Genomic DNA, 144,179 nt, shown 5'->3' on the forward strand with positions numbered 1-144,179 from the left:
AGTGTCCACCTGGATGGGATGGAAGTTGAGCCTTGGGTTGATCTCAGATATTCCAAGTTCTTTTATTTTTCCACATCAAAAACGGTTGCTTGACCCCCTGCACGCAGTGTCTCCACTCCTCCAGTGTTTGCAAGCCACTCACAGTTCCCACATCATACTTTGTGCTAGATCAGCCTGATGCTGGAACAGCACTGCCCCAAACTAGATTGCAATTCTAAACATCATGCTGATGCTCATATTATTTCTTTAACATTTTATTATTTTACATTAATTCTGCAACACCTGCAAAATGCTGCCTGTCAGATTTGGCATACCAGCTGTACAAATGTATGCTGACTTGGATTTTCTGCTAAAAGACGGTCTGAATGGTGTTGAGGATGCAGAATCACAAAGTGAGAGGTTTATTGAGGTGAGATGATTTAATTTACAAGTATGTGTCTATGGCTGTATTTCTGTTCATTTTAAAAGATGGCAAGTTACAGTCAGAATCTACACATTAAAGCCCAGTATAGCCATGAGTATCTTCTAATGCAATTATCAGTGCCAGTCTTCAGCACAGGCAAGCTGGTTGGCTCTGTGTAATCTCTGGAAATGGTTTACACTCTCACTCACAGTTACAAGAAAACCAAACCTACAGTAAACAGCAATCATAGTGATATCATCTGATAGTTACAAAGAGTTCTGTCCCAGTAAATACATAAGAGAAGAAATGAAATATCCAGATGCATATAGGTGTTTTACAAAGACCGATCATGAGTTTTTCTTTGCAGGCTTACATTTTCCTGAAATGTTTTTTGTGAACCAAATATAATGCCATACAGTGTTTGCAGATCAGTATTCTTCCTTTTTCCTAAACCACAAAAAAAAGAATGTTCACAAAAATAAAATTGAAGTTGTCAGATGAGAGAACTCTGAATGCTGGACTGTTTAAGGTCTTGATTTTGATATTATTTTTGACTCCAGTGTTTAATACTTTCAATAGCAGAGTCCATGACTTGAGTCAATACATTTAAAATACCACAATTGGAGTTCATTAGAATGGGATGCAGAAGTTGGACTGATAAGGGTCACAAGTCATTGTCAAAAGGTCCTTAGTCAATGAGAATCCTGTAGACACAGGATTTTGTCTTATTCAGGTAACCTGGGGGTTAACCCTATGTGTTCTGTGTTACAAAGGTGGTTGATTTCTTACTGGGGTACCTCACTATGGTAACCTAACCTTATCCGGAGCAGGTTAGGTTCCAGACTGGATAGCAACAAGTATGAAACTACTATTTGACCAATCAAGTGTCCAAAAGACAGCAGCACCATTCATAGAGCATGTACCTGTGGAACTCTGTGCACAGAGAACAGAAGGGTTTAAAAATTTAAACTAGTGTCTAAAAATAATATCTAAAATAGTGTCTGTTATTGGGCTGGGTTTTTTTGTATTTATTCTTTAATCGCTCTCAGACCATTAATCATGACTGGGACTAGAGCCGAAAGAATAAAAACTAAAACTGCCCCATGCCAATTTGGAAATAAATGTTATTGGAATACTTGACTATAACCCATCAGATTCTCCTGTGTCTTAATGATAAAGTTGTGATATTGATAAGTGTAACTCACACAACTGGCATTGTTGCCAGTTTTCTTCCTGCCTTCAAACAGGCTAAACTTTATAAATAAAGTAACTCTTTTCAAGGCTTTCTGACCGAAACGTTTAAAGCACGCACACACATTCACACAGTGCTTTTAATACTAAATTGCCACCTACAAAGTTTCCAATTTCCTCACCACCATCCTGGCTCCCCTCCTGTGGAACACCCCCCTTTCATATTGAAAACTACTGACTTCATCCACTAGATTCAAAAACTTACACTGGATCATAGTGTTCTTTGGTGTGGTCTCATTTTCATCACTTACATACCTATAACCCAGGCAGTGGAGACTGTCTGAAGAAGACTACAGCAAGACAGCTCGTTACAAAACAGAACCAGCTTCACCGAAGGCCTGTTTGGATGAACTCTCCTTTCCAGTACCCTAGCATAGACCTTACCAGGAAGACTAAGGAGTGAGATCCCCCTGCAGTTGGAGCACACCTTCTGTACCCCTTCTTAAAGATGGGAAGCACCTCTTCAGTTTGCCAATCCAGAAGCACCGACCCAGCTCTCCATCTGATGTTGCAGAGGCATATCAACCAAGACAGCCCTACAACATCCAGAGCCTTTAATAACTCAGGGCACACCTTATGCTGCGTTATCTAACTCACCACACGGTGGTGATCAGTCCAGCTCAGTTCTGCTTTTCACCCGAGTGTCCAGAACATACGGCACATGATCAACCCTAGTTATTGCTTGAGAGATAACTGCCACTAGGGTTTAAATACCTGGGACTCGGGAGTAAGGGTACTCCCATCGCTGCACGCCATTTGGGTCCATGTAAAAGCATTTCATGAGCTCATTGCCAGCAATGAGTCAGATTCATTTCCGGTGGGTGTTAAACTCCACAGGGACTGCCCCTGTAGCCAGTTGGTGGAAGGCTTCCACTTTGGTGGCCCAAGAATTTTATTTCTGCTTTTTGCAGACATTGTTGTTCTTTTGGTTTCATCAGGTAGTGGCCTCGTTCGTACTGGAGTGTTTCACAGCTGCGTGATGCGGTGGGAACTAGAATCAGCATCTCCAAATCTGAGGCGATGGTTGTCAGTGAGAAAAGGGTGAACTTGTCACTCACCCGCAGAGGGTGAGTGACAAGTTGCTGCTCCAAGTGGAGGAGTTTAGGTAGTGAGGAGAGCAGACTGGTGCTGCAGCTGCAGTGATGCAGATGCTGTACTAGTCCATCATGGTGAAAAGAGAGCTGAGCATAAACGTGATGCTATGATTTAGCGATCAGTCTACTTCCCTATCCTTACCTATGGTCACAAGTTAAGATCACAGATACGAGCGACAGAAATGAGCTTTCTCTGAAGGGTGGCTGGCCTCTCTCTTAGAGATAAGAGGGTAAGGACATGAAGAGGGGCTCAGAGAAGAGCTGCTGCTGCTCCACATTGAAATGAGTCAGTTGAGTCGGTTCGGACATCTGATAAGCATGTCTCCTAGAGCTCTACTAAGTAAGGTTTTCCAGTCAGGATGTCCTCAGGCAGACCTAGGAGTTTACATCTCTCTGCTGGCCTAGGATTGCCTCAGTGTTATCCCGGATAAGATGGAGGAAGTGGCTGGCAAGAGTAACGTCTAGGCTTCTCCATTCAGGCTGCTGCCTCCGCGACCCAGCCCCAGAGAAGCAGAATGGATGGATATTTGAACAAAAAATTGTTCTATTGGTTTACAGTCATTATGGATTACTGCTTGGAGTAAAAAAACAAGAACCCAATTTTTAAACTGAAAATTAGATAAAGTCTGCAACAACAGTACTTTCCATAGTAAATCCAATACCATCATGTCACTAGTGCTTAATTTCCATCACATCTTACTGGCCTCATTTGCTCTTAATAAAGGTCAGTGTCGTTAGGAATAATTGCTTATTGTTTTTAATTATTTTTCAAATACTTATTTAGGAAACTTGATGGTGTTAATGATTATGAGTGTATTACATTATCAGTTAAACCTGGGCTCCATAGACAAGGGATGCTGATGATTACTGTAAATATTTTGCACCTGATGGCCCTGAAGGAGCATCTTTTCATGATTCTGTTGAATCCAATAGTCATCTAAAGCAACAGGCAGACAGAGCAGGCAAATGTGACCAAACATAAAAATAACGATGAGAAAAAAAGTCCAGAGATCGCTTGTCTGCACATATTGTAGGTCATTCTTATTTATTCTGTCGCTTAATTCTCTTGTCGGTCATCTTCATACTTTTGTGGTTGATTCACTGCTGGTGTCCAAAGTCATGAAAACAAGCGTGCCAAGCCCACTATGTCAAATTTTCATGCCAAGCTTGGCTTTCTGTAGAAAGACAGAGAGAGAGAGAGAAAGATTAACTGAGTATTATTCATCCATCCAGTTCAATAGGAAACACTTTGCAGGGTTCCTGTGTTACTGCATTGACAAAAAATAAATAAATACAGAAATACAAATAAATAAAAAATTTATAATATACAACTTTACAGCAAAGAAGCTTAATAGAAGCCAAAATCATTTGGGTCTTAAAACTAAATTTGAAAAGGAGTCCCTCAGACAGACTTATGCAGATTCAATGATGTGGAGTAAAGATAGGAAGAGCTGCCAGTTTTTCCAAGTGGATACTCCCAGCACAAAGACAAAAATCCTTATGAGATGTATTTAGTGTATTAATGAAGAAAAAAAAATATGTTATACATTTTAAAACTTTAGTTTGTTAGCTAAAGAGAACAAACTTTTGATTTCAACCCAAGAGAATAAAGAAGAGCTTAAGGTCAACGTACAATTCCCGATGATTGTTTAGGTTTGACACTGTAGGATGCCTTCTCTTTGGCCTGTCGGAAACTCTCTTCTGCTGCTTTTAACCTGCAAAACATACAATGTTAATGCAGTTACACAGTGCATATTCAACAGCTAAGTTTAATGACACGATGCAAGACAGAAAGCTGAAGAGAATGGATAAAGAAATAACTGTACCTCTCTTTGAGAATGGTTTTGTTCTCCTTCTTCCACTGGTCCTTGAAGTCAGAGGAGAACTCATGCCAGATGGAGAAGAACATGTTAGGTGAAACCTCTTTCTCTCCTGCTTTGGCCTTCACTGAGAAAAACACTGTAAGTTCCAGGAACCTGAAAATACACCAGTTGTCACCTTAATATATATCTGACACAAAATTTGTTCTGTGTGAGTGGTTTCAGGACTGTTTTACTAATAAACTTTTGTTCTATGAGTTTATCAGAATTGCTTTATAATGTAGCTAGTAATTCCATTTTTGTTATCAATGCCAGTAATAAGAAAGAAGAACAATAACAAAAGCAATCCAGTGCGGAGATGCATTAATGATTGAAATGTAACAGCATTTTATGTTCAAAATGTAATGGATATTAATCTGATGTTTAAAGTTTTCACAGAGTTGAAACCACTAACGTCAGTGACTATGAGAGAGGCTGAAAAAAAGAAATGCAGTGTTCATGCTCTGATACTTTTTTCTTTATATACTATACTGACGTCTACTATACGTCATCATGCTAAGCATTGAAAATAATTCATTACAAGTGAGATATTTCAGTTGACGGTTATAGCCTGTAACTCGTGAAAATAAAGAATACAGCATTTCAAACATAAAAAAAGAAATGTCCAACTTCTTGCTACTGGTAGCATGAGGCACCCGTAGCAAGAATGCCTGGACCCTACAGACGCTGCACAGGTAGTTTAATTCATCCAGGATGGCATATTATTAAGTGCCATTCCGGAAGATTTGCCATGCATTTTCCGGCAGTTGTTACTCAAAATTTAAAAACTCTACTGGTTTATTATCATAGACTCCTGCATTTTTGAGTTTCTGCCAGAGTGAAGTGTCTTCATGGTGGCCAAAAGACTTTTCCCCTGTTTTTGACAGTTATCACTAACAATATCTCCTGCACTCTGATTACAATGCTTCCTGGAGGAAGCATCACTGTTGGTGCAGGCGACACAGCGGTACACTGGTGAAGCTGAAGGCCTGTTTGGTGCACCTTTCTATGGCATCTTAAAAACAAAAAGTAAGGCGCTATCTCCATCAGTGTCTCCATTCTCCAGCTCTGAACTGAGCTTATTTGAGCTGGGTCACTCTCACCTTGCTGAGATCTGTTGACCACATAAATGTAATAAGAACTTTTTAAATGACTTTTCTAAATTATTGGTTGAAGTCATGCCTAAATATAATCAAGTCTTTATTATTGGTGATTTTAATGTACATATTTGCTGTCCTGACAAACCAATGGTTAAAGGACTTTTTAAGCCTAATTGGCCCTTAATTTTATACAGTTGGTGTCTGGACTAACACATGGTTTGTCTGTTTCAAACTTAACCATTTGTGACAAAGTGTTTTCAGATCATAAGCCTGTCTTATTTGACATTGCCTTGCCCTGTTAAACCTGTTAAACCTCACACCCCTGCGTGGCCCTCTCATATTATTGAACTGCGCATTTCTCTGCTTATTTCAATCTGAAATCTGGGATTCCCGAGTCTGTGTCTTCAGATACAGAGACGCTCTGCTCCTAGTTTCATTCACCCTGCCAAATTGTATTAGATACTGTGGCTCCATTAAAAACCAGGCACCCTGAAACTAAATCTGAGCCCTGGATAATTGACACAACTTGTGCTGTCAGATGTGAATCCCGAAAAGCTGAAAGACAGCTGAAAAAGGGCACACTGCAGGTGTTGTTCAAATATTAAAGAATTGTTGGCTTTGTTTGGTTCAGAAAAAGTCTCAGAAAATGTTACTGGTTGGGCTACCTGTACTCAGGAGCTGTTCCTAAACCTTTTAAGCATGCAACAGTGAAACCACTGATCAAAAAACCTGGCCTGGACAGTTGGATACTGAATTATTTAACTTTAGGCCTATTAGGAATATTTCCTTTTCTTTCAGAAATTCTGTTTACAGTCAATTGAAGGTGTTTTTTAATTAAAACAATGTCTTTTTTAATCTGGTCTCTAGCACAGAATCTGCACTGCTGAGGGTATTTAATGACATACTCCTGGCTATAGATTCAGGAAACTATATGATGCTAGTTCTCCTAGACCAGGGGTAGGCAACCTTTCTGATGGTGAGTGCCATTTAAAATTTCCTCAGAAGTCAGTGTGCCATATGATTGCATTAGCAATAAATTTCATAACGCTCTATATGAACAGTTACACAATATATAGAACCACTTTCTAGAATTATATTTGTTTGCAGATGTTGGCAGCTATCAGCGAATAGTTATCAGCTATTTTGAAACAAAAAAGACACTTTTTATCCATAACAGCAAATGAACTGTACAACGGAAAATACAAATGCTATTTATGGTCTCCTCACAACAATAATAAGAAAAATAAACTAAGCCAATATGGCATGTCTGTTAATACAGAGACACACATGTTAATGTGATCTTTGGTCTCCCACTCAGAGACACAGGTCTGTGAGTGTCCAGCATTCAGACGGCTACCTGAGGACTCATATGAGAGAAAATCTGTTCACACAGATATGTAGAGCCAAATACTGTCAATAAGGCCTCTGCAATGTTCAGAAGACAGTTAAACTTGTCAGGTAGTGATGTCCAGCAGGTGAAAATGCAGCTCCATGAACACGCACATCTGTGGATTCCAGCTGCTTCGATGTTGCATTAACTGGCATTAACTCAGCCAGTTAATGCGAGACAAATCCAGCTGCTCATTAAAGATTTCTGGTTTGACCAGAAAATAAAACATTGGTCCAAACACCTGAAAGTCCCAAAAATCCATTGTGTCTCGAGTCTACGGATGTATCCGTGCATTTCCGTGGTGCTGATGCTGTGCTGAGCGGAAAGCTTCTGAAGCTTTTGAAGTGTCGGAATGTGGAAAGCTAACAACGACCCTCTCACCAGTAGGCTAAGTTATTTTTAGCCAATTACAAGTTGAATCTGGTAGTTGGGGTTGTTAGCTAAGATACCGTCATTAAGAAGAGGAACAACTAATGTATCTATGCGAGCTAATTTGCAATGTGCACCGCTGGCCCGGCCATTTATTTTTTGATGCACCTTCTCAGATTATTTCACTGCGTGTCGTGCCCAGGGCTGGACTGGGACAAAAAAAAAAAAAAATAGCCCGGGCATTTTGACTAAAGACCGGCCCCCCAGGTATTAAAGCCATAAAGCCTTTGAATGAAAACAGATGCTGTTGTGACAGTGATGTACAGTCTTGTTGGTATATGTATGATTTCTATACATTTTATGTCAGATAAAAACTTTGGTTGTAAGCTTCAGATAATTATTTAATAACAGCCAGACATTTTAAATGAGAATAAGAAAGTATTTCTTTGTGCCCCTCTTTCCCTGCCCCACCTGGCCCCCCTGGCAGAACTTTGCTAGATCCGCCCCTGCACAGCTACCAGCTGTCAGCTACATAAAAAAGGATCCTGGTGTTATTTGTCTCTCAGAAACAGTTCATAACTTCCCTCCAACTTATTCATGTCACCTAAAAGGTAAACCTGTTTCTCCATCACCTGTTCAGCTCTGATGAGTCAGTAAGGACATCTCCTGGTTTCATCTTCATGTTTCCCTCTCACCACATATCCAAACCGACATAATGACCAGCAGCTTTATGGCTGTGGCTCCAGCAAACATCAGCTGATACTAGAAACTAATATTAAATAAATTCTAACAACAGCTGATCAAGCTTAAACATGCTGCTGTTGTTTAGCGCGACATCTGGCGCAAAGTGGGCGATAAACAAACAAGAGAGAAAAGCCAATCAGCTGATCATTGATCAGTTTCATGATTAAAGTAGCAACAGGAGAGAGAGAGGGAGAGAATGAGAGGAGAAGAAGAGGCAGCTGTGCAGCCTAACGACAGAATAACTCCACCTTTGTGTCTTTTTCCATCCTAGCTGAAGTACGGGACAAACTGCGTCCCTTCTCAGCTCAACACGAAACGTGTAATAATTTCTCTGAATGCGGGACGATTCTGTCTTTTTACAGGACGGTAGGCAACTCTACTAACTAACCTTATGAATAAAATAAAGTTCACTATCAGTAACACCGTAGCACCCACCCAGCTGTATAGAAACTGCTAGCAATAACATATATCATGCTAGCTAGTACGCAGCACGAGTTATTGTAACTGACTGTAAAAAGTCAGCACAACGAAAATAAACTCCACCTAAACTTGGTTTATATCTGACCCAGATAGACTGCAGGTCATAACTTCTTACCTGAAGTTCAGTTCACCTGACACTCGGACCGGCGGCTGCCTCGGGTCTCTGCTCCTCCTGCCTCCCCTCTCCCTGATCCACCTGCCAGCCTCCACCACTTGCTAATGTTACTGAATCTGTGGAAGCTCCACGATGCCACCACCAAACAACTGAGTTATTTTTACACACCGGCCAGCATCTGGCCAATCCAACACCTTTCGTTGTTTATATCATTACAAAAAAAAAGAAAGAAAATTATCGGGCCACCGAGCAAATGCCCAGTATGCCCGATGGCTAGTCCAGCTATGGTCGTGCCATCAGTTAACCCTGCCTAGGGTTGCCGACCCCTGTCCTAGACTTATTTTAATATCTCATGTAGAGCACTGTGAGGGCATTTGTGGCACTGCTCTGGAATGGTTCAGATCCTACACGTCTCAGAAAACTTTATAGGTTGGGCTACATGATTTCAGATCTTCCTCTGCTCCTTTTCCTTCCATGGAGCTTGATACTTGCGCCTCTAGTATCTTATTTGTATCTGCTGCCCCTTGGTTTTATTTTTAGAAAGCACAAAATTGTTTTCAGTTGATATGGAGATGTTATACAGGTTTACGTACCCCTAACACAAAACCATGCCTACTCAATGAAAACTTTAGTTTTAGCCTTGAGGAGTTAAAAGTGTGGATGGCTCTAAACTTCCTAAATTTTAATGAAAATAAGACAGAAGTTGTTGTGTCAGGTCCTAGTGTCACTGGTGGGTCTTTTCCTGTAGACACAGGCCGCTAGCACAGTATGTAAAGCTTACTGTTACAAACTTGGGTTTTAGGATGGACAGTGATTTTAGATTGAGCAGTCAGATCAGTGCAGGGTTAGCTTCTTTTAGCTGAGACAGCTGGCTAACACAAAACAAAACAAAAAATATGCTGTTAAAAGATCTCTTTGAAACACTCCCCTTCCCAATCACTGAGATCAGCTGACCAACTGCTCTTAGATGTGCGAAGGACATAGTGGTGGTTCAGAGACAATGCTGTTGCTGTAGCGGCTCCCAAATTGGGGAATTCATTGCTGTTTCACATTAGACAGGCCTCTCTAAGACTCACCTCTTCTGCTTGTTGTTGGACGCAGTTTGAGATTTGTTGATTTTATTTATTTATTTAATTAAATTATTTTTTGACTGTTTTTATTCATTTTAATTAGATCTTGCATTTGTCAATGCTCTTATTTTGTGTTGTAATTTTAATTCTACTTATGTACTTATTTTATTTATTTCAATTGTATTTTTTATTGCTATGTTCCACACAATGGTCACTGGTTGCTGTTTTTAAAGTGCTTTATAAATAAAGTTGACTTGGCTTGGCAGGTCAACCGCTGCCACCAGGTGATGTTAGCACATGAGAGTGGTTGCCCCCCTGAGCACACATGACAGATGTGAAAGGGTCTGAAGAGACCATGGAGAACATTATGCTTCCTGTGACATCATTCAGCTGACCGGTTTGGTGGTGGGTCAGTGATAGTCTGGGGAGGCATATTTATGGACAGACGCACAGACCTCTACAGGCCAGGCAGTGGCTTGCACCTGTCCTGGAGCTTTCTTCTCATTAGGAACACGCCCCAACATTGTGAGGCATGCATACAAGCACGTGAGGGGGCATACATCTTGCTGCATCATTTTTTCACTTTTATTTTCAGGATGTCTTTGAATTCCACATGGAGGCCACATGAAGTTTGTAGGGATCTACTCTGCAGAAAGTTGGCAGAGCTATGAGTCTATGTGCCTCAGCATCTGCTGATCCTGCTCTGTGATTTTACATGGCCTGTCACTTTGTTGCTGAATTGTTATTCCCAGTCCCTTTACTATGTTACAATACCACTAACATCTGATACTGAAATATTTAATAGTGAGGATATTTCATGAGTGGACCTGTTGACAGGTGGCATTTTATCACTGTACCATTATGGATTTCACAGTTCCTGAGAGCAAGCCATTCTTTCACCTAAGTGCTTGATTTTATGTACCTGTGGCCATGGAAGTTGATTGGGACACCTGAATTAAATGATTTCGATGAATGAGTGAATACTTTTGGCAATACAGTGTATATAGTGTTTATGCTATTTGAATAATAAACTTCTGACACTCAAAATGAAATATAAAAATAAAATTAATGAATCATAATCAAAATTTAAAAAGGCCTGAAATATATGACACTTTATGACTAATGAATAAAGATTATGAAAGGAACTATAGGGTAGGGTAAGGAGGAGAAGGGAAAGGGATGGCCTACAAATTCTATCCAAGTTTTCAATTTGTAGGCTTTCTCAGGTGATTTGACATATTTTACTCCTAACCAATAGCTTTTCCTATATGTAAACAGTGAGTACAAAGTGCCAAATGCAGCGATTAAAAAAAGGATTCAAACCAGGTTATCTTTGTTTACAAACCTATAACTTGTGTCATTAATGCCTCTTTAGGATAGAAATGCACACTTTATATGTGAAATGTAGTCTAAAAAACATTGCTAACTTGCGTCTGTTACACAGCGGTGGGGATAACTGGTTGGTACAAACCAGTCAAAATGTAATGGTATTTGAGTTCTGTGCAATGTTTTAATGTTTTTCTGAAATTAGATGATATATGTTAAAGAGACAGTACCGTCACAAATATAACAAATAAAGAAGGTCGCTCTTACAGTTTATGAGTGCTGCTGAGTTGAGAATCCAGCATCTCCAGTTCACTTTTAGCTAAGAAAGGAGGAACAATACATGAAGTCAATATGTGTGTAAATCATGAGACAGTGATTGGATTTGCTATCATGAATGTCCATTTATTCCAGTAGAAAATTATATGCTCTGTCCTCAAGTGTACTCATACTATAGACACTTTCAATTTCAATTCAGTTTTATTTATATAGCACCAAATCACAACAACGGTTGCCTCAAGGTGCTTTATATTTTAAGTTAAAGACTCTACTTGGTGAAGTGGGATGGATAAACTCCCTTTTAACAGGAAGACACCTCCAGCTGAACCAGGCTCAGGTAGGGGCAGCCATCTGCCTCAACCAGTTGGGGTGATGGGAGCAAGACAGGATAAAAGACACACTGCGTAACAGAGCCAAAGATTGATAACAACAACTAATGATTAAGTGCAGAGTGGTGTGTAACCACACAGTGAATGAAAAACTAGTCAGTGCATTGTGGGATGCCCCCATCAGCCTAAGCCTAAGGGTCACCTTAGGCTTAGGCTGATGCTTTAATCTTAAAGGGTCGTTCAAAATTAAAGCATTAATTGATGGTAGGACTTCTTTCTCCAAAAACACAAGAAATCATACTTATAGCACAAGAAAATTACTGAAAACACATTAGAAAGGGTGATTTGAGGCATCTTATCCCACTCACTAGATACACTCACCATGCAGTTTGTTAGGTACATCTGTTCAGTTGCTCATTAATGCAAACAAATCAGTCAATCACATGGTATATAGACACAATCAAGATTACCTTTTGAAGTTAAAAAGTTAAAAAACAGGAAATTAAGGCAACAAATCACATGAACTCACCAAAGTTGGACAATAGTTGATTGGAAAAATGCTGCCTGGTCTGATAAGTCAATTTTCATTTCAATTTTATTCATGTACAATAACAATCAGTTCCATCTATCCATCTTCTTCTGCTTATCTGGGGCCACTTTGCAGAAGCAGCATCCTAAGCAAAGAAGCCCAGACCTCCCTCTCCCCAGTCACCTCCTCTAAATTGTCCGGGGGAACACCAAGGCCTTCTCATGCCTGCCGAGAGATATAATCCCTCCAGCGTGTCCTGGGTCTGCCCCGGGGCCTCCTCCTGGTGGTACACGTCTGGAAAACCTCACCCAAGAGGTGCCCAGGAGGCATCCTTGTCAAATGCCCAAACCACCCTACCACCCTGCGGGCCAAATTTGGCCCGTAGCCTAATTACATTTGGCCCGCGAAGCCATACAAAATTACCATTAGAGCTGGCCTGCCAGTATTATACAGTGCATGTACTGCTAATACTACAATTCCCAGAATGCTCTGTTGGTGTTTTGGCACGTCAGTCATGACAGGACCCATTAGCACCCATAGTCATAGCAACCATGCAAATGATAAAATTTAATTCAGAAGGCTGCAAATACAAATTTAATTAAGAAATGAATTCCACTGATGTGTTATTTAATTGGAATTTTGATTTTGCAAGTGTGCAATATTAAGTTATATATACGTTTATATAACTTATATATATTGTTTAGTATTAAGCTTTGCTTGTTCCATATTAAGTTTTTCAGCAAAACTTGTTTGAGTCCATAAGAAAAGATTCCTTGTTATATTTGGAGGAAGAGTTTTTTTCAATGAATATTAATGTTAGCCCGCGACTTTGATCCAGTTTTGAATTTTGGCCCACTGTGTATTTGAGTTTGACACCCCTGCTTTAAAGGAAGCCCATTTCTGCCGCTTGTATCCATGATCTCATTCTTTTGGTCACTACCCACAGCTCGTGACCGTAGGTGAGGGTAGGGGCATAAACCGACTGGTAAATCAATAGCTTCACTTTTACATTCAGCTCTCTCTTCACCATGATGGACCAGTACAGTGTCCACATCACTGCAGCACCAAATCCACCAATCCGTCTAAGAAATTTAAGCTCCTCCACTTGGGACAGGAACTTGTCCCTCACCCAGAGTGGGCGCTCCACCCTTTTCCAGCTGAGGACCATGACCTCAGATTTGGAGGGGTTGATTCTCATTCCAACTGCTTCACACTCAGCTACGAACGGTTCCAGTGCGAGCTGGAGGCCATCACCCAATGAAGCCAACAGAACCACATCATCTGCAAAAAGCAGAGAAGACATTCTGAGTGAAAGCCTTCCTCCACTTGGCTACACCTAGAAATTCTGTCCATGAAAATTACAAACAGAATCAGTGACAAAGGGCAGCCCTGCTGGAGTCCATCACCCACTGGAAACGAGTCAGAATTATTTCCAGCTATGCAGAGCAAGCTTCTGCAATGGTTGTATAATGATTGAACGCCTTGTAGCAATGGGCCAGACAACCCATACCTCCCACAGGAACCACCTCCCACAGGACACGGTCGAATGCCTTCTCCAAAGTACACAAAAAAACAAACTCCCATGCACCGTCAAGTATTCTCGAGAGGATAAAGAGCTGATCCAGTGTTGCATAACCAAGACGAAAACTGCATTGTACCTCTTGTATCCGAGGTTCAACCAACGGACAGACTCTTCTTCCTGGCATAGACTTTCCCAGGGAGGCTGAGGAGTGTGATGCCCCACTCCCTCTGGTCCACATTCTTAAAGATGGGCACCACCACCCTGGTCTGCCATCCCAGAGGTACCACCCCTGATTTCCACGCAGCATTGTAGAGGCATGCCAACCAAGACAGCCGCACAACATCCAGAGCCTTCAGGAACTCAGGGCAAACCTCATCCGCATCTGCCATCAAGGACTTGTTTAACTTCCTCAGTGACCTCAACGCCAGAGATAGACAAGGGAGGTTACCACAACAACAGGCACCAACCACCTTTGGCTTTGGCAATGGAGATGCTGAACACTGTCCCCAGTCTCCCTCAGGGTGCGCTGGGAACGCCTGGCAGGGCCTCTGCCAGGCGTTCCCAGCGCACCCTCACTATCCCCAGGTAGGAGCACCCTCAAGAACCCCACCCACGGACTCCAAGAAGGCTGGGTACTCTAAACCGTTGTTTAGCGCATAAGCGCAGATGACAGTCAGGACCCCTTCCCAGACCCTCGCACAGGGAACAAACCCTCTCGTCCACCGGAAGAAACCTCAAAGTACAGGCAGCAAGCCGAGGGGATACTTGCTTTACGTGTGCTTATGCTTTATGTTGTACTGTAAAGACACTACAATACCATACTTTCAGACTGTACTACCATCCAATATAGCACCTGCTTGACAGGAACACAATATTTACACCACGGATGTGCAACCTGCAAATCTACAGCAACTGCATGGTGATATCATGTCAATAAGTGTATGTGTGCATGTATGCATCTATGTATGTATGTGTGTATGTATGTATGTATGTATGTGGGTTACATAATTTACCTTGTTTGAGGAAATCATCCATCTTTTCTTTGAAAGGTTCCAAGTTCTCCTCATCTGAAATCTTACACACTTTTTCTACTTCTGATATGCATGCTGAGAAAGTGAAAACAATCAACCATTGAATGAACCATTTCAGCTTTATCAATATATTTCATGCACGCATGGAAGTATGAATCATGTTAAACCACTATAATGCCCCCAAATGGTTTTAGTTTGATTTTTAAATGGACTCAAAAACTTGCAGATCATCATTTTCACCTTTGAATGATGAGAGGTAGTCAGGTAATGGGTATTGGTCAGTTTCCAGGAAATGAATGCTTATACAGTAAATGTATGTCCTTTAATCTGATGGAAATGCAGCTACGTGTGTTACCTCTCAGATCCTTCCTGAGTCGTGCCAGATCTTTCTGAAAATCTTCAAATTTCAGCTGCGAAGCCTGAAACAGGTCATGAGGCTCAGGGAGAGGATACACACATGTCTCCCTGCCAGCATCCTGGAAATGGACAAACCAATTAGGGCACAATACAATTGTTCAAATGAATCATAGATGTCCTACTGTTGGAATAACCATCCCCAGCATGCTAGATGTTAGCAATGCAATTTCATATGTATATATAAAAATAATGTATGTTTGTATGTATGTAATAATGTATAATATATGTATATATGTATATATATATATATATATATATATATGTATATATATATATATATATATATATATATATATATATATATATGTTAGGGGTGCAACAATACTCGTATCGATATTGAACCGTTCGATACAGTGCTTTCGGTTCGGTACGCATATGTATCGAACAATACAAAAATTTTTATTTACTTTATCAACTTTTCTTCTGACAATGCTGTCTGTGTTGAGCGCTCAGTGGATCTGCGTTCGACTACTCCGCCTAGGCTGCACTGTCGAGTGCAGATCCACTGAGCGCAGCGCAAGCTAGCAAGACAGAAGCTAAGCTCATTGCAACATGACAACTGCCTGAACGCTACCCGAAATTGAACCTCCCCCACCCTCATTCAGATCTGGTGTTTGGAACTATCTTGGTTTTCATGTGAAGCATGACCCTGATGGTAAGCGCATCATGGACAAAAGTAAAACAGTATGTCGGATGTGCCACGCAATGCTCAATTTGTGGGAACTAGTCCGTTAGCGCAGTTAGCTTGTTAACGTGTTGACGCCGTCCAGCCCCACGCACGGGGCGATCCGCGGTAACTCGTTAACGGAGATTTGCCGTGTTATGGCGTTAATGTAATTTTAACGAGATTAATGCTGACAGCACTAGTGGGAACACAATGAATATGACTGCACATTTATGCCGACATCATCCTAGTGCAAAGACAAGTGGAAGCAGACAAAAACAACAAGCACGCATGCTACAAACTTTACCAGAGTCATTTAGACAGCCGTTAGCACATGATTCTCCTTATGGGGACCTGATATGTTTAATATGCTGCTGAGAATATAGCCCAGAAGAAGAGTATAGTATAGCTTTTATTTTGGAAAGAGCCATTTCTCTGTAATAAACTCTTTTCCAAAGATGAGTGATTTCTCGATCAGATAGATTTTTTAAATTATTATTATTTTGTTGTTTCAGCAACATTAAATTTAAAAACTGTACTTTTGAGTTAAAATATATATTTATAATTTTAATAAATGACAAATTAAAAAGGCATGAATATTTTTTTGTATTGAAAAAATATCGAACCGTGACACCAAAGTATCGAACCGAACCGTGAATTTTGTGTATCGTTGCACCCCTTACATATATATATACATATATATATACATATATATATATATATAGAGAGAGAGAGAGAGAGAAAGAGAGAGAGAGAGAGAGAGAGAAATTCTCCTACGGGCAATCTATCCTTCAAGCTTGCCAGGACGCCAGGTCAGGGGGGAGATATCATCACCCCCACCTGAGATTGGGTACCAAGCCCCAAGTGCAATAGAAGAAGGATCATTGAGTACAAGAGGAACTGACCTGAGAGATAGGATCATGGTAAAGCTTGAAACCTGGATCCTCCGTAGCTGGCTACCAAGACTGCCACCATTCCCGGGACTAGCAAGCTGATCTACACCACGGCAGCAGTGATCAGTGAGATGCTTGGCTACAAACTGAACAGCCACAAAGAGCAGTACCCTCCATGGAGAAGGAGACTAGAGGCCAAGATTAAGGTAGCACGCAGGGAGGTTAGCCAACTATCAGAGCTGCAGAAAGGTGCAACAAAGAAGGTGCCTAAGAAGTACAGCAAGCTGTCCATACCTGAGGTCTTAGAAACTGCCAAACAAAGACTGACACCCTTGCCAGCCGCTTGAAGAGGAACATCAGAGAGATCAAAGGCAGGAGAATAAACCAGCTGTTCTCCACAGAATCAGCCAAGGTGTACTATCAGTGGCAGGGGAACAATATGAGAACAGCACCACCAAGGCTGGAGACAGAACAATACTGGAAGAGCATATGGGAGAAGGACGCAACCCATAATGGCAATGCTCAGTGGCTAGTGGATCTAAGAGCAGACCACAGCAACCTCCCTGAACAGGGTCCGGTAACCATCACATTGGCAGACATCCAAGAAAGGGTCTGCAGTATGAAGAGTTGGACATCACCAGGCCCCGACATGGTTCACGCCTACTGCCTGAAGAAGCTGACTGCACTCCATGAGCGTCTGGCAGCACAAATGAACCAGCTGCTAGTTGACGAGAGACACCCAGAATGACTAACCAAAGGTCGGACAATCCCGATCCTCAAGGACCCGCAGAAGGGGCCGGTCCCATCCAACTACCAGCCAATAACCTGCCTCAGCACCAAGTGGAAGCTTCTGTCAAGCGTCATAGCGACTAAGATGAACAGGCACATGGCTCAATACATGAGTGGGGCACAGAAAGGGATGGGCAAGAATACCAGAGGCGCACAACACCAGCTACTGGTAGACCGAACAATCAGTCGAGACTGCAAGACTAGACTCACCAACCTGCGCACTACCTGGATTGATTACAAGAAGGCCTATGACTCAATGCCCCACACCTGGATCCTGGAATGCCTAGACCTATACAAGATCAACAGGACCCTAAGAGCCTTCATCAGGAACTCAATGGGGATGTGGGGGACAACACTAGAGGCCAACTTCAAGCCCATAGCACAAGTCACCATCAAGTGAGGGATCTGCCAAGGAGATGCTCTGTCCCCACTGCAGTTCTGCATAGGGCTGAACCCCCTCAGTGAGATCATTGACAAGGCTGGCTACGGATATCGATGACAGAATGGAGCATTTGTAAGCCCCTCCTGTACATGGATAACATCAAACTGTATGCCAAGAGTGAATGAGACATCGATTCCTTGATCCACACCACCAGGATATACAGCAATGACATCAGAATGTCGTTCAGACTAGAGAAGTGTGGTCAGATGATAAAAAAAGAGAGGGAAGGTAGTCAGAACTGAGGGGATCAAACTCCCCGACGGCAACACTGCAGACATAGAGGACAGCTAAAAGTACCTGGCGATCCCACAGGCAAATAGGAACCATGAAGAGGCTGTTAGGACAGCTGCAACCACCACCTGCAGAGGGTCAGGCAAGTCCTGAGGAGTCAGCTGAACGGTAAGAACAAGATCCGGGCTATCAACACCTACGCCCTGCCCGTGATCAGGTACCCTGCTGGGATAATAAGCTGGCCAAAGGAGGAGATAGAAGCCACTGACATCAAGACGAGGAAGCTCCTGACTATGCATGGAGGGTTTCACCCCAAGTCCAGAAGCCTGAGGCTGTACACTAAGCGGAAGGAAGGAGGCTGAGGATTGGTGACTGTTAGCACCACGGTCCAGGATGAGACAAGGAACATCCAAGAATACATCAGGAAGATGGCCCCAACTGACCGAGTGCTCAGTGAATACCTCAGGCAGCAGAAACCCAAGAAAGAGGAGGAAGAGGAGGGACCATCAATGAAGGACAGCCCTCTGGACGGTATGTACTACCGGCAGAAAGAGGAAGTGGCTGACATCCAGAAATCCTACCAGTGGCTGGACAAACCTGGACTGAAAGACAGCACAGAGGCACTAATCATGGCAGCACAGGAACAAGCTCTGAGCACATAGAGGCTGGGGTCTATCACACCAGGCAAGACCCCAGGTGCAGACTGTGTAAAGATGCCCCTGTGACAATTCAGCACATAACTGCAGGGTGTAAGATGCTAGCTAGCAGGGCATACATGGAACGATAACGAAGTGGCCAGGAAAGTATACAGAAACATGTGTGCCGAATATGGCCTGGAAGTCCTGAGGTCAAAATGACCGAGCTAAGATTCTTTGGGACTTCCAGATACAGACGGCCAAAATTGTAGGTGGCTAACCAACCGGACATAATGGTGGTAGATAAACAGAAGAAGTCGGCCGTAGTGATAGATGTAGCGGTTCCCAATGACAGCAACATCAGGAAGAAGGAACATGAGAAGCCTGAGAAATACCAAGGGCTCAGAGAAGAGCTAAAGAAAATATGGAGGGTGAAGGCAACAGTGGTCCCAGTGGTAATTGGAGTACTAGGTGCGGTGACTCCCAAGCTAGGCAAGTTGCTCCAGCAGATCCCGGGAACAACATCGGAGATCTCTCTCCAGAAGAGCGCAGTCCTGGGAACAGCTAAGATACTGCGCAGGAACCTCAAGCTCCCAGGCATCTGGTGGAGGACCGAGCTTGAAGGATAGACCACCCGCAGGGGCGAGAGGGGAATTATTTTTTCTTATATGGTCAATTAAGTATGATTCTGAGATCATAGCTCCTAAAATCTTTGCATTAAACAATTACATGTATCAGAGAGTGAACTGACTTTGCTTTTCTGCAACAAATGACACACCAGAAATGTAAATCACTGTCATCACTAGGGATGGGTACCGATATCCGGTGCCATTATGGCGGTAGTAACCAGACCAAAAAGCAGCGCACATTTCAGTGCTTTATTTCAGTGCTTTATTTCGGTGCTTTTTTTTTTCCCTGAGATGTCATACACTTTGGATTGTAGCCAATCATTTTACCTTTCCAAGGATAGTAGACGGGCCCAGGTACATATGTTCTTTTAGAGCACAGCTACAGATTAAAAATGCCCAAGGCGAAGCGGTCAAAGGTTTGGCTGTACTTCACAGCAAAAGATGCAAACTCAGCAGCCTGCAACAAGTGCTTTTAAGGTGATAATGTGCAAAGGAGGTAACACCTCGAATCTGATGAAACACCTGGCGATGCATAGCATTTTTTTAAAAGCCGAAAAATGCACCTTATTTGATAGCTTGCTGCAAGACCTCACACCGAGCACATCTACTGCGGGTGTGATGCCTGTTATCGGACCCGGAGTTAGCAACATCCCCCAATACCCGAAGGGGAGAGTCCTGGCCCTAGCCCTGCCAGTGTAGCAGAAATGATGACGGATGATGATGGCAGCAGCAGCATAACTACACCATCGTAGTTACATGCGGCTGTCTTCTTGTTTGATGGCAGATACTCCCTTCACCTTGACCAAAAAGGCTAAAATGACCAAAGAAAGAGTGGACGAAATTCATAGGGCAGTGACAAAATTTATAGTCAGAGATCTCCATCCAAAAAGAGACTGCTAAAAATAAAAACACAAGAGGTTTTTGGACAAGTTTGTGCTCTCCATTCTTTAAGCACCCGTTTGAGCACCGTTTAAGCACCGGCACCATTTCAAAAGTACCGGTTTGGCACCGGTATCGGATTAAACCTAAACGATACCCATCCCTACTCATCACAGGCATAAATGTCATAGTAATTTGGGGCTTTTTAAAACTATTTCAATAGAACTGTATATACTGAAGCATACTGTGGTACTGAAGGTTTTCAAATGACTCAATGAATTTAGCAAAGCTCTAAGAAGCAGAACTGTAGATTTAAGTTAGTTAGGTCTCTTGGAGGTTTGTTTAAACAACTGCAGAGTCCAAGATTATCAAACAGTCATATGTAAGTTATATGAATGTCACTATCCGGTCGTTAAGTCTGACGTCACTAGCCGTGTCTGGGCCTAAACTCCGCTGCAGGTCCATATATCAAACGATCACTATGGCATTACTGAGAGTTGAAAAACTGTCTAAAGTCTTTCATCTTTAATAAAATGATCAGTGTTCTGCTCTACCAGGTGTAACAATTGAGTTTAACATCCAGGCATCCATGAAAACGGAATCTATGACATTTAACGGAGTTAGAAGTTAGCAGGAAGTTAGCTCGCTAGCTTCTATCTAAATACAATATAGCATGTCCTGACTGCGGGGTTTTGGAAACAAATTAAAACGTACAGCTCTGTTATCACTTCCAACATAAATGAAGACAGGAAACTAAACAGCAGTCACGTTTGTAGGGTTACTGAAGTTTGGCTAGCTGGTATATAATGATGTGCTACGTGACCGCTAGCGACACAGCTATGTTAGCATAATATAAACAAGCTAACTTTTTTTCCACTCGATAAAAGTTAACGTGAGTGTTCTCGGTGGTCAGGAACAAATGTAATCGCATGGCAGGATGCTGTAAAAGGACCAAACTTCAGCCAGGAGAACAACTGAGATAATCCATCCACGATACGAGGTTAGTCATTCATATACTGCTGCATGGGCTGGCCTGTAGTTACATCCTAAGGTTTTAAAAACTGAGCTTAAATAAATGATTAACGGTAATAAACGCCGAGGGAGGTCAACAGTGATCACTGACTGTTTTAGGAGCTTTTTGAGATTAAATAGAAGAAAATACAAAACATTAAACATGTTAACAACACAAAAGCCATATTAAACGCAGACTACTTTAGGCCCGGAAGTAGGATTCGTCACGTCATCACTTAACGACCGGATTTTGCCAAGGACTGGAATAAGACTCAAACTATCACCCTCAGGAAATTAGTTAGGATGTTCAGAAAATGTTTGTCAGCTACCAACTACCAAACTGCTGTAACACCAGCATCTGCAGTATGTGAATGTTATATTGCATCTGTGTGAGCTAACCACGCCTTATGTTCTAGGCATGGGTCCTTATCCTTTTCTGAATTAGAGCTTTTGTAACTTGTAATTGGGCACTCCTTTTGTTGTTATCTGTTATAGTTCAGATAACTATGAGTTATCAAATTTAGGGTAGTGTTCTGCCTGCAGTTGGCCAAGGTAAGCGCATTATAGCAGCTGATTTTTGTTCCAATTTGTCCCAATTGTTTTTGGATACTGGCAGAGAAGATACATTGGGAGGACAAGGTTGTGATAATAACTTTTGTTCTTGGTGTGTGTGATGATCTGAAATGAGAACTGGCCTAAAAAGGGTTATATCACAATGTGGTTGAAGTTTTCAGAAAGGATTTGGCTCCTTTTTTTTTCTTTCCATCACCCATATGACTATGACACAGATCTGCTCACGGTACTCTGTTCTCACTAGTCACCTTTACATCTTGACTAAAACTGAATGCAAGGAATGGAGAAACACATCACTGACTCCCTAGCGCCTGGTATCATTCGACCATCCTCGTCTCCCCTTGATGCAGGGTTCTCCTTTATTGGGAAGAATAACAAGACCCACTAAACACTGGACATCAGATAGATGTGCAGATGATGTCGATATTGGGTCCGTCTGTCCATGATCAATTCTGGACATCTATACAATGTTCAAACTAGTTCCACAATTTCAACATCCAACCATAACCCAGCTTGGACGTCACTATGACGCTCAACATTTCCACTGTAGACCGGGTCATTTTTTTGGATGTCATGTGGATATCTATGACAGATGCAGGTAATTTACATGATTAATAAATGTAACTTATCAACATTGTTGTTATTAACATGATACATATATATATATATATATATATATATATATATATATATATATATATATACAGATTTATTTAAAAAAAAAAACACAATTTATTAGGTTTTAGCCTATTGATTTATTCAGTACATGTGGGTTGGATTTTTTTGTTGTCGTAATTCAACATTTTACTGTTTTTCTTTAACTGGTTTATTTACTTAACTTCTATGTTTGTAACCAGGTTAAAACTGTCATTCATTAAATTGTTTAAATATGTTGAAATATTAAAAATGTTAAAATACATGTTAATATGTAAATGGTTAAATAATGCCTGATAATGGTTAAAGTATTTAGAAAAGTCTTCAAATTCTTTTTAAATGAAGCACAATGTGTTAAATATGTTTAAATGAGCATTTGCATTAAATATGGTCATTTTTACAAGTATCCTGTTTTATCGTGAAGAGCTAATGATTGTATGACAAAGTGAGCATGGTTGTGATCGGTAGCTGGGCTGAGAGAAGCTGCAATGGAAAGTATGTGAAGTTTGTGCAAATTTGTGCGGACTATATGCTCAACAGTCTTTGTCAAAAAACTCCTTTTGCAAACTACCTGTGAGCCGGGGACATTTTTTCTCGAAATCCACTGTGCATGTTTACTTTTGTTTAAGCGTCAAGAGCCTGAGCTGTTTTGGAGATGTCCACTGATCACTTTGCATTCCTTCACACATAACTGTTTCCCATGTTTCCAAAGGGTGGAGAACATGTTTTCTGTACCAGTTATTTTCCTGTAGGTTTTTGGCTCAACAGCTAGTTTGAACTGGAAATACATTTCACCTTTGTATGTGTCTCTAGTTATCAAAAGATGTCTGCACTGACCACATTTGGGCTACAAATAACCCACACTAGTCATTCAGTAGATGTTTAAAAAGAGACGTTACTTGGTGTTACAAAACAACTCTTTCAGTGGGCCAAATTGGACATTCAAAAGTGACAAGTTAAAGATGTCAGTCCACTCATTTTACGTAGTGGGGATGCTATGGCCATGTATCACCTTCCAAAGTCATAATGATAAAACCATCAAAAACAAATATCCATTATCACTATTATCATTTTGAACTGTTGCAGGGAGCCACCATCTTTTCTAAACTTGACCTAAAAAATGCTTACCACTTTGCTTGCATTGAGGAGAGAGATGATTACAGAACTGAGACATTTTGAAAGTCATATCATGCCATTTGGTCTCAGTAATGCTCCCGCTGTTTATCAGGTCCTTGTTAATAATGTACAAGTCATGACTACCTGAATTGTTGTGTTTTTGTTTGTCTGGATGATCTCCTCATTTTTTCCAGCAAACTGTCTGAACATCAACCTCACATCCATCAAGTGTTGCAATGTTTGCTGGAAAATAAGCTTTATGTCAACGGTGAGAATTGCAAATTCCGTGTTACAGTTTCTTTTCATTGTTGTGAAAGAGCAAATCAAAGCTGACCCTGCAGACTTTCAAGCTGTTTTGGACTGACCCATTCTACAACTTGTAAACATCTCCTGGGGTTTGACACTGGTTTACCTCAAACCTGCTCATTCTGTTGCCCTCTCCAAATTCCCTTCTGCCCCAGAAACAGCTCTTAGTGGACCATGTCTTCTGTCTTCATGTGATGCCTCTGGACATTGCCTCCAACTGTGGGCCACGGTTTACATCATGAGTTTGGAAGGAGTTCTGCTCTATTCTAGGTGCCCAGGCAAGCCTCTCTTCTGGTTCTCACCCACAGACTAACCGATAAATCAAAAGGCCAAATCAGGAGTTGGAAGCAGCTTTCAGTCGTGTTGCTTCTTTAAACCAGTCCACCTAGAGCACATAACATACCTGGTAGAATACGTCCATAACTCCATAATATCCCCGGCAACTGGTCTCTCGTTTGAGGCATCCCTTGGTTGTCAGCCACCACTGTTTACCACCACAGAACATGAGGTTTTGTTCTGTCTGTTCAACATCATTTTCGTCATTATCACAGCAACCCACGCTGCACTGTTATGGACGAAGGAGCAAAACAAACAACTGGTGGACTGTTGTTGCACTCCTGATCCAAACTACCTGCCCAGTCAAAAGGTTTGGCTTTCTACTAAGCACATATCTCTTAGGACCGACTCCAAGAAACTCACTCCTGGTTACTCTGGTTCTTTTGAAAGAGAAGCTCAAAAGGACCAATGTCTACTTGTTTAAGGTTACCTCTCAACATGAAGATATAATATAATCCATGTATCTCAACTAAAACCCAGTTTCTCCAGTCTCAAGGCAGGAAACCAACCAATTTAAATAAACTACCAATTTTGGTTAAAGGGTTAAATGGTTAAATATTCATCCAGAATTATATCAGAAGCTTGCTGGCTCTCACAAACGTCTGGTCAAGGTACGACTTGCTACATGAAATTAAATCAAATATTGGGGGAGGTATGTGTATATAATTTTGACTGTTTGGATTAGAGAAAATAAAAAATAAATTCAAACTTGTGCACCCAGTTCTTGTTTGTCAACGTCAAACATTCCATCCCATAAAAAGAACAGTTTAATGAAATCATTAAAAGCAGCAGAGTTCATGCCCATGATGAGTTTATGTGAACATCTGACCACAACTACGTGTGTCAGAATTGACAGCACAAATCAGTCAGTCTTGACAGGAGAAGGGACAGAATGTGTGAAAATTTACCTCATCAAAGTGTCGGAGGTAATATGCAACAATGTAAGACAGAAGACTTTTCATGCCGTCCTGTATGCGGAAAGAACAGAAATTTAGAGGAGTGAAGATGGCAATCAAACAGCATCATTATACAATTTTCCATTAATGCACTGGTCATAACTACATGGCTACAGAAAGAGTGAGCAGGAAAAAAAAGACACAACAGAAACAGAAATATACCAATATACCAAGACCAAGAAATATACAAAGTCTGTCCTAAAAGTCTGCTGAAGTTCTCATTATCATGATTAACTCCTGTCAATATTTTTATTGCTTTTTTTTTTTTACACCATTTCATTTGTCTTTCCATACTCTAAGGATCATTCTTGTGACCAAAATTGCCCTCACTTTCATTGCCACAAAACTGTATTTGGATGCAGTGGGAAAGACTGATTGGTCTCTAAGTAAACATAACCTTGGTGATATTGTTATTTCAAACATAACAATATCATATCTAAATGTAGAGCTTTTTTTTTCCCTGAAAAAGCTAAATCTGCTTACATTCTTGAATAGCATTTGTATATGTTCCTGTACCTGATTTCCAACATAGGTCATTGGTTGTTACACTGCGCCTATAAAATTTAGAAGGGGTAAAATAAATCCTATGTATTAATTTAAATTATACTAATTTTTGCTGGGCTTTTTGTGAATTTATCAGGATTTGAGAGTATTCTAGACTACTCCTTCTGTTTTATATCAAAGCCTAAGTCCGTTTGTTAAATGATCCTCAGGTTATTAAAGTAATTATTTGCTAAGTATTTTATAAAACACAGCTGCCTTATACTTCATGTAAGAAAGATCCAGAAAGTCCCTCACTGGGGACTTTAAATTGGCTTTTAACATTTTAATCTCAAATATCTACAAATATCAGTTGTAGATATTTCAAAAACATCACAACTCAAAGGTCCAATTTTATGCTTGCCCCTCTTTCAAGCTATTGTATCCAATACAACCCTCATCTGTACAACAGGACCGTTAAAGAAAAAATCTTCTCTATTAGTAACTGTGTCATGTAAGAGAACACCCCAAAATTTAAACAGGCTTACTAATTCCTTTTCAATTTTGATCCAGCTTAATTTAGAATAATATCCTCTACCATGTTTAGACCCATTCCTCTTGACCTGTGGGAGTATTTATACAGGCAACATCACTGAGACATAGATGAACTGGGAAGCGGCTACCATTTTAATCACAGTAATTTTTTTCCACAAAATAAAATTCCATTTTTAATTAATAATCTAGATTTATTATTTATTTGAGTAGGTTTTATACTTGAGGTACTAATTTTTCCAAATCCGGGTTTAAAAGAATCCCTAAGTATTTCAAAGCTGAAGATAACCAGTTGAAACTTAATAGAGCAACATTTTTACAGGAGCATGACACTGATATAGGCATACATTTAGATTTGCGCCAGTTATTTTACAGTTAAGATCCTAAATGCATTCAGTCGAAGGCAACAAAAGGATCCCAGTGCAGGATTTAGGAGATGAAATGTAAAGTCAAAGGGTATATTTATTAAAGAACTCCTCATCAAAGAAATTGCAAAACAAAGGTGTCAGCTGAGCTGAACAATTCAAGATTAGAGAGACCATGGAAGTAAAAAACTCAATATAAACTCATGAGACTATCAAAATAAAACAGGAACTAACGCACACTGAGAGTCAGACTAAAACATGCAAACTTGACAAAGACAGATGATAAACAAACAAGGAGACAAGATGGAAGGAATACAACAGGGACAGAACACAGAGACCAGATGAATAGAGATAAACTAGAATGTAACACACTACAAACAATGGAAAATAACTTAACAACTAATAACATACAAAAGAGTCCAAACTGAAACAAGTGATCCTCAAAACATAGTTCGCCTAAGAAGAATGGCTCTACATCTTTTTTGTTAAGAGTTCCAGAGGATATACACTGCTCAAAAAATTAAATTAACACTTTGAAACAAATCAGAACTCAGTGGGAAAACATCATGCTGGATATCTATAGTGAAATGGACTACGTATAAGATGCCACATTGTGTGATGGAAAGGAAATGTATCAACCTACATAGAGGTGAATTCAAAGGCAAATCAAAGTGAAAAAATGATGGTGCAGGCTAGTCCATAAAATTAAAAACGAACTCGTATTTGTATAGCCTTCAGTTTCTTGTGTTCATGCCTAAAGAAGTTGGGGCTTGCTTCTAATGAGACAAGAGATTGTGTCCTGGGGGATCTCTTTCCAGATCTAGAAATGCCTCCCAGAGAGCATGTAGCTGGATCATGTCACTACTGCAAGGTGAATGAAGTGTCACTGCTTGATGATTTTCGCATGCCCTGGGTCAACAAGCTCTTGGACCGGTTAGCAGTGCTCATTTTTCCAACAACCAAGGGCTACTGGCAGATTTCCTTGTCTGTGGGTTCAAGGAAAAAACATCCTTCTCCACTCTATAGAGTTTGCACCAATTTGTTACACTTCTGTTCAGCTTGTTCAGAGCACCAGCCACTTCACTGGCTGGGTACCGTGGACGCACAATGCATATGCTGCCGCCTACATGGATGATGTCATCATCCATAAGGACACCTGGGTGGAGCATGTGCGGCAGGTGGCCGTGGTCCAGGCGTTCCTGAGGCATGCGGTACTCATGGCCAAGCCAAAGAAGTGTGATAGAGAGAGGCCTGAGACAGGCCATCCGGTGGGTGGTCAACTCGTTTCATTATTACCTTCTGGGTCGTTCATTTACCCTCTGCTCAGACCACGCCCCGCTGCAGTGGATCCACCACATGAAGGATGCCAATGCCACCCATGGAATCTGGCTTTGCAGCCCTTTAAGTTCAAAGTGATTGACAGGCCGGAGGTGAAGGTGGCTGTGGCCGATTTTCTCTCCTGCTCATGCAGGCAGGAGTAGGTTCGGCCGGATAGCTCCCCAGTCTAAGTCGGACGCAGAGGAGAGGTGGTGCAATGGGCTCGAGGGGCATTGCCAGGGAGGCTCTGTTCAAAGATGAGCATACCTTGTAGGGAAAAAAAGAAGCTTAAAACATTGATAAAGTCGCAAATCTTGATGTGGTTTTCAAATCAGATTTGAGTGGGTAATTTTGTGCTTCCAGTTTGTACAAAAAACTTGAATTTTATACCTACTATACTACATAGTAGTAATTTTCACCATTAAAAGCAAATCTTTTGCTACACGATGAGGATGATGATCCATCTTCACATTTCATACCAAGTGTACCTTTTAGTTGTAATACATGTCCTAAAAAATTTCAAACCATCGGGAAAAAAATACATGGAAGAAATCCCAAGAAGTTGATTCTGTTCATCTGGACGTAGCATTTTCAGTGGGAGAAATGTTTTGTCGCTCATCCAGTCGACGTCTTCAGTCTTGGGTGACAGCAGGTTTCCCCTGCCTTTTACAACAGCACATTTGCATAATGAAGGAAACTAGCATCACTGGCGAAGCCAGAACAATGGGCTGTGAGGTCAGTGTCTTGATCATTGTTATGCAAATTGTCATAACCATTGATCAATAACCACTAATCAATGACCACTGATCAATGGCTATGAGTGCCATTTACAGGGACTCGGGGAATGGCTGCCATCACAGCATTGTAAGATGGTGAAAGATGTACAATGAGGTTCCCTCCTCGATTAAGAGGCAGACTGTCATCTTTGCCTTTTCACGTAAATGGCCTCCTTGACTCCGCGCTCAAACCAGCATTCCTCCCTGCCCAGGATGTGTCCTCATCATTGGAATAGTGCCCACTGGCCTGTAGGTGTAAATACACTGCGGAGTCCTGGCCTGATGAGTTAGTTTCTGAGCTGTGCTATCCACTTCACCAGAGGATGTTTGGTTTCCCTGATGTACAAATCATGGCAATTCTCTTGGCACTTAACAACGTACATTATATTACTCTAATTGTTTCTGGGGGACTGGATCTTTGAGGTGGAACAATTTTTGGATCAATTCAATTCAATTCAATTTTATTTATATTGTAAAGTAGACCCTGCAATAATACATAGAGAGAAAAACCCAACAATCATGTGACTCCCTATGAGCAATCACTTTGACGACAGTGGGAAGGAAAAACTCCCTTTTAACAGGAAAACCTCCAGCAGAACCAGGCTCAGGGATGGGCGGCCATCTGCTGCAACCGGTTGGGGTGAGAGAAGGATGATAATGTTGTCATTAATAAGCGATGCGCGTGCCTTCCTCTCTTCCATCCTGATGTTGGATGCTGGGGGCTTTTCATTTTTGAGACAAGCCAAAACTCTCTTTCCACGTGTGCAATGTTGTTGTTAAGAATTGCTGTTTTTGTGGCTGTGATCAGTTCCACTAGTGGGAATTGTGGCATCACAGCAAAGTTCAAAGCTTTCGCAAGGATGTTTTTCTCTGCTTGGGTGAGTTGTCTTTCTGACAAATTTTTCACCCACCTCTCCACATCCTTAGTGTGGCATCTTTCTTTCTTCTGGCCACTGGGGATACGCTCTGTATTTTGCTGATGTACAACAAGTAAGTCAACCTTCCTTTGTTGCCTAGTCCTAGACTTTTCATGTCTAGGGCTTTCATCACGAGCCTTCTCAGTGAACCCAAACACCTTTTGAAGAGTATTCACATCTAGAGCACCGTAAGTCTTTGTCGCATCCACTCCTCTTTAGATTTTGGCACACTGATAGTAAAATTTGTTCCCCTCATCCGTTCATTGAGCAGCTAGTTCTGTGCCTTTGGAAGGATTTTTGTTGCTCGGAGACCCTTAACTGAAGAGCCTGTTTGTAGGCTTTTAGGAGTAATCCTGTTTTGTCTGTATCTGAGGATGAGAACTATGCAGCACAGCACAGCACAGAAGTCCAGACGCTTTTCTTTGCAAGCTCCTTTGACTACGATGACCTGGATGACTGAGAACCTTCACAGACATATTGCCGTACATTTTGGGAGGAACACCCTTCAACTGGTGCGGGAGTATGAAAGGGAATCAAGGAAAGAACTGAAGAAGCTTCTCGGATGAGAGGTGAAACGTCTTCAAGTAAACTTAAAGAAGTCCAGAAGCTTTTCTTTGCAAGCTCCTTTGACTACGATGACCTGGATGACTGAGAACCTTCACAGACACACAGCACAGGTCTATTTTCTTAATAACTAGCAAACAACATCAACAGCACACAGAGAGCAATGAGCACAACATTAAAACCTCACTGAAGAATTGAAGTATAATTATCATTTATTTTTTCTGTGTAGTTTTAATTACTAGAATATTACTTACTTCATGAAGTCTGTAATAGATGGATGAATGGACATTAGTTACAATTGAACAAAACAAGTGTTTATCATGTTATAATGTGTTTTTACGTAGTGAAAAAACCTCATAACAGAGATGTTTGTATTTGTGAAAGTCAGTGGTTAAATAAATAAATAAATCACAATTGTCTCCAGCCCTAGTAGCGCTGGTACTCTTTTTTTGACTGGACAAAGACAAGTGAGGAAATATAACTGTGTGTGACTGTATTACTTTAATGTACTCTGAACCAAAGCTGTTCATGCATCTGCCCCGTCATGTAACTGAAGATATTCACCAGTATTTATGAAGATAAAACACAACTGTCATTTGTTCACACTGTTGCTAAAATCTTCGTTTTAAATCAAACAAAGCACAATTTAAAATTCTATCAATCTTCAGCTTATGACTTGGATAAATGTCATTTAATATGTCAAGAAGAATAGTGATTTCTGTCAGTGCCTTTGGTGCCAGTGCTTTTCTGGAGCACTCAGAGCACTTATTCACCCATTCACAGAACATTCATACTGCATCGAAGAGCACCTTGGTGTTGCAGATTGGACCAGCCAGAGATCGAACGACCATCCTTCCAATCAGTATACGACCTCCTGATTACCTCCTAGGCTAATGCCACACGGCTCAATGAATATTAACTTTTATTCAGTAAGGTGTAGTTTATTACCTCATAATGGACTACACACATAACATTTGAGTAAGCTTCTATTAAACTGCATTGCTGAATACTGTGAATATATTACATTTAAAAGGCATGGATGCAATCTACAGGACCAAGACTCTTTATTTTAGGATACAGGGACAAAATTATACTTTGTTTTCAGCATTCTGGTTACTTACACTGCTTTTTACATCTTTAAGTTTGGGCAGGATGTCAAGGCTGAAACCATCAGCTTGGCCTCTGGTTCGATTGCCACCATTCATGAAGTTACCAAAGGCCAGAATCAGACCTAGAATCTTCTTCACTGTTTCACTGTCCTGTATTACCTGCAAAACGAGATCAAACAGACAGAAAGAAGAAATCATGTGACTGTACTGATTATACATTAGATAGAATTATTACTTTTCACAATTTTGAAAGCATTTATTCAACAAGAAACACTTTTCAGGCTTTTACGCTGCACTGCTTTTCATATACGCGCTGCCCTGCACGCTGAAAGTTGTTCTGTTTAAGTTTCCTCATTTCTGACTTTATGCTAATAATGAAAACACCTTTTCATGAATGTGTATTATTCATTATCCTGAAACAAATGATTCATAACCAGATCTAATAGCCCTGTTCTTAAACTATATAAATCTATGGGTATATACATGGACTTGGAGCATGTTTGTCCAAACTTCAAAGATTTGGACATACATGCATACATGAGTATGCAGTTATTGTGTTTTGCTCTTCACAGTTTGACTCACCTTGCATACCCTCTGCAGTGTGTCCAGTTTTCTTGTGATAGATGACATGCACTCACAAAAGCTGGACTGGAAAAGGATGCAGAAAACTCTACTGTTGAAATTTGGGATCAAGGAGAGCTGGTAGAGAAATCTTTAATGCAGAAGAAGCAGAAAGAGCATAGCATTAGGGGTAGTTTTTCGTGATCGATTTATCGATTAAAATTGATTCTGGTTTGAATAACGTGATATCGATTCATTAAAATCCTGAATCAATTTTTAAATATAAATTTATTTTTGCCCAAAACGGCAAAATCTCAGGTTAAACCTTACAAAATTTCTACAACCACCAAACAGCTAAAACAGTATATAAGAGCAGGTACACAGATTCTGCACAAAGAGGTAAACACAAAACACGGACCCAACGCATCCGAATCAGTGAGATGTCGCCTTTCTCACCCGACAGCATGTACGCGGACACGGACACGCCGTTGGGGCTGAAAGCCGACAGCTCACTGATTTTGAAGCGTCGGCGGGCGCTTTGTGTTTACATCCTTTTTGTGCTAGATTCTGAAGCTGCAGGTTTTATCTCTCTCCAAACAATATTGACTGAACCAGCAGCCAAAGACAATCCAAACTACGCTTCACATTTCGCTTCACATTTCGCTTCACATAAACATCGTCACGAATTTCCTCTTACTTTTGCTGTTTTGCTTCCACCACGATAAAATCACAGGAATTTCCCATCTAAAAATCTCTGTTTTTTGCATTATTCGCTTACTTATTATCCACCAGCCGCTGTTTTTTTTAACTTACTTCTGACAAGAAAGCCTCAATTCTGCTGTTCAATACTGAACAAATGTAAACAAATTATGCAAAATTGCAAATGCTTAGCTGTGTCTCTAATCAAACCTCTGTAACTTTGCTTTGCTTCACTTCGTTTTTGACTGCACAATATTTTTAAGTTCATCTGCTATAAAAACCCAGACCAGGAAAGTCATCTTCGTGTTTTTCTGTGTTTTATCCTCAGTTACTTTGACACAAAGGAATCTTCTGTGATGCTCACACCTTTGATAAAGTCTCACAAGTGTCAGCTTTCTTTTTATAGATATAAAAATATCGCTATGTACTGATAAGTGATCAGAATTATAATATTTCTGACTGTCTGAGGCAAAATTTCCCCGATTCAAATCGAATTCGGGACATTGTGAATCGGAATTGAATCGATTCTAGAAATCAGTGACGATACCCAGCCCTACATAGCATTTACCTATATAATTACTTGTAAACTTGGTCTAACCCTGCCCTTATATACTAACAAGTGAGAATATTTAATATTTAATTTGTCTAAGAATCTTGTGTTTGAGATGTGTATCAGTGTTTTAGTTTTGCAGGTAAAGCAGAGGATTCAGTGCTGAGAATTCTTAAATTATGTACACAACTTTGGAAGTTTTGTGTATCCTGCCCTGTTTCAGATTATCTGGCTGGCATTTAAGGATTCAGCAAATAATAACAATAATATCTATCAATTCAATTCAATTCCACACATTCTCTTTCACTTATCCTTAACCGGGTTGCGGGGGGGCTGGAGCCTATCAGAGCTGTCACAGAGCGAGAGGTGGGGTGCAGGTCATCAGTCTATCACAGGGATAACACATAGAGACAGACAATCACTCACACTCACATTCACACCTATGGGCAATTTAGAATCACCAGTTCGCCAGTCCAGATTAATATATTACTCCTAACTACAGTTTTTAAAACTCTGCAACTTCCATTCTAACCAACATGGCATTGTCTCTGAGAGGCAAGGGACAGGATCCAAACAGGATCACAATAAAGATAAAGGCGAGAACTTTGCTAGATCCACCCCTGCCCAGTTACCAGCTGTCAGCTACACAGAAAAGGATCTTGATGTTATTTGTCTCTCAGAAACAGTTCATAACTTCCCTCCAACTTATTCATGTCACCTAAAAGGTAAACCTGTTTCTAGTGATGTGACGTTCTGTATCGAGGCTTCAAAGCTTGTGTCGAGTAATTGAGGGGGCATTTCCGCGATGCGCGTATCGAGGCTTGCTTAATTTATGGGAGGAGCTGAAAATGATGACGTCCGAAGCCTCGCTGCCCGGCTGTACCACGTGACTGGTTCATGAAGTGGTTTGAACTTTGCCGCGAGCTATGACAGAGATATAAACCCCTCAGACTTCATTCAAAATATGGGTGTTTGATGGAGAGTTGCGGTTAGTGAGAGTTTGGAGACAGTTTGGAGGTTTAGGAGAGTGAAGAGAGAAAGTCAGGAGAGAATGGAGCCAGCTAAGAAGAGGAGGATGTCCTCCCCTGTGTTGGAACATTTTGATTTTATTCCTCCCAACAAGGTATGTAAATTTCTACAGAAGATGTATTTTCAAAATACTGATGGTTTTTTATTATTTTTTTATTGTTTAAGTATTTATTGTCATTGTCAGAGAACAATGAAATTGCGTTTGGAGCTTCCGTACAACCCATAAATACAATAATAAAGAAAATAATAAATACCCCTTAAAACCCAAGTGTAAATATTTAACCCAGTGTGACTCCAGTGCAATAAGACAATCCTTAGCAACAACATGAGAACATGACAAGTAATGTTCATAAGAAATTCAGACAAAGACCTGAGAAACATGACAAAGTACAACAATGCAACCCATTCAATATTATTGTACTGTGAGATATGATGTCAGATATGATAGTTATCTATTTAAGAAAGAGGGGGGGGGGGGGGGGACAGGAGGGGGAAAGAGAATAAAGATATGATGCACCAATGCAGACCAGTTCAGTGCTATTAAAAAGTTGGATATGGTTATTGTCCGTGAGAGGGGGGCAGAGAGTTCAGAAGCCTCACAGCCTGTGGATACAGGCTGTTGGCCAATCTGGATGTTCTGGCCTGTATGGACCTGTACCTTCTCCCTGAGGGCAGCAGGTGGAAAAGGTGGCGCGCAGGGTGATGTTGGTCCCGCAGGATACTATGCACCCTCCTCAGACAGCGAGTGGGGAAGATATTACTAATCTCTGGCAGACTTGTTCCAATAATTCTGCCAGCTTCTTTCACCACCCGCTGGAGTGCTTGCTGATCGGCCTTGGTGCAGCTGGGGAACCACACTAGAAATCCATACGTCAGAACACTGCTGATGGCACAGTTGTAGAAGTTCAACATCAGAGATCTGGGAATGTGTGCGCTCCGCAGTCTCCTCAGGTAGTAGAGGCGCTGTTGGGCCTTCCGTGCAACTGAGGTGATATGGTTGCCCCAGGACAGGTCCTCGGTCACAGTTACCCCCAAGAATTTAAAACTACTCGCCCTCTCCACCGCCTCACTGCCAATGAAGAGAGGCAGATGGTTGTTATGACCCTTCCTCCGGAAATCTACAATGATCTCCTTGGTCTTTTTGGTGTTTAAGACCAAGTTATTGTCGTGGCACCATGACTCTAGTTGTTGCACCTCTGTCCTGTAGTTTGTCTCATCGTTGTTGGATATAAGTCCGAGCACTGTAGTGTCATCGGCAAACTTAACAATGAGATTGGACGCGCAGGAGGAAATACAGTCATGGGTGAAGAGAGTGTATAGCAGAGGGCTCAGGACACACCCCTGAGGGGCACCGGTGTTGACCACAAGGGTGGAAGAGGTGTTCTTACCCACTCTGACACTCTGTCTACGGTTAGTGAGGAAGTCCACAATCCAGTTGCACAGAGAGGAGTTAAGTCCCAGTTGGTGGAGTTTGGGACGGAGTTTGTATGGCTGGATGGTATTAAAAGCCGAGCTGTAGTCTACAAAGAGGAGCCGTGCATAGGTGTTCCTGTGTTCCAAGTGCTTCAGTAATGTGTGCAGCACTGTGGCGATCACATCCTCGGTTGACCGGTTCTCCCTGTATGCAAACTGGTGCGAGTCCAGGGATGGTGGAAAAGCAGCTCTGATGTGTTTAATGACCAGTCTCTCCAGGCATTTGGCGGGAATGGGGGTGAGTGCCACAGGTCTGAAATCGTTCAGACATGTGACATTTGACTGTTTTGGGATGGGAACGATGGTTGCTGCTTTGAAACAGGATGGCACCAGTGAACAGGACAACGAGGTGTTATATATAGAGGTGAAGACGTCCGCCAGGTCCGCAGCACAGTCTTTTAGCACCCGGCCCAGCACTCCATCTGGCCCGGCCGCCTTCCTGGTGTTAATGCTCCGGAACACACGCCTCAGCTCATGAGTGCTCAGGACTGGAGCAGGGTCGGTTGAGGGGAGAGGGGACAGGACAGGGTCGGTGTTCTCCCTATCAAAACGGGCATAAAAGAGATTTAGATCCTCAGCCAGAATAGAACTGTCGGCTGAGGGTGATGGTGTTCTCCTTTTGTAGTCCGTGATAGCCCTGATGCCCTCCCAGACCTGCCTTGGGTTTGTGTTGTTCTCAAACCTGGCCTCGATACGCCTCCTGTGCTGCTGCTTGGCAGTCTTAATGCCTCTTCTCAGGTTGGCCCTGGCAACACTGTATGCCTCCTGGTCCCCGGATTTGAAAGCGTTGTTCCTCGTTCGAATAAGTTGTTGAACTCCGTGTGTCATCCAGGGTGGATTATTAGGGAACACACGGAGTCGTTTCCAAGTTGTTACATTGTCCACACAGAAACAGATGTAGTCCAAGACAGTGGAGGTGTAACTGTCCAATGCGACACGATTGTCAGTGTCCTGCACCTTGAATACATCCCAGTCTGTGCAGTGGAAACAGTCCTGAAGCATCGGAATAGCATCCTGCGGCCATGTTCTCACGGTTTTGGTTGTAATCCCAGTGCTCTTGATCTTTTGTGTGTATATTGGGTGTAGCAGAAGGGAGAGATGGTCTGACAGACCCAGGTGGGGATAAGCCTGGGCTCTGTATGCATTCGCCATGTTGGTGTACACCTGGTCCAACGTTCTATCTCCTCTGGTAGCACACTTCACATTTCGGTGGAAATTGTGAAGTACAGATTTCAGGTCCGCGTGATTAAAATCCCCAGCCGCAATAAAGACACTGTCCGGGTGTGCTACCAGGCTGTTATTGATGCTGCTGCTCAATTGTGCTAACGCTAGCTTAGCATTAGCATCTGGTGGAATGTAAACAGCGCAGATGTAAACGGCAGAAAATTCCCGAGGGAGATAGAATGGACGGCACTTTAACACCAACAGTTCTACCTCTGTACTGCACAGTCTTTCCGTTACCGTGACGTTCGTGCACCAAAAGTTGTTAATATAGATGCACAGCCCCCCGCCGGTCTTCTTACCCGAGTCCGCAGACCTGTCGGCTCGATAGGCGGTGCGGCCTGCTAGATCAATAGCCGCATCGGGAATGGCGCTGTCCAGCCAGGTTTCAGTGAAAATCATGCACGAACAGTTATTAAAAGTCCGTCGAGTGGCGATCTGCAATCGTATTTCATCCAGTTTGTAACGGATTGAACGGGCATTGGAGAGGAATATGGTCGGGAGTGGTGGTTTAAACGGACTAGTCTTTAGCCGTGCCCACAGGCCTCCCCGCCTGCCTCTCTTCTGCCTCCGCTCGCAACGTCTCCTCCTGCGGCTTGCTGTTGCGGGTAGCCCCGGGGGTTGCTTAACGATCTCCGGGGGGATGAGATACTCGGATGTTAGTTGAAGATCTCCACGGCTTAGTTGTAGTAGATCATCTCTGTTGTATTGGAGTAACCCCAGACCGTGTGAAATAATACCCAATACCACCAAAAGTGCAAAAGTATAGGAGCTCCGGGCCGCTGCGCGCCGCCATCCGTGGTGCAATACAATTTATGTTAAGCTGTCTTTACTTTTGTACAAGGTGAAGTGTTTGCTATGTGCCAGGTAGCTGGCATATAACAACAACACCTCATCCATGCTTAGGCACTACAGAGCTTTGCATGAGAATAGGGGGAACACCGATTGTGGAGCAAGACCAGGTGAGCCATCAAATGCCATGATAATATAGCATGCAGTCATTTTAAGCATTTCCAAATGATCATTTTCCATACTGCCAGTATAAATATACACAGTATACTGCATCACTATACAATATAGATGTTTTACACACTCCTTTTGTTGTTGACATTTACAGGCTGTGTGCAAAAGGCCACACTCTTCAAATTCATGCCAACTAATATTTTTACGTCCAGTAGGTGTCCTACTAGAGCAAATGAAGCTTCAAGAAGCTTTGCGCTGGGGGTGAACCAATTGGATGAAAAGCTTCAGTGCTTCATGAAGCTTCATCTGCCCATCACTACCTGTTTCTCCATCACCTGTTCAGCTCTGATGATTCAGTAACCAAACCTACATAATGACCAGCAGCTTTTACAGCTGTGGCTCCAGCAAACATCAGCTGATACCAGAAACTAATATTAAATAAATTCTAACAACAGCTGATCAAGCTTAAACATGCTGCTGTTGTTTAGCACGACATCTGGCGCAAAGTGGGCGATAAACAAACAAGAGAGAAAATCCGATCAGCTGATCATTGATCAGTTTCATGATTAAAGTAGCAACAGGAGAGGGAGGGGGAGAGAATGAGAGGAGAAGAAGAGGCGGCTGTGCAGCGTAACAACTCCACCTTTGTGTCTTTTTCCATCCTAGCTGAAGTACGGGACAAACTCCGTCCCTTCTCAGCTCAACACGAAACGTAATAATTTCTCTGAATGCGGGACGATTCTGTCTTTTTATAGGACGGTAGGCAACTCTACTAACTAACCTTATGAATAAAATAAAGTTCACTATCAGTAACACCGTAGCACCCACCCAGCTGTATAGAAACTGCTAGCAATAACATATATCATGCTAGCTAGTACGCAGCACGAGTTATTGTAACTGACTGTAAAAAGTCAGCACAACGAAAATAAACTCCACCTAAACTTGGTTTATATCTGACCCAGATAGACTGCAGGTCATAACTTCTTACCTGAAGTTCAGTTCACCTGACACTCGGACCGGCGGCTGCCTCGGGTCTCTGCTCCTCCTGCCTCCCCTCTCCCTGATCCACCTGCCAGCCTCCACCACTTGCTAATGTTACTGAATCTGTGGAAGCTCCGCGATGCCACCACCAAACAACTGAGTTATTTTTACACACCGGCCAGCATCTGGCCAATCCAACACCTTTCGTTGTTTATATCATTACAAAAAAAAAAGAAAGAAAATTATCGGGCCACCGAGCACATGCCCAGTATGCCCGATGGCTAGTCCAGCTATGGTCGTGCCATCAGTTAACCCTGCCTAGGGTTGCCGACCCCTGATTTAAGTAAACTGATAACAAATTCAAGTTCAACACTTGTAATCAGCGCTAGATGTTTTTAACCTGATGAGTCGTGAAGTAATGGTTGAACAATCGTCACCTTATCATTCAAACTTTCCAAACTCTTTTGGGACTCTCAGAATGGAGGACTATACACAAAAATGACCTTAATTCCCAATCAGTTAAAGCAATGTTTTTTTGCTAAATCCCATGAATTAATGTTGAAAGCACAGTGTTCAGTATCTGATTTAAAATCAACTGTGGTAGTATACATGGTAAATGGACTGGTTTTTATATAGCGCTTTTCTACTGCATCTGAGTACTCAAAGCGCTTTTACACAACTTGCCATATTCACCCATTCACACAAGCACTTTTTTATGTGCTTTCTATGTAACATTCACACACACTCATACTCCAGTGGATTAATCGGAGAGTAACTTGGAGTTAGTATCTTGCCAAAGGATATTTGCCATACAGACTGGAGCAGATAGGATTTGAACCACCAACCTTGCCATTAGTAGATGACCTGCTCTGATGAAAAAAAGTCTGCCTTCACCATAATTCTTCCTGAGTCAGTGAGATTGTAACTCATGAAATAAACCTGCTCATTATCGTGGAAGTGTTAGAGTAATCACTCACTGTTCTGGTTTGTCCAGGGGCTTGGCATTCTCTTTGTCTTTAGTGGACTTTATGTGCTTTTCGATCTTGTCCAATTCTTCCTGTTGTGCTCTCTGTGGGAGAGACACAAGAGATCTGGCTCCATGTCTTCTATAATTTATATAGAAAATGAAACTAAGGCAACATCTGAGCAGATCTAAAACAAACAAAAAAGGATGTATGACTAGACTCTAGACTCTTTTGAAAAAAGTTTGATACTCAGTGAACTCTTCTGGCATAATAATAATAAATTGTGAATGACATGCATGAAGGCACTCAGTTTAAACTTATACACCCTGTTTTAACTCATAGACATCTTTTCTGCTGACTGTTGAACTGGTAGCAGGAAATACACATCTGCAGTCTTTTTCTATTTGTTTGGTTAGTTTTAAGCACAGACACACATAAATATCAGGTTAACATTATTTGGGGTATATATGTAATATCAATCGATTTGACATACCAAATAAACATTTTTTCACAGCTTATCTGTTGGATGTTAACAGTTATTTTAGAGCCTATCCATCCACTTTGACTTACATCTGACTCTGCATTACCTCACTACTGCTCTTTTTTATCATGACTGGGACATCTAGTAACATTAATGATTATGATCGGAACAAAAGTGGAATAATAAACTGCCCTTCAATGGGATTAGATTATCTGAAAGATTTGACAAGCAGTAATGTAAATATAACATTAAGGTATGTCCCAGAACAGTGAACTACCTGGTGTATTTGACAATATGTTGGAAAAATCTGTCCCAAATACACAGTCTTCCTTGACAGGTAGTGTTCATCATTGCAGACCTGGTCTGGTTTAATTGCTGCATTACTAGACAAGAAATCAACATTCAGCCTTTTATAGACATTGGACCAATAAGGATTTAAGGCCCTCAGATCTCTAGAAGCAAACAATATAAACTGAGTGTGAAGCTCACATTTTCATACAGGGCCTGCAGGGTCTCCAGGTCAACTACAGTGTTGTCCAAGTTCAGGATGGCTAGGAGACAAAGAGCAATTGGTTACTGATCACCAGTGTTGGGGAGTAACGGAATACATGTACCGCCGTTACGTATTTAAAATACAAAATATGAGTAACTGTATTCCGTTACAGTTACCGTTTTAAAAGGTGGTATTCAGAATACAGTTACTTTGTTGAAATGAATGGATTACACGGTGGTATTTTCCTGTTTCATAAGACTATGAACTCCATATTTTTGATTTCCACGCCGGTGGAAACCCAAACAAAACACGCATTAAGAGGCTCTAATGCCTGTGTCTCAATCTCGCAGCCCATGTCACCTCTACTTGCGGCTCGCATAATGATGTGAAGAAATATTTTTAAAAATTATTCACAAAAATTATTTAATATGAAGGCAATAGGCAGAGTGTTACAGGCATAGCCCTAAAGAATGTAGCCTCATGGGTAGTGTAGTCTGTGCTGCAGGGAGAATGGCCTGCCATACCCGTTATGTGTCTGTGAGCGCGAGGGAGGGAGAAAAAGGAGAGTCAAAAAGTACGAGTTGTCACCGAGCAGAAACGGGAGATGGAAGCATGTAAATATATATACATATATATATATATATATATATATATATATATATATATATATATACAAAGTTGACCCAGACAACAAAGTAAAGCTAGTTTTCAGCTATGAGCCTGACATGGAGGTCCCTTTACTACAGTTTGGAGCCGCGGGCCTGTTTTATATACGCGTGGAATAGTTTTCTATACGAGATCGCTGCAAAAAGTGGAGCCTTACCTAATGTCCACCCTACTGTTGCTCATTTTATATTAAGATTTAAAAATCTAGTCGGTATTGGTATGGCGAGTAACCTTCAGTAATAATAATAAATCACACAGCAATAGTACATTCATGTAGTTGTAAAAAGCTTGATAATATATTACGAAATCCAAAGTATTCAGAATACGTTACTCTCATTGAGTAACTTAACAGAATACGTTACAAAATACATTTTGGGGCATGTATTCTGTAATCTGTAGTGGAATAAATTTTAAAAGTAACCTTCCCAACACTGCTGATCACTCCATTCAAAACTTGACAAGTTGGGGAAAAACTCAAACTCCCAAGAACTTAAGTAATGCCCAGGAAATTTTTAAACAACTAATTATTAACTAAAGATGTATTTCCTGCATTTTCAAAATTCACATTTACAAATGTGGCCATTTCACTATTAAACATATTTACTTAGGGATCAATAAAGTATGCTGATTCTGATTATCATTATCATTATTGTGCATGAAATAAATTAACAAATGGCATGAACATTTTTCCTACCAAGTACAAGTTTTAGAGAAGCTTGCACCTTTGTGTGACTGTTTTCTGAGAGAGAAAAATAAAGTAGGCTCTTTTTACCTTACAATATAAAGTGCCCTGAAGCAACTGTTGTTGTGAAATGAACTGAATTAAACCAGATGCTTCTGAACTCACTTGAAAAACCACCTGCTGTATTTGACATAGATTGCCATGTTTGAAAAAAAAAAAAACAACTAGCAACTAAATTGAAGCACGTTGAGCCTAAGAAGCAAAAAGGCTAAAAGAAAACTGTTCCTGCTACCTGATGCCTGGAAAGGTTATCTGGAAAATCATTTAAAACCTGCATACCACACTAAAAAAATTTTCTAAATTGTTTTCTAAATCTAAATTGTTATAGGAATTAGACAGTAAATGAACCCAATATACAATGGCTAATTGCATTATTTGAATTAACACTGCCCAATCAACTGTGGAACTCACCATGGTGGATATCTTTCATGTCAAGGTGCAGTGATGACATGAGGATTCCTACAGCCTGAGAACGCTTATTGTTTAGGAGCTTAACAACCTAAAACAAAAATAAAACAGGAAAATCAGACAGGTTAGATGCTTTCATAGGAAGTGGAGTGTAACGTAATGTACTATATGTAATCTAAAAATAAATTGAAAGAATTATTAAAAGCTCCAGAAGAGATAGCATCTCCCTCTCTCTCTCTCTGCATAGAAAAAAAAAAAATTCCCCGCTCGCCCCTGTGGGCGGTTAATCTTGAGGGTCCTGCGCAGTATCTTAGCTGTTCCTAGGACTGCGCTCTTCTGGACAGAGCTCTCCGATGTTGTTCCGGGGATCTGCTGGAGCCGCTCGCCTAGCTTGGGAGTCGCTGCACCTAGTGCTCCAATTACCACTGGGACCACCTTCACCCTCCACATCTTCTCAAGCTCTTCTCTGAACTCTTGGTATTTCTTGAGCTTCTCGTGTTCCTTCTTCCTGATGTTGCTGTCATTCAGAACTGCTACATCGATCACTACGGCCGTCTTCTTCTACATATATATATATATATATATATATATATTCTATATATATTCTATATATATTCTATATATATATATATATATATATATATATATATAGAAGAAGACGGCCGTAGTGATCGATATATATATATATAAAAACACCCATCTCGCCCCTGCGGGCGGTTTATCCTTCAAGCTCGGGTCCTCTACCAGAGGCCTGGGAGCTTGAGGGTCCTGCGCAGTATCTTAGCTGTTCCTAGGACTGCGCTCTTCTGGACAGAGATCTCCGATGTTGTTCCCGGGATCTGCTGGAGCCACTCGCCTAGCTTGGGAGTCACCGCACCTAGTGCTCCGATTACCACGGGGACCACCAAGCATCGAAGGCGTTTGGAAAGGGAGGGGGGATGAGTGTGTATGAGTGTATGTGTATGCATGTGTGTGTCCTGAGTTTAGGTGAGAGAGTGTCCTTCGCCCTGCCAGGCTAAGTAAACAGTCTTCCAGCCAACCCAGGTGGCCTTGCATAGGGAGGAACAGTCTAAACACCGTCTGTTCTCAGGGTGACAATTTGTTTTGTTTGCCTTGAGACCACAGCTGGCGCTGATACACAGGGTGGGCCATTTATATGGATACACCGTAATAAAATGTGAATGGTTGGTGATATTAAAGTCCTGTTTGTGGCACATTAGTATATGTGACGGGGCAAACTCCTCAAGATGGGTGGTGACCATGGTGGCCATTTAGAAGTCGGCCATCTTGGATACAACTTTTGTTTTTTCAATAGGAAGAGGGCCACGTGACACATCAAACTTATTGGTAATGTCACAAGAAAAACAATGGTGTGCTTGGTTTCAGTGTAACTTTATTCTTTCATGAGTTATTTACAAGTTTCTGACCACTTATAAAATGTGTTCAATGTGCTGCCCATTGTGTTGGATTGTCAATGCAACCCTCTTCTCCCACTCTTCACACACTGATAGCAACACCGCAGGAGAAATGCCAGCACAGGCATCCAGTATCCGTAGTTTCAGGTGCTGCACATCTCGTATCTTCACACCATAGACAATTGCCTTCAGATGACCCCAAAGATAAAAGTCTAAGTGGGTCAGATCGGGTGACCTTGGGGGCCATTCAACTGACCAATCCACTTTCCAGGAAACTGTTCATCTAGGAATGCTCGGACCTGGCACCCATAATGTGGTGGTGCACCATCTTGCTGGAAAAACTCAGGGAACGTGCCAGCTTCAGTGCATAAAGAGGGAAACACATCATCATGTAGCAATTTCAAATATCTAGTGGCCTTGAGGTTTCCATTGATGAAGAATGGACCCACTATCGTTGTACCCCATATACCACACCAAACCATCACTTTTGTTGGTCCAACAGTCTTGGAGGGATCCATCCAATGTGGGTTAGTGTCAGACCAATAGCAGTGGTTTTGTTTGTTAACTTCACCATTCACATAAATGTTTGCCTCATCACTGAACAAAATCTTCTGCGTGAACTGAGGGTCCTGTTCCAATTTTTGTTTTGCCCATTCTGTAAATTCTGTGCGCCAATCTGGGTCATCCTCGTTGAGATGCTGCAGTAGCTGGAGTTTGTAACGGTGCCATTTGTGAGTAGCTAATATCCGCCGAAGGGATGTTCGACTAATGCCACTCTCCAGTGACATGCGGCGAGTGCTACGCTGTGGGCTCTTGCTGAATGAAGCTAGGACAGCCACTGATGTTTCTTAATTAGTGACAGTTTTCTTGCGTCCACATTTTGGCAAATCCAACACTGAACCAGTTTCACGAAACTTAGCAAGCAGTTTGCTAACTGTAGCATGCGAGATGGGTGGTCTCGTAGGGTGTCTTGCATTGAAATCTGCTGCAATGACCCGGTTACTGCGTTCACCAGATATCAACACAATTTCGATCCGCTCCTCACGTGTTAACCTCTTCGACATGTCAATGGCTGTGAACAAAGAGAAACTTGTAAATAACTCATGAAATAATAAAGTTACGCTGAAACCAAGCACACCATTGTTTTTCTTGTGACATTACCAATATGTTTGATGTGTCACATGGCCCTCTTCCTATTGAAAAAAAGTTGTATCCAAGATGGCCGACTTCTAAATGGCCACCATGGTCACCACCCATCTTGATGAGTTTGCCCCCTCACATATACTAATGTGCCACAAACAGGACTTTAATATCACCAACCATTCCCATTTTATTACGGTGTATCCATATAAATGGCCCACCCTGTAGTAGCCACATGAAATGATGGTGGTATTCCTTTAGTGCGAACAACTGCATGTCAATTTCACAGTCGATCTAGCAGTCCGACACTGGTCTCTCAATTTCCCGTTGGAGAGCCGTGAGCTTCTCCGAGATGTTATCCATTTTTCGCTCAGAGATCTTAGTCTGAGTGCTCACGGTAGCCTCAAGCTTCTCCAAGATCTTATCCGCGCTGCGTTTAATGAGCCCATTTTGAGAAGTCACGACTCGTCCGATCGCTTCAGTCACAGCAGGCAGCCTTGTGGGCTTTTGAACAGCCCATTCCGCTTTCCGCCAGGGCCAAGCCAGCTCCAATCAGCAAGAACCCTGTTATCATGATTCCGAAAAGGTAGGTGTCTTCAATGTCCTCGATCGACAGTCCCGCCAGGCACACGACCCTCCAGTTATGCCACCCGCCCATCGTGTATCAGGCAGGGGACGTCCCTCCAGGACACTCAGGCTCACCCGAGCCCCGGCTTCTCGTTGAGAAGAGTGTGTCAATTGCATTCAAGGACCAGTTGATCACATCCATAATTCCTCTTTTAGGTTTTAGAGAACAGACTGTGAGAGTGTTTCAGGGCAACAATAGAAAAGTAGATGAGACTAGACAAGGACACGAGAAGCCAAGCAGGGAAGATAAGGGAAAGGGAGAGGAGGAGAAAAGTGCGACCGCCTTCATCGAGAGCCAGAGAAAGAGGGACTTCTGGATGTCAGCCACTTCCTCTGTCTGCAGCTCGGACGTCACCCAGACAAGGTCTGCATCAGGTGTTGAGGAACCAGGACATACTGATGAAAAGTGGAACAAGTGGAACAAGACAGCATAAATGGGCAAGAGATGAAAATAGTGTACTGTTGGAATATCATCATGACTCGCACCCGAGGTTGGGTACCAAGCCCCAAGTGCGATGGAATAAGGATCAATGAGTGCAAGAAGAACTGACCTGAAAGATAAGATCCCTGCCCTGCTGGGATAATAAGCTGGCCAAAGGAGGAGATAGAAGCCACTGACATTAAGACAAAGAAGCTCCTGACCATGCTTGGAGGGTTTCACCCCAAGTCCAGCACCCTGAGGCTGTATGCTAAGCAGAAGGAAGGAGGCTGGGGACTAGTGAGGGTCAGCACCACGGTCCAGGATGAGACAAAGAACACGAGTACATCAGGAAAATGGCCACAACCAACCACGTGCTCAGTGAATACCTTAGGCAGCAGAAACCCAAGAAAGAAGATGAGCAAGAGGAGGAACCATCAATGAAGGACAGGCCTCTGCACGGTATGTACCACCGGCAGTTGCTGACATCCAGAACCAGTGGCTGGACTGAAAGAAAGCACAGAGGCACTAACCACGGCAGCACAGGAACAAGCTCTAAGTAAAAGATCCATAAAGGCTGGGGTCCATCACACCAGGCAAGATACCAGGTGCAGGCTGTGGAAATAAGCCCCTGAGACAATCCAGCAGATAACAAGAGCAGGGGACAGTAGAATGTCATAACCAAGTGACTGGCACAAATTACACATGGCCACACTGAATATGGCCTGCAAGTACTAAGGTCAAAATGGGACACGGGACAAAATCACCAAGCTAAGAAACTGTGAGTGGCTCCAGCAGATCCGAGGAATGATGTCTAAGATCTCTGTCCAGAAGAGTGCAGCTAAGGTATTACATAGGAACAATGACTGTAGAAAACATGGATGACCTAACAGCTCCCCAAATGTGAAGCTGAAACATCTCTATCGGCTTCTGGTGTTTGGTTGTAGTATAGGTCACACTAAAACAAAACACTTCTCTTCTGATATATTTTTCCTTAAGTTTTTTTTTTTCAGCCATTATTCGTAGTTCGGATCATACCGATTTGGGTCAAGGGGTCTCCTTTCTCATAATTTTGATTTTAATTACTAACTTAATGCTGTTTAATTAAGGTGTAACCTAACTGTCATGACTTTGACTGGCAGCTCCAGTTATGGCGAAACATTTAATTTCCAAAACCACCACTGTCTGTTTCAAATTGGCAGCATAAGGTGTCCTACAGTAAACTGGACTAACCTACAGGCACTGTTGCAAGTTAAATTTAAGATTTCTAAGCTAATTAGTAATTGACATTCTTAACTGCTCTCTAAAATATAACAGGACACTGGTGTAAACTCTCGACCATCTCACCTTCTGTTTAATCAATTTTCTGTTTGACGTTTATTCAGCTGTGTGGAAACTATAACTTTAATCTCAGCCAAACCGATTTACTCAGGAACAAATAAAACACTGAAAAAAAACCAAACAATAATGTTTAACCTGAGAAGCGAAAGACTGGGGGGGGGGGGGGGGGGGTGTCTAAAAACGATGTGCCGGGAGTCTGCTGTTCTCGCCGGCTCTAGTGACCCTTGACCTCCCAGCTAGCTATCGAGCTGGTGGGTAACAGACGTCTCCGAAAACGTTGGAGCACTTTTGCAAATATGTGATGTCTTGATAAACCAAACAGATATTTGAAGTTTGCACAGCTACATTCTCACCTGAAAATATGTTAAAGTTTATTTTGTGACCCCGAAACAGTAATAAGAGTAATATTAAAACTAAGTAGCTGCCACCATTGTTGGAAACTGGACTTGGCCAGGCTGCGCTATGAATTCTGGGATAGGTTGGGCCACGAAGGATACACCCGACCCATCCTTCAAATCCAGGGAAATGAAGGATGCATTTGTCGGCCACATTTGGAGCAACCTTCTAATTAGGACTGCCTTCGTTGCCTGGCTGTGACATAATCAGCCTTCAAATGTGGCCTCCGAAGGATGCAACCTAGGTTTTGGGACACAGCTGTTGTTTCAGAGTTTTACGTTAACTGGTTAGGTTTGTTTACATTTGTGTTCCAGATGCTGCACAGATTCAGAATTTTTTTACTACCACTCAACACCACTGATCAGCACAATAGAATCTAGACTTTACTTTTGTATATTCTGTTCACTCTGTCAGCTGTTTAATGACTGCTGCTGATTTACGAAACATGCCCACATTATTCTGTGATAGTAACAGTTTAACGTGGGCAGCTGCCTGCTCAATATAATGTAACATTGCTGCAATATTCTGCACAAAACAAGCAAATATACTTTGTTTCCTTAGCTCACAGCTTCTGGACATTGTGTTTACCCTCAGATCGACTTATCTGAATAAAAATTGACAAATGGAAATGCCTTAAAAGGAGTTAAGTGTTAAGTCAGAATTTTTGTACTGTGTACCCTGCCTCCATCTGACAGCAACACTCTGTTCCTCTTTAAGTGGAATTTATGGTCGGGCAGAGAGAGCATGTTTGCTCTCTGCTCCACTCCAGGGCCTGCCCATTTACCAGCAGTGAGCTCTGTTGTCAGATAGAGGCAGTGTACACGATATGTTTTTCAGCTAATGACTGTGTGAAAGATAATATAGATATAAACATTTTCTACACTCATTGGTTGCAACCATTGTCCGTGAGCCAACCGCAAAGGGCAACAAAGTTATACCATTCAAAGAGCTGAAGTGAAAACAAGTGTTTAAAAAAGAAAAGAAAAGTGTGCACTCCAGCCAAGGTCTGTGCTTTTCATGATTACTTTTTTTGAGGTTTCCCTGTTCCCAGTGAACTCTGCTATTGCTCCCCTTTCTATTCTGGCCCACTTGTCGACCAATCAAATTTTGGCTGTCGCATACATCATCCAGTTCCAACTGTAGTTAATTTTTAGAAATAAAAGACAAAATTTGATTTTAGTACTTTAAAATAGTATTTTGTTAATACTGATACTTCAATATCTTGATGCTGAAATCTTAGTTGGGCCAACAGTGTAGTGACAACAAGAGCTGTGGACTATAATGTACATTAGGGGTTAAAGTGAGCCAAATATTGGATCTGGTGCATTTATGTTACATTATATCAAGGATAGCAGACATTAATTTAAATTCAAGGTGATAATGCTGATCAGATTCAGTCACTATGTTCTACCTTTTATAGTAGCTGATGGGGTGGAAATCAGCCATATAGCTCTCTGTTTAAAACCTAATGAATTCACTTGGCAACACAGGTCATTAAATCCCCTTACAAATATGTGACCTAACAGGATTTCTAAGATGTACAAATTGTAGAATACAGTGTAAACTATGAAGTGATAAGATAGTTTCAAATTTAGTGAAATACAATGTTTTTGTTGTTTTTTTAAGATGCGTTTCAAAAACACTATAATATGGCTTAAGTGAGCTATTGCATGTTTCTGGATTATGTACGTTTAGATTCATCTGAAGACGAGGGAGCACGTTTTTCAGCTCAGAGGATTTAAAATGTAATTAAACACAACACCTGTTTAGCCTTGGATTTGGTTATGGTGTCAGACAGTGGCTGCTTCTTCTCCTTCACGGCTGTTTTCGAGAACAATTCCACAAACTCTTGAAAGTCTACGTTAGGCTCCTCAATTGTTTCCCACACAAGTGAAGATGACATGTCCCTGAGAAACACAAAACAGCACCACTTATTATGACAATGAAGCACTTTGTTTGATGTATTTTGAACAGTGAAATATAAAACAAGAACACTGTTGTGAGCATTTTGATCATGAAATAGTGAGTCATGATCCGGGAATACAGAAGTTGTGCTTGATCACAGGCTTGGTCATGTAGTAATAGGGTTGTCACAATAACTTTGTTGATGGCATATGTGCAGTTGAAAATTAACTCTTTATACTATGTCAATATAGCGCATAGCTTTGGTCTTTTCATGAGTTGGCAATTAAAACATCATCATCATCATATTGTTGAGATAATGATGTCTAAGAATGTCTTTACCAGAATTAAAAAAAAACCCCAAAACATAATGATAATGTATCATAATGATTTTTTCATCATTATAACACAGTTAGGCCCATAAGTATTTGGACAATTGACCATTTCTTTGTAATTCTGCCTGGGTATAGCAATCAACATGTATTAATGTCACAAAACATATGGACCTAAATGTACATGTTACTTTCTTTACTTCTTGGTGTGGAGCTGGATCCTGGTCCAATAGAGAGGCTTCATGGGTCTTGGTGGCTCTAACAAGGCCTTTCTGGGTGGTTTCTCCTGTGTCAGACCCAGAGAATACAAGCCCAGTGGCAGTGGAGGAGGCAGGGAGCCAAGAGCTCCTGGAAGAGCTGGGGGAACACAGATGTTTCCTGGTGGAGGTGGAGGAGGCGGAGGAGGAGGCACACAAGCTTGAGGTGGAGGTGGGCCTTTAACTCCTGGTAATGGAGGAGGAGGAGGAGGAGGAGGAGGAGGGGGAGGCACACAGGCTTCAGTTGGAGGTGGGCCTTTAACTCCTGGTAATGGAGGAGGAGGAGGAGGAGGAGGAGGGGGAGGAGGTGGAACCATGCCACAAGAAAGGGGTGGGACTAGGGCAGGAGGAGGAGGAGGAGGTGGGGGTGCAGCAAGACCATGAGGGAGAGGTGGAGGTGGGGGTGGAGCCAGACAACCAGGGAGAGGTGGAGGAACTCCTAAACCTGGTGGAAGAGGGGGTGGAGGAGGTGGAGGAGGTGGGACTATTTCTGGTAATGGTGGAGGAGGAGGTGCTACAGTCTGCCCTGAATAAGGAGGGCAGACTCCACTTTCACTTCCCCCTAGAAGTGGGGGTGGAGGAGGAGGAGGCTGCAGCTGACACGAACACAGGTACCCATCATGACTGGGGGGAGGCTCCAGGAATCTGTCGACTCTGTCTGGCTCACTACAAGGCACTTTGAACTTTGAACTGTCATCCATTGGTGATGTCTGCACAGACTTTGCCTCCAAGCCTCCAACAGAGAAGGCCTCAGTCTGAAGGTGAGCATCGCACACACCCCTTAGTAGGTCCTCCTCTCCTCCACATTCCCTGTCTGTGGTGGAGGTGGTGACTTTCATACTGTCCTTGTCCACCAGAGGGGGCAGTCGCTCCAGCTCAGCAATCTTAGTCCTGAGATCTTCTATGGTTTGTTCCAGTTGTTGGATGACATTAACGTGTTTTTCCTTCAGTTTTATTGAAGGAAAAACACATTCATCCTGTAGAAAATGCAAAGCCATGAGTTATTCCAGAATTAAAAAAAAAAACAAAAAAAACAAAAATCATTAGTAAAACTAAAATTAGTATGGATTTTCTTTCATATTTATTACATATAAAGTGAAATATTTAATGGCTTTTTTATTGTAATTTTTATTTAATTGTTGTTCATAGGCTTAAAATGGGGGTGACTGTAGCTCAGGAGGTAGAGCATGTCATTTATTGATCAAAAGGTTGGTGGTTCGATCACTGGCTGCCAAATATCCTTGGGCAAGGTACTAACCCCAGTTGCTCTCCGATGCATTCATCAGAGACTGAATGTGTATGAATGTTAGGTAAAAATATTGAAGAAAGTTAATGTGGCATGTTGTATAAAGTGCTTTGAGTGCTCCCAAAGAGTAGAAAACATGAATAAGTCCATTTACCTATTTTAAATTTGGCATATAGTGTATGAAAATCCAACATTTCAAATTATTAAAATAATTCCTAAAGGCAATCAAAAAAGTATTTACTGTACGATGCAAAGTTTTTGTTTTATAAGCCACCATCAAAATTAAAACAAGAAAAGGTTTAAATGTTTAACTTATATGTAATGCATATAGAGGTTATTAAAGTTTACCTTTAGTATAACATTTTTGTTAACACTTAAACAACTTATTACATAGGGATAGGAATCAAGAATCAGTTCCCAGTAGTCCAATTCCTTGCAACTTTTATTCTGCTTATCGGTTTCAGTTGCACTTGCACTACAATCACCTGATTTCAGTTTGTGTGCCGGAGGAGGAAAATAGTGTTGCAGTGTACAAAATGGTAATGGTAAATGGACTGGTTCTTATATAGCGCTTTTCTACTCGCACTCAAAGCGCTTTACACAACTTGTGCATTCACCCATTCACACCCATTCGCACAAGCACATTTTTCTAAGTAACATTCACACACACATACTCCGATGGATGCATCGGAGAGCAATTTGGGGTTAGTATCTTGCCCAAGGATATTTGACTAGGGGAAGTCAGGAATCGAACCACCAACCTTCCGATCAGTAGATGACCTGCTCTACCGCCTGAGCTACAGCCACCCCAAGTGGACATCACTTTTATTTTATTTTTACTGCACTAAAGAACGAGAGATGGTAAAGTTGAAAGGGCATCCAGGACAGAAACAGCAGCAAATTGCTGCTAACATAACTTCGGCTCTTGGCAATCAGCTACACAGAGAGCATTTTAACACTAGGCTGGCCAGAGGGCAAGTTAATGCCAAGCTTTTTTTTTTTTTTTAAACAAGGTTTTAGTGAAATATCTTTGTGAGAGCATCAAAGACATTATTCTAATATGCATCTCATTTTGGATATGTGTATATAAGCCCCAGATATTTGGATAACTTGGGCATATTTTTGCCATTATGTCTGGTATTTGAAAATTTTTTCTCTTCATGAAGTTAAGTTTGTTATTGTGTGGGCTTCACTGCATATTTTTTGCCCCATTAATATCCCATTATTATCACCTCCATTTCCTCTGACAAGTACATTTTCAAAATGTACTTTGAAGTACTTGATGTACTTGTCAATTAAATTTAATTCCATAGCGTTTTTCCATTCTTCATGTCTTGTGAAAAAACGTTCTTAATTATGAAAAAACAGAAGTCTGCGTTGCTGAATTTGAACTCTTTTAACTGTTCAAATGATTTAATGCTTTTATTGTCATGAAACTGGTATAATGTATTGTTTGAACATGATTATCTAACCCCATTTAGTTAATTATGTCTTAGTCAATCACTTATTAACATGATCAAGTAAACCATGATTAACTAAACAGGGTTTAGATAATTTATGTCTCTCACACTGCACCACATTTTAAAAAAATGTACAATCCAAATCTCTTTGCATGTGTTTCGTTGTACATATACAATGACAATAAAGGGTTATTCCATTCTATTCTATTCTATTCTATTCTATTCTATATGTGACAGTATATGCATTACATTATGACACTGTAAAACATTTACTTTTACGTACTTTGTGATGATCTTAATTGCGTGTTATTTTTTTATATTATGACCCATAGTAATGGGCATTGATGTTTTTAAGCTCAAATTTGTAATGCTCTCTAAATTCTCTTAGAGCTGTTCTTACATTACTTATAAACCAAAACTAATTTTGGATCATGTTGGAGTTGGAAAATCAAACAGCGTAGCCTTTAGTTCTTAATTTGAAAGAAAGAAAGAAAAGTGACTGACCTCTTTGTTTACATGTTGCTGCCTCAAACCCATGATATCTGCATGGAGCTCTGGACAAACAAACACACATAGGTCAGTGCAATACACAACAGAGGCAACCTAAGAACAAATGTGTCCAAATATCTATGGATCTAATTATATCTGTTTGAGTCAATCAGCTGCATGTTATTTATTTTTGTACAATAGTGATATAATACCAGTATTTTGTTTGTTTGTTAACTGCTTTTATTAGTTTTTATTTATATGTGCATTTTGGAGCATTTTCATTTAATCAGTTTGTCTTTCATTCAGTTTAGTTAAATTCTAATATTTTATTAGTCTGTTAATTGCCGCTAAGTACAAAGCAGTATCTGTTTCTGTGAATACAATTTGACAACGACGTTTGTTAGCGTTAAAACCTAAAAGTTTGAAAATGCAGTAAATCAAGAAATGTGTGCAGGACAACCAGAATACACCTGACAGCAACTCTGAATCCTTTTTTAATAATTGGATTTCATATTCTACAAGCATGTTTTGAGTTTTCAAACATTACAAACATTTTTCAGAATGACATTGCCAGAGCTCTTTTCCTGGCGTAACTCTTCAAGTTTCACCATAGCAGGTCATCTGCCTCCATTTCTCGCTATCTCTAGTATTCTGTTTTCTTACACAAATCCTTCACATTTTCTTCATATCTTTTTTCACTATATCCATGAATCTTCTCTGTGATCTTTCTCTTTTCCTTCTGCTTGACAGCTCCATATTTATACATATGCATTTATGCATCCTTTATCTAGTATATTGAGTAGTCCTCTTCTGCACATGTCCAACCCATCTCAGCCTTGCCTCTCTAACTTTGTCTTCAAAGCACTAAACTTGGTCCCTCTCATTCACACACATGCAGTATGTCTTGCTTCTAGTGATTCTCATTCCTCTTCTCTCCAGAGCATTTTCCCACCTCTCCAGGCTCTCTTACACCTTCTCTCAAATCTCACTACAGATCACAAGTAAGTAAGTAAAGTTTATTTTTATTAAGCGTTTTTTCATAGTCAGGCAATCACAAAACGCTGTACACAAAGGCTAAAATAACCAAAATGAATAATTTTTTTTCCAGTTCAGCTGAGGAGACCATTTTTCGCAGTTTAGAAATTTTTCTTAAATAAAAGAAACAGGAACGAGACAGAGATTTGACATGTGAGTCAAGGCCCAGAGAAGAATCTAATATTACTCCAAGATCTCGAATGTTTGGCTTAGCAGAAGGACAGAAAGAAGCAAGAACCTGACTGGTTTTAGAATGTAGTTCAAGAGGAGCTGTGATCATGGTCTCAGTCTTGTTTGTGTTTAAAACAAGGTAACTGCTAAAAAGCCAATTAGAAACCTGAGTTAAGCACTGGACTAGGTTGGAAAACCTATCCAGGTGATGAGGCTTAAAGGAGGCACGCAGCTGAATGCCATCGGCATAGAAATTATAAGAAATGTCACTAAAAGATTGAATAAAGCCAGCTAAAGGAAGCATGTAGAAAGAAAATAATAATGGACCCAAAACTGAACCCTGTGGAACCCCGCAGGTTAAGGGGGCAATGTCAGAGGAGAACCTGTCAGTCCTAGCAGAAAAGGTCCTGTCTGATAAGAAGGAAAAAAAACAGTCTAAGGCACAGCCAGATATACCCGCCAAAATCTTCAGTCTGTTAAGTAGCTGATCGATGGTATCGAAGGCTGAGATTCCCTGCATCAGAAGCCATTAATAGATCATTATAGACCCTTAAGAGAGCAGTCTCAGTGGACTGCTGCTTTTGAAAGTCAGACTGAAAAGGGTAAGCAGTCTGTAATCTGCATAGTAAGGACCTGAACTGATTTTCTGCAATTTTTTCTAGTAATTTGCTTATAAATGGTCATTTTAAATAGGCCGATAATTACTAGTAGAGCTGGGATCTAGATTCTGTTTTTTCAATAGAGGAGTTACCTCGGCATGTTTAATATGTCTAAGGAGCATGATGAGGATTTCATTTTACCTACAGTATTACTGTAATTAAGTCATTGAGTCTGATTGGAGAAAAAGAAGTAAATGACCCAGACACCAAGGGCCATCTTCACAAGGGGAGGCACTTGAGGAGATTTTGGATCTCGAGTCCTTATTTACACTTTATTTACAAAGTGATTGAGAAACGTGTCTTGATGCATTCTCAATCATCCAGGTAAGTAAATCTCCAAAAGTTGATCCTGTTCATCTGGACGTTTCTCCCACTGAAAACGCAACGTCCAGATGAACAGAATCAACTTTTGGAGACTGAGAAAAGTATCATCAGAAAGTAACACAGCATGCTGAGATGGAGGAGAAACAATACTGTTAATAGTCTCAAATAGTACTTGGATTATTCTTATGATGATTTATACGATTATTGAAATAAGAGGATCTAGCCTCTTTCACTGACTCATTATATAAGTGAAGAAGTTCTTTGAAGTGTTCACGATGAACAATCAGACCAGTGGGCCAGTGAATAAACACAGTGGACCAGAGGGTCTGCTTTTCGGCAGGAACGTCAAAGACCACAAGTTTGATCATTTAACCAAGGTGTGCAGGAACTAACAGAGCAATGCCTAGTTTTGAAAGGAGCAACCTGACTGAGAATGACAAGTTATTGGTCAGTAAAAGAGTTAAGAAGGAGCTCAACATTGTCAGTTTGTCAAGTTTTACAATTAAAAAGGGAAGAAAACTTAGAAATGATAGTGTCATCAATAAAGTGCCTGCGCTCAACAAAATCTTGGGGAAGAGACTCAAATGTCCAACCTCACATACTTTTCTGCCACTCTTGGCTTACATCATATTCTTACATCATAATCATCTTCTGAGTAATAGCTTTTATGAAGCAAAAAGCCAGAAATGAATAAACACGAAGAAAGTGTAAAATGTTTATATGCATTTTTATATAAGCAAGATGACAAGATTGGTATCTTTCACATGTTTGTGTGTTAGCCTACCAAATCATAAAGATTGTAAAACAATCAAAAGTGTAAAGCTTACTTCGCAAAAAGTAAGAGTAAGAGTTTTTAAAAATTGTAATATACAGAATTCAAACCCAGCTGTAACAAAAGGGTTAGTTTGTTTCAGTGTTTGGTATAACCTTATGGTAATAATGTGTTTTTGTTTGTTTATATAGAGCCAGGACCACAGAATAAACACTGTATCAGTTTTAGGGCATGCACAAACCACCAACAAGAACTACAGATTAGACTAAAGAGCAGTGCTCTTCTTACCTGATTGTGCAGGTTGAAGTCCATTCCTGTTATCTCCACCTGGTTTGGCTTGAGGCCAAGGGCCTTTAATCTGAATTGGTTGTTTCCCCTCACAGAGATCCAAAGAGTGTGGTGGCTGGTTGACAGCTGCCCATGTGTAAAGCTGGTCATGCTAAGTAAACATATTTTTTTAAAAACAGTTACAGTTGCACTGATCCTCATTTCACAAATAAATCTCCACATTTGGAAATGTCAATCATAAATACTTGTTTTTAGAGAGCTGTGCAACTCCAGTCTTGTGTACAAAGTCCAGTCAAACAGCAGTTACAGTTACAGCTTAGAAATCACAAAATTTGTTTTCCTTTTCTTGTTCATGAGTTGATCCTGTGTGGAACACTTAGTACCTTTGTGCATTATGCTTTCTGTTTATTCTTAAAACATGTTTGCTTGTTCATGTTAAAGCCAGTATTACTGGTGACCCTAATTGTAAGGACAACAACAAGTCCAGGTTAACTAACTCATCATTTGCTATATAGTATAGTTAGTACAGACAGTACAGTTTTCTTAAAAATCACTAATTTTACACGCTCTTCAGTACCATTTCATTAAAAGTAACATTTTGTAGCAGTTTTCATTGAGAGTTTTACCATTTCTATGCCAGAAGTCAGTGCAGCTGGATGAACTTTGTCTCTGTTTTTAATCAGCGAAAATCACTGAGCACAGACGATTCAAACAAGAGGCTGTTCTTCATTTCTTTCGCATTTCCTTTGGTACAGTTAAAAAATATTCAGGTTGAATAAACAACAGTGGCACAGTCTCTATGCTATTCATCAAATATGCAGGTGCATCAGGTTGCCTTTGTACTTGTTAATGTTGTTGGCATCAGCTACACAATGGACCTAGAGCCAGCACAACAGAGCCAGCAGTGCACGGGCAGGAATGCATTTCTTACTTGGAAATTCCGACACCACTTAAAGAAGCAAGGAATGGGCGGAATCTGACCCTTCAATGCAAACTGTGTTTGCCAGCAACCAAGCTGCTCTCAAAAGAACCCAACCTTAACAAACATCTGGAAGTAAGTTCTTTTTAAAAACTAACGTTAGCCTACTGCAACTACCTTGTTTTAGTTGTGGTAGCTACCTGGGTTATGTGTCACTTCAGTGTCTTCCATGTACTATTGCTGTGTGATTTATTACTATTACTGAAGGCTACTCACCACCGAGCTAACACTGTTAGCTGGCGTTACCTGAGGTTAGTTCATAGACTGCCGACCGTTACACTTGATGAATAGCATTAACAACCTGCTAGCTGCAAATTGTCATGTGTAGTTCAGTAATAGTAATAAATCACACAGCAATAGTACATTCATGTGAGAAGCATGACAATATATTAAGCAATCCAAAGTATTCAGAATACGTTACTCTCATTGGGTAACTCAACAGAATACGTTACAAACTACATTTTGGGGCATTTATTCTGTGATCTGTAGTGGAATACAAGTTTAGTGCCAACATATGCCCTTCTTCATCTGAAATAGCCTCCCATAAAATATGACAATGAAAAGAATTCACTGCTAACATGAGAAGATAGGGGTGTGGTGTAAAACTACATACATCGAACTTGGGTGATGCGGTGGAGGTGATGTGGGTAGTGCTTCCCCCCAGCTGTTCTCTGAAGCAGTCTGTGAATGGCAGCAGGAGGCCCATTGCTAAGATCCTAGAGCAGAGCCTCTCAGCCTCCTCTGGCTCATCCGCTTGCTGTTGCAAGAACAGCTTCTCCAGAAGAGTTCGACCTGGACATCAGGGAGAAAACAGAAAAACAGAATTTTTTGTGGGACGTACAGTGGCACAAAGACTCGTATCAGGCTACCATAATGTGTACTGGCTACCTACTCCTTCTAATCCTTAGGATGGGCTAAAGGCAGAGATGGATCAAAAAGGATATTTTAACTGAAACTGTTCACTGATCAGTTGTGTACAACTCCGGCAAAAATCGCCATATTTGTCGGATGGTCATTCAGTTTTCTTTTGTTTTGTTTTTTTACTTTATTTTTGTTATATAGCAGAATATTTAGATTTTTGTGACGCGTACCTCTCACAAACCTTTGTATAGAACAGGATATTTTCTAGATTAAGTCGAAGAAGAAAAATATGTATTCACTTACTGTTCAGAAAAAAAGTGGAATTATCATTAAAACAAAAATCACAATTAATATGATACCTTTTCCACCTCCTGGCTCAGTTTTTTCACTAATAAAACCAACCTGGTTCCACTTTTCTCAGCTAGTAGCTGACATCAGCTTTGCTGCGTGGAGCTTTGTCATGGAGTCTTCACTTCACCTTCTTTAAAAAGATATGTCTTTTTTAAAGAAGTGGTTTGACACTCTCATTGACAAAATCCATTATTATCCTGAAAAATGACATCATCATCATCACCAAACCCATGTTCTGAATTTACTGATGTGATGACAGCATAATTTCTTTGACTAGCGCATATTTGTGACTCAACAATGGCACTCAACAGTTTACTTTTCCTTTGAATTTTTTGAATGTCAATATAATTTTATTCAGTATAATTCTTACAGATCTGTCACAAACACTGACATCTCTGTCTACACATTTTTGTTTGGTTGGTTTGTGGGGTTGTTTGTGGACTTTCTATTTTCTTTGAGTTTTCTCTCCTGGTGCTTTGAGATCTTCCATCTATCCAAACATTTTCCTTTTATAATGTCTGTTGTTTGTTTGTTTCCATCCATCCATTGATATTCTTCTGTTTACACAATTAAGGGTTGTGGGAAACTGGACAGCTCACCAGTCTGTCACAAACATGTTTTGTATTGTGAACCAGAATGACGTTTTTCATATTTTAGTATGAGGCTGCCATATTAAAGCAAAGTACCTTCATGTACCACAACTGCTACAGCACCTTACTGAGGTTCCAGCTAGACATTACCCACTATGTCCAATGGTCCTGAGTCGTTGCCCAGATGCTGCTGACGTTTTGGACTTTGTAGTTTTTTGATTCATTGCTGAGTTTTTACCTTTTTTTTTTTACCATATATTTTCCTTAGTGCAGTTAGTCTTGTTATCTTGTTGTGATTAGTTTATTTCTTGTTCTGTCTTTATTTGTGAGTTATCCTATATTAAGTTGTGTCTGTGTTTCCCTGTTTGGTTATCACATATCGCTCCCTGTTTTATTTGGATAGTTATTTTTACCTTTTGCCTTGCTTTTAGTTTTACTTCACCCTTGTCTCGTCTTCTGATTCAGTGTGTCTTGTTTTCTCTAGCTGTTTCCACTGCCTTATAGAGGTGGGAATCACCAGATACCCCATGATCTGATAAGATACAATACCACTGCATTACAATCAGTGTATTACAATAACATATGTATTGTGGGATATCACCTATTATGTCTTCAAAGTTAAGCTTTCTCAATATCAGTTTTATCCAATAATATAAAGTTGCATGCCAGCACTGTCAGTAAAGCCTGAATAAATGTTGCTAGAATATGAAGTCAGTCTGCTCTCCAAAAGTTGATTCTGTTCATCTGGACGTAGCGTTTTGGGGAAACCTGCAGTCAGCTGAGACTGAAGAAGTCACTTGGATGAGTGACGAAACGTTTCTCCCACAAAACGCTACGTCCAGATGAACAGAATTAACTTTTGGAGATTTACTTTCCTGGATGATTGAGAATGCATCAAGAAGTCAGTCTGCTATACGAGCCTTCCTGTTCAACAGGAGCAGATATGTACCATAACACCATGGGTGTTGTTTTCAGAGTACATCTGATTTGCCAGTCATGAGATGTATTTATCTCAGAACTGCCACTGAAAATTTGGTTATGATTTGCCTGTCAGATTTGATCCAAATGTAGCCCAATAAGGAGTCTGTTTGCTTCATAATATTGCCATAAAGTTCCCAGTTGCATCAGCAGCACCTCACTAGCACAAGCAGCAAGCAGAGCCATCTGGCCTTTACTGATGTCAAACAGCTTGACAGAAGTTCATATAGATTTTTTTAAAACTCTTTAAATATTCCGAGAGTGATATAGGGACCTGATATAGGACCTTGCATATAGTATTAACCCTTCTGACTAAGTAACAAGTTAAATAATTCCTGCTTACACCCACACATGTCCAGACACAGTTTTAAAAATGAAACTGATCTCCAAAAACTAATTTCTAACCCTGTTTAATACTCACCTGTAAAGACACCCTGAAAACCACAAGTAGATACTTGTCCACATGAAAATCTTCTCGTTCCACAGATGGGCTGGCTGCCTCCTCCTGTGTGGCCCCCCAAATATTCTCCTGAGCTCAGTGAGCCGCCTCCATCTTCCTCCTTGCCTCTCAATCGCCTGTCTAGTTCCTCTGTCCAGTCAGCTGAGCGACTCAAAGGGCTAGCAAGGCTTCTGGAGCGTTTTCTGCGCACCTGCCAACCTTCAGCCATCATCCTGTAACATTTATGTTCTCGGTTAGCTTAGCTTTGCAAGTGCATTTCTTGCAATGTGTTTACAGTTAGTTTTACTTTTCCACAGTTTTCTGATTTCTTCCATTTTAGGCAAACTGACAGAGCCTTCATCCTCTCCATGAACATAAAGTGCTCAACTAAACATTAAAACGCACGTTTACAGCTTAGTACAAAAGCGTTTAGCCTCTGTGGACCATTTCCTTCTTTTAGACACAGTGAGATCATCCAAAATATCACAGAAAGATGATTTGCATCCAATAATCAGTGAACACATTAAACTACTGTATTACTTCACAATGGTTTGTTGAGAAAAATGTTGTCCTTAGAGATGGACCAAGGTAAGAGTTATTGTGTTTTAGCTTTTCTTACATAGCAGATATCAATAGTAATAATAAGTCGTTTTCAAAGAGCTTGTGGCATGGTAACAACACTATAACAAAGTCTGACAAAAAAAAGCAGTCCAATGACAGCCAGGTTGTAAAAAACATTTTAGCTAGATCTATTTGTCAAATAAAGAAGGTTCTCCAACTTTGTGATATAGTGAGAAGATGTGAAAGAGTCCTTGTTTGAGACTGGAGCTGAAAAACATTTTAAATTAGTAAAAGTTAAAACATCTATAATATTTCATAAATTTGCTCAATGCAGAAAAAACTGTGTAAGCTTACAAGTATGGTGAGCACAGTGAGCTTAAACAGGAAGCTGATCACTCAGATGTTTGTGTAATAATGTAATGTTCATCTTGAGTTTAGCCATGAGTTCAGCTATTGACATGAAATTCTTACCATATGTCAGTAACAACTCATCCAATCTATACATGTAAAGAGAAATCAAACCATAGAGTTCCATAAATTATCTGCAATACTGAAAAATGACCCAAAGAAAAACTATTAAATACATGAAGAAAGAGTGTGAAAAAAGGCACAGAAGGTCATTACACCAGCTAAACTCTATGAGTGATTAAAAAGCAAGTCTGCCATTTAGTGCAAATTAATACGAGCGAGTTAGATCCAGACTAGACAGTGGAGTGAAAAGAATCATCATAAGAGTTCTCCAAGTGCCAAGCATCACTTGTGGAGCGCTAAGGTGCAATTGTTTTAGAAAACAATAAGCAATGCACTCAACTGCCATGACAGGCATTGCTCACCATGCAAGACTCAATTACTGAAGAAAAAGCATGTTTAAGCACATTTAAAGTTTGCTTAACAACATTTAGACGAGTGTCGCCAAAGTGCTTGCTCATAGGGGGTCATATGATTGTTGGGTTTTTCTCTGTATCTATGAAGCGCCTTGAGGCGGCTTTTGTTGTGATTTGGCGCTATATAAATAAAATTGAATTGAATTGAATTGAATTGAATTGGAATACTGGGAGAACTCTTTAGATGCCATAATACACAACATGTTTGAGGGTCAAATATGCTGCATATCACCCCAAAAAAACACCAACAGTGAAGTTTGGAGGGGGGAACATCATGGTGTGGGGCTGTTTTTCAGCATACCGCACTGGCAGGTTTCATATAATTAAAGGAAGGATGAATGGAAATATGTACCAAGATATTCTTGACAAAAATCTGTTGCCATCTACCAGGATAATGAAGATGAAATGAGGGTGCACATTTCAACAAGACAGAGAAGAAAACAAGAAAACCAAACGTTTCAGAGAAAGAAAATAAAATGGCTAGAATCCTGCTGACCTGAATCCAACTGAAAATTTATGAAAAGAACTAAAGCTCTGAGTTCATAGAAGGGTCCCGTGGAGCACTCAAAATTTGAAGACTGTTTGTGTGGGCCGAAATCACACTTGAGCAATGCATACGACTATTTCCTCCATGCAACTCCATGAAACTGTACAAAAGTCCTTGTTAGTGATGACAAAGTATTAAAACGTTTTCAGTAAGTGTGTTCAATACTTTTTTTCCTGAGTCATTTCTCATTATTATAAATACCCTAATTTATGCACAACTATGGTTTGATTTCATTGCATGTGTGAATTGGATGGGTTGTTACCAACATCTGGTGAGAATTTCATGTCAATAGCACCTTTAGAAATATATATTTTTTTAGAATACTGATGACGTATACAGTACTTATTTTAAACACTGTAAATACGTCCTTGATCTAGTGGTTTGCTTACAGTCTAGCAGATCTCTCATTATTAATGCCTTTTACTACAATAAAATTGCTCAGTGCCACTTTGCCACAAACCTATGTTTCTAAAACAATGAAAATAACAGCCAAAATGTTGAGATTATTCTTGAAAATAAGATAAATTATGAAAACGAAAAGAATATAGTCTGTTTTAATCCACGTGGGGCTAAGATTTGAGTTTTTTTGTATGTGCTAAATAGGCTAATCTTGTTAGATGTTACGTTTTAAATTAGGTCTCATATGATCATTTTGACATTACAGTGCTTTAAAATTCTAGAACCAGTATCAGCCATGCAAACAACCAGTACCTGTGAAAGTTATGGTGAGCTCTGCGTGGGGAGAGGGGGCTATGAGATGGTGAGTGCCCTGGGGAACTGAGCTGTCTTGTAGTGGTTTTGATGTAGGACGGGAAGATGGGAGGGTAAGGTTTCACCACAGGACTAGAGCAGGTGGCGGGGTGGGCAGACTTGAGGAGGCGTTTGGCCAATGTGGGGCTCTCCTGAGGAAGTAGTGGGCTAAAGCAGGCGCTGCTCCTCCTAAACTGCTGGTTGGAGGGGGAAGCCTTGGTGCTGGTAGAGGGGCTGGGTTCAGAGTCAGCACTCAAGCAGTCCTCAAGAGACTCAGCGCTGGTACCTGAGCCTAAGTGAATCTCACCTTCTTCAAATACAGTTCTTGAACTCAGTCCCTCTAGTGGCTCAGGACTTCTATGGTTGTCGTCTGGCAGTGGAAGACTGAGATTAGCATCCATCTCAAGCTCCCTCTCCTGCTCCTGCTGGGTTTCAGCACTTGCTCCCTCCTCTTCCCCTGTGATTTTCCCAGTGCTGTCAAATGTAAAATCGCGGAAACTGTTACCAACAGTTGTCATGGTCACCGGGCAGACTGTTGCCCCCCCTTCAGTAGCTATGGAAATATCTGTGTGAGGGCGCTGCTGAAGCAAAGCATGCTGGTCTTTTGTGCCTGTGGAAACACAAAGAGCAGCTTCTCTTTCCCCCTGCCCCTTTAGCTCCAGATGCCTGTCCTCATTCTTCTCAATAACCTCTGCGTTGAAGGGGCTATTCTGTGTGGGAAGTGGCTCGTTTTGCTTGACAGAGCCAATAATAGATCCTCCCTCCAGGAATGACAAGGCATCAGACCCCAGCTCTAATTCTGGGGTCAGGTCAAGCACCTCAGGAGGAGTTAATTTAATTACCCCATTACTCTGTTTCCTCCTATCCTTTCCTTCCCCCCAAATTAGATTCCTTCCTCCCCCTCCTTGTGTTTCCACAATTGAGGTAACCCCCCCATGCTGCTGTTGCTGGAGCCTTATAGCGAGCTGGATATCCGCAAGCAAATCCTCATGGTCAGCTGCTGAGTGGAAACTGTAGATATCAGTGTCTGATCCCGAGCTCCCTCCCTTCTGCCCTCCATCTTCTGCGGGAGAGTTTGCGGTCGATGCTTTCTGCTGCATCTCATGCTTCTCGTCTCTCTCATCTCCATCCCTTTTCCCCTGCTTCTTTCTCTTCTCAGGAAAGGCAGCCTCAGTGTCCGACTGCCCCAGCTCATCTGCAGACAGATCAGGTGTTTTTGTGCTGTCCAGCTCATCGTGCTGAGATGCTAAAACATCCTCTTTTGAGCCTTTCACTGATGAACACACGTCTCCTTTTCCTTTAAGGTTACCCTTTCGCTTCCGGATGGAGAAAACAGAAGACTTGGACTCTGATTTATTTTTATTTTTTAGTCCTGTGCCGTTCGTCACTCCCCTTCCTCCTGCACTGCCTGTTCCTTTACCTCCATGTTTACCATGGAGTTTCTTTCCTCCTTTTTTTACATCCCCTCCTCCCTCTCTCCATCCTTCATCTAGCGATGGGTAGCTTCCGTTGCTTGATGCTGCTGCTGCTTTCTTTTGCTTTGTCTCTTGGTTACCCATGTTGATGGAGCAAGAGAGCTCGATGACTAGCTGCCGCTTCCTCAGGTCATGCCTAGAAGAGCTTCTAAGACAGTATTTAGATGCTCAATTTCAAGCTTCTTGCCCAATTTGTGGATGCACGTCTGGTGAAGGAGGAGCCGCCGCTGCTGCGGCTGCTATTGATGATTGTTCTTTTAAGCTCTCCTGTGTGACGATCTTCCTTGTTGTTTTCCGGTGACGAAGGCTCGCGTGGCAGTGATGTTGACACTGATGCAGAGTAGACATATGGCTCCCTCTTCTTCCACCCCTTTCTCACTCTGTGTTACCCTCCCCCTCATCTCCATCTGCTGAAAGGAATGACGCAGGCACTATGTGCTCAGTAGAGTGCTTTTTTGTGAGGTAGACTGGGAGAAATGGAAAGACTGGGATGGAGGCACAAATCTTTCAGGACCTGAGAGGAATAAAGGTGCTGCTGGTAGCTCACACACTGTGCAGCTGGGGATAGGTTATAAGGGCCTTCATGTTGGTCTTTGAACTAAAAACCAACATGAAGGATAGATTTTTCTTAATAAAAAAAAACAGTTATTAAAATATCTGTCAGAAATAGTCAAAGCTGAATAAGATTACAGTTTATAAGCTGAAATGGATCATATTCTGTGTGGTTCAAACCATATAAATATATTGTCTCATAGCAGTTAGCCCCACTAACATTAATGTCAATGTAAAAAAGAGCTTGCAAATGAAAAGGAAGATTGTTATGGGCAGAAATGTGTAGTGGCAGAAAAAAAGGTTCTTTCATTCAGTTGAGGAGCTGAACTGAGACTTTTAACTTACTATAACAGAAAAACTTGAAAATAGAGATGACTCTGAAACGACTTAATCAGATTTAAACCTGTGCATCTGTGAATATACTTTCAGCCTCAAATGCACTTGAATTATCCATTCAAAGAGAGTTGTTCACAGTGGAAACACATGGCCTCTTTAATGACTCTTCTTTGTGAAACATCTTTAGCAAGCAAGCAAGCAAGCAATTTATTTATATAGCACTTTCAGAACAACACAGCTGAACACAAAGTGCTGTACACTTGGCATGCCACAAATGATACATGAATAAGTTTAAAAAAGGAGAGAGAGATTTACTCAAAATAAATAAATAAAATAAATAAAAACTTAAAATAATACAATTAGCACAAATAGCACAAAATAAAAAGTATACAATGATAATTAGAATTAAACACAATAAAATGAGCACAATAGATTAAGAACAATAAAATCAATAAAATCAGGGTCATACAGTGTCATATGCCAAGGAGTAAAAATGGGTTTTAAGACACGTTGTAAAAGTGGACAGTGAAGGGGCCTCTCTAATGTGCTGGGGCAGATTGTTCCAGAGGTTAGGAGCAGCAATAGAGAAGGCCTTGTCCCCTCTGAGCTTTCTCTTGGACCTGGGTACCTCCAGGAGCAGCTTGTCAGCTGACCTGAGAAACCTGGGGGGTGAGTAAGGATGCAGAAGCTCAGAGAGGTAAGATGGGGCAAGACTGTTTAAACATTTAAAAATGAACATTAGAAATTTAAAATGAATTCTAAAATATACAGGCATCCAATGGAGTGAAGCGAGCATGGGAGTTATGTGTTCTCCTTTACGAGTTCTGGTTAAAAGTCATGTAGCAGCATTTTGGACCAGATTAGAGGGTAAAAGTAGTTGACATCCAGTGTGTGTGTACTTCTGTGATTGGATGGTTCGTGCCTATGGAGAATGTAAACATGGACCCCTAGATCTTATCTGAAGCTTTTAGTGCTTGGTCAGAATCACTAAGCAAATTTTTACAGAATGTCATATGATTTCATAAAAAGAAGTTATATTGATTATATTGTGATAGACAAAATCAGAATCATGAAGAGAATAAGTACTGAGATCATGTTGGAATCATACAGTCAAGATATTGACAAGAGATTGAGCTAATGATAAATCCTGTTGAAATAAAACAACATGTAAACTAAATTAGACATGAAGGATAATGTGTTAATATTCAATTGAATATTCATGTGTGATAGAGTTAATGATAGCTCAAGGTAAAGTACAAAATGGGAAAAAAGACATTTTTATTTAATAATTTTAATGTTTGAATTTAAATCATATATCAAAGGTCAGAGAGAGAGAGAATCAACAGAGTATGACGGTGTTGGGGAATACATGTACTGGCATTACGTATTTAAAATAATAATATGAGTAACTGTATTCCATTACAGATACCGCTTAAATAGGTGATAATTAGAATACAGTTACTTTGTTATAATAAATTCAATTCAATTCAATTTTATTTATACAGTGCCAAATCACAACAACAGTCACCTCAAGGCACTTCATAGCGAAAACCCAACACTCATATGACCCCCTATGAGCAAGCCCTTTGGTAACAGTTGGAAGGAATAACTCCCTTTCACCCAGAAGAAAAATGGATTATATGGCAGTGTTTTCCTGTTTCATATGGAATACTGGTAATTCTTCGCATTGCCGGAAACCTAAACAGAACACTCAATAAGAAGCTCTGACCATGCAATGCAAACTCTGTTTGCAAGCAACCAAGTCCAAAACAAAAGGTCCCTCAAAGGCACTGGAACTCAGGAAATAGTTAAAAAAAACAAAACAAAAAAAAAACACAATTCAGGAGGCCGACCCGGAGGTCGATGGCACAAGAGTCCCTCACAAAGAAGTTCCGGAAGCCGCCCATGTGGATTGTAGGGGCGTCGTGAAAACAGTTCAGGCGGCCAACCGTGCCAGCGAAGAAGTCCAGTCAGCGGCCTGGATAAAGCGGCAGCGTGGCTACCGCAGGACCAGGCGATGACAGCACTGCAGGCGACGCCGTGGAAGCCGCAGGTGGTGACACTGCAGGCGACAGCGAAGGCTGGACGGGCCGCTCAGACCCTCCAGCAGAGGCAGACAAAGGCTGAAGCGGTCCCTCAGACCCTCCAGCGGAGGCTGAAGGCGGCTGAACGGGCCCCTTGGACCCTCCAGCAGAGGCAGACGGCTGAAACAGTTCTCTTGAACTGCCAGTGGAGACAGACATGGGAGCGGCATGGGAGCCGCGGAGTGCTGGATTGGCTCACTCGAGCCTCCAGCAGGAGCAGAAGCTGGGCCAGAAGGTATTGGGACCCCTGGCTGAGTGTGTAGCTGACCAGGTGGTGGAGTGACAAACAGAATTGGTGGGTGAGCTAACGACCGGATGTTTAACTGAGTTGCTGGCTCCGCTGCTGGTACCTGAGCTACAGGGAGCAGAGCAGGAGACTGAGCTGATAACCAAAGTGATGGTTGAGGTGAGAGTGGAGCAGGTGGTGGAGTAGATGACTGAGCTAGGGGCTGTGTTAATGGTTAAGCTGCACACTGAGCAGGAGACTGAACTAGTAGGGACTGAGTAGGAGACTGAATTAGGGGCAAGTTAGCAGGAGGCCACGCTTCAGGGGACGGAACAGGAGACTGAACTGGAGCCTGAGCAGGTGACTGCAGTGACAATTGTGGAAGTGGAGCTGGTGGTTGGGAAGAAGGCTGAACTGTAACCTCAGTAGGTGACTGAGCTGATGGCTGCCAGGCGGCGGACTGAGCTGATGGCTGCCGGGCGGCTGACTGGGCTACAGGCTGAACTAACGGCAAAGCTAATGACTGAGCAAACCAAGCTGCAAGGGTTTTTAGAAGGGTGGCTGAGTCTTCCTTGCCTGGGCCACCCATGCCAAACAGTTCAAAACAGAGGCTTGCTCTCAAGTCCATGATTATTTGTTTTAATGCTTTAATGTCCAAGAAACTGACGGGACACATAGTGGACGACAGGAAGTGATCAACAAACACTACCTCCAGTTGCCTCTTGTAGGGATCCGCAGCGTGGATTATCCTCCGGTAGTAATCCCCTAGTTGCTCTAACCATTCCTCCTCCGGGCAAAATGTGAGTCTACTGAGTCAATTTTGTGGTCGTGTCCTTCTGTCTTGATTCAGCTGTGTGCAGGCAGGAAGAGGACCCTAAATGCAGAACTCACAACACACGGGAATAACTCAAAATGCAGCTTTATTGCTGACACATGGAAAAGACACAGAACTAAAGTAAACTGGAAAAATATAAACTAAACGTCTCCAAGAGGAACACACAGTATGAGGGAGGACGCAACACTGACACAGAGAAACACAAGACTTAAATACACTGGGGAATAACGAGGGGAATGAGACACAGGAGGACAGCACAGCTGGGACAAATCAGACATGATGAGACCAAAGGGAAGCAAAATTCAATACATTCACCTAGGACACAGACCTTCAAAGTAAAACAGGAAACGTAACACTGAGCCGCAGATTGACTAGGCGATACAGCTGACAGGGGAGACAGAGCAACTAAGAAACACAGAGACCAAAGACAAGAGAGGCACATAGAATACTAAATACTGGGTCAGTGACCCAGGACCATGTCAGAAAGTAAACATATTACTGATACAGAAATAGTTTTCAATACGAGATCACTGCAAAGAGCGTAGCCTTGCCTAATGTCCACCCTGTTACTCATTTTATATTAAGATTTAAAAATCTAGTTGGTATTGCTTTCAGAACTGCACATGATTATTTGCAGCTAGGAGGTTGTTAATGCTAGCTGCATATTGTTAATCAAGTCTAACAGTCTACAGTCTATGAACTAACCTCAGCCAACACCAGCTAACAATGTTAGCTTGGTAACATTGTTACCAAGCTAACATTGGTAATAGTAGTAAATCACACAGCGATAGTACATTTATGTTGTTGTAAAAAGCATGACAATATATCAGGTAATCCAAAGTATTCAGAATACGTTACTCACATTAAGTAATTTAACAGAATACGTTATAAACTACATTTGGGCCATGTATTCTGTAATCTGTAGTGGAATACATTTTAAAAGTAACCTTCCCAACACTGAAATAGGGGGACCTTATATCTGAAGAATGTTGGCATCATATCATACAATTTTTTTTATAATTTGCTCATATGAGCAAATGAGTATAAAAGGGGGGTTGTAGGCCATTATAAAGGGCAACTGTGATGCATGCTATAGGATATGTCGGGCTTTGTTTGATCATCTACCTCGTGATAATTAATGTCTGTATTTTTTTCCCTTGACTTTAAACTGTACATATTTTGACCCAGATATTGAAATTTGTCCCTTCTGTTTGTATTTTGCTCTGCTAATTTGTTGTTGTTTGTCTTGTTTCCAAAAAAGTCAATACATCATTGTTTTATAAAAAGAAGGCTTGTAGGAACATTTGAGGTTGTTCTTCTCGGTCTTCTGTGGATGAGCAAAACATTGTATTTCAAGGTTCATCGGTGGACCCAAAAATTGGTTTTAGATTTTTTTGTACATTTTAGGTTATAAATTCAAGAAGACTTGAATTTCCATTTTTTTTTCTTCTGGATTACAACTTCCAAGGATGTCTACTGTGGTCCTGTGGATTATAACTTCAAGAAGATCTGGATTTTTACCTTATTCCTAGGGGACTGAATTTCCAAAGGGAGCTACTTTCCTGTTAGATGATATCAAAATGGATGAGAGATAAGGGCATCATGGCCAAGGCTAGGGATGGGTATCGAGGTTCCCAGGAGTCCAATTCCTTGGAATCTTTACTCTGCTTGTCCATTGATCCCGCTTATCAATTCTTGCACTCTCGCTATGATCAGCCGATTTCAGGTCTTGTTTTGGAGGAGGAAAATACTGGGGAAGACTACAGTGTGGATATGGACATTACTTTTATTTTTATTGCACAAAAGGATGAGAGTGCGATGGTAAAGTGGAGACTGCTCCAGGACAGAAACAGCTGCATCACAGTGTTACCACAGCACCTGCACAGATAGCATGCTAACACTAAGCTAGCCAAGAACACAGAGTAATGTTAAAGCTGAGTAATTATTTGTGTTATTTGTGGTGAAGCCAAACATCAGTTTGTTACCTGAACTTCAACAGGTAACAAACTGATGAACAGTCAGGCTGCAGGCTCCGTTTCTACCTGTTCACGCTTCTACATTAGAATCACTGTGACAATCGCATTGAAGTGCTAAATTCTTATCAATTCCCATTTCTAGCCAATGCATACCCATTCTCTCTTCAGCAGCTCTCCTTTCCAGATTAGTATTAGAAATGAGCATTAACTCAGGTTAGATTAATTGGATAAGTATAATTAAATATGATTTGATTATGTGATCATTATTTTTTGGTTGTGCTTTTGCTTTGCTCCTGCTAAATTGCTTTAATAAAATATCCCACATTAAAATAGTCTAAATTGTGGACATTCCTTTTTTAAGCCTTGGTGAAATAGTAGTGGTAAAAACCTGTTTATTTTTATAACATTTACAGTGTTCTTAAAGGTTACTGTAACCTTACAAATAACAAATCCTTGAGGGCTACTTTTCCAGGTCATAAAACTTTTGTGATTTTTCAGCTCACTCCATTGCTGATAAATAAATTTGCGGGTCACTTAAAAGTTTTCTGCAAAACATTTAGACAAGCCAATGATCTACTGGGTGAACATAGTCTTGTCAAATGAGACCAAAATTAAACTCTCTTGATCTCACTGCACACATTGTGGAGGAGGAGGAGAAATGGCACCTCAAAAACACCATACCAACCAAGTTTGGAGGTGGAAACACTATGGTGGGGATTGTTTTTTGTAGCATGTGGTCATGCTCAAACTTGGCAGACTTCATATAACTAAAGGGAGGATAAATGGAGTGATGTACCAAGACATCCTTGACCTGTTGCCATCAGCCATGACGCTGCATGTAAAACAAGGGTAGACAATGCAAGACAATTCCCAAACACACAGAAAGAAAATTCTCAATTGGAGAAAGAAAATACATCTTGTGAAATGGCCCCGCCTTGAATCCATTTATAAATCTTTGGAAAGAACTAAAAATCCGAGTTCACACTCTGAAACCTTTAAGATTTGAAGACAGTTTGTGTGAAAAAATGGATCAAAGATCACACCCAAGCAATGCATGCAGCTAGTTGTACTAAGTACTATATAAATTTCAGTAAGCATGCTCAATACTTATTCCCTGTATCATTCTGTATTATTACACATTATTATTTGAATTGAATCCAGGAAACTTATAGATCCTTCAAGATTGTCATTTCATAAATGAAACTAAAATTAATCTACTTGAACATCGTAGTTATTAGGACCAGCAAATAAAAATACAGTGTGTCATGAAGTAAGTGCCAAAGTGAAGGTCAGAGATTTTATACAAAGTCATTTTATGGGCTCAAACTTTGCAAATATTCAAGTTTCTAAAGATTTGATTTTTTTTTTTTTTTTTAAGTTAAACTGAGAGTTGTTTTTTCACTGAAACTGATTATTTGGCCTCAGGGTGGAGAAACTGTTTAATCCATAAGTTATTTGGACATGTGGGCAATGTAAAGATACACCCACCAAAAACACTGAAGGTGATATATTCTAGTGATTCATCTGTATTACTATGTAATATCTGGTGACCAGTTTTTTTTATGGATATGATGCTAAATACATGAAACGTGATTATTTGGCGTATCTGTGGAAGATAATTATCCATTCCAAATGTAGACAGAAGCAATGAAGATACAATATTTTGGACGATAGGTTTTTCTACTATAGTAGCTTGGTAAAAAAGCAAGAATACAATAACATTCAAATTAACTGTATTTATATATAGCACCAAATCACAGCAACAGTTGCCTCAAGGGGCTTTATATTGTAATGTAAAAACCCTACAATAATAACTACACAAATAAATTAATAGAACACAAAAATATTTGTGAGGGTGAATTTCAATTAATTATGTTTCCATTAAAGTTAAGGCGTCCAACTCTGATTGTGGATTAGAAAGTGCAGCTTTAAACTCTACACACACTCTACATGGGGTCTTTCTTATGGAATACCACAGCCTGTCTCTGATAAAAATGAGGCTTGTTCTTTCTTTGATTCCACTGACACATTAAAATATCTCTAAAGGTTGTCCTGAAGGTCTTGTTGCATAAGGCATAGCACATGGGGTTGACTGTGCTGTTAACATAACACAACCAGTAGCCCAGAGCCCAGAGAGTTTCAGGGATACAGTCCTGACAAAAAGTATTGACCAAAACCATGATATTATATGGTAACCATGTTGTAATAAAGGCAAACAGAATGGCGCTAAGTGTCCTTGCAGCTTTTTTCTCATTTGCCTTTTTTTCGTTCTTGCGCTTGCTGATCTCTGTCTTGGCCTTGGAGGCAAAGCGTTTGGCCACTGCAGCGTCTTTCATGGTGATAGCTGTAGGTGACAGGTCAGCAGAACAGGAGGTTGCTGCATTTGATCCTCTTGGACTTATGTTTGTAGACAGGGGATATTTTTCCTTGTTTTCCTTCCCCTTTCTAGACTTCTTACCATCTATATAGATATATTAAACATCAAAAGGGACATGTAATGAACATTAAACATCATGTAGTAGGGTATTTATTTATATATTATGAAAACAAAGACGACTAAATAGGTCTATGTCCAACCTTTTGAAGATCTTGCATCGACTTCTGCCTCTGAACCTGACTGGTCTTCTGAATCCCAGGCCTCGTTATTGTTAAAGCTGTCACAGCTACTCTGTTCTGCTGGTGGTGATGTGGCATTTAATCTCTTGGATGCATGGTGAACTGGCAGAAGAGATGAAATCTCAAAGCAGAACATGTTGCATTTCCCTCTACTTTCTACGCCTCCTGGTAGGCTTGCGTTGTTCTTCTCAGAAGACAAATAATTTAGTCCATAGCTGCTGTAGTTTTGGGACCTCACCTGGTGCAGCATAGCTGCTGAGATATTCTGGTTGTTGGGTGCACTTTCTCTACCTTTTTTTCCACTACTACCCCTTTCATGTGGAGCCTGATTTGGGTTGTTCCCTGACCCAGATCCCTTGAGACCCTGTACATCTTTAGCTCGCTTCTCTGTCTCCTGATAGATCTTCCAGAACAGGATTGCCATAATAGTTACTGGCAAGTAGAAGGCAGCAATAGCTGTACAAAATGTAATTATAGGCTCAGACAAGAACTGAATATAGCACTCGTTTGGCTGTACTGTCCGCTCACCCACGATGTACTGCCAGAACAGAATGGCTGGGGCCCACAGAATAAAAGAGATAGACCAGGCTAATCCAATCATGGTCATGGCCCGCTTGGTTGTTCGTTTGGCCCGGTAAGTCAGTGGTCTGGTCACAGAAAAATACCTAAGAGGATACAAAAAGAAGGCAGGCAACTATTCGAAGCTGTTCAGAGTCAAAAGAATTAGATATTTTCAAACCCATGACGCTCATGAAAGCTTTGTCATGGCTATGGATACATTTCCATCATAAAGCATGGAAATGTTTGCGATTCCAATACATGTTTTATGTATTTATTTTTAAACCATTAAAATTTATACATCAAAATACATGACCGTAGATATTAGGGGTGCAACGATACACAAAATTCACGGTTCGGTTCATTACTTTGGTGTCACGGTTCGATATTTTTTCAATACAAAAAAAAATGTTCATGCCTTTTTAATTTGTCATTTATTAAAATTATAAATATATATTTTAACCCAAAAGTACAGTTTTTAAATTTAATGTTGCTGAAACAACAAAGGGATAAAAAAAAAAAATCTATCTGATCGAGAAATCACTCATCTTTGGAAAAGAGAGTTTATTACAGAGAAATGGCTCTTTCCAAAATAAAAGCTATACTACACTCTTCTTCTGGGCTATATTCTCAGCAGCATATTAAACGTATCAGGTCCCCATAAGGAGAATCCTGTGCTAACGGCTGTCTAAATGACTCGGGTAAAGTTTGTAGCATGCGTGCTTGTTGTTTTGTCTGCTTCCACTTGTCTTTGCACTAGGATGATGTCGGTGTAAATGTGCAGTCATATTCGTTGTGTTCCCACTAGTGCTGTCAGCGTTAATCTGAAATGACGTTAACGCCACAACACGGCAAATCTCCGTTAACAAGCTACCACGGATCGCCCTGTGCGTGGGGCTGGACGGCCAACACGTTAACGAGCAAACTGCGCTAACGCACTAGTTCCCACCAATGTAATTGAGCATTGCGTGGCACATCCGACATACTGTTTTACTTTTGGTGGTCATACGTCACATGAAAACCAAAATAGTTCCAAACGCCACATCTGAATTAGGGTGGGGGAGGTTCAATTTGCCATGTTGCAAGGAGAGCTTAACTTCTGTCTTGCTAGCTTGCCCTGCGCTCAGTGAATCTGCGTTCGACTACTCCGCCTAGGCTGCACTGTCGAGCGCAGATCCACTGAGCGCTCAACACAGACAGCATCGTCAGAAGGAAAGTTGATAAAATAAATTAAAAATTTTGTATTGTTCGATACATACGCGTACCGAACCGAAAGCACTCTATCGAACGGTTCAATATCGATACGAGTATTGTTGCACCCCTGGTAGATAGATTTACTTTACTGAATTTTTTTTTAAAATTCAACTTACCTGTCAAAGCTGATGACTAGCAGATTCATGACAGAGGCATTACTGGCCACATAGTCTATTGCAAGCCACAGGTCACAAACAACTGGTCCCAGGGCCCACTGGTCCATGATGATGTAGGTGGTATACAGATTCATAGACAGCGTTCCAATGGTCAGGTCAGCAAAGGCTAGGCTCAGCAGATAGTAATTGTTCACTGTCTTCAGTGCCTTATTTACCTTGAACGACACCAACACTAGGATGTTGCCAACAATAGTGACAAGAGAAAGTGATCCAGTAAGGAGGACAATTATGATGACCTGAAGGTGAAGACGTAAGCAAAAATCAAAAACGAACTGTTTCTTTAAACTCAACAGCCATTGTGCAGTAAATGATCTATTACTCTATATAGTTCCTCCAAACCTATAACACCTTTAGGATAAATGAGGAACATACAGAAAACTATTCACTTGTCAAGCAATGGTTCAAATGACGCGCTTTCACTGCAGATGTCATCCTGCATCACTGTCAGTTTAACATTATATTACATGTGGAACAGTTTTGTTTGGCAATAATATCTCAGTCTGAACAAAACAAAAATGTAACCATACTTGCAAAAAGTCTCTTTATGAAAATAAATTTTCATGTATGCAAAGTTTGCCCCGGAATATCTACTGTACGCAAAAATTTCACAGGAGCCATCAAGCCCCTAGACCCATGAGCTGAATTTTTGGTGGTAGTTAGAGTTCCATGGCTTGGTACTGAAGCAATGGAATTTATACAGTGAAGCCCTAAAACAGATCTAATAAGATCAAAGTTAAAAGTAGAACTGTTGCCACAACAGTTACCTGCCAGATTGTATGCCCTCCTAATGGATTAAACTCATCTGGAGGCAGCCTTAATGTTCTGTTATCTGCTGAATTGCCCATACTCTGGTAGGAGCCACCTGAAAATGTGGAGAATATTATTATTGTGAATCAATTTTCTCAACTAATAAAATAACCTAATTTGGAAAAAACAAAACAATGATTTGAAATTATTGTGCCTACAAATCATATTTCCATTTCAGATTGCCACAATTCTTTTCGCAGCCTTACATTATTATCTCTCTGTCACCAGCCTAAAGTCAAGTGGCTTTCTGTTACATTTTGGTATTTTTTGCTGTCTTCTTTTTCCTCCACGCATTGTCCTGCAGGAATATAGGCATAATCTTAAGTTCTTTTGTTTTCTTTAATTTCCTATTCCCTGCACGTGTTCTTTCAGATAGAATATCATTTAACATGTACACATATAATTTACACAGCTTTACAGTTGTGCATAGTACCTAAGATAGCAGAGTCAGCTTTGATGATGGTATCTGGTTGGTCTCTCATACCAGGAAATCTGCTGGTAAGGAAGTAGACAGGATCAGAGCTGGAGGTCAGGTTCATTGTGACCATGACACATCTGAAAAAAACCCCAGGATAAATCATTTTAATACATAAAAATGAACGATTAAGGAATTCAGCTGATACTTTTACAAATGACAATAAGGTACCATTTCAGTCAGCCAAGACATGTTACTTTATCCAGACTATCCAGTCCAGCTTGTCAGCATTAGCAAGGTGCAATCATATGATTTACTGATACACCTGATCATTGGTGCAAAGTGACAGACTAATAAATTACTAGCATTCACTCACCAAAGCACATAAATGTCTTGGACTGTTGGTACCTCATAGCAAGCCATAATATTTCTCAAATCAATTAGATTGCTCCAAATATCACAAACCAAACTGAGAGGTCCAGTTCAGTGACTCCAGTTGACTGAGATGAGTAGTGGTGTGCCATACTACACATTCTGATGCTGATGCCAAATAAATACAAAGATGGTATTGCCTATACCAATACAGATACAAACATTTCATATCAACTTATAAAGTCAGCTTAGGGAAGAGTATATATCAATCGCGCTGATATCAGTCTGATACCATTACCATCATTGGTATCGATATTGTCGATGTTTAGATCGATCCACCCACCTACAGAGTGAGTCCTTGCAAGCAGTTTGGAAATAGCTACATGTCAATCACACAGAAAAGTCTGAAAAGTAATTGATTCCCCTATTGTGATTGTGATTATTGTTTTGGAATCACCCTCAATTTACCTTTAGAGGTACCAGTGTTATTGGCACTTTCATGTTGGCTTCATTTTTCAGCCTTAAAGGTTACGAGGTTACGAGGTTGTTCCCGATTCCTTAAGTCACACCGAAGATCATGTAAGGGAGGAGGGAACAAAGTAAACAATTATCTAAAGGTCATAAGCATTACAAATATCTTTACAAACTGGTTACTTTGGATAGTTTCTCTCTTCATAAGGACTTTATAATGGTCAGATTCTTTTTAATAACTCATCCATTTAGATACTAGTAAGGTATAAACTTAGAGCGGTGGCTGCTTTGATTGGCTCTTGGACAATGTTTTTCTACTCCTACTTAAATCTAAAAGCACTTTTGCTAAAAGTCATTCACTAGTTTACACATAATCACAACTGTTTATTCTATATGCACAGCATATGTGTAAGGCATTTTACCAATCACACATTCACATACACATGGATACATTAAGAGTTTAGTTTCTTGCTCAAGTCTGCTTTAATGTGCAGACCGGAGAAGCCCAGTGTGAAACTGTGAAAAGAGCTTCCTAAAAGAAATTCCTGTATTGGAACCATAGCTTTTCTTTCTTTGGTACTGCCTTTGGCACCATCTTGTGGTCATTGTGAATAGCAGTATTGCAAAGGATGTGAGCCTGTAATAATCACTGTGGTTACACATGGGGGTCACTAAGGAGCTTCCTTTTTGCTCAGTGGTTCATAGATCGAGCATCGCAGTGCAACAATCCTTTTAATCCTTGCTTAATATGGCTTCATTTCTAAGCTGCTTGCTTTTTGACTATCTTTTGGGACTGAGTACTGTATCTGTGATCATGGTTATTTGCAGACAAATTAAATGTGTCTGTACAGTACTGTTTCTCTAAGCTGCTCATATGTTACAGTTATTGTTATTTTACTTCTGTAAAATTTGCTTTCTTTTATGTTTTACAAATATTTGCATATTTTTCACAATTAAACCCTACCAAATACAACAAACCATCTGTGCCTTAGAGGATGCATTGATAAAGGATATAACAAGCTAGCTATGTAGTTGAAAATACATTACTGTCAAAAACTTGTAATGAGGACAGCATAAATTCAGTCAAGGCTGTTGTGAGACAAGTGAATTGCCTTAGAACTTAGAACTTTTTTATTGTCATTGTACAGTTGAATGCACAGCAAAATTAGGTAGCAAGACCTCAAAGGTGCAGAAGTAAAGAAAACAATATACAATAAACTCCCACACTGTGGGAGTTTGTACATGGGCATCATAATAGGATATAATAAATAAGGGTGGAATGGCTATGGTGATTAAGGATAGGGATGGTAATTGCACATCTGCCAAAATATTGCACAGGGAATAGCGGCAAGTACTTCTTAGTAGATGTATAAGAGGTATAAATTTAAACATGCTTCTTTATGTATGAAAAACATAGTCAGTCATCCTTTGTTCACTGAGTGACTGCAGACATGTAGAACATGGCCTGCTACCAATCCAACAAGAGCCCAGTAAAACAGAAAAACACTTCTCTTAATAGAAGAACAAATTCAAACTCCCCAGCTTACCAGGTAAGATCCTTCATCATGTTTGACCTCTGTCTGTCTGCCACAGCATCCTCTTAACCTGCCTCACTGAAACCTGAACTTATTTTATCAACAGGACACTGTAATGTAAAGTCAGAGTGTAATCTTGCACAGGATCAGTGTGCAATACCTACATACTTTCTCCTGTTCAAATAGTGAAACATCACATTGAATTTTAGTGCTACACGTCTGACATACAATGGTCGACCTAATCCTTCCAATCACAAACTATTAGATGGCATCAAACACGGCCACACTGAAAGCCAACTAAACGAAGCTGCTGTTTACGTGAGCAAACACAGTGTGGAGGGTTGGTGGTTTGTAACATCAGTTCTTATTTCATCTTTTCTATAACACAGTTTTAAAAAACTGTGAAAACAGAGTTGTTTACTTATTTTCGATACTCAGTTGAACGTGAAAAGAACAAGTGACATATTAAATGTATGTATTCACATTTACTATACATTTACGTTTAAATCCTTTTGCTTTTCGCAACCCAAATTACATGAAAAAAACAACCCCTCTCTTCCAAAGCATTCCTGGCATCCTTTTTAGATTTTGACACTTTTTGCTGCATGCAAACTGCGAGTCACCTTGTATATGTTGACTATAAAATTAGAGCAAACCTTCTCTAGATACATTTTGATTGTCCTTAGTATTAGATACGCAAGACAGCACTGCATTTCCACAAAAGCTGACAAACACTGAGAAATATTTGAACAGTATTATAGCCTCACCATCCATCGCATTGGTGATTCTGGCATAGATTAGCATAGCCTGTAAAGAATAGATGACATTACTAATACAGGCTGTACTAATTAAAGCCAGAAACATCATTTCGTCACAGAAAATCTCTTTGGCTGGTGTTCTTAGAACTGATGATAATCTTGTAGAAGAGAAACATTTTAGCCCTTCAGCTGAAGAGTTACTTATACATAAACAAGTCAACAAAACACACATTAAAATAGAAGAATCAACTAAAACGGTAAGTACTTAATCTTAAAGAAAGTACATGAAAATACTCTGCACATGCAAATCCTTTCCAATAAGTTATGAATGAAATCAAAGACAGTCTCCTTGACTTTACTTTAAAAATTTGCATTTAAAAACAATGAGAAACCTCTCACTAGTTACTTAAGGAATAGTAAATGACTGTATTTATAAAACCCTAACTATTAGACATTGAATTACACATTGAATTGCTCTTACCTACCCACTCTTGTCTCAGTATCTACTGTGATATCCTGATGGGAAACTTAGCTCTACTCATGCAGCATAGAGTTTTCTTCTGTAGTTCAGTTGGTGAGTGACGGAATCCTCCAGCTCCGCCTTTGACCAAAGTTTTGCTTCTTTCTGCAGGGGAGGTTTTTAGAAGAGTACTTTTACAAGTTAGTGTTAACTAGAAGATGTTGTGAGGGATCTGACCAAGAAACTGTCAGATAATAAAATGACCTTATGAACTAAAAAAGATACAAACTGAGAATTAAATGGAATATATCTTTATGCATGATCAGTCATCCATCCCAAAAAGTTGATTCTGTTCATCTGGAAAATGCTACATACAGATGAACAGAATCAACCAAATTATAGGAAGATAACACTAACTTTTGAAAGGACAAACGCCCCTTTTCCATTAGTACCTACTCACACCAACTAGAGACAGCTTGCCACGACATAACAATTTAGAACCACCTTATGTCCGTGGTCATTGTCATAGCAACATATATGAGCATCCCACATGAACAAAGCAATAAATGTGGGCGTCGAGGCAAGAATATACCTGCTGCTCGGTCTGTGGCTTTTTGTCAGACTTGGAGACCTCTGTGCTGTTTTTTGTAGCAATTTCCCCGATTTTAAAAATGGCAAACCGTGGCGAGCCGTGCCGAGGAGGTACTAATTGGAAAATGGGCTAAAGATTAATTTTCTGTTCTCTTCGAGAGGTTGAAACTACTGAAACTGACATAACCTGATATTTGTCCATAACTTTTTAAGCAATTTACTAGAAAAAAATGTAGTCAAAAGACAAAAAGTACACGACCATCTATTATGGGTAAACCTGACTGGTGGTAAGTTGCATTAAACTGTAGATATCTGCAGTATAAAACACAGGACTGGATACACCTTAAAACCAATTATTTAAAACATCAGCAATGTAAAAAAAAAACAAATAAAGGAAAAGTAATGTAATATAAAGTAACACAGTGTGGCTTTGAACCCATGTGTGAAACACTTTTGTCGAAGTGGAAAAAATGACAGGAAGATCTTACTTTGTTCTCTCTCTGTCTCTCTCTCTCTCTCACACACACACACACACGCACACACACACACACACACACACACACGCACACACACACACAGTCCTTCCCATTTGAAGACTGTCCTGACCATATAAGGACATATGATTGTGTCACTTTCATATAGGCAAGCCAATGGCTGCATTCTCATGACACCAAACACGCAAGATCTGTGTCCAAAATAAAATTTAGCTGTAAATAACAATCTGACTTCCAACACTTTCCCCTGTTTGCTTACTAAGTAACTTTTAGCTAGAAACTTGAGGCAGAGATATATTTCCCCCCAGAGAGGCCTGGAAGCTGAAGGAAGCACATAAAAATACCTACAAGACACAACAAAGCTCAGCAATTCAAAGCAGTTAACGTGGTCTACAATAAAGCTACCAGACCAAACTACCAGATTAATTACAACACTACTCAAGTTCAACTGTGCAATTTTTACCCTTTATACACTTACCAGTTACACCTAGTCACAGTTCCCCATACCACCCTCTGAAAAAGTCATGTGTTCAGTAAGGTCAGAAACCCTAGACACAAATACAATGGTGAAGCTCCACCACAGAGTTTATGCTCCCAAGTCTTAGTCATTTAGTACAATTTAGTCTCAACCCTAGGCTTCAGACAGCTACTTCTGGTGAGTATTTATGCACCAATTCTACCTCCACCAAAAAGCAACTAGAAACCAGCAATTTTCTAGAAACCAGGGAGAAAGAGAAAACATGGTTGGTCTTCTATAGAGATCAACCACTTAAGCATACTAAAATGGATGCATGGCTCACAGACTTGTAGCTATACTAAGAACACGTTAAACCCTAAATTCATGGGTCTAACAGCAGAGTAAAATACTAACTCTGCTCTCTTCTAACATCAACCACAGAATAACTAAATAATGTAACAAATCCTAACGAATGCTATCTTGTGTGGAAGTTCCTAAGATATTAGTCACAATGCTAAGTATCATAACTACTCAAGAAGCAGTTACACTAAGTTATCCAGTAACACTGACTCAATTTCAATCTCCCCAATGAGTCTAAAGGGCCATGAAGTGGCTACATCTATATACTACATACGATCGCCTCCACAGCCTCCATTATTATGGCTTTTGTGTTGCCTACAACATCATTCCTGCACCAAAAAAAAGTCTTAGTGACTACAAACCTGTCACTCTGACCTCTGTAATTATGACTATATTTGGTGCTATTTTATCTAAAACCTCTGCAGTTTGCCTACAGAGCCCGGTAGCACTTTCTATTACAGTTCCGGAATAAAGTAGGCTAACAAGAGGGAAACAAGAGGGTAATAATGTGGCCATTTATGAGTTATTACTATGCAATTACCAAAGTAATAACCATGTAAAAACAAGTAATATCATGGTAGCTCCGTAATAAAGTGGTAATAGTAACAACGATAGGGTAACAAAACAGAGCTGCAAAACGCAAAACTGTCTGCTTCTATCTAATAGCATATTAAGAAACTATTAAAGAAAACCTAAAAAGTTTGTGATTATTTCCTAGACCAGGGGTCGGCAACATGCAGCTCTTTAGTCCTTATACTGCGGCTCCACGTGGTTTGGGAAAATAAATTAGAAGTATTTAGGTGAAGTGTATTTTATTTATGTTAGTTCTTTTTTAACTTGTAGTTCTAAATTAGAAGATTATTGTGATATTGAAATCTAAAAATAATAAAAATATTCTATTATTTTTTCATCGCTCAAAAGAAGCGTCACACTCGTGGAAGCTGGTATACCCGCCAAAACGCCGTGCATTTATCGAGACTTTCAACCCCAGGTAGGCCAATTATGGATGTTCGGATCCACGTTATGTCAGCAGCTGTTCTCCACCGTGAACTATGTTAAAACAAACACCGCTCACGCCTCACAGACGACAGCTTACAGTCCTGTAAAGATGAAAGTGACTTCGTACAGCCCCGATCTGCAGACGCTGTGCACAGAGGTTCAGGAGCAGAAGTCCCGTTGTAAACATATCACGGCAGACCCGACGATGTTTGCATGAACACGCTTTTCAGCATCTCTTTATTGACCACTTTTCACACACGGTTGCTGTACGCACACAGCCGGCTGTAGCTTTGCAGCTCACAGCCCGACACATACCACCAGACGAGTGGCGAGGCGTGATTGTGGGTGCCGCTCAGGTGCGTCCGCCTCCCCTGCAGCGGCGCTGCAGACCACGCCCCGCCACACACATTAACCAGGTAAAACACATATTTAGGCAGAATTTTGCAAATATCTATTTTTCATTTTTTAGCAGCTTAGTGCTTTTTTTCCCATTTATTTTTTAAAAGTCAGGTCAAGGCCCAAAAGCACAAAGGCGATATAAGGGTGGCGGCTCACAACAGTTTTTGTTCATTACATAAATAAAATGTAATTTTCTCTGTAGCACTTCATGGATTTCATAAGCAACACACCTTAGTTGTTCACACAAAGCATAAAGGTAAAAAACAATATATACAGTCTTATCTTCATTTTAGATGTCACAAAGTATTTGCGGCTCCCACTGTTTTCTTTTGCGTGGAAACAAATGGCTCTTTGGGTGTTAAAGGTTGCTGACCCCTGTCCTAGACACACCTGTGGTAGGTTCTGTGTAATAAGCATGAATAGAAACTGCCTACAAAGTGCTCGCTGCCAGTAGGTGGCAGATTGCTGCCTAGTGGGAGTCTTCACTTTCAATTTTATCCCTGGATAACGATAAAGAAGAAGTGGGGTGCCAACTGCTAACTTTAGCCACCATTTGCCTCCTTTTTGGCTTGCCTTGAATCCATGCTTGCATAAACCAGTGGATTATAACAATGCATTTAGAATCAAACCCATATTTTAGCTACTGCTGTAGGACGGCAAGGTAAGTAAAACCTTTTTTCATTCCTTTAGTAATATTTAGGACCATGCAAGTGGGCGGCTGGGTGCTACTTGCTGCAGGAGAGGCTGGATCTTTGGATAGTACATAGTTTCTCCATTTCTGCTCATAAAAGTAGAGGAGGAGCAGGATTGGCAGACTGGTTGCCCTGGTGTTGCAATTGACCACTGCGGTAAAGAGAGAGCTGAGCCAGAAAGCACTTTACCCACACCTTTGGGCAAGCTCTGTAGCTAGTGCTCTGAAGAATAGTGTTGCAGATACAAGCAATCAAAATAAGTTTCCTCTCTAAGGTGGCTGGGATCCATTTAAGAAAGGAATGATGAAGACCTCAAACATCTAAAGGGAGCTTAGAGCAGAGTTGCTGCTAGTTCACATTGAAAGAAGCTGACTGAAGTGGTTCAGGCATCTGATCAGGAGGTCATCCCTGTGCCTCTCCTAGGAGTTTTTTTTTTTTCAGGACACTCCCAGGAGGAGGCCAGAAGATCAGCTTAAACTCATCTTTGGATAAGGAAATGGATGGATGTAAGTGTCTACAGCCTGTATATATTATGTAACAAGTAACCACAGAAAATAAATTATCTTTAGAAATAAATTTAACAAATTCAGCTGAATTAAGAGCATTCTACAATTAACAAGTTAATAAATAAAATTTTATTTTCAAAATCATGCAAATCTATCATTGCTTATAGATCAATTTCCTCTTTACACATTTGTCTCTCAGAAGTAGCAATAGCCTACTCATAATTACTACATGAAGTAGACTTTGTGGCAAACTAAACATTCCCCCTTCATGATACATATGGAAAATATTTATTTTTACATGAGCAAAATGCCACTTGGTAATGGCGTGGTTCAGTCTGAAAAGGGATTGGAATAAATAAAAATGAGGCATCGCGTCAGCATGATATAGTGAACACAATTCAAGACACTTACACTGGTTGATTGCAGTTGTGACATCCACTGTGTTATCAGTGTTAAAGTCATCAGTTATCAGTTACACATGCACCAGCACTCACTTAAAGGTGAAACCAGTAAACATGGCTCTTTAGTGGCCTCTAGTGCCAGCCTAAACACAACAGCATTAACAACAAACATGTTCCTACCAATGCGTCTCCATCAGCAAAGTCTAGAGTGAGTTTCATTTATAGGCTTCCTGACATTGTCTTCTCTGACAAACTGCATCATACTTTAAGCTGCCTGATTTATTATCAAACACTTTGCATCAAACAGCAGCTTGAATCTGTTTAACAGTTTATACAAGTTGAACTGATATTCCTTTCAACTTTCTCACACTCTACTACTGACAGTTTTGGGTTTTAGAGATAAAAGGGTGACAGATAGCAAAATCTATAGGTTAGAGCCAGTGAAATATTACGCTACTTGTTGCACCTTTAAGATCGAGTGAGACAAATATAACAAAACCTCAATTTACTTCTTATCTGAAAATAAAAGATAACTGAATAAATATAAAACTTAAATTACTTCTGAGACAAAGTTAAATAAGCTTTAATTTGTTCTACCTCTTTCTTTGAGATATACAATGGTAAAAGTGATTCGTCTCTTAAACTCCCTTAAGGTCTTTTGCTTGACCTCAGACCCAACTTAAGCAAACCTTTACAAACAGAGATGGTTAAATGACAGAAAAGCAGGGCCTACTGTCTTATTTTTCAAATACAATTGTGGTAAAATGTCTTAATGAGTAGTGATGTGTGATACCACTGATTTCCTTTCCGATCCAATACCAAGTAATATTCAGGGTGGTATCAACGATACTGATCCGATACCGATACTTTGTACAAATACTTATTTTATTTATTGTATCTCAAATTATAGCATCATAATGATTACAGGACGTCAGATTACTTGTTCTTATCACTTAATAATGCAGAATTCATCACATAGAAATAAAAAAACTGAAGTTTGAACATCTTGCCTGCCTGCAGCACTAAAGGACTCCGTGAGAGACGTCTTTCTCGCCCTAGCAGCACCTGTCCCTGTCCACTCCTCCTCTTCAGTTCGCCTCAGCATAAGCTCGTCATATTCTGTGATATGATTTACTCTGAGGTGTTTGACAAGGTTAGTGGTGTTGCCACAACACCTCACTTTTTTGCCACATATATCGCAAACCACGTCTCGGCTGTTTGTGGAGGTAAAATACGTCCGCACATGACTCCATTCACACTCAGCCATTGTTGTGAGTGCGCACGCCAAGGGGCTGCGACACATGTATACAATCGTATTTCGCACATGGCTATGAAAGGCGCAAGAGGAAGTAGTTCCTTCGAATGTAGACGATCCGAATGTTCTTTCCACTGTGTTCCTGTTAATGATAAACTACAAATTTACCCTAAATTACTAAAATGATATTAACCCCGATTCTTTTGTCAACATGTGTCTTATATGGTGTTATTTCTGTACTTCAGACGTCACACACGTCACACACAGTTTCAAACATTACTTATATGGCAAAGTTCCTCTTTTCTGTGTCTTATCTATTAATATGCCTGTGCACTAAAACTTCCTGTTTTTTTAGTCTGGCTGAGCACTTAGTTTGTGAGTCAAAAGTGGCCTTGCTCTACAAGCCTTCATTATTAAAGTACATAAAACAATAAAATAGGAAAATAAGGATACTAAGGATATTGATTTCATGACAATATCGATATTTTAATGTGAGAATCGATTCTAAAACACAAATGACTGGTATCGGAGGAATCGATATTTCAGCATCGATCCGCACATCACTATTAACTAATTGTAATTAACTATTACAATTTCTAAGAAACTGAAAATGGTAGCCCACAGACTGTAACACATGGCTGCTGATTTCTAACCAAAGCCACGACAAGTTTTGATCTTTAAACTTGGTTGTATAGCAGTATCAGAAATTATTCAATAAAAAAAATATATTTATTCTGCATCACTCATATAGCTGAACAGAACCTGCAGCATACACTCAACCTGTTGTCTTATTAGGTCCACCGAGCAACATCTGTTGTATTCTGATGAGTAAGCTGGTGTCAATTTAAACATATATTTTGTGTATTTCCCCAAATGTGTTGTTATACAGACAGATTAAATACGGAAAATTTCATTAACCTTTTAACATCCACCAACTTACTTACAGCCCACTTAAAGGTGAGGTTAGGTTACATTTTAGCTACATGCTAAACATAACATTACTGTTCTCAAGACATTACCTTAGGTCTCATACATGCATCTTACCTTCAGAATTTCTGTTATTAGACTTCAGCTGAATATATTAAATAGGTGAAAATTCCAGTTGAATTTACAACCTGGTAAATATGAACTTAATGCTAACCGTACCCCTAATCTTAACTCTAAATAGGCTGTGATGGTTGTTTAGTGTTTAAACTGAACCCTTCAAGATGATGGTAACTAATGGAATTAGAAGTTCTGTAAAACAGAAAAAAAGGATTTACTGAAGGAATGTTGTACAAAACGAAATGTGGTTAAAATGTAACCTAGCCCTAAGTTTATCTACTGTACCCTGGTTTGAGGCTAGTTACAGTCAACTATGATACCTTTTGGAATTGTAACACCCCAGTTTGCACAACTGAAATGTGTGCATTTCTGCTCTGGTCAACCTTCAGTCCTTCTCTTCTTCTACTTCTATAGAATATTATTCTGTGGTACTCTTAGCTTCATATGTTCTCCTCAGTTTGTATACGGTATTATTATGAAGCTACTCTTCTTGTCTAGCTTTCATAGATCCTCCCCAGCTAGATAAGGCACTGCAACCTCCCGTCCCCCCTTTCTGTCTCCTCACTGCTGCCTTTGTTGTGCTATTCTAGTACTGCAGGAAACACATCTGATTGCTCCATTCTGGCTGATTATTCCTCTTGGCTAACAAGCATGCAGCTATATCTGCAGCCATAAACTTCTAGAACAAATAAATGTGGTAAGCCATGAGCATATAATTAAGGGTCCCTTCACACACAGTGCTGGCATGGTACAGTGTGTGGACACAGCATGATCAACAGTGAACTTACAGTCCGGTCCAGTGCCCAATGACAGAATGTTTTTGTTTTTTCAATTTTGCCTCTTACAACCCCAGAGTGGATTTTTAATCACATGACCGAACTGTCGTTTACCTTTAATTCCAGGAGTTTAACAAAATACTGCTTTATTTATTTAGATATTACAACAATTTTTATACTTAGGTCCATAAATCCATCAGTAATTTTGGTCAGTAACTGCCTGAAGTCTAGAACCCAACAGACATCGCCAAATGTTTCTTCCCTTGAGATCCACCATCAGAGATGGGCAGTAACGCGTTACTGGGTCTCCTTCAGCGTATGAAAAAGGCAAGCCTTCAACATTCACCACTCCTTACACGTTGTTGTTTAGCTTGGAAACTTGGATTCCTTGACTGAAAACTGTTGAAACTGCCCTGTTGTAGCACTCATTCCCAGTAAAGTATTGTACTTTAATCAGAATTAAGATAAAAACTGATAACAAGTTTGTTTTGAGGCCCTTGTTCAGGAATTAGTTAAACATTACAGGAAATGTTATCCTTTGTATTTGATCGAACATACAAATATGACCAGACGTGATTTTCCATGTTCCATACTGAGGCTTTAACAATGTTAGCAGCCATTAGAAAACTGTTAGAAACCCTTAGAGAGAGTTTGAAGCTACACTGTACTGACCACGTAACAGGATGACAGTCTTGTATATTTACTGGCAGAGCGATTGGAAAGGTGTTTTACCTGGCCTGTGTGCTCTGTTTCATCTTTGTTGATGAGATACATCAGAAAGAATCTGAAGCACACAAACACACACACACACACACACACACACACACACACACAGACAGACACACACACACAGACACAGTTGTTAGAAAACACAAACAGTATTATCATTACATATATCAGTCACACAGCCAGATGTTACAGTGGCACTTGCTGGTTGGGTAACAAGGCAAAGACAAGAACGTAACGTGGTCATTTCTAAGTTATTACTACTCAATTACCAAAGTAACAAGCACTTAATATCCAAGTAGTATCATGGTAGCAACTGTGGTTACAGTTGAGTTATACCACACTGAAATTTATGTAACTGGATAATAAGTGTCCAAACACTGGGGATAATAATGTGGAAACACACCTCAGTGTAACACAAATGCTGTGGTACAAAACAAGCCAATCTACTATATCTACTATAATCCTTCTAAAGGAGTCTTTTTTGCTATTCAGTTACATTCTCTATATTACGTCCAAAGTGTGTATGTCCCTATAGGGAAGGATATAAATACTAAAAACAAAGCCTAGACAGATGCAAAATCCTGAATGGTCCAGGACCCATCATATTTTAAAAGCTTCATAATATTATATTAATCCAACTGAGCACTGTAGTGTCAGAATGTAAGCCAACGCTTGGTTTGTTTCCAAAAGTAGAATGGGAGGTAGAGCCCTCAGCTCTAACCAACTCTTCTTCAATGAAACCAGCTTCCAGTCTGGGATCCTGAGACAGACACCCTACTTTTAAGATTAGACGCCAAACTTTTGTTTTTGACCAGCTTAGTTATCATCATTGTCAATATGTGTGGCAGAGGGAAATAATTATTTGGTCCCTACTCAGTTTCTACTACCACTAAAGTTTCTCACTGGAAAAGAAATGAACAGTCTCTAATTTTTATGGTAGTTACATTTTAATGGAGAGAGAAAGAATATCAACCTAAAATCTAAAATTTCATTGAAGATATGAATTGATTTGCATATCACTGAGTGAAACAGATGTTTAATCCCCAACCAAAATATGACTTTGCACTTGGTGAAGAAACCCTTGTTGGCACACACAGTGGTAAGGCATTTCTTTTAGGTGATCAACAGGTTTGCACATCTTACGAGTGATTTTGCCCCCCCCCCCCTCTTTACAGAAATTCTTCAGATTACTTGGCTCCTTCTTGGCAATTCAAAGCCTCCACAGATTTTCTATTGGACTGAGCTCTGCAGACTGGCTAGGCCACTCCATGGTAGGCAGCACAACTAATGTGCTGCTTCTTCTTCCGCCACTGGTTCGTTGCCTTGGTGGTATATTTTAGTTCACTTTCATGCAAGAAGACCCATCTAAACCCATCTTAGGTGTTCTGATTGAGAGTTTACAGTACAGTACACCCTCTTTTGGGGAACCAGCTTCCAGTTTGGATTCAGGAGACAGACACTATCTCTACTTTTAAGATTAGGCTTCAAACTTTCCTTTTTGATAAAGCATATAGTTAGTGCTGGACCAGGTGACCCTGAATCCTCCCTTAGTTACCGTGTTGCACTGTTTCTTCTTTAGTCACCTTTTTCTCTCACTTTGTGTTTGTACACCGCTCTGCATTTAATTATTAGTTATTTTTAATCTCTGGCTCTCTTTCAAAGCACGTCTTTGTCCTGTCTTCCTTCCCCCAGCCCAATCGTGGCAGATGGCCGCCCTCCCTGAGCCTGGTTCTGCTGGAGGTGTCCTTCTGTTAAAAGGGAGTTTTTCCTTCCCAGAGCGGTTCCTCGTAGGAGGGTCATATGATTGTTGGGGTTTGTGCTTGTTTTTTGTATTATTGTAGATAAAAGGCACACTGTGGAAGATAGGCAGAGTTTAATAATAAGTAATGATTAAGTTTTTTTATGGGAAGAGGAGGACTTTAAAAGCAAGGCAGAGCTATTAATGCATCAGTAACAACACAGCGCAATGTTTGTGTTTGTACTTAAAAGCACCGCAGCACATTCGCAGACAGAACCTGCCCGGTGCTATGCATATGGCTTATGTAGCGAGTCATAAATAAACAGCTGTAGCAGCACAGATTACAGGTTTTACAGTTTTACTAATGTTTATATACAGTGGTTCCATCTTGGATGGTTAAGTTGGGCTGATTGAGGCTGTTGGTTGATGCGATGTTCAGAGTTGGAAATCTGACTTGAGGGGACACTGAAAAATTCAGGAAATTCCGACTTCTGCTTTCACATGGAACGCACCATCTGACCATTTTTACTACTATAAGCCTTATTGTAAGGAAGGAGACAAATCTTGCTAGGGCAGTGCTGTTCATTAGTGCATCTCACCATCCCACTAAGCGCCTGTCACCTTCTTGAACTACAGACAGGCAGAGCTGCAACACTTAGCCCCTAATAGGAGACAAAAGAGCTCTATGGAATGCAATGGGTGGCTGACTATAGGGGATTAGTGTGTGTTTGTGTGTCCTGAAATTTCCGGGTGACAGAAGGCTTCCTTCTACCCTCAGAAAATACCATAGGGCCCTTATATAGTATTTCTTTCAGATGGCTTAGCAGCAGAAAACATTCTCATCTAAGCTGAGTCTGTGTGTACTTGGCATGTCTCTCATCACTGACAAGATGGTCTAATGTTTGGCTTTGCGATACACTTATCTTTCACCCCTGACTCACACTGACCTGCATTAATGACACAGGTGTTTATGTATAGGTAATGGCTTACACTTCCAACATTTAAATTCATCATAATTGTTCCATTTCGGTTTCATGGCCACATCTTTGGTTAGACTTTACTATGTCACAAAGTTGTCTCTTTTAAACTGGCTAAACAATGGAAGCTTGTGCTGCATAGGTGAGGTAGGTAGGCACCGCTATCATGAAACTGGTATCCCAGTTTTCTACTAATATTATCTAATGTTCTGGATATTTATAATTGAGCTATTTGTATATATTAAAGCTATTTCTTATATTTTGTAAACTTTGTAATATATTGTATTATTTATTTTACTTCAGTCTGTTACTGTTTTTGTCTTGGAGAAACTGTAACTGCATAATTTTCTTAGGGATTAATAAAGTATCCTGATTCTGATACTCCAAATGCCCTTATCCAGCTCACCAATTTTGGATAGACTTCCTGGAGCCAAATAAGGTAACTCCCAAAGACAGTCTTAAATTGAGCTTAAATCACAGTAAAGGCTCAGGTTAGTAACATATAATTATTTATATTACTTGCACTGTTGCTATTCCCAAAAACGTAATAGATGCCTGAAAAAGAAGCGGACAAAATAAGTAATTTTCTTACTGCCTGAGGGTAACACTGCCGAGACTAAAACTACTGACTCAAAGCTCTCTGTCCATAAATGGAAGTGTGTGCTCTTTACAGACAGCAAAAAATGAAGTTTTAGTGAGACAAACTTGATGGGAGCAACTTCCCACAGCCAAGAAAGTGAACTGCAGCAGTGCATACCAGACATCCCAGTATTAGCTTTGGGTACAAAAAAGTATTTGAGATGTCGAGGCTCTCTTGGTGTAATTTTGGTAGGCTGGCCACTCCTGAGAAGCTTCACAGGTGTTCCATTTTTTTCATTTATGAATAATGGCTCTCACCCATCATTCAGTGGAATCCCAAAAGCCTTAGACATGGCTTTGTAACCTTTTATGATAGATGACAGATTGACAGATGATAATAGATGACAGACAGACTGATAGAGGTCAGTTACTTTGTTTCTCATCTCTTTTTGAGTTTCTTTATATTCTGGCTCGTCAAACTGAAGGGTCCATAGAAAAGGGATCCCCTCAAACTGACTTTTAGTTTTAGTCACCTTGTTTTCCAGCAAATTAACTGTTCTGCAACTAGTTATAAACTAGGAAATTAGCATAAACTAATGTAAGTCTATTAGCTGAAACCAACCTAATGACATCCTGCTCTGAACAGGCACAGGATGGTGCTAAACATGTTCTAAAACCTTTCAATTTAAACAATTTTTTATTAAATCCAGTTTCACAGACAGTGTTAAATCTAGGACCGTTTCTGAGAGCAGGGCTCCATGGTGTAAGTTAGTATTTATATATGTAATGTTTCCATTTTAAGGCCGACTCTATAGCCCTGTTCTTTAATTTTAGATAACTTAAAGAACCGGGCTATAGACAACCATGAATAATTTCACTCTGGATGTTAGGGACCAAATCAGCCGCTGTAAACGGGCAGGACTTTAATGCCACCACAGCAGATTGCGTCACAGTTTTGCAGCTGGGTGCGGTGATGGATAGGCTGTTACGTCACTTCATCCCTCACGACAACAACACATCTGAGATGCGCACTGACATTTCAGAGGGTAAGCTGAATGTTAATTCTTTAACCTGACGCATTACAAGGCTTGAAAATTCTGTTTTCTGTGTTATCTGTCTTTATCTGTATCGCTAATGCACACGCAGACTTATATAAACACCAACGTGATAAACTCGAACCGCTCTTTTGTATTTCTGAACAGATTGCAAGTGTTTCCTGTTGTGTTGTTACTGTCAGAACCATGAAGACTGCCTCACCCTAGAGGAAGTTCAGAATCATCCCAGGCTCAAATGACTTATTGATGCCAAGCAAAACAGGGTTACAGAGCAGAAGCTCTAACAGAGAAGTATTTGGTCACATTCAAAAGCTATGGCACATTGCTGTCCATGTTCTTCATTTCTATCTTTTTTACAGCGCCCGCCCCTCTGGAAGCACCGCACAAGAGCATGGACCATGAGATCACAGTGGAACTTCCATTCAGTCTTTAGTCTTGGGTGGGATATTTTCCAACATGGAAAATACCCCACCCACCCCCAGCAATCCGTGGAAAGGGGATCTCTCTCTGAATTGCCTTTCCCGAGGTTTCTTCTCAAGTTTTTGAGGGGTTTTTCCTCGTCTTCTTAGAGAGCTTGTGCTGCGTTAAAAACTGTTGCTACTATCAGCCTGAGTTATGAATACAGTTGTGGTCTAATGTTTTGTCAGTGGTACAAAGTTTGCTTTTGTGCACTTTGCCACTTCAGTCTGTATTTAGAGCCACAACTGTATACACAACAGACCGAACATGCTCAGCTTTGCCAAAGCTTGCAGGAATTGGAGTTTAATTTGATCAATTAATTATTTCTGAATCAACTTAACAAAAAATGGGCAAATGTAAAGAAATGTATCAATCAGGGAATTAGTAGCAACATTAATTGGACAATCTAAATTTGTTGGTTAATTATTAAATGAATCTGGATAACTCATCCTGCATCTCCTGTGTGTTTATGTCACTGATATTGATTTATTAATGATTATTTGTTTGTACTAATGCGTCACAATTTCCTTGAACGTTAAAGGGTCTGGATTTCTTCTCTTAGGTGCCTCAGTGTGATCATCCTGTCCTGTCATACTAAGAAATGTGAGTTTTTCATTGCTTCACCTGCACAAAATACCTAGGCACAAAAAATGGTCCAGCTCTCTCCTGCTGTCCTGTTGTATAAGGTGCACACAATTCACCGTGATGAGAGGATAACTTTTGTCACTGCTCCTGTCCTTGATCCTCTGAACCACTTAAACACCAAACTACTTGTGCGCTGTGTGGGCTTTTCTAATGGTCGTGCTAAGGAGTCCTTTAACTCCCATCAGTTGCAGAATGCACTCAGAGTTGTACAACACTGGTGTAAATATCAAGATGATGCAACTTTGAACATATTTAGGTCAAAAGACTTTTGACTAAAGTAAGAAGAAAAGTGAATCTAACAAATAATATGAATTGGTGTTAAATAGTTACTAGTTACTAGACAGTAACTAGCCCAGGGGATGCTAATCAACTGCCAAGGAATATTAGTGACTAACTTATTGATGCTAGTTAATAGCTTAGGTATTCTATGTGGTAACCTGGCAAGTAATCACTTGCCTTAAAAGTCTCGCCAGTCCCCTAGGGACTCTTGTTGGTGGTATTTATTTGTTCATGTTACAGGCCTTGCTGTAGTGGGCGTGACCACAGATTACAATCCTGTAAAACAGGAGAGATAATGAACAGAGGAAATCTGTTCTTGTTCAGTTTCCCTTTCAGGTGAGGTGACTCTGGGTTGCTCTGACATATAATATGTGTATTTGTTTTCTGGGCTCTCTCTGGATTCCTCTGCGGCTGATATGTTGCTCTCAGATTCACTGTTTGGAGCTGAGCTTGTGGCGATACTCTAAGCCAGTACTGTACTCTGGCTGTTTCAGAGTTTTCACAGTCACTGCTTTCAGGCGTCTCCATCCAGTCACGTCTCCCAACACGATGACTTCTTTTCTTTTGGTTCCCTCTACGTGGAAGTGGTCCCCCAGTGGTCAACAGGTAGGTCTTTCACGAGGTGTAGATTTCTATGAAGTAAACACATTACGTCTCTGAACACATTTTGTAAATGGGACTGTCACTCACTTGTTGTTTGACGACATACAGAGTTTGCTCCCAGTAAGGTCTCAATTTTCCAGGTCCTCCCCTCTCACTCATGTTACAGACTAGGACACTGTCTCACCAGGTTGGAGAGTGACTGTGTTCTGTGTGTGATGATCATAGTTCTTCTACCCCTTGCACTAGAGTGCTAGCTGTTCTCAGCTGCAATACGGTAAGCCTCTTCCATCCACAAAGCCCACTTTTTAGCATAGCTCTGAGGTGTTTCAGTCCCATCTCTGGCTAACAGGCCAAAAATTAAGTCTACTAGGAGATGGGGGTGTCGACCAAACATGAGGTAGTGGGATGAAAAGCCTGTTGCCTCATGCCTGGTGCAGTTGTATGCATGTACTATCTGAGGCAGATGCTCTTTCCAGCTGCTCTTTGCCTGCAGATGCTCTTAAGGGTGGCTTCTCCTTAAGCACTAGGAAACGATATTGTGCTGGCAGCACAAGCTGCCTTCTCTGAGCCGCTGTATGATGTTGCAGCTGATTTTCCATATGAAGCTTTCCCCACTCGTGCATAAGCTTTCTCACAGGGCCACTGGCTCTCCTTCTGCCATCATTAGTTATTACTGATTTTGTTTCTTTCAGTTTGATAAGTTAACTGATAGAGGGATCCTTCCTTTGGGATTTTACCAGGTCACTGTGACAGGCTGCAATGGTGACATGTTCACAAGGCAGCTATATGCAGCATCTTGTCTCTTTGCAGACTCACAACCCTCCCACGTATCCTGAATGGCCTCTCTCGTCAGCTCCTCAGTACACTTTGTGAAGTAGGTGTCAATGTCAAGTGGAAACCGAGAGAATGAGTCTCGGTTCACCTTACCCAGCATGACATTTGACATCAAACCTGAAATCTGCCAGCTCACCTACCCAGCGGTGACCTACTGCATTCGCCTTTGCAGTACTCATCACTTATGTGAGGGGATTATTGTCTGTATAGACCAGGGGTCGCCTGTGGCTCTTTCCTCCTTATACTGCGGCTCCACGTAGCTTGGGACAATAAATGATAAGTATTTAATTGAAGTGTATTTTATTTGCGGTAGTTCTTTTTTAAATTGTAGTTCTAAACTGGAAGATTATTGTGAAATATTAAAATAAAGTTATATTGAAGTTATATATCAAAATATGTGTCACATAACGTGGAAGCCGGTGTACCAGCCAAAACGCCGTGCATTTATCAAGACTTTCAACCCCGGGTAGGCCAAGTATGGAGAAATGTAAGAAAAGAAAAATATCTGAAGAAAATAGAACATTTAATGATGCCTGGGCAGATTCATTTGCATTTACGTCTGACAAGAGTGGCCTACCAGTATGCCTAATTTGTGGAGAGAGACTGGCTAACAATAAAAGGTCAAATGTCAAAATTCAATTCAATTCAATTTTATTTATATAGCACCAAATCACAACAAAAGTCGCCTCAAGGCGCTTCATATTTTACAGTAGATACAGAGAAAAACCAACAATCATATGACCCCCTATGAGCAAGCACTTTGGCGACAGTAGGAAGGAAAAACTCCCTTTTAACAGGAAGAAACCTCCGGCAGAACCAGGCTCAGGGAGGGGCGGGGCCATCTGCTGTGATTGGTTGGGGTGAGAGAATGAAAACAGGATAAAGACATGCTGTGGAAGAGAGACAGAGGTTAATAACAGGTATGATTCAATGCAGAGAGGTCTGTTAACACACAGTGAGTGAGAAAGGTGACTGGAAAGGAAAAACTCAATGCATCATGGGAATCCCCCGGCAGCCTACGTCTATTGCAGCATAACTAAGGGAGGATCCAGGGTCACCTGGTCCAGCCCTAACTATATGCTTTAGCAAAAAGGAAAGTTTTAAGCCTAATCTTAAAAGTAGAGATAGTTTCTGTCTCCTGAATCCAAACTGGAAGCTGGTTCCACAGAAGAGGGGCCTGAAAACTGAAGGCTCTGCCTCCCATTCTACTTTTAAATACTCTAGGAACAACAAGTAGGCCTGCAGAGCGAGAGCGAAGTGCTCTAATAGGGTGATATGGTACTACAAGGTCATTAAGATAAGATGGGGCCTGATCATTTAAGACCTTGATTATGAGGAGCAGGATTTTGAATTCAATTCTGGATTTAACAGGGAGCCAATGAAGGGAAGCCAAAACAGGAGAAATATGCTCTCTTTCTAGTCCCTGTCAGGACTCTTGCTGCAGCATTTTGGATTAGCTGAAGGCTTTTCAGCGAGTTTTTTGGACTTCCTGATAATAATGAATTGCAGTAGTCCAGCCTGGAAGTAATAAATGCATGAACTAGAAATAAACACACAGCCTTTGCTGAAAAATATCCAGAGGGAGAAGAGAGAAAAAAGCCATTTTGGTACTGATGTGGAAGGCTGATCTGTGGAAAAATCAATTCAAGAAGTGGATGAAGTCTGCAAATTCAACTACATATGCAAGTTTTGTGGCCGCTCAGGAAATAGTCAGGCGTGGGAAGCCGAATATACGAAGGAATCATTTATTAAGATTTCAGAACGTCTCTTCGCTGACTTTAAAAACCAGGGTGCACAATCTCTGTGCAGAAAATCAGCGCGATGCCTCTCTCTGCGAAGACTATCAAAGACAGAACCATCAAAATGGCAGAAAACATAATAAGACAGCAAATTAAAGACATCAGTTCAGATGCAGCGTACTCAATTGCCTGTGATGAGTCCAAAGACAAAAGTGACAGTGAACAAATAGCGCTGTTTTAGCGATACGTGAACTCTGCTGACCACAGGAAGAAAGGAGTGAGCTGATAGCACTAAAATGCCAGACACGGGGGGAGGACATCTGTGAGACTGTGATGATTGTTTAAGAGTCAAAGAAATAAAAACAAGCCACCTAGTGTCAGTGGCTACTGATGGGGCACCAAGTATGACTGGAGGGCACAGGGGCTTTGTGGCTCGACTTTTCTGAGCTGGAACAGCCAGAGTGGCTGAAAAAGCCGCACTTCGTGGACATTACAGCGAACCCGAAGAAGCTGAATACAACTCTTCAGGGGAGAGGAGGCACAGCGTTACACATGCTGGAGGAGGTGTTAGCGTTTGAGTGCAATCTGACAGTTTTAACCAGAGATTCACAGAGAGGCATGCTGTTTCACTTCCCCTCTTTAAGGGTAATAAAGGTAATAAATTCAGAGCATTTGCAGGCTGCAATCACCACAATTATTTAGGAAATAATTCCACGAATTCAGAGAGGAAAAACTCACATTATCCTTCCCCATCACTCCCCTGAACATCGATCCATCCCTGTTAAATGTGACTGGATTTTCAGGTGTAAGTCAACCTGATCTGGAGCTGGCTGACATAGCTGATAAAGATATGAGGGTGTCCGAATTCAAACGCTTGACAGAGGATCTTGAAGATGTTGCCCATCAGAAGGCCACTCTTGTTCAGAATCACAAATGGAGTGATACGGAGAACCTTCCAAGACCGGACAAACTCGTGTTGGAAATATGGAATGCCATCCCCGACACATAAACATGAAGAAATATGCATTTGGAGTCCTGTCGATCTTCAAATCCACACACGTATGTGAGCAGCTATTCTCCACCATGAACTATGTTACAAACAAACACAGCTCACGCCTCACAGACGACAGCTTACAGTCCTGCGTAAATGAAAGTGACTTTGTAACGCCCCGATTTGCAGACGCAGGTTCAGGAGCAGAAGTCCCATTAACCAGGTCAAATAAATAATGATGCAGATATTTTGCAAATATGTATTTTTCATTGTTTAGTGACATATTTGCTGTTTTCCAATTTATTTTTTAAATTCAGGTCAAGGTTCCGCTACACGCTCTAAAAGTCCAAAGGCAATATAAGGATGACGGCTCACCACATTTTTTGTTTGCTACATGGATAATTAAGTTCAGCTTTTTCATTCATTTGAAAGAGACCTTCAACTCGGACTGTTTCTTTTTTCTTATAATTTTTTCAAAAAGTTCAAAATATGTTCATTACTTCAATAAAACATAATTTTCTCTGTAGCACTTCATGGATTTTATAAGCAACACACTATAGTTGTACAAAGGATAAAGGTAAAAAACTATATATACAGTGTTATCTTCATTTTACATGTCAAAAAGTATTTGTGGCTCCCAGTGTTTTCTTTTCCGTTCAAACTGGGTCCAAATGGCTCTTTGGGTGTTAAAGGTTGCTGACCCCTGGCCTAGAGTATTATAATTACAGACACTACACACCACAAAATCAACCTATTTAATTGTTGAATAAATTATGTTTACTCATGTATTCATTTAAATGTGTATTTGTGTTCTGTAAGCAGCAAATAACGTTACAATTATAAATCATCTTCAGTGTTGGGGTTGGACTCAGGATGAGGGCTTCAACCATTTCTGTTTAGGCTAATGCTGACACCTGGTGGATACTTAATAATAATGGTGAGTAGATGCATTTGAACATGAAGGTAATGTAAGAACTCAGTCAGGTCTGAGCCATCGGTGAACTTATTATTATTTATTTATTGCATAGGCTCAGATTAAACCCATATGCAGTTCATTTAGAAATTAGTGTTCAGTTATGTTTGAATCAGTGTACTTTGAGGAGTTTTTATTACAAAAAAAGTCCAAATACTTTTACTGACCAGTGTTTGGCTTGCCTCTACTCCCAGAGCTCAACACAGAAGCATATAAGTACGTTCTGTTGTTACACTGACATGTTTAGAGGTTCACAGCAGTCTGTGTTTAATTGTATGTGTGTCTCTAAAAGGGACACGGATCAATTAACTGCTGTTCGGCACCACTTTCAAAGATATTTGTTTGAAAGGCCCAGTGTGTGCCTGTCAAACAAAGATGAACCTTAGCAGAGAAAGACGCACAAAGTGTTTGCAGATAATCTACAAAGCACAAAGTGAAAGCAGGTTGGCTACATACCGCAGCACCGATGAAAAGTTTAGGATTCTACTAGAAATAGAGGCTCAAGATATGAACTTGCTGATGGACTGTGTGCTTCATACCCATCTGATTTAGATCAGAAGTTAGCTGATGAAATGACCCAAATTGTCCAATGCTACAAATTTTGTTGAAACATAACCTGCAACCATCTTTTCCAAATGTGTTTGTAGCCTTGGTATATGTTTCGACTCTGCCTGTAATAAACTGCGAAGGAGAATATTGATTTCACCCATGACAAGATTTAGAAACAAACTGAGAATTGTGGCCATCAGAGTGTGAGCTTGTTAGGAACTTTATCTATTTTTATTTTTTATTTTTGCCTGTCCCGTTTGGCTCTTTTGCCATCAGAATTGTCTAAAGGCGAAGAAAGATGCCCAACGAATTTACTTTACCAAATGGACCATCCCAGCCTTGCCGTAATGGTCTATTTGATTCACCTTTTATTGTTTATTTTATTTTATGTTGACCTGCTAAATACGGGACAGATTTGGCTGGGGAAAAGAAAGGGGAGAAAGAAAGAGGGAAAGAAAAACAGCGGGGAAGAGGGACGGGGATAAAGGGCAAAAAACAAAAACCAACAAAATAACCAGACAAAAAATACATCTATCAATCACCTGGATCACCTGTTGAGAAAAAAGAAAGAAAACAAGCAGAAGAAAACGAGAGCAATAGAAGAAACAACATCACGATGATATATGGGAATATAACAGTAAATACTAAATATTAAACATTATTGTGCAGCATGTAATATTGACAACGCACAGTGTGCTTTGAGGTAGGAACCAAAAAGGGTGTAGTTTGTGTGTGTGATCACCCGTGTGTACACCTGTGAGCATGGATGCGCTTGTTTTTAAAAGGTTCCTTCATGTAATGATCTGTTAGAGGGTGTGGGGGGGCCACAGCCCCGTCCTCCAGGGCATGAAGCAGGTATGGAGGAGATCAGGACTCCAGACATCCACAGGCCCCCAGAACACAAGAGACCAAGGAAGACCAACACAGGGGCAGCTGCGCCACTATCCCAGAAAGAGCTGAGGAGAGTCCCAGATGAGGGGTCACTCAGCAGCCGCGGAGCAGAAGCCAGGGGGGGTTGCAGTGACGTGCCCGTGAGCTCCGCCGGCAGCCAGCTGCGCCAGAGTGACCGAGCCCCAGGCCGAGAGGCCGAGGGCACCCCACCCCCGAAGTGGCCCGAGCGAGCCCCAGGCTCCAGGCCCCGATAAGCAGCCACCAAGGAGTGAGCCGGTGTGTACCTGGACGCCCACCCCTGGACACAAAGAACCACCAACGCACCGATGTCTGAGGCCGTCTGCCACCGGCAGGGGAAGTGGTGGGGGGAGATAGGCCTCCATACCTTAGAGGTCCTGAGATGTCCCCAGAGAGGTGGCGTCTGATACCCGACCTGACATATAGACACAGACATACAGGCACACACAGATACAAACATCCATTCCCACCCTCATGCTCTCATATGCAATTACTCAACACTCAACCAGCATGGAGACAGACATAGAGAGACACTGTACACACAATCACACACAACTGGCCCCCCGCTCCAGCAGGTCGCAGAGAACGGGGGTGTGAGAAGACTCCAAACCTCCCTCCGCCCGCTCATATGTAGTGTTGATGCATGTGTGTTCTAAGGTGCATTTAAAACCCAGGAGGGCATGGAGCTACCTGCCAGAGAGCAGCAGGTAAGCGCATAGCCCCTCCTGATAGCCCTCAATGTCTACGTGTATTTAAAATTGAGAGGTGGGCAACGACGCCAGGGGTGAGGTGTACACCCTGATGGGCTTTTGGAGTCCGTGTAGTGTGCCCACCCCCAAGATCCTATATGTATGTGTTATGAGAGTGTGAGTAATGTGAATGTCTAAGTTGTGAGCTAAAATTGAGGCACAGGCAGCCAGAAGGGGACAGAGGGGGGGATGCTTCCCCTGCACCCTGGTGACACACCTTTACCCCAAGGCCCTGCATGTGTGGGTGATTGTGGTGGAGCGAGAAGAGGGAGGCAGCTGGAGATGGGGAGGGAAGGTGTGTTTTAAAAGGTTATCACCTGGTTATTAGTAGGTTATTACATAGAAACAATCTGTTTTGCATTTTGCAGCTGTTTCCTGCTTATTACATAGAAACTACCAGAGATATTTCCAGGTAATGGTCAGTTTTTTAAGTTAGCATTAATCGGTTATTAATGTGTTATCAAATGGAAACAATCTGTTTTGCATTTTGCAGCTGTTTCCTGCTTGTTACATAGAAACTACCATGGGTAAGAACATTATTATGTTCTTATTTCTTCCTTGTTACCCTACTATTATCCGTTTATTACAGAGCTGTAACAGAAAGTGCTATCCATGCACTGCACTTCATCCAACATTTGGACTGTGCAGGAACTTATGCCAAGCTACTTTTTGTGGTCTACAGTTCAGCTTTTAATATCATTTGCCCTGCTGGACAAGCTGAATGGGACTGCTTCCACCTTCAGGTGGATTGATGTGCTATGATGAAGTCTAAATCCTGATTAAAAGCTTCAAATAGAGCCGTTCCTGTATCAATGATCAAATCAATAATTCAATTTTTGAAAGAAATGCTGAAAACTGGTCTATAGTAGGCTAAAACACCCTCATGTAACTGCTTTAGAATTTTAGACAACTAACAAAACCTGTGGAACATCCAATTTAGGGACACAGACGGGATTGCGGAGTGACTGAGGAGGAATGATACACAGGAAATGGTCTGCAGTGCACTTGAACCATGCACCGTGGCGTGTGGATACTTCTTTAAGACAGTCCGTCTCGCCCGGCCACGCCCCACAGCTCACATATAAAGCAGCTGTGCAGACGTGACACCGGTAATAGTTTGATCGGAACGCATTTCCGTGCGGCCTGATGGTGGAGAGATAATCTCTCCACCATCCGCCAAGCCAGGGACGCGAGTCGCAGGCCGCCCCAGGGCCAAGCATCCATCCGTAGACAGGGGAGCCGCAAGAGTGAACTCAGGGACGAGACACTCATGCAAAGCTGGCGCCGCAGGCTGTAACGCAACACACTCACTGGCTGGTGTATCAGACACAGCGAGGTACAGCTACCATGTAACCGGCAAACCGCCTGCAGGGAGCCTGGCGCTACAGGCTGAAAAAACATTCACTCGCTGGCTGACCATCAGACACAGCGAGGTCCGGCTGGCGCGTAAACCGGTGAAGCATGGGCAATACGCACTGCTGATGAAGTCAGAGCCAAGAAGCTGCCCCACTCGAGCAATGACAGGAACCCCGCTGGTCGTGTGAACCGCGCACTGCGGGCAACACGCCAGACAGAACAATGGCTACACTAGGCTGCAGAATTCTCACTTGCCACAGCGAGGTCTGCCTGGCGTGTAAGCCAGCGAACGTGAGCAATACGCCAGGGGAGCACAGCCTACCAAGCCACTCAAGCACGGCAGCTGGCTATCGCCGAGACAGGAACCCGCGATATGCGTATGATGCTCCAGACGGGAAGTCGAAGCCGCCTGCTGGAGAAGCTGAGTCATAACAGATCCCCGCCTGGCACTAGGCAGTGACACAGTGCCAGGGAAAGAGAGCCTGCCGCAGCAGCTCGGCCACTCAGTGGATGGCCGAGGTAGGTTAAGGCCCAGGGCCTGTCCCAGGAGCAGAGCGGCTGACCTGCACCATCCACGACAGGGGAGGGGCTGGTGGCTCAGGCCACTGAGGGCCCAAGAGGGGAGCAACCCAAGGTTCATCACCAGGGTATAGTAGCCACTCTGCGCTGTCCGCAACCAGGGGGCCAGCAAGAGTGGGCCTGACGAGACACTTGCGGTCAGTTGGGAAGTGTCAGCTCACTGAGCGGGCACCTGGTGGCCATGTGACACGCAACACAGGGGAAATGCACTAGACAGAGAGCCAGTGCTGCGTGCTGGAGAACACTCACTTGCTGGCTGACGTATCAGACAGGTCAAACTGCCCGCTGGCGGTCTAGCCCGCTGAAGGCCAAGCGGGGACTTAACCCGAAGGTCCACCCAAGGGCCAAGCCCTGTCCGCAGACAGGGGAGCAACAAGAGTGAACTTTGAGAACGAGACACTCATGCACAGCGCTCCAGGCTGGAGAACACTCACTCGCCAGCTGAAGAATCAGACACTGCGAGGTCCAGCTGGGGAGTAAACCGGCGAATGCGGGCAATACGCCAGGGGAACACAGCCAGTAGCTGCAGCAGCTGATATGCCAGAAAGAACCCGGCAAAAAAAGAGGCTGGAGAATGCTCACTCGCCGCAGCGAGGTCCAACTGGTGTGCAAGCTGTGAATGCGGGCAATACGCCAAGGGAAGACAGCCTGCAGCTGCAGTGCAGCCAGGGACGTGACTCACCGAGGGTGTCAGCTCACTGAGCAGGCCCTCCCAGCCACGTAGACCTGCAACATTTGGGCAATCTGCCAGACAGAGAGCCAGCGCTGCAGGCTGGAGAACTGTTAACCGCTGGCCGAGGCGTCAGCGAGGCCCGACTGGTGTATAAACCGGCGAAGCGTGGGCAACATGCCAGGGGAACACAGCCTGCAGCAGTGCTGGCCATTAGGCCCAATTCAAAGGATGTCAGGAGGGAGGAGGGCGGCTTGAGGACAGCTGAGCCCAGGCTCCGAGTCCTCCCCGCCTCACCTGAACACGGCCATCTCCACAGGCCTGCATAGGCCCCTCAGCACAGCGAGGTGGCCCCAGGGTAGACAGGGTAATCAGGCAACCCTGGTCGTCTGACACGAGCCAAGCGTCATAAACATCAACCTCCTGACAATCAACATCCACCAGCCCAGGCCTCACAGAGGCGGGCCCATGGGAGGGAATGCTGTGGGAGGGGCCCGGAATCAGGCGACCCAGACATGGGTTCACACGTCCGGGCCCCACTCCAGTGGCAGCCAGAGGGGATAGAAGCTTCTTCAACATCCACCTCACGATAATCAACCTCCACCAGCCCAGGCCTCACAGAGGCGGGGCCATGCAGCCATCATCCTCACTTTAGCCTGAGAGGCACAGGATGGGGGAGGGCTCTCCGTGTCCCCAGACTGCCTGCAGTTGACATGTCAAGCTTCATCCCTACAGAGGGAGTGACAATATGGCCGCCATCAGGGCATAAGTAACCCTTACGCCCCTGTTAGGGCATGCCGCCCTGCCCAGGGAAGGCCCGAAGGGAGGAATGGCACTCAATCGCCTGCCACCAGACCAATCAGGCAGCAGCGGCACCTGAGATAGGAGGCGGTGAGGCTGCGTGACATCAACCTTGAGGTCCACTCTACTAGACAGGACCCCAGGAAGGGCTAGTTCCCACACCTGTCATGCTTCAATCAAAAGCTGAAGGGACCCATCTCACCCGACACTGTGCACAGGGACCAGCAAGGGGCAGCCCAGGGACAGGGCGGCAACACCAGAGGAGAGGATGGAAGCTTCTTCAACATCCACCACCTGATAATCAACCTCCACCGGCCCAGGCCTCACAGAGGCGGAGCCGTGGGAGGGACGATGTGGGAGGGGCCATCAGTGAATCAGCAACAGGTGTGGGAGGGGACCCAGCCCATGGCCTGCCTATCTGGTGTCCACAGCAGTGGCAGACATTTTTTGGAGGCATGAGATGGGGGAGGGGTGGGCGATTTAAATGCTTTCAGAAAACCAAGCACGGTCTGCCTAGTTCGTGTTGGCAACAAAGCAGTCAGCTTCTCTAGCCAGCACAGCATGCTATGGGCTGCTATCATGTAGTTATTTATTTTTCCCTTTTCGCCCAGGCACGGCAACACTGCTCGTTCCTATCGTCAAAAGGCAAAAATGCCGTACATAGACATGTTTGGGACGTGTGGGCTGCCATACTTCTGCTACCAAGCAAGGGGGCGGGGCCACACGCTAACCAGGAAGTGCTAAAAGGTAGCCGGCACTAGCCGCAACCGGAATTCCGTTCCACTGTTTATTTCCTTCTGCGTCACAGTGCTGACAGGTGAACGTGTATGCTTGGAACTCTGACACCTTTCCCCAATGTAGCCGAACTACGAGCGGAGCCCTGCTGGCCGGGTTAACCCGCGAGCTGCGGCCTATATGCCAGACAGGCTAACAGGCTGGAATGCTAAATGCCGGCTGGCTAACGGTAAGCCGGTGTTCTGCCAAACCATCCTACTTTAGCAAAACGTCCTACCTTAGCTAGTGTATGCACATTTCTGCAGTCACAGAGTAATTCCAGCACAAATTTAAGTAGGTATGATGGTTTGCCACTTAACTTTGCCCAACAGAGTATGCTTGTAGCTCATATTCATAAAGCCTGGACGGTTTGCCACTTCATTTTACCCGTTAAAGTATGCTTGTAGGTAACATTCACAAAGGTAGCATGGTTTGGCTCTTCATTTTACCTGTCAGACTATTTTTCTAGCTCTTATTAACAAAGGTAGGATGATTTGCCACTTAATTGTAGCCGTTAAAGTATGCTTCTAGCTAATATTCATAAAGGTAGGATGGTTCGCCACTTAATTTCGTGTTGTGCGCATGCGCAGAAACAACAGGTAGGATGGTTTGTCAGGTAGGATGGATTCCCAGAACACCGGCACGAACCACAGCCTAATTCCCCTTTCCACTGTTTATTTCCCACAGTGTTAAGCAGGCTGACAGCGAACGCTTGGAACACTGAAGCCGTATCCCTTCTGTGTTTACATACATCGCAGCCGAGCTGCACAGTGCCCAGGCGACAGCGTATGCTTGAACGCTGAGGCCGTGTCCCTGCTGTGTTTGCTTACCGTAGCCGAGCTACTCGCTAGCCGGCAGCCGCACAGCGTGGTCCGACTGGCGCATAAGACTATTTTTCGAGGCGATAAGCCAGGGAGGGGAGACCAACCAAGGGGAAAGATAAGGGCAAGCTAAGGGATAACAGGGCATACCAAGGAAATACCGGGGAATATCAGGGGAATACCGGGGAATACCAGGGGAATACCCGGGGAATACCAGGGGAGAGGCAGCGCCCATGGAGGCTGCCAAAACAGGCTCCTGATGGATGCACATACATACAGCACTCTCAAGGCACTCACAAATGATCACCGGTGTCACGTCTGCACAGCTGTTTTATACGTGAGCTGTGGGGTGCGGCCGGGTGAACCAGAGTGTCTTAAAGAAGTATCCACACGGTGGAGGGTGTCCATTTTGTGAACCTCAGATTCAATTGTAGAATTGAAAGTAATTTTCTTGGTGTCATTCAAACATCTTGAGCACCTCCAAGTCTAAGGCCATGGTTCTCTACCAAAAAAGGACCCTTTGGGTTGGGGGATAGTTGCCTTCCCAAGCGAGTGATTTGAAGTATCTTATGGTTTTGCTCATAAAAGAAGAGGAGGAGCAGGATTGGCAGACTGGTTGCCCTGGTGTTGCAATTGACCACTGCGGTAAAGAGAGAGCTGAGCCAGAAAGCACTTTACCCACACCTTTGGGCAAGCTCTGTAGCTAGTGCTCTGAAGAATAGTGTTGCAGATACAAGCAATCAAAATAAGTTTCCTCTCTAAGGTGGCTGGGATCCATTTAAGAAAGGAATGATGAAGACCTCAAACATCTAAAGCAGCGGTCCCCAACCCCAGGGCCTCGGACCAGTACCAGTCCGTGAGTCGTTTGGTACCGGGAGTTGAGGCTCAGGTGTGAGCTCACTCCAACCAAGATGGCGCGGCCACGTCCAGACGCCTTCCTGACCGCTCCGCTCCAACTATCCACTTTTCTTGTTTTTTACTTATTTTTTGCTCTGGTTTACATCCCAAAATCCTCTAGTCTTATAGTATACGACGGCAGATCACTTGTAAATATTGGTGACAAGGTTGCACATCTAATCTTGGACACTTTTAAACCCGACCCATCCTGGCCGCCAGAGATTCTACGCGGCGCGGAGAACAACAAAGGACCGGCCGCTCATCCGAGGCGTAGAACAAAGAAGCGCCGGGGGAAACGCGCTGGCATTAGGAACAGACTGAGACAGCAGGCGCATCGCGCACCACTGCCCAGTATCCTACTGGCCAATGTACAATCCATGGAGAACAAGCTCGATGACCAAAGAGCAAGAGTCACCTTCCAACGTGACATGAGGGAGTGCAACATTCTGTGCTTCACGGAGACATGGCTGACCCCCACCGTGCCGGACCAGGCCGTAACTCCGTTGGATTCATTCTTTGTGCTCTGCGCGGACAGAACGGCAGAGTCGAACAAAACCAAAGGTGGAGGAGTGTGTTTCATGGTAAACAGAAAGTGGTGTGATGCCGGGAGCATTTCTACTCTTTCCAGCAGCTGCTCGCCACATCTGGAGTTCCTGAGCATTAAGTGCCGCCCTTTGTATCTGCCCCGTGAGTTCGCCTTGGTCATCGCCACGGGGGTCTACATCCCACCCCAAGCGGACACAGGTATGGCTTTGTCCGAATTACATGATGTGCTGAGTTCGCTTCAAAACAAGGACCCGGGCGCAGCCCTCATTGTAGCAGGAGACTTTAATAAAGTGAACCTCAGACAAGTCATGCCAAACTTTTACCAGCATGTCTCGTGTCCAACGAGGGGGGATCGAATTTTGGATCACTGCTACACGCCATACAAGCAGGGCTACAAAGCTGTCTCACACCCGGCTTTTGGGAAGTCTGACCACAACGCCATCTTCCTCATTCCCCAGTATAAACAAAACATATGGAGGGAAGAGGTAACCACGAGGGAGGTAAAACGGTGGACTGCCCAATCAGAAGCTACGCTACAGGACGCACTCAACGACGTCGACTGGGACATGTTCAGAGCATGCGCAGTCGACATCAATGAGTTTGCGGAAGTAGCAGTATGCTTCGTCAATATGCTAGCGGAGGAGATTATCCCCACTGCGAGAGTCACCACATTCCCAAACCAGAAACCGTGGATGGACAAATCGATCCGCACTGCAGTAAACGCCAGGACTGCCACCTACAACGCGGGTCTCGCCACTGGCGGCCTCATACGGCGTGCGGGGCACGGTGAGAGATGCCAAACGCCGGCACCGGGAACGTGTGGAGTCCCGCTTCCACCAGGGCAACACACAGAGTATGTGGCACGGACTACGCACCATTACCGACTACAAAGCCAGGGACACTGCGCCGATCAACGCCGACTCTGCATTCACCAACGAGCTGAATCAGTTCTACGCCCGTTTCGAGGTTAGCCAGGCGGCTAATGCTATCTACCGAGGACAGTGACGTCATCAGCGAGAGACCGGTGACCAGCATCGCGGAGCATGACGTCCGAGCGGCATTGAGGAGAGTGAACACAAGGAAAGCGGCGGGGCCAGACGGCATCACCGGCCGTCTGCTGCGCTGCTGTGCTGACCAGCTAGCAGGTGTGTTCACTTACATCTTCAACGAGTCCCTGGCTAAGTCTGTGGTCCCCACATGCTTCAAAAGATCCACCATCATCCCTGTGCCCAAGAACAGCAAACCCTCATCCCTGAACGATTACCGGCCAGTTGCACTGACCTCGGTAGTAATGAAGGTGTTTGAGAGGCTGCTGAAGAACATCATCTCCTCCTCCATCCCAGACACCACAGATCCGCTGAAGTTCGCCTACAGATCCAACAGATCCACAGAGGATGCCATCGCCCACGTCCTAAACACCACTCTCAGCCACGTGGACAAGAAACAGGGTAACTATGTGAGAATGCTGTTTGTTGATTACAGTTCAGCGTTTAACACAATAGTGCCCTGCAGACTGTTCACAAAGCTGAGGGATCTGGGACTTAACAGCCGTCTGTGTGCATGGGTGTTGGACTTCCTCACTGGCAGAACTCAGGTGGTGAGGGTGGGTAGATGCGTCTCTAACAGCATCACCATCAACACAGGAGCACTTCAGGGATGTGTCCTCTCGCCACTGCTCTACTCACTCTACACTTTAGACTGTGTGGCCACCCATGGCTCCAACACCATTGTGAAGTTTGCTGACGACACAGTGGTGTTGGGTGCCATCTCCAACAACGATGAGGCGGCCTACATGGATGAAGTGAAGAATCTGGCATCATGGTGCCAGGACAACCACCTCCAGCTGAGCGTCGGCAAGACCAAGGAGCTGGTGGTCTACTTCAGAAGGAGTCAGCACAGAGACTACAAGCCCATTATCATCAATGGAGCTCCAGTGGAGAGGGTGCAGTCCTTCAAGTATCTTGGTGTCCACATCTCCTCAGACCTGACATGGTCTGCCCACATTCAGGTCCAGACCAAAAAGGCTAGGCAGCGCCTGTATCACCTACGACAACTGAGGAAGTTCAGGGTCTCTCCAAAGATCCTCAGGATTTTCTATACAGGCGCTGTGGAGAGCATCCTCACACAGAACATGACATCGTGGTTTGGGAACAGCTGTGTGAAGGACCAAAAACCTCTCCACAGAGTGATCCGTACAGCAGAACGCTGCTGCAGGATTGCTTTCCCCCCGCTTCAGGACACCTACACCAGGAGATGCCGGACTAGAGCAGCGCAGATACTGAAGGACCCGTCCCATCCTGGCAACAAACTGTTCCAACTTCTGCAATCTGGTAGAAGGTTCCGCATCATCCGGGCAAGGACAGAGAGACTCAAGAGGAGCTTCTATCCAAGCCATCCGGGCCCTGAACACACACACACCCGCCCTCTCACATCATCTATAATTGACTGAGACAGGACTCTCTTCCAAACACTCTAAACCCAGGCACAATGTACATTCCAAATTCCTTTAATTTTAAATATGTGTATATTGTCTATTCTGTAAAATAGTCAGATGTCTATCCATATTAATGTACAGAATTCACCTGCTTGCTGCTACTACTGCATATTCACCCAATGTATATACTATATATATATATAATGTTCTTCCTCTACCCCCCCACCACCACCACCACCATTTTTGCACATGTCGAGGAGCGTGTCAGGCTACATTTCACTGTGTGTTATACTTGTATAACTATGCATGTGACAAATAAAGAACCTTGAACCTTGAACCTTGAAATGTATGGTTTTCAGGGTTTTTATCGGTTTTCAGCGTTATTTCGTTATCGTTTTTATCGTTAACTCGGTTTTCCTGGGTCTTTTCACTTGTGTTATGAATAAATCTTCTTTTTTTCGGTACCGGAACTAGTTTTATTTTGTTGTATTTATCCGCGACACCTTAAAGGCCGGTCCGTGAAAATATTGTCGGGCATAAACCGGTCCGTGGCGCAAAAAAGGTTGGGGACCGCTGATCTAAAGGGAGCTTAGAGCAGAGTTGCTGCTAGTTCACATTGAAGGAAGCTGGCTGAAGTGGTTCAGGCATCTGATCAGGAGGTCATCCCTGTGCCTCTCCTTGGAGTTTTTTTTTTTTCAGGACACTCCCAGGAGGAGGCCAGAAGATCAGCTTAGGCTGCCACTAAAACTCATCTTTGGATAAGGAAATGGATGGATGTAAGTGTCTACAGCCTGTATATATTATGTAACAAGTAACCACAGAAAAGAAATTATCTTTAGAAATAAATTTAACAAATTCAGCTGAATTAAGAGCATTCTACAATTAACAAGTTAATAAATAAAATTTTATTTTCAAAATCATGCAAATCTATCATTGCTTATAGATCAATTTCCTCTTTACACATTTGTCTCTCAGAAGTAGCAATAGCCTACTCATAATTACTACATGAAGTAGACTTTGTGGCAAACTAAACATTCCCCCTTCATGATACATATGGAAAATATTTATTTTTACATGAGCAAAATGCCACTTGGTAATGGCGTGGTTCAGTCTGAAAAGGGATTGGAATAAATAAAAATGAGGCATCGCATCAGCATGATATAGTGAACACAATTCAAGACACTTACACTGGTTGATTGCAGTTGTGACATCCACTGTGTTATCAGTGTTAAAGTCATCAGTTATCAGTTACACATGCACCAGCACTCACTTAAAGGTGAAACCAGTAAACATGGCTCTTTAGTGGCCTCTAGTGCCAGCCTAAACACAACAGCATTAACAACAAACATGTTCCTACCAATGCGTCTCCATCAGCAAAGTCTAGAGTGAGTTTCATCTATAGGCTTCCTGACATTGTCTTCTCTGACAAACTGCATCATACTTTAAGCTGCCTGATTTATTATCAAACACTTTGCATCAAACAGCAGCTTAAATTTGTTAAACAGTTTATACAAGTTGAACTGATATTCCTTTCAACTTTCTCACACTCTACTACTGACAGTTTTGGGTTTTAGAGATAAAAGGGTGACAGATAACAAAATCTATAGGTTAGAGCCAGTGAAATATTACGCTACTTGTTGCACCTTTAAGATCGAGTGAGACAAATATAACAAAACCTCAATTTACTTCTTATCTGAAAATAAAAGATAACTGAATAAATATAAAACTTAAATTACTTCTGAGACAAAGTTAAGTAAGCTTTAATTTGTTCTACCTCTTTCTTTGAGATATACAATGGTAAAAGTGATTCGTCTCTTAAACTCCCTTAAGGTCTTTTGCTTGACCTCAGACCCAACTTAAGCAAACCTTTACAAACAGAGATGGTTAAATGACAGAAAAGCAGGGCCTACTGTCTTATTTTTCAAATACAATTGTGGTAAAATGTCTTAATGAGTTACAACTCATCCCACAACACCTAAATGATTTATCTTAAATAACTAAAAGAATCTGAATGGATACATTATGGGCAGCAGAGATTTAGTGTATTTATTATACCTACTCAATATTCCCCATTAGCATGCAAATATTTTTTTAGACTTTTTTTGAGAGGGAGGTGTGTTTACAATAAAAGTAATTATTATATAAGAACATCACAAAAATGCATATCATGAACTATTCCTTATTTGACAAGAAAGTTGTGAAATGTGTTCCATGGAATGTTAATTGTTGCTAGTTAAGTGAGATGTAACTATTACAATTCCTAAGAAACTGAAAATAGACTGTAACACATGGCTGCTGATTTCTAACCAAAGCCACGACAAGTGTTGATCTTTAAACTTGGTTGTATAGCAGTATCAGAAATTATACAATAAAAAAAATATATTTATTCTGCATCACTCATATAGCTGAACAGAACCTGCAGCATACACTCAACCTGTTGTCTTATTAGGTCCACCGAGCAACATCTGTTGTATTCTGATGAGTAAGCTGGTGTCAATTTAAACATATATTTTGTATATTTCCCCAAATGTGTTTTTATACAGACAGATTAAATACGAAAATTTTCATTAACCTTTTAACATCCACCAACTTACTTACAGCCCACTTAAAGGTGAGGTTAGGTTACATTTTAGCTACATGCTAAACATAACATTACTGTTCTCAAGACATTACCTTAGGTCTCGTACATGCATCTTACCTTCAGAATTTCTGTTATTAGACTTCAGCTGAATATATTAAATAGGTGAAAATTCCAGTTGAATTTACAACCTGGTAAATATGAACTTAATGCTAACCGTACCCCTAATCTTAACTCTAAATAGGCTGTGATGGTTGTTTAGTGTTTAAACTGAACCCTTCAAGATGATGGTAACTAATGGAATTAGAAGTTCTGTAAAACAGAAAAAAAGGATTTACTGAAGGAATGTTGTACAAAACGAAATGTGGTTAAAATGTAACCTAGCCCTAAGTTTATCTACTGTACCCTGGTTTGAGGCTAGTTACAGTCAACTATGATACCTTTTGGAATTGTAACACCCCAGTTTGCACAACTGAAATGTGTGCATTTCTGCTCTGGTCAACCTTCAGTCCTTCTCTTCTTCTACTTCTATAGAATATTATTCTGTGGTACTCTTAGCTTCATATGTTCTCCTCAGTTTGTATACGGTATTATTATGAAGCTACTCTTCTCGTCTAGCTTTCATAGATCCTCCCCAGCTAGATAAGGCACTGCAACCTCCCGTCCCCCCTTTCTGTCTCCTCACTGCTTTGTTGTGCTATTCTAGTACTGCAGGAAACACATCTGATTGCTCCATTCTGGCTGATTATTCCTCTTAGCTAACAAGCATGCAGCTATATCTGCAGCCATAAACTTCTAAAACAAATAAATCTCTATTGTTTGTTTATTATATTTTCTGTTTGTTTTTCTTTTTTGAATTGTTTTGATATTGCTTTTTCAGAAAATCACAAGCTTTCATTAACAAATGTTACTAAGCTTTACAAAACAAAACAAAAAAACAAAGCCCTGCTAGTGGCGCCTCGAGCCTGTCGTATTCCTTAAACAACAACAAAATGTTGAAGATTTGGACACAATACACATTTGTTAAGCTCTTCTAATCCTGCCCAGTACTGGGGTTTGACATTGACTGACCAGCAGTTGTTCGCATTTATCCCCGTGAACATGAGTGTTGAAAAAATATACATCTCTGATGTCCTGTTACTACCGGCGACAAACATTAACAAAACAAACAAAAAATGCATTAAATCAATTATCAAAGACAGTAATGGATTCAATCATTTTATAAGCTATGTATTTATTTAGGTATATCAGAAAGCTGATTGAGGATTATGAATTGTCCATGCTTTGACTTTTTTAAGTGGAGCAAAATGAACTTGATGAACATGTGGTAAGCCATGAGCATATAATTAAGGGTCCCTTCACACACAGTGCTGGCATGGTACAGTGTGTGGACACAGCATGATCAACAGTGAACTTACAGTCCGGTCCAGTGCCCAATGACAGAATGTTTTTGTTTTTTCAATTTTGCCTCTTACAACCCCACAGTGGATTTTTAATCACATGACCAAACTGTCGTTTACCTTTAATTCCAGGAGTTTAACAAAATACTGCTTTATTTATTTAGATATTACAACAATTGTTATACTTCGGTCCATAAATCCATCAGTAATTTTGGTCAGTAACTGCCTGAAGTCTAGAACCCAACAGACATCACCAAATGTTTCTTCCCTTGAGATCCACCATCAGAGATGGGCAGTAACGCGTTACTGTAATCTGATTACTTTTTTCAGGTAACGAGTAAAGTAAGGGATTACTATTGCAAAATCGGTAATTAGTTACTGATTACTTTTTTCAAGTAACTTGACCAACACTGTCCACCATAGGCCTTTACTTCCGCTGCCTTCAGTTACTGCACGTTTGTGAGTTTTTCACCATTATGTTTTTAATTTAATAAATAAAATGCATATAAATAAAACTGCTGGGTTAAGATCAGGGGACTGACTTGGCTGTTGAAGAATATCTCTTGAATACTGAGAAATTCTTGGGTTTCTTTTGTGGTGAGGTCATTATCAGTTTGCTCTGACAAATGCTTTCCAACCAGTTTTGCAGCATTTGGCTGAATTTGAGCAGAGTATAGCCCTGAACATTTCACAATTAATTCTGCTGTTTCTACCCAGTTCCACTGGCAGCCCCACATGCCAGTGCACTGTATCACATCTGATGGATGGTGTGTTTTGAATCATGAGCCGTTCCTTTTGTTCTCCATACTTTTCTCTTCCCATCATTCTGGTACAAGTCAGCCTAGGTTTCATCTGTTTAAAGAACTTAATACAGAACCGGGTGGACTCTTTTCCTTGTTTTCTGTCAAAGTGTATTCTTGCCTTCCTCTTCTTGAGTGTAACCAGTGGTGCGTACTTTATTTGATTTTATTGACAATGATAAATTGACAGTGATAAAGGGTGTTTACTACGTGGCTAGCTTTTGAAAATATGTTTATCCTCAAGGTTTTCTTAAGCCAAAGAAATGTGATATTCCTCAATGGCCAAGTCTCTCACTTGATCTCAACCCAAAAGAGCATGCTTTTCATTTACCGAACAAAAAAGTGAAGGCAGAAGAACACAAACAAGCAGTAGCTGAAGGCAAATCAAGTATTTAGTGATCTCGATTGTTTGACTTGAGATCCACTGTGATGGTGGCATAAGTAAGTAAAGTGAGAAGAACATGTGTCATTGTTCAAACACTTTGGACCAAACTGTAATCCAACTCAACACAGCAGCTCTGTTTGTGAAAACGTTCCTCATTGCACAGGGGCTTCATTCACCTTTGTGATTGTTCTGAAGTCTCCACTTTGGTGCTGTGTTCGATTTTCATTGTCCATCGTATTCAGGTCAGCACGTCTTTAAGCTTATTGAAGTGTAGATTTGCTGCAGAGTTCTTCTTGCCAGAATAAGTCGTCAACTTGTTTGATTATTGTATCCACCACCTGTACCTATATGAATCGTGCATTATAAACATGAAAGGCCATAGACATGGTCATATTAAAAGTAAAACATTCTTTAGGTTTCTTGTTTTACCGTCAGTCCATTAAGCCTTTGTATTTTTTGCAAGTTACTTTGAATATAGAATAAGATGAAGCACAGAAGTCATCAGAGTGAAAAAATTCTAGACCTGCCACCTGTCATGTATTGTACATCATATTTTCTGAAGTTTTCTATGTACAAGGTTTCAAAAGCATTCCGAACAGAGTGTGCTGAAGGCCGGGGGGTGGAGCTGGCTGTCTGGACTACAATGGCAGGGTGTGTCCCGTTGAAGAGCGTGGCCACTTGAGGAGAGATGACGCATAGAGAGGAACCCATCATTTGGTAGAATACAGCCTCCTCAGAAAAGTAATAAACGTTTGAGGGACAAGCAGAGGCCAGATGGCTGCAGTGGGCCTTTCAGAGTTAAGAGTCTGTCACTCCAAGGTTGACTCAGTTGAGCTGATCCTCATACTGTTTCCGGAAACAGTCACCAGCGGGGAAAAACTCCCAACAACGTTCCTGGTACATTTTCCATACGTAAGACTCCTTAAAGACAGAGAGGAAGAGGAAAGGAGGGTTTGCTTCATGTGTGTTACATTTAAAGTGTAATTATCACATCAGCTTTGTTCATTATGGAAATTAGTACTAGCATTGTAACCTCTAGGTACCTACTGAAATGAACAAAGCTAGCCTAGAACCCAGAGTGACATTAAAGCCGACCCCAGCCCAGCAGTCAGACCTGATCTTCAGCAGGTAACAAAGGCAGTGATGTGCAGTCAGGATGCAGCGTCTGTTTCTATGTGTTCATGTTTCTAAAGCAGAATCCCTGTGGTGATCACTTTAAAGTATCTTTGTGCTGGTTTTCATCTGTGCATTGTGCTGTCAGCTTTGTGCTCATGCCTATACTACAAGAAAGCTCATATGTGTGTGCTCATTGGGATATGGATTTGTGTTGGTGTGTGGGACTGTAGCCTCAGGTTTATATATTGTTAAATGGTAATTATAAGACAATGTGTTTCAGGTCATTATACGGAGAAACAGAAAAGTAATGTAACAAGTAGTGTAAAAAAAAAAATTTCTATGGTGAGTAATTAAATAACATACTATATTACTTTTAAGAAAAGTGTTCTGGGTAATATTTGTAATATGTTACTTATTTCGAATAATGACCCCAGATATGATCACAACAAAGCAGGGAAATGCTTTAAACATGCACAAACATTTGACCACAAAACATGCAATTAATATGCACCGATGTAATGTCTTTGATATGCTGCTTAGACGCTCCAAGCAGAGCCAATCAGAACCCAATGAGAATCAATAAGAGAATTGATAAGTGACATCAATAGTGGTATAGAATTTGCTAAATTTGTATAAATTCTCATCCCTTACTACAAGCCGTATTTGTCTGAATCACACATTATTTGTTCATTTGATATACTAGGGTTTAAAAGCAGCACATTAGAAGCGAATGCTAGAAGCTAACTAAGAATATTTTTTAAGCTTCCACTTATACTTTAAAAACTGCACTTGAAGTAGCGGAAAAACTTAAAACAATTTAAAAGAAAACCAGAGTGACCAAAAGAAGGAATCCAGCAAAAGGGAGAGTAGACGATCACTACAGATGCACCCACTGACCAGCCATGGACTGGAACTGGTTGATTTCCAATGTTCTCCACCCCAATCGGTGACCAGCCAATCAGCCCCTGCATAAAGCCCTGCATTTTATGCATTCACAACGGGCGTTATAGGTAAATCAGACTGAGAGGCATAAACTAACATGTCAATAGTGTGAAAGCGCCTCATTGTGAGTAAAGATGCAAAGTTAGTCAAAGTAAGGTGCAGGGGGAACAACAGAATGAAATCTGAAACAACAAACCTAATCCAATGCCTTTAGTGGTGGCATTCATGAGCCCAAATGTCATAAAAACAAACATTTGAACAGCGTACTGGATCTCTCTGAGAAGTCAGAAATTAATCAAGTATAGCATTTACTAAAACGACTTTTTAGTTCTGAAATGCAAATAAGTAACCCATTTGGCATCTTAATAAAAAATAATAATGCCTTTACTTTAAATTTATAGAAAACAGCAATAATTATAATTTACCAAATCAAAAACATTTGGATTAAAGACCATGAGTATACTGGTGGATCAGCTGTTACAGATACATAAGAAATTACTTTGGTAATTACAAATGCTCTTACTTTAGGGCACCTAAATTTGTTAAGCACTTGCTTATGGACATAAAGAAAGAAACTATTAAGATTAGCTCAAAAACAGTGTGTAGAGGGCTTCATGGGAAGGCTGGCCGAGAAGCTGAATCCAAACCTTACATCACCAAGTGCAATGCAATATGTTGGACGCAGTGGTGTAAAGCGCTCTGCCACTGAACTCTAGAGCAGTGAATGAATGATAAATGTTCATCTGGCATTTTGATGGACGAGTCTGGGTTTGGTGCCTGCCAGGAGAATGCTACTTGCCTGATTGCACTGTAAGGGGGGATTATGATTTGGGGCTGTTTTTCATGAGTTGGGCTTGGCCTCTTAGTTCAAGTGAAAGGAACTCTTAATGCTTAAAAATACACCTTTTGTATCTACTAATAATAGTAAACTCACATAGGCAAACTGGAGTTGTGCTTATATGATTGGGCCTGGGTCTCCTTCAGCGTATGAAAAAGGCAAGCCTTCAACATTCACCACTCCTTACACGTTGTTGTTTAGCTTGGAAACTTGGATTCCTGGACTGAAAACTGCTGAAACTGCCCTGTTGTAGCACTCATTCCCAGTGACGATACGCCACATGGACTTGGGGCCATTTTGAAAGTAAAAGTTTTCTGTGAATGTCCACAGTATAATCTCAGGGTTCACAGAGCAAGTGGTCAAAATAGGACTTCTAGAACGTGATCCAGAAATAGCACCCATGATGGAATATCATCAGTATATATCCAACAAAATGATCTTGAATGGGAGACTGGCCAGTTTTTAGTTTTTAACAAAACTCATTACTACAAAAACATTTATGAAAAACTTCTATAAAGTATTCTGCTTTAATCACAATTAAGATAAAAACTGATAACAAGTTTGTTTTGAGGCCCTTGTTCAGGAATTAGTTAAACATTACAGGAAATGTTATCCTTTGTATTTGATCGAACATACAAATATGACCAGAGGTGATTTTCCATGTTCCATACTGAGGCTTTAACAATGTTAGCAGCCATTAGAAAACTGTTAGAAACACTTAGAGAGAGTTTGAAGCTAAACTGTACTGACCACGTAACAGGATGACAGTCTTGTATATTTACTGGCAGAGAGATTGGAAAGGTGTTTTACCTGGCCTGTGTGCTCTGTTTCATCTTTGTTGATGAGATACATCAGAAAGAATCTGAAGCACACACACACACACACACACACACACACACACACACACACACACACACACACACACACACACACACAGAGTTGTTAGAAAACACAAACAGTATTATCATTGCATATATCAGTCACACAGCCAGATGTTACAGTGGCACTTGCTGGTTGGAGGCAGTTGTGTATTCTTAACTTGCCTGTGTGGGTTCTCTCAGGCTTCCTGCCACATTCGAAGGACATGTTTGTTAGATTAATTGGTGATTCTGGCCATAGGTGTGAATGTGCATGTGAATTGTTGTCTTCTGAGAGACTAACAACCTGTCCAGGGTTTGCCCCACCTCTCTCCTAATGACAGCTTGGACTTTACAACAATTTTAAGAAACTTATACATAAAGCAATATACCAAGAAATGAGGGCTGGCTCAAGACACAGTACTGTATTTAGGGTTAAAGTCAACAGACATTTGAAATTTTGGTTGTATTTTCTATTACAGCTCAGTATTAAAGTGGGAAGGGTAACAAGGCAAAGACAAGAACGTAACGTGGTCATTTCTAAGTTATTACTACTCAATTACCAAAGTAACAAGCACTTAATATCCAAGTAGTATCATGGTAGCAACTGTGGTTACAGTTGAGTTATACCACACTGAAATTTATGTAACTGGATAATAAGTGTCCAAACACTGGGGATAATAATGTGGAAACACACCTCAGTGTAACACAAATGCTGTGGTACAAAACAAGACAAATATCATAGATATCATCGCCCACCTGAGATTGGGGACCAAGCCCCAAGTACACCAAGATTGGGTACCTATCTTTCATTAACTGACCTGAAAGACTGTGTACTATGTAGGTGTGATGATCTATGATGATGTAGGTGTTAAAAGGTACAATAACACACACAGAAATACAGACACTCTCCAGACGTACTTACAGGTAGTTGGCTAAGTTGTGCTCCTGTAGAGTGTGCGTTTCAAAGCCGTGTGGCACGGTGTCAAAGTAGTCATTACCTATTCCACAGATAAAACATTTGGTCTGCAAGAGAAACACGTGATAGTTAAGTGGTTGTCATTTATTGTAACCTATTGGCAATCTTCATCTATGCCTCTGTTGGAGGCACAGCTATACAAAACGAAACAACCACAAAATCTATATTTTTACATGTTCATATGCCTGAATTTAAAAAAAAAACTGCATTGAACTGTTGTGTGTGTTTTCACCTCCATGTCTTCTTTCACTTGTTCCTGCTGATCCCTCAGCTCTCCAAAAGCATCAATGATTAACCCTAGAATTTCAGAGAGGGTGGAGCTTAAACATGCTGGTCCACATTATTACACTGAATACAACGATAGATATGAAAACCACAGGCTATCTGCTTTATCTACTATAATCCTTCTAAAGGAGTCTTTTTTGCTATTCAGTTACATTCTCTATATTACGTCCAAAGTGTGTATGTCCCTATAGGGAAGGATATAAATACTAAAAACAAAGCCTAGACAGATGCAAAATCCTGAATGGTCCAGGACCCATCATATTTTAAAAGCTTCATAATATTATATTAATCCAACTGAGCACTGTAGTGTCAGAATGTAAGCCAACGCTTGGTTTGTTTCCAAAAGTAGAATGGGAGGTAGAGCCCTCAGCTCTAACCAACTCTTCTTCAATGAAACCAGCTTCCAGTCTGGGATCCTGAGACAGACACCCTACTTTTAAGATTAAGCCCCAAACTTTTGTTTTTGACCAGCTTAGTTATCATCATTGTCAATATGTGTGGCAGAGGGAAATAATTATTTGGTCCCTACTCAGTTTCTACTACCACTAAAGTTTCTCACTGGAAAAGAAATGAACAGTCTCTAATTTTTATGGTAGTTACATTTTAATGGAGAGAGAAAGAATATCAACCTAAAATCCAAAATTTCATTGAAGTTATGAATTGATTTGCATATCACTGAGTGAAACAGATGTTTAATCCCCAACCAAAATATGACTTTGCACTTGGTGAAGAAACCCTTGTTGGCACACACAGTGGTAAGGCATTTCTTTTAGGTGATCAACAGGTTTGCACATCTTACGAGTGATTTTGCCCCCCCCCCCCCCCCCCCCCCCCCTTTACAGAAATTATTCAGATTACTTGGCTCCTTCTTGGCAATTCAAAGCCTCCACAGATTTTCTATTGGACTGAGCTCTGCAGACTGGCTAGGCCACTCCATGGTAGGCAGCACAACTAATGTGCTGCTGCTTCTTCTGCCACTACTTCGTTGCCTTGGTGGTATATTTTAATTCACTTTCATGCAAGAAGACCCATCTAAACCCATCTTAGGTGTTCTGATTGAGAGTTTACAGTACAGTACACCCTCTTCTGTGGAACCAGCTTCCAGTTTGGATTCAGGAGACAGACACTATCTCTACTTTTAAGATTAGGCTTCAAACTTTCCTTTTTGATAAAGCATATAGTTAGTGCTGGACCAGGTGACCTTGAATCCTCCCTTAGTTACCGTGTTGCACTGTTTCTTCTTTAGTCACCTTTTTCTCTCACTTTGTGTTTGTACACCGCTCTGCATTTAATTATTAGTTATTTTTAATCTCTGGCTCTCTTTCAAAGCACGTCTTTGTCCTGTCTTCCTTCCCCCAGCCCAATCGTGGCAGATGGCCGCCCTCCCTGAGCCTGGTTCTGCTGGAGGTGTCCTTCTGTTAAAAGGGAGTTTTTCCTTCCCAGAGCGGTTCCTCGTAGGAGGGTCATATGATTGTTGGGGTTTGTGCTTGTTTTTTGTATTATTGTAGATAAAAGGCACACTGTGGAAGATAGGCAGAGTTTAATAATAAGTAATGATTAAGTTTTTTTATGGGAAGAGGAGGACTTTAAATTCAGTTCTGAACTTAACAGGGAGCCAATGAAGAGACGTTAGTATGGGAGAAATACAATATATCTAGTCCCTGTCAGTGCTCTTGCTGCAGCATTGTGGATTAACTGAAGGCTTTTCAGGGAGTTTTTAGGACATCCTGACAAAAATGAATTACAGTAGTCCAGCCTAGAAGTAATAAATACACGAAATAGGTTTTCAGCGTCACTCTGTGACAGAATATTTCTAGTTTTAGAGATGTTGTGCAAAGAAAGCAGTCCTATATTTTGTTTAATATGCACATATCCTTTCCCCAGAGTTAGTATCTGGTTAGGCACTATGTTTCATTGAAGTTTTTAAGGCCAAGTATAATAAGCTCAGTTTTATCTGAATTTACAAGCAGGAAACTGTTTAAGGTGGTGTTCAAGTGTACTCCACTTTGGAGAGACGTCGCGATTATTTAGTCTAGTCAATTTGAAATAAACAGAACAACCAAAATATTGTAAACCAAACAGAACCAGAAATGATTGCTCTCAAAATAATTATACATTTGAATCAGCACTCTGTATTATAGAATAAAAACAAACACTTCCTGTGGTGTTTACTCTACTTTACAATATTAGAATGTATTCATTTTGGCTAATAGTTGCCTAATTAACTGCTTGTGTTTGGAGTCCATTAAACTGTTTGTGTGCATGTATGTGTAGGATGCCTCACCCTGGATGATAGCCAGGAGGATTACAATGACAAAGAAGAAGAAAGTGATGTCAAAGATGATCCGATAGATTTCGTACTCATCACCAGCTGGATCCTCGATCTGGTCACCAATTCCTCCACCTGCTCGCACTCCCACATACATGTGGAACATGTAACACTGAGGAACAGAGAGAGATACACAGGAAGGGGGGTACAGGGGTAACAGAGGTCGAATCTTTTGCATTGGGTTTTTAATGGGCAGAATCATGACTGTCACAAACAGCTTGAACACACTAATTTTTCTGAAACATCAGAAGACATGACATCTGTAAGTCTCTTTGCAGTAAAACAGGCATGATTCTAGTCACTGTAGAGGTCCAGTAACATTTTGAAAAATCATTGTTAGTGAACGCAGTTCACAGTGCCCTCAACTCTGCAGGTTACAAAGAAGCCACATGTGAATATGATCTAGAAACGCTGCTGTCTACCTTCTCCGGACCAAAGCTCATTAAACCAGGGACCGAGGGAAAGTATAAAACATGTTCTGTGGTTGGACAAATAAATATTTTAAATTCTTTTTGGATGATGCATCCTCCAGACTACAGAGGAAATGGACCATCCAACTTCCTGTTAGCACTCAGTTACTATAGTGCCTGTGGAATTGGAAAGGCCAAATCAATGCTGAAAGGTATGTTCAGTTTTTAGGAGAGCATGTGCTTCCATCCAGATTTCTTCAGGGAAGGCGTTGCAAAACAATGCGAAACCACAAAAAAATTTTTCTTCCATCTTAGCAAGGCAGAGCTATTAATGCATCAGTAACAACACAGCGCAATGTTTGTGTTTGTACTTAAAAGCACCGCAGCACATTCGCAGACAGAACCTGCCCGGTGCTATGCATATGGCTTATGTAGCGAGTCATAAATAAACAGCTGTAGCAGCACAGATTACAGGTTTTACAGTCTTACTAATGTTTATATACAGTGGTTCCATCTTGGATGGTTAAGTTGGGCTGATCGAGGCTGTTGGTTGATGCGATGTTCAGAGTTGGAAATCTGACTTGAGGGGACACTGAAAAATTCAGGAAATTCCGACTTCTGCTTTCACATGGAACGCACCATCTGACCATTTTTACTACTATAAGCCTTATTGTAAGGAAGGAGACAAATCTTGCTAGGGCAGTGCTGTTCATTAGTGCATCTCACCATCCCACTAAGCGCCTGTCACCTTCTTGAACTACAGACAGGCAGAGCTGCAACACTTAGCCCCTAATAGGAGACAAAAGAGCTCTATGGAATGCAATGGGTGGCTGACTATAGGGGATTAGTGTGTGTTTGTGTGTCCTGAAATTTCCGGGTGACAGAAGGCTTCCTTCTACCCTCAGAAAATACCATAGAGCCCTTATATAGTATTTCTTTCAGATGGCTTAGCAGCAGAAAACATTCTCATCTAAGCTGAGTCTGTGTGTACTTGGCATGTCTCTCATCACTGACAAGATGGTCTAATGTTTGGCTTTGCGATACACTTATCTTTCACCCCTGACTCACACTGACCTGCATTAATGACACAGGTGTTTATGTACAGGTAATGGCTTACACTTCCAACATTTAAATTCATCATAATTGTTCCATTTCGGTTTCATGGCCACATCTTTGGTTAGACTTTACTATGTCACAAAGTTGTCTCTTTTAAACTGGCTAAACAATGGAAGCTTGTGCTGCTTAGGTAAGGTAGGTAGGCACCGCTATCATGAAACTGGTATCCCAGTTTTCTACTAATATTATCTAATGTTCTGGATATTTATAATTGAGCTATTTGTATATATTAAAGCTATTTCTTATATTTTGTAAACTTTGTAATATATTGTATTATTTATTTTACTTCAGTCTGTTACTGTTTTTGTCTTGGAGAAACTGTAACTGCATAATTTTCTTAGGGATTAATAAAGTATCCTGATTCTGATACTCCAAATGCCCTTATCCAGCTCACCAATTTTGGATAGACTTCCTGGAGCCAAATAAGGTAACTCCCAAAGACAGTCTTAAATTGAGCTTAAATCACAGTAAAGGCTCAGGTTAGTAACATATAATTATTTATATTACTTGCACTGTTGCTATTCCCAAAAACGTAATAGATGCCTGAAAAAGAAGCGGACAAAATAAGTAATTTTCTTACTGCCTGAGGGTAACACTGCCGAGACTAAAACTACTGACTCAAAGCTCTCTGTCCATAAATGGAAGTGTGTGCTCTTTACAGACAGCAAAAAATGAAGTTTTAGTGAGACAAACTTGATGGGAGCAACTTCCCACAGCCAAGAAAGTGAACTGCAGCAGTGCATACCAGACATCCCAGTATTAGCTTTGGGTACAAAAAAGTATTTGAGATGTCGAGGCTCTCTTGGTGTAATTTTGGTAGGCTGGCCACTCCTGAGAAGCTTCACAGGTGTTCCATTTTTTTCATTTATGAATAATGGCTCTTACCCAGCTCCTGACTTTAAGCTGTCCCGTGGTTCTAATTATAGTCATCTATCATCCACCTAAATATAATGACTTGTTCATTTCGGAATTTTCAGACTTCTTGACATGTTTTATTGCTTACTATGAAAGGATCCTTATAGTGGGGGACTTTAATGTACATCTATGTTGTGAGGATAAACCCCTGGTCAAGGATTTCTTGAATGTAATTGATTCCCTAAACTTCACACAATCTGTGTCTGGGCCACGTAAGGGCCACACCCTCGACCTTGTCTTGGGTTATGGACTGAATGTATCAGTGACTGAAAATTGTGTTTTACCTATTTTAGACCATTCATATTTGAATCGCTAAATTTCCAGCTTCTGAGAGGGGAAACTGCCCCTCAGATCATCTCATCATATTAGCCACGAAACATTGCTTGGAGTTAAATTACATTTGCCTGATGTGTTGGACCCCATTTTTTCCCATGAGTTATGTGAGGACACTTTGACTGTGAATTTTAATAACGCGTCCAACTATTGGACTCTGTTGCTCCTGTAAAGAAGTTAAAATGTAAAAAAAGGAACCCTATGCCCTGGCTAAATGAGGAGCTCTCGAATTTGAGAAGAAATTGTAGAAAAGCAGAGCGTCACTGGTGATCTTTCAGACTTGAAGTATTTCTCCAGGCTCGGAAAGACCCATTGTCTTTTTTTCAATGTTCGATGTCAGCAAATTATTTCTCAAATCTCATCATGACTCATAAACATATCTCAAAACTTTTATTCAACACAGTGTCGCAACTTACAGAGAGTAAGTCAGCTCTGCTGTTCAAGTTTGACAGCTCATGACTTTCTTATGTTTTCAGAGACAGGGCTGCAACACTTAGAAATCAGATTATCAGCACTAACAGGCAAAGCAGCTGAGTAGTCTGACGAACAGCTTGAGGAGGGAGTAAATTGTTCTCTGACTTCAAGGTTATTTCTCTGTCTGGATTAACTAAGGTTGTAAAAGCAGCTCGATGTACAACCTGTTCTTCGGATCCTCTACCAGCCTGGGCTATAAAGGAGTTGTGGTCAGCATTAGGACCCTACAGTCTTTTAAATACTTCATTGATGACCGGAGTCTTCCCTGCCTGTTTTAAATCAGCTGTGGTAGTGCCAAACTTGAAAAAGCCTGGACTAGACGTTGACATGGTTGCAAACTATAGACCCATCTCACATCTGTCTTTTTTGTCTAAGGTCTTTGAAAAAGTTGTTTTTAAGCAGTTCACTGAGCATCTGTCAACTAACTATCTGTTTGAAGCATTTCAGTCTGCGTTTAGACCAAATCACTCCACAGAAACAGCTTTAGTCAAAATGGTAAATGATCTGCTGGTAAATGCAGACAACGATCGCACTTCAGTTTTATTACTGCTGGATCTAAGTGCTGCGTTTGACACTGTGGATCACTGCATTTTATTGGATAGGCTTGAACATTTTATTGGAGTTATGGGAAATGTTTTATCATGGCTGAGATCCTACCTGTCTGGAAAATTTGAGCACATTACCCCTGTACTGAAATCCCTTCATCGGCTACCTTGTCAGGTTCGAGCAGATGTTAAAGTCCTGCTGCTCACCTACAAGGCTTTAAATGGTTTGGCACCTTCATACCTCTCTGATCTCTTGCACCCTTATGTTCCATCCCGTGCTCTCCGATCCCAGGATTCTGGCCTTTTAAAAGTTCCTAGAGCCAGAAAAAAAAAACTATCGGGGAACCTGCTTTTTCTTTTTGTGCCCCATTTTTGTGGAACAACCTCCCTCAAGATATTAGGCAGGCATGCTCTGTGGAGGTTTTTAAAGCTAAGCTGAAGACTCACTTGTTCATAAATAAAGTTATTATTATTCACTGGAATCCCAAAAAGCCGTAGACATGGCTCTGTAACCTTTTATGACAGATTGACAGATGATAATAGATGACAGACAGACTGATAGAGGTCAGTTACTTTGTTTCTCATCTCTTTCTGAGTTTCTTTATATTCTGGCTCGTCAAACTGAAGGGTCCATACAAAAGGGACCCCCTCAAACTGACTTTTAGTTTTAGTCACCTTGTTTCCCAGCAAATTAACTGTTCTGTCACTAGTTATAAACTAGGAAATTAGCATAAACTAATGTAAGTCTATTAGCTGAAACCAACCTAATGACAACCTGCTCTGAACAGGCACAGGATGGTGCTAAACATGTTCTAAAACCTTTCAATTTAAACATTTTTTTATTAAATCCAGTTTCACAGACAGTGTTAAATCTAGGACCATTTCTGAGAGCAGGGCTCCATGGTGTAAGTTAGTATTTATATATGTAATGTTTCTATTTTAAGGCCGACTCTATAGCCCTGTTCTTTAATTTTAGATAACTTGTTTTGTGAAACTGACTGATTCTTAAAACATGCTGTGATGCAAATTATCTGTCGTTTTGATCATCTGCCCAGCACTATTATTCTGGTTCACTACAGTCTAATACATGTCATACTCACTGTCAGCATGTCATCACACTTCATATCTGGCAGTTCTCCATCTTCACTCTTGTTGTAGAACTTCCTGAAAAAGTTGAAGGCCACTACTGTGTAGAGGTACACCACCACTGCTAATAGGCCAACAGTTAACACTAGCTGGAGAAGGGGCAAGAAAAGACTGCTGTGATGCAAACAAGGGCAAATATCACAAGCTTCACTCAATATTGACAAATGTTTAATTTTATAATATTCATATAGTGTTCTCACCTGTTTGCCATTGTGTGTGACTGAGGAGAGAATGGTACGCAGTGTCTTAAAACCCATGGCAATGTCCAGTAGATGGGCAGCAAAGAAGAAGTTGTTATAGTGACCCAGAATGGACATGGTCATATACCAGGCCAGATACAGGAAGGACTACAAGGACGGAAGATGGAAATTCAGTCAATACTGACTATCGCAATGAGTGTAAATGAGCCGCTGGTTTACAATATTAGGTAACATCCAGGCTGCTGATTGTGTAGCTAATAAATCAAATAAAAGCATCATAAAACATTTCAAATGATAATTACCAGACAACAGATTAATGACTCTTGACACAGATGTGGATGACACATCACGATCATTGCTCAGTTAGCAGCTACATTTACATTTATACACTTTCAATGTGGAGGAGCGGCAGCTCTAATCCGAGTCCCTCTCGGATGACCGAGCTCCTAAGTGAGAGCCCACTCACTCTTCGAAGGAAACTAATTTCTGCCACTTATATTAGCGACCTCACTCTTTATGTTACTACCTAGAACTCGTAACGATAAGTGATTGGCCGATGAAGTGACAGTTTCACCACAACAGATTGGTACACTATCCACATCACTGTGGATGCTGCCCCAATTTGTCCGTCTATCTTGTGTTCCACTTCTGAACGAGACCCCGAAATACTCCTCCACTTGGGACAGTAACCTGTCCTTTAGGTGGCGTGGGCACTCCACCTTTTCCAGCTGAGATCCATGATCTCAGATTTGGTGGTGCTAATTCTCGCCGTTCACACTTGGCAGCAAACTACTGCAGTGCAAACTCGAGGTCATCACCTGATGACACCAACAGAACCACATCATCCGGAAAAAGCACCACAAAAGATTAAATCCTGAGTCCACCAAAGTGGAGACCCTCCACCATCTGGCTACGCCTAGATATTCTGCAGAGACGTGACAGCCACGGCAGTCCTCCAAAGCCTTCAGGAACTAAAGATGAATCTCAACCAGGGCCCCTGCCAGTGTGCAGATGTTTACCATCTGTCATGGTAAATGGACTGATTCTTATGTAGCGGTGTTCTACTCTCCTGGAGCGCTCAAAGCACTTCATACAACATGACACTTTCACCCATTCATACCCATTTACACAAGCACCTTTTTCTACACTTTTAAGTGCATCCTATCTAACACTCACACACATTCATACTCCAATGGATGCATCAGAGAGCAATTTGGAGTTTAGTATCTTGCCCAAGGATATTTGGCTTGCAGACTGAGGGAGCTGGGGATAGTCAGTAGATGACCTGCTTTACCTCCTGAGCTACAGCCACCCCATTACATTTATATTTAGAAATGGCATAGTAAGAAGAAGTAATGATATGACTTGCTAATACCTTACTATTACCTTAGTAAGGCTTAATAGTGTGACATTATTATAAAGTGCTACCCAGTACAGTATAATATCTGCACCATGGAAGTCACTTCAAGACATGTCTGTGAAGAAAACACTACTGGTTTTTCAGTAAGGCATACATTTGACTGTATCAGAAAAACTTAGGAGAGTTTTCTCCAAGCATGACATCCCGGTGCATTTCAGACCCAGCAACACGCTCAGACAAAAACTGGTTCACCCGAAAGACAAAACGCCAAAACACAGACTTAACAATGTGGTGTATGCTGTACAGTGCAGCGAGGAATGCCCAGACCTCTACATTGGAGAGACCAAACAGCCACTTCACAAGCGCATGGCACAACACAGAAGAGCCACCTCCACAGGACAAGACTCAGCAGTCCATCTGCATCTTAAGGATAAAGGACACTCTTTCGAGGATGCCAATGTTCACATTTTGGACAGAGAGGACAGATGGTTTGAAAGAGGAGTGAAAGAAGCCATCTATGTCCACTGTGAGCGACCATCTTTGAACAGAGGCGGGGGTTTACGACACCAACTCTCTGCCATCTATAATCCAGTTTTGAGATCCCTTCCCAGACGCCTTAACGCCCACTCACATCCTGGGCCATCTGACCTCAGGAATTCGCATGATAAGGTGGGGCCAGGTTTCACAATGAACACACCCGAAACTCTGGCTGATTGGGACCCACACCCGCTTTCACACCTTGGCTCAGGCGATTAGAGGATCATCAGGGGGTCCTTTTGTCCCTCTGTGGGGGGATACTCCCACTAGGTTTATATCTGGGACTCTCCACCATTTGACCTTAGAACTGAAGAAGCTTCTCGGATGAGAGGTGAAACGTCTTCAAGTAACTTAAAGAAGTCCAGACGCTTTTCTTTGCAAGCTCCTTTGACTACGATGACCTGGATGACTGAGAACCTTCACAGACATACATTTGACTCACTTTAGATGAGGTCAAACAAAATGCCAAACTATGAAACTAGTAACTCCCTGAATTAAACAATTAATTTATTAGATACTAATATGTATTAATGTAGGAGCACTGTTTTATAAACATTGAGCCAAATGCTTCATATTTATCCCAATATTTTTATATGACATAATTGCCAGACACAATAACCAGAATTTTATCTTATAATGTTATGGGCCGATGCAACAAGTCATATGATGCCGTTACTGCTATTGATGTTAAATGCCATAAGCAACTTTAAAACATTTTATACAGGAACTAACTAGAACACAAAAGTTGAGGTAAACTAAAAATGTCCCCGTGAAATTACTCTGATATAAACAAAAAAGACAAAAGAGTTAAGAACTTCTGCAGAGAATCCACATGATGGAGCCAGACATCGCTGTCCGGAGTGATTCTGATTGCTTACATTGTCTGTGAACACAACCCCCAGCTTCCAGATCTGGTACTTGACATCAACAGAGTTCAACCTGTGAACATAGTGAGAAGACACAGAGTCTTTTTACATGTACATTAAATAGTAACAGTTTTCATGTTTTGATGAAAACGTGAACAGAAATGGTTTAAATGAAAGAGGCTCTCTGTTATGAGAACTGAAGATATCTTAGCTCCTTTACCTGGTATAACCACTTTGAAAACATATGTGAATGTGACAGGATCATGTCTTGTTCAGTGTTCAGATAAACAATACTGTAGTTCTGTTTACATGATTGTACCTGCTATTCTTTGTTGCAGAAAATTTCTTATTAATCCAAATCCCCCATAGAGGATGACCCCATGGAACCATGACTTTATTAAAGTCACTGTCAGCCAGACTGACAGATGCAGGAAATCTCCTTTGTGTTCTTCTCTGAAGTTTGAGCTCTACGTGAGCTTTAAATGCTGAAGTAGAGTAGAAAAGGGCTATGTAACCAACACTTTACAATTTAAAATCCTCCACTAAATACCATTAAAATGCACACCTACAACCTGCTACAAGAAATATTTTTCCCTGTACAGTACAGTTTTAAACTTCATAACAACTGTATGGTGGGTCATTTGGACAGTGATGGAAGGTAAGGGCATGGCCACTTTGACTGACAGGTGACTGGCCTATAAGTCAGCTGTAACTGATCATTATTCGATTACCTAACTGGCAAACTGCATTTTTAAATGGAATTACAAAAATAGCAATAAAATAATCTGATCTAATAATTAAAAAGAAATTTAAAAAAATTCTGTGCTAGACTAATGAGCACAGCTTGAGTCTTCTACCAAAACTTAGTTAACTTTAATTGAAATGTTTATTTTAACACTCGGTGTGCTAAGTATTAACCATTTCCTGCAGCATTAATCTCCTGGTTTGTAAAAATGTTGCATTTTACTGTTATATTTTTATGTTCTTTATAGAATTGAATCACCAATTTATCACCATCCTCTAATCAGAATAAGAATCAGAAATACTTTATTGATCCTGAAGGAAATTATAGGTTACAGCAGGCAGTACGCTAATGTCGCATGCGCACTTACAAAGGAACCCTCTGACCAAACTTTACACAAACATCACATTGGGAAGACATGTCAGAGAAGTAGGCTGATAGGAGAAAAAACAACAAAAATACATAACATGAGGTGAGAGGAGGAGAAAAAAAACTCCACTCAGACTGAGCTCCTAATGGGAGAACAGTTTGAGAACAGAAAAAACACCCCAGCACAAAAAACACATGTCTGTCAATACACCATAGAAACACAAGACAAGCAACAGGGGTGGGTCCAGTTGACCCGCCATCTGCCCCGGGGTGGGGACAGGCATCGAAGGCGTTTGAAAAGGGAGGGGGGATGAGTGTAACTACCCTTTTGAAGTAGGTGACACTCATAGGGATCATTTTGTGCCAAATAAGAGTTACTTGGCCCAGAAAACACACATATTTACGTGAGCAAAAAAAGTTCATAATATCCAACATAATGCAACTTGCAATGATGACTTATGCTATGAATCTAACCTGTTCTGGAGCAGGTTGTGCTCCAGATTAGAGACCAGCAGTTATAAAATCACTATGTACTAACTAATCAGTTATCCAGAAAATAGCGCCGCCATTTGTGGAACATCCCTCTGAGGGATCTTTTGTCTTTCCCTGAGCATCAAAAAAAGAAACAAAGATTCTAAAACAAACCCATTTTTGATCATTTTTTCCCCCGTTGGCTGTAATTTATTAAGTTATTTAAACAGTGGTAAATGGTAAGTGGCCTGTATTTGTATAGCGCTTTTCTAGTCCCTAAGGACCCCAAAGCGCTTTACACATCCAGTCATCCACCCATTCACACACTGGTGATGGCAGCTACATTGTAGCCACAGCCGCCCTGGGGCGCACTGACAGAGGCGAGGCTGCCGGACACTGGCGCCACCGGGCCCTCTGACCACCACCAGTAGGCAACGGGTGAAGTGTCTTGCCCAAGGACACAACGACCGAGACTGTCGGAGCCGGGGCTCGAACCGGCAACCTTCCGAACTCCCAACTCTTGAGCCACGATCGCCCCTCACATTAACATATGATCCTTAAATGGACACCTATTTGTACTTTTTGACCTTATATCAAATATGCACGTAGTCTAAGCCTATGTTTTACATTTTGTTTACAGTTTTTTTTTTGCTTGCTCATGAATTATTAAACACCAAAGCTGCAGTGGAAAGGAAAACTCGTAATAATTAATTTAATCAAATACTTGAATAAAGTCCATCATAATCCCTGTCTTAATGATAGAGTTGCAATATTGATGAGCTGACAATTGGCATTTTTCCAGGCTTCAAATGAGCTAGACTTTTAATTTAGTAGCTATCTTCCAATCTTACTGACCAAAGTGCTTACACACTTCTAATACTATATTACTCTGCAGTGTCTCCTTTCACACATACTCATACTGCTGTGTTGCTTTTAGCCATATTACATGTTTTAATTCTTTGTACAGTACTTTTGAAATTTGCTCACTTCCTGATGCTTTTTTTCCCCATATTTGTCACCTTTGCATAGGTCATCAAACAAAGTTTAACATTAGACAAAGACAACCTGAGCAAAAACAAAATGCGGTTTTTAAATGATAATCTCATTTATTAAGAGAAAAAAATCTGCCCAAATCCTGTGTGAAAAAGTAACTGCCCCTAAACTTTTTATTAGTTGTTCAACCAGCAGCAAGAATTGCTACCAGGCATTTGCTTATTGCTTATTGTGTCTTTCATATCACCGTGGAGGAATTTTCGCTCCCTTTTCTTTGCACAGTTGTTTTAATTCAGCCATATTTGAGGGTTTTGGAGAGTGAACAAGATACTTACAGTAATCCCAAAGGATCTTAATGGGATTTATGCCTGGATCTTACAGTGAAAATGATGGTAGTTTAATTTTACTTTGAAAAGGGAGTGCCTTGGATTGTTTTGATATTTAACCCTGTACGTATACCTTGCAAATAGAAGTGGGTTGAATCCAGGAAGTGTTCCTTCTTGAAACCAATTGGGATTTAAGTGAAGATTTTTAGTAAGCTCCAAAGACATTTGGAGGTGAAAATGTTGAGCTGGTGTGTTTTGGCTTACTGACCTAAAGGATAACTTGAGTGCGCTTAAGCTTCGGGGAACAAACTCATGGCTGGATATTCTCCAGTCATTTTGCAGGATGAAGACAAAGTTATTTGCTGAGCTGTGTAAATTTTATTCAGCTTTTGTTTCACTCCCTTTGACGAACTGGCTCTTACGACATATAGCAATTGTGAATGGTGTGTTGGGAAGTCATTTTTTTATTCAGTGTTGTCAAAAAACATAATATAATCGAAATGCCAGCAAACGCTATTCCTTTTTTGTTATTTTTGTCTTCACTTTTTCCAACTTCCTGTCATCAGAATGTCTGCCCCCACCTTTCTTTCACATAAATGCATGATCCTAGCCTTTCTATGTGATTGGCCGCATGGTGTGCCCATCAAAATAATGTCCCGCCCCTGCCTGCATGGATTCTCAGCAGGGCTAAGCAGGAGTGGCTAATGATTCATCTCTCCGACGGGAGGAAGCTTTTGTTGTTCGCTACAAAGAAGCAACTCTTAGAGCCGTCTCGTTTGCGAACAACACGTCTCCAACAACGCACTCATGAACAAATAATTTCATTATTTGGGTAGCCAAGTAATAATGTCACTAATCGTTACATAGAAAGATATTATTATAAACATTAGCCGGACCTACTATTAAGCTTAATAAGCTAGCGGTGATCGCATTAGCATCTCTTATCAACAACTAACCCTGAAGGTATGCAAAATAAAATTTTGCTCATTCGGCTAGTAAAAGAACTGACATTAAGTAGACAGATCACAATCATCACATTGTTATAAACAGTTTAAATGAACTATTTAACATTGTCATGATGTGTAAAAAAATTTTTAAAACAAATGAGCTTGTGCCTCTTCTGCAGTTTCAGGGGCAAATCCGCTGAGCTATCCTGTCATCGGATTGGAACTATCCTAATAAGACAGCAGTGCCCCCACACTGACATTGTTCCTGTAGTCAGACTTTTCTTCCCCATAACATCTCTCTCTCACACACATAAACTCTATTACTTGCACACTACACACAGACTACTCACACTGCAGCAAGCGAACTGTCTTTCCTGGGTTTTCTCTTTTTGTGAGCATCACTGAAGTCCAGAGCAGCTTTGTCCAGTCCCAGCAGCTCACTGATTCGGTCATGGCCATAAAACTCCCCATATTTATCCATCACCTAAGAAAGAGCAGGACTTCTTAAACAGATGCTTTCCACTTTTTCATTTCCCAAAACAGTATTCTATCTAGAAAACCTTAAACTACACAGGGAAAGATCACACCAATGTGGCAGGACTGTAGAGAATGAGCTACCCAGTACAACCAGTGTCCTCAAAGACTTGCTATATGTACAAGTTCAATTTGGAATTTAGGAAAACATTTTTAAAATATTTTTATCCAGTAAAACAAAACAAAACAAAACTTACCTTTCTCTTCACAAATTTATCCCAGTAGTTATTGGGGAAAGATCTGAAAGTCAAAAGACAAAGTTACTGATGGGTCTGTCTGGCACAGGCCCACTGCTGGAACGAGACAATTCTACTACAACAGCAAAATCATGACGCAAGTCACCAAAGTTCTTTGTGTTACTCGTGCACGAGGGAGGCCCGACTGAAGTCGAGTGTTGTTCTGCCCACTTGACCTCCGTCGGCCTCTCAGCCAGGTTCCCTGTAGCGCTCCTTTTATTGTGGTTACATCAATATGCATAGGTTCATTAACATATGACATCTTACATAGCCGTACATCTGAACAAAGAGTACCAGTCTGTGCATAGTGTGTGTGTGTGTGTGTGTGTGTGTGTGTGTGTGTGTGTGTGTGTGTGTGTGTGTGTGTTCCTGTGAAGACTCCCCAAGCTGGTGCTAGGAGCGCTGCGGTCCACCTAAACAAAGGGCTCTTATACTTAACCAGATACAGAGTAGGTGTCCTCCTATACCATAAATCACTAAGAGAAGGTGTGACCTCTCTCATGACCTTAAGATGTGTGTGTATGCCAGAACACTCTGAAAGGCACACAGAGTCGTTACAGACTACCAAGGATCAAACCTCTATCAATCTACAAACAATTTTATACTTCTAAGAATATATGGTTATATATTTCTAAGCATAAATGACAATCCACAATATAAACCTAACAGTTACTCTCTCTTTCGCATTTACGCTCAGTTCTTTCTTCACCACAACAGACCGGTACAGCATCCGCATCACTGGAGCCGCAGCACCAATCCATCTGTCGATCTCCTGCTCCCCTCTCCCCTCACTCGTGAACAAGACACCGAGATACTTAAACTCCTTAACATGGGGCAGAAACTCGTCCCAGAACCAGAGTGGGCACTCCTGCCTTTTCCGGCTGAGCACCATGGCCTCAGACTTGGAGGTGCTGATTCTAATTCCTGACGCGTCATACTTGGTTGTGAACTGCTCCATTGTGAGCTGCTAGCCACCACCTGATGAAGCCAACAGAACCACATCATCTGCAAAAAGCAGAGACAATATTCTGAGGCTGCCCAAGTGGAACCCTTCCGCCACTTGGGTATGCCTAGAAGTTCTGTCCATTAAAATTATGGATAGAATCAGTGACAAAGGGCAGCCCTGGTGGAGTCCAACACTCACTGGGAATGAGTCTGATTTATTGCCGGGTATAGGGACAAAGCTCTTGCAACAGTTGTATAAAGATCGAATGGCTCGTAACAACAGGCCAGATGCCCCATACTGCCGAAGCAAATTCTGCTCCAAAGGGCATGGTTGAAGGCCTTCTCCAAGTTCACAAAAAACATGTAGACTGGTTAGGCAAACTCCCATCCACCCTCAAGTATCCTTTAGAGGGTTAAGAGCTTTTCCAGTATTCTGCCACCAGGATGAAAATCACATTGTTCCTCCTGTATCCAAGGATCGACTAATGGATGGACTCTTCTATCCTCACCCCGGCATAGACTTTACCAGGGAGGCTGAGGAGTGTGATCCCCCTATAGTTGGAGCACACTTAACACTTGACTGCCTCTGTGACCTCACCCCTGGTGATGGACGAGTCGTCCCCTTTGTCCCCAGACTCTGCTTCTTTGGAAGACTAACAGTGGGATTAAGGAGGTCCTGGAAGTATTCCTTCCACCGCCCAACAATATCCTCAGTCGAAGTCAGCAGCGCTGCACCTGCACTATACACAGTGCACGTAGGGCACTGCTTTCCCCTCCTGAGTCGCCTGATGGTTTGCCTGGATCTCTTCGAGGCAGTCTGAAAGTCATTTGCGGCATGGCCTCTCCAAACTCCTCCCACGCCCAAGTTTTTGCTTCTGCAAATGCCTAAGCCGCATTCGCTGTTGGTACCTATTGGCTGCCTCAGAAGTCCCACAGGCTAACCAAACCCGAGGGGACTTCTTCTTCAGCCTGATGCTTTCTTTCACCTCCGGTGTCCACTATCTGGTTCAGGGGTTAACACCATGACATTGCACCAACCACAGGCACTAACACCCTTGCCGCTGCAGTTTAGTGGAGCGACTTCAGCAATTGAGGTCCTGAACATGGTCCATTCGGACTCCATGTCCCCAGTCTCCCCCAGAATGCTGTAAAAGGTCTGCTGGAAGTGGCAGTTGAAGTACTTGCAGACTAGGTGTTCCCAGTGCAGCCTCACTTTACATTTAAGCGCCCCAGATATGTTCAGCATCTTCGCCTGACACCTGATCGAACTTACTACCAAGTGATGATCAGTTGACAGCTCAACACCTCTCTTCACCTGAGTATCCAGAACATGTGTCCACAGAGCCGATGATACGATTACATAATCAATCATCGACCTGTGTTCTAGGAATCCTGGTGCCACGTGCACATATGGACACACTTATGTTTGAACATGGTGTTTGTTATAGACAAACTGTGGTTTGCACATGGGTTTTTGAATCACTCTTTGTCTGGTCCCTTACCCAGGTTGGGTGCAGGTTATTCCCCCAACAAAAATGATATGCTAACTGATCAACAAGAAAGATAATTCAAAACTATAATTCAGTTGAAAATCGGTTGAACCTCTAACAGAATCACATCATGAGTTTCATCAGCCTGCACCTGTGCTTAACCCCCATCCTACCAACTGGGTAGGATGCAGCCCTCAGAGGTATAATTTTCTGTCATAACTTATAAGTGATTTCTTGTTTGTTTTTTTAAGCATTTCATTTTTCTATAACTTTATCAATCAATTTGTTCTTAATTGCCACATCTTTGTTTCCACTTTGAAAGGTGCTTTTTTTAAAAAATAGAAATGACCTCAGTCAAAAGCACCCAAACTATGCAGGTGTAATAAACTTAATAATTTATTCAGTTACTGTCTGCCATGAATCCTACGTATCACACGGTATAAAGAGAGGTATACTGTACTACGTCATTTTAAAGAATAACAACTCAGAGGCCATCATGGCATTCATGATCTGGATGAGAAACTTTAAAGACTGGAAGTTATCAGAACATTGCAGATGTCGCCAAATCTACCTGAGACTGACTGAAGCTCTGGTCATGCTACACATGAAAAGGAGAGCTGATGTTGCAACCCTCCAAGCCCTAGTCCAGTCACTGAGGAAAACTTACTAATGTGACTCTCAAATGTTTGACTGGAAAATCTACTTGAAAAGGGATTTAGTTTAGTACGGAAACACAGACAGGAAGGTATCAACTGTTTGCTCTTCCTATTACATGCCAGCATTCCCTGAGCAAAGCATGAGGAAAACTGTGCTATAACTGCTTACAGTGTGTTTTTAACTTTAATTATTTGGTCATTTCAAGCACAATCATGGTGAGAGTTGATTCACATTGCATTGTTGGTCTCTGCAAGGGTTGTAACTGATTCTGATTGATGCAGGAAACACTGGCAGGATTAGATCTTTGGCCCCATTGGTTTTGTGCTTACTTCCAATATTTTATACTGGGGTAAAATTACTCTAATTGGGTTCATATATAAATACAACACAAATAACGTTTGATTAAATTTAATGAAAACTAGGTGATATCAGAATCAAATGATGGTAAACAAGCTGTGAATAACATGGAGTATATTTAGGATAAAAGCTGCAAGTTGCATTAAAGAAAAGTATTATTTTTGTTTCCAAAATCTGCAATTTAATTGCAACTTTGCAAACATAATAAAAGTCTTCTTTTTAGATGAGATTAAATAATGACTATTAATTCATTGACTATAAATATGGGTTGCTAATATTATTATTAATATTATTATTATGCTATTATATTTGTTTCTTGCAGTAAATTATTATCAGGGTGGCCACTGACCCCAATCACCACTGGATGTATGTTAAATATGGCAGAAGGTTGAGGGTTAATAGGCTGTCTACAAACTATATCTTCTATTTCTTTATACATGCAGCAGTCACTTGTTTTCGTGAATGAAAATAGTCTGTTTAACAAACAACAATTTGATATACACATGCACACTCTCGTGTAGGGACAGAGGGTCTACTTACTGTGTGTTGATTACCAGTCTGTCCCACTGTCCTTTGATGTCATCTTCTGATGGCTGCTCTGTTATATAAAGGCCATCAAATTCCAGCTTCCTAGCGACTTCCTTTTCACGTTTAAAGATCACCAGTGGCACCTATATAATGCACACAAAAAGTGGAGAAATGCAGATGTCAATGGGTTCTAGACTTAAGACTAACTGTAAATGATTGAAATTCTTAACTCTTAGTAACTGTCCTTATATTGAAATACATGTCAGTTTGTCCAGTTTCACATTTCTACACAGAGATTTGACCATAATTAAAACTTCAGACAGATTTAAAGTGAACTGATGGTAAATAATGTTTTCTGTTCTCCTACAGGTTGACTGTTTTACATACTGTATTTCAGATTTACAGGACAGACTTGATTGTAATGAAGCAGTCCTTCTGAATAAATCTCTGATGGCACACAGGATTCCTTTATTTCAAACATACTGATTCATCTAAAGCTGCCTCATGCCATTTTGTTTCCAAAAAGATGCACAGGTGTAAAGCCTGAGTACTTGCTCTATTAGTTTAGTCAGTATGTTACTACTACTATGTTAACTTGCTCAAGAGGTCTGCTCATTTGTGATTTAATAATTTGCATTGATCTTGGTAGAATGGATTGACCTTTATTGAAATGACCAGACTACATCTTTGTCCATAAATTTAATGTAGATTACCCATAGACCTTTCCAATGCTTTTTTGTGTGGCATTGCACAAATTTGACCGACTGGCGTAAGATTTAATAACAAACTCTGTGGTTGTTAATGGCAAATACTAAATTGCGGATTCTAACATTTAGCACTCATTTCTGTTGTATGTCACAGTGAATATCCTACCTTAAGACAGTAGTATCCAATGATGCAGAAGAAGGAGATGACCGTGTGCAGGACAGCAAGGATCCGTAACATGGGCTCCATGTAGCCACTGCTCTCTTCCAGGACAAAACGAACGGTGACAGGCTTCTGGGGCATGCTGGTCTGATCCATCACCTCTTCCTTTGCATCCACAGTTGCCCCACCTAGTGGATCCCATTGAATGCTGCTCTCTGAATGGCTGGTGTGCGCAACTTCCCTCTCCTCAGTCACTGATGAGGATGTAGAAACCTGGAAGGGAAGATTTTAGTCTAGTTGTGTAAGCAAATAAAACAATAACAAAACAAACTAAAATAACATCAGTATCAGCTATTAGTCCAAAATTTAGTTTTAATTTTTATGACTGATTTGTCCTGAACCCCAACTTCAGGCTCTATAGCAGGGGTGGGCAACTCCAGGCCTCAAGGGCCGGTGTCCTGCAGGTTTTAGATGTGTCCTTGGATCAATCACAGCTTATTTAAATGGCTAAATGACCTTGTCAGCATATCTTGAAGTTCTCCAGAGGCCTGGTAATGAACTAATCCTTTGATTCAGGTGTGTTGACCCAGCGTGACATCTAAAACCTGCAGGACACCGGCCCTCGAGGCCTGGAGTTGCCCACCCCAGCTCTATACTAAAGATTCTAAACCAAGCTATAAACACAGCAAAGTCTGAGTCTGAGTCTTCTAAAGCAACATACAATGTAGTACTGGCATACTAATTATTAACAGAATATTAAATGATTTGTGATTTGCATTTGCACAAGTTTGTACCAGTTTTGTCCTTATTCGTAATCTAGCACAGCAATGAAACTTTTTTTCCTAACCCTTGGATTTCCCTTGAAAAGGCTGGAGCCTACACTTCACTCTCGCTCTGCAGGCCTACTTGTTGTTCCTAGAGTATTTAAAAGTAGAATGGGAGGCAGAGCCTTCAGTTTTCAGGCCCCTCTTCTGTGGAACCAGCTTCCAGTTTGGATTCGGGAGACAGAAACTATCTCTTCTTTTAAGATTAGGCTTAAAACTTTCCTTTTTGCTAAAGCATATAGTTAGGGCTGGACCAGGTGACCCTGAATCCTCCCTTAGTTATGCTGCAATAGACGTAGGCTGCCGGGGGATTCCCATGATGCATTGAGTTTTTCCTTTCCAGTCACCTTTCTCACTCACTATGTATTAATAGACCTCTCTGCATTGAATCATATCTGTTATTAACCTCTGTCTCTCTTCCACAGCATGTCTTTATCCTGTCTTCCTTCTCTTTCCCAACCAATCACAGCAGATGGCCCCGCCCCTCCCTGAGCCTGGTTCTGCCGGAGGTTTCTTCCTGTTAAAAGGGAGTTTTTCCTTCCCACTGTCGCCAAAGTGCTTGCTCATAGGGGGACATATGATTGTTGGGTTTTTCTCTGTACCTATGAAGCGCCTTGAGGTGACTTTTGTTGTGATTTGGCGCTATATAAATAAAATTGAATTGAATTCATAGGGAAAGAGGCAGGGTACACCTTGGACAGTTCACAGAGCTACCACATATAGAGCGACAACCATTCGCACTCACATTCGCACGTGTGTGCAATTCAGAATCATCAGTTAACCTAACCCCAATAACAAGAACCATTAAATCCCAAACTGCTAGCTGGCACACTCCATCTCACTGCCTTTTTATTCGCCATGTCGATGTAGCAAAGTCACTTTGAAGATGGAAACTGGTTGCAGACCTGGTCTCTTCTTTAAAGAATTTACTGCAGAGGCAATAAGTTGGTAAGTTCATTGTAAATGGTTACAATGATTTTGTTCTTCCCATGGTTTCCAACCACTGTTTTCCCTACTGAGACTGCAGGATAAACAACAACAAACAACTTTCTCATTTTACTCAGCGCAAATAGAAGAACACTCATTAATGAGAAGTACAATGAGTGTTTTAGAGCTCTTTAAAACATGCACTCACTCCTACTCTAACTCAGGCAAGCGTAAGACTTTCCACTGCAAAGGCCCATAACACCAAACAAATTTTCAAGTGTCCATAAGCAGTAAAATCCCTTGTATCATGTGCCTTCAATAACTGCACTGTTTAATTTGAAACCATTGCATGCAGCACCACACTCTGTAGAAGAAGATGAGCAGATGTAATCACAAGAACATCCTTGGTACTGTTACCTTATAGAACAGAAGGATAAAGTTTATTGCAAAGGCAACAAACAGAGCCAACATCCTCATGTTGTAAAAGTTTCTGGCGAAGTAGTTCTGTAGGAGAAACCAAAAGATGAGCAAAAAAAGTGTTTTTTAAAGCTATGGATTGAGATGTTGTATAATAATAATAAGAAGAAGAAGAAGAAGACAAAGAAAAAGAATAAGCTGGCCATACCAGCAGTTTCCTCTGGTAGGCAATGATCTTCTTTAAGAAAGCTGACTCCTGAACATCAGGTTCGTCAGACTTTGAGGTGTGATGCCTCCTCATTTTTGGTTTCATTGTCTCGTTCTTTGACTGTTTCTCTTGTTTCTCTACATCATCACTTCTGAAACCATAAGCCAACACACAGATATTTTTAAAATGACATTACTTTTTTACTGTGGTTTTATTCATTTACTGTCTTTTTAGGTTTTTGGAGTTTAAAATGAATGGACTAATGCTTGTTATACACTATAAAGCAGCAGTCCCCAATCTTTTTTGCGCCACGGACCGGTTTATGTCCGACAATATTTTCACGGATCGGCCTTTAAGGCGTCGCGGATAAATCCTGTACCGGTACCAAAAAAACAAGAAAATTTATTCATAGCACACGGGA

At 41.3% G+C, this 144,179-nt stretch overlaps 3 protein-coding genes across 10 annotated transcripts in view; all 3 read right to left on the bottom strand.

The window, feature by feature from the left end:
• Nucleotides 1–371: 371 nt before the first annotated feature.
• fmn2b (formin 2b) lies at nucleotides 372–65,865 on the bottom strand. The gene is made up of 19 exons (XM_084938480.1): nucleotides 63,905–65,865; nucleotides 61,184–61,434; nucleotides 58,596–58,774; nucleotides 57,004–57,154; nucleotides 53,770–53,819; nucleotides 50,503–51,536; nucleotides 49,831–49,975; nucleotides 42,735–42,822; nucleotides 40,912–40,973; nucleotides 39,954–40,045; nucleotides 32,082–32,211; nucleotides 31,512–31,658; nucleotides 25,372–25,431; nucleotides 15,244–15,364; nucleotides 14,871–14,963; nucleotides 11,469–11,520; nucleotides 4,575–4,724; nucleotides 4,382–4,463; nucleotides 372–3,923 (listed from the first exon to the last, which is right to left on the bottom strand). The coding sequence occupies exons 1-19, from the start codon at nucleotides 65,500–65,502 to the stop codon at nucleotides 3,897–3,899; spliced, it is 4,512 nt and encodes a 1,503-aa protein (XP_084794606.1). The 5' UTR covers nucleotides 65,503–65,865; the 3' UTR covers nucleotides 372–3,896.
• A 7,316-nt stretch (nucleotides 65,866–73,181) lies between these two features.
• chrm3b (cholinergic receptor, muscarinic 3b) lies at nucleotides 73,182–77,392 on the bottom strand. The gene is made up of 5 exons (XM_084936846.1): nucleotides 77,272–77,392; nucleotides 76,796–76,893; nucleotides 75,972–76,267; nucleotides 74,005–74,708; nucleotides 73,182–73,888 (listed from the first exon to the last, which is right to left on the bottom strand). The coding sequence occupies exons 1-5, from the start codon at nucleotides 77,384–77,386 to the stop codon at nucleotides 73,374–73,376; spliced, it is 1,728 nt and encodes a 575-aa protein (XP_084792972.1). The 5' UTR covers nucleotides 77,387–77,392; the 3' UTR covers nucleotides 73,182–73,373.
• A 34,999-nt stretch (nucleotides 77,393–112,391) lies between these two features.
• ryr2a (ryanodine receptor 2a (cardiac)) overlaps nucleotides 112,392–144,179 on the bottom strand; it is a 263,162-nt gene continuing 231,374 nt past the window's right edge. For all 8 annotated transcript variants that reach the window (XM_084938488.1, XM_084938482.1, XM_084938484.1 and 5 more), the window contains 14 exons: nucleotides 143,759–143,909; nucleotides 143,551–143,637; nucleotides 141,389–141,655; nucleotides 140,528–140,658; nucleotides 136,500–136,542; nucleotides 136,119–136,252; nucleotides 131,933–131,993; nucleotides 129,158–129,304; nucleotides 128,912–129,046; nucleotides 123,974–124,130; nucleotides 121,637–121,701; nucleotides 121,351–121,451; nucleotides 120,379–120,430; nucleotides 112,392–117,593 (listed from right to left, as the gene is read on the bottom strand). In XM_084938488.1, the coding sequence (XP_084794614.1) occupies nucleotides 117,498–117,593; nucleotides 120,379–120,430; nucleotides 121,351–121,451; nucleotides 121,637–121,701; nucleotides 123,974–124,130; nucleotides 128,912–129,046; nucleotides 129,158–129,304; nucleotides 131,933–131,993; nucleotides 136,119–136,252; nucleotides 136,500–136,542; nucleotides 140,528–140,658; nucleotides 141,389–141,655; nucleotides 143,551–143,637; nucleotides 143,759–143,909 (1,627 nt within the window). In that variant the 3' untranslated portion in view covers nucleotides 112,392–117,497. The remainder of the gene's footprint in view (nucleotides 117,594–120,378; nucleotides 120,431–121,350; nucleotides 121,452–121,636; nucleotides 121,702–123,973; nucleotides 124,131–128,911; nucleotides 129,047–129,157; nucleotides 129,305–131,932; nucleotides 131,994–136,118; nucleotides 136,253–136,499; nucleotides 136,543–140,527; nucleotides 140,659–141,388; nucleotides 141,656–143,550; nucleotides 143,638–143,758; nucleotides 143,910–144,179) is intronic.

The sequence above is a fragment of the Perissodus microlepis genome, chromosome 8, assembly GCF_051167445.1.
Source record: "Perissodus microlepis isolate ML-2025 ecotype Zambia chromosome 8, ASM5116744v1, whole genome shotgun sequence".
Lineage (NCBI taxonomy): Eukaryota > Metazoa > Chordata > Actinopteri > Cichliformes > Cichlidae > Perissodus > Perissodus microlepis.

Coding starts and splice junctions, on each gene's coding strand:
- fmn2b (XM_084938480.1), bottom strand. CDS start 65,502: ATGGGTAACCAAGAGACAAAGCAAAAGAAAGCAGCAGCAGCATCAAGC. Junction 51,537..53,769: donor AGCAACATGTAAACAAAGAG/GTCAGTCACTTT, acceptor CATTTTCTACAG/GATGAATGTGTTTTTCCTTC. Junction 14,964..15,243: donor ACTCAGGAAGGATCTGAGAG/GTAACACACGTA, acceptor TCACTTTCTCAG/CATGCATATCAGAAGTAGAA.
- chrm3b (XM_084936846.1), bottom strand. CDS start 77,386: ATGGTCACAATGAACCTGACCTCCAGCTCTGATCCTGTCTACTTCCTT. Junction 76,268..76,795: donor GAGGGCATACAATCTGGCAG/GTAACTGTTGTG, acceptor CTTCACCTTCAG/GTCATCATAATTGTCCTCCT. Junction 73,889..74,004: donor CGATGCAAGATCTTCAAAAG/GTTGGACATAGA, acceptor ATATCTATATAG/ATGGTAAGAAGTCTAGAAAG.